Here is a 144179-nt window from a genome sequence, read left to right as displayed (position 1 = left end):
AAAACAATACACATTCCAATCATATAGGCTTGGAAGTGTGATGCTAAAATAAGATGTTCCTTCTTAGATGGATAGGATATCCTCATATATAAAGAGGAAAAAAATAGGGGAGAGAGAATACAGCCAATCCTGGTGCATTAACTCTTAAAATGCATGAGTAAATAGAAACACACAGTGACCTCTCACTTCCTTAGGTGCCCTAGTATAACAGCCTATGTATCATTAAAGGAGACACAGCCCTTCTTTCACAGCAGCAGTGTAGAATACTCCACAGGACAACGTTTTCAGATGAAATGCAATTTATAAAAAAAAAAAAAAAAATTAAAATAAATAGTATAAACATAAACTGAAAAACTGAGTCCGAGACGCATTTTGCCGGTCTGGTACAGCTTTATCCATCGGTATACTATCAATCTAGTTCATCTTCTTCTAAGCTTTGTCTTCTTTTCCCTGGTATCATAGGGTACATGGAATTGTCTTTGTATCTTTCTTTCATCTGCCTGTGCCAAATGAGTATGTTAATATATATATATATATATATATATATATATATATATATATATTGGGACTTGAATGCCAATATTAATAATGGATGTTGTGATAAAGAACTATGCAAAGAACTGTCAAACAGGTAGTGATGCAACAGACTTTCATCACACACTATCCTGCCATTGAGATTACTTACGGCAATGGCCATGTGAACCTGGAAAAGCAGTTTGACTACGGAATATCAGAAGTCAGACTACATGAAGATTACCAGCTGAAGTGTTATACACACCCCTTAAATAACACTCATGACTGGTAATATCACGGGTGTTGTTAACCAATCAAGAGACTTGGTGGGATATGTAAACCCGGAAGCAGCAGTCAGTATACGGATTGATAAAGCCGGACCGGACAGGGGAAACGCGTTAGTAGTTTATGCTTATAAAAATGTTTTTAAAATTTGTTTGTTGAATAAATTGCATTTCATCTGGAAAGGTTGTTCTGTGGAGTATTCTACATTGCTGCTGTTAAAGAAGGTCTGTATCTCCTTTAATGATACATATGATGTGCTCTGACAGGTAAATGAACAGAGTGACAGGTAAGTCTCTACATTTACCTGTCACAGCACTCTGATTGGATAGCTTGAAATCCAGCAAATCAGAGTGCTCTGTGTCATTTTACACAGTGTGGGAACGTTATTTGGAATTTTCCCATGCTGTGTAGTTTAACTCATAACAACACTTTGATGAGTTAATTGAAAGTAACCAATCAGAGAGTTATGAGTCAGATTACACAGCGTGGGGAAATTCAAAAATAACTTTCCCATGCTGTGTAAAATGACACAGAGAATTCTGATTGGCTGGATTTCAAGCTAACCAATCAGAGTGCTGTGACAGTTAAATGTAGAGACTTACCTTTCAGTCTGTTCATTTACCTGTAAGAGCACTCTGATTGGATGGCTTAAACCAACCAACCACAGGCTGCTCACTGTTTACTACACCTGTCCCTACTCGCGGTATAGCGAGTAGGGGCATAATTTACTAATACTAAGTAACGTTTACTTAGTATTAGTAAATTTGGCTCAAAGACCAATTTAGGTCTTTCAGCCTGTTAGTGGATAGCTCCCTAATACCGTGGGAATTACTGAGTTATCTACTTATTCATTCCTGTCATTCTATTGACTGGCTAAGTAACTTACATTTTATATGAATGTGTGTTACTTGATTGTTGTAAGTGTTGCAAATGCTTACAGCTGAATCCTGGCTATGTTTGTATACTTTTTATTTAAACTTGTATACAGTGTAACATTCTTCATTCTTACACTGGGTAGGTATATTAGTACTTCGGCAATACTGTGCTTCGGAACTTCGACACTTCGGAACTTCTGCACTTCGGCACTTCTGAACTTCTGCACTTCTGAACTTCGGCACTTCTGAACTTCGGCACTTTGGAATTTCGACACTTCAGAAATTCGGCAATTTCTGAACTTCAGCAATTCGGAACTTCGGCAATTCAGCTATTCGGACATTCGGAAGTATCTGAATGTCCGAATTGGCCAAAATCTGTCTGAATTGACATTCGGAACGAAACGAATTGCACATGTCTAAAAATAAGAGCTGCAGCCTGGAACTGATTTAATACACCATGCAATTTGGGATTTCTAAGTCTCATACAGCTTGGCATTCTGGAGATATCCATGAATATATATTCTTATATAAAACAGCAATTACAGCAGTAGCAGTGCTTTTATAGGAATATTGGCAGTTAAAAGATCTTTTGTTCACAGTTTAATACAATACTACTACTGTATTTCTATGCTAGAGATGGTAATATCTAATTCTATCTCATCCAAACAGAGTTTCTTTATGCTAAGCCCCTTAAATGGTTTGCCCAGTCTCTTATTGCCCTATTGCCCTCATCTACTTCCTCACAAGTCAAGAACTGAATGAAGTCATACATGCATCCTGATATTTATTCGGAATCTGTTAACTGAGATTTGATTAGGAATAGATTGTTTTTGAAAGAATTCCTACAAGACAAAGGAACACTGCTAGGACCAAGCTTACAGTGAAGAGTGAAAATAAAGGAACACTCCAAACACCCAAAATTCTGGTTTGCTGAAATATTTTATATCTAAAATGTGTTAAATTTTTTTCATTTTTATAAAAAAGTACAAATTTCAAGAGAAGTTTGCACACTTATAAATTAACATTGTTACACCCCTTGACTGTCAATGAAACAAATGGTCCAGTAACTTTCTGGTAGTTTTGGGGCTGTGGAGGTAAATTCAAGAGGCAGCAAATGCCCAGTGCACCAGCTTTACAAATACTTCTCATTGAGCTGAACTGTGATTGGACAGCCTCAGAAAAGGGTATTGCTTGCAAAGGCTTCAGACAGCAGATTATTATTATGTTATTATTTATATAGTGCCAAAAAGTTCTGCAGCGCTTTACAGTGGGTGGACGAACAAACATGTAGTTTTAACCAGATAAGTTGGACACACAGGAACAGAGGAGTTGAGGGCCCTGCTCATTGAGCTTACATGCTAGAGGAAGTGGGGTAAAGGGAACCAAAAGGTAAGGATAGTATTAGACTAATGACAGTTGCAAGAGAGGAATCAGTTGGGAGCTATTGACAGTTTAATTGATACGCTTTTATGAAAAAGCAGGTTTTTAATGATTTTTTGAAGGAGTGGAGACTGGGTGAGCATCTAACTGAGGAGGGAAGTGAGTGCCACAGGAACAGTGCAGCCCTCGAGATCTGCAGTCATTTCAAGCTATTTTTTTAAATACTACAAATGAAAAAATGCAGCAATAGGCGGCGCATGAGAGCAGTCGCCTGAGCACGGAGCTCTCCCGCCGACGGGTGCAACAGCAAGAAAATACAGCGTGTTTAGACCGGCAACCGAGCACAAAAAGACGGCACACCTTCACTACATCATGTCCACCAAAATTACCAAAAAATTCCGGCAGAAAACGCTTCAATTACAAGCAGCAACTTCACCGAAGACCGGAGCAGAGGACCAAAATGGCGCCGGCCGGCACCAGACACCAACCACGTGTGCAGCAATGGGTGAGTCTGATCACACCACAGACAACATGCACACTCCGGTCACCAATGCCTCCATACATGACATGCTCTCAGGCTTTCAAGGCTCCATTAAAGCAGACTTACAACAAGTCGCAGCAGAAATCAGAGCAGACATACATGCACTGGGCGAAAGGACAGCCCGCCTGGAGGAACAGGCAGACGACATAATTGACGCACATAATGGTCTCTCTGAAGCCCACACGGCACTCTATGACAAAGTTCAACGCCTAGAGGCTAAAATTGCAGACCACGAAGATAGGGACCGTCGTAACAATATTCGGATTCGGGGAATACCAGAATCTGTCAACTCCCAGGAATTGTCCCAATATGTGCAAGACCTCTTTAAGGCTTATGTCCCTACTCTAACCGATGGAGACCTGATCTTAGACAGAACACACCGTCTCCCCAAGCCGAAACATCTACCGACAACGGTACCGAGAGATGTTATTACGCGCATCCACTATTTTACCACAAAAGAGCGCATAATGCAAGCATCCAGACGCCAGACACAACCTCCGGAGCAATTCTCCCAAATTAAACTGTTCATTGATCTATCCTCTGCTACCATGATCAAAAGGCGCTCCTTTGCGCACATTACAGCGGCCCTACGAGCAGCAGAGGTGCAATACAAATGGGGCTTTCCGACTAAACTATTGGTCAAGCGCAATGGCATCGAACACCAGATCCTCGACCCAGACTCGGGCTCGAATCAGTTGCACGACTGGAACATCCCTATCCCCGAGGCCCACCTCCGATCCACAGACATCGGATCTACAAGCAAACTCCACAACGAGTGGCAGAAAAGGCCACGCTCCACGAGCTCCACGAGCTCACACAGATACCACAAGAAGACCCAAGACACCTGAATGCACATGGACTGTACTACATATATAATGGACAGGTCGTATACATAAACTGTACTTATACGTATCCTTTCCTTCTTATATCATGCCGGACTTTCAGATTACTCGCACCTGTCGAGAGTCAACCTACAACTCTTAACAACCGTCTTAACCTTTGTTGTTGTTAAACCTGATATCTAATTTTCTCTAACCGCCCCCAAGTGGCTGCAACTCAGAGCCACTAGAGAACCCGTTATAACTGACACTGCGCTATCAGGGTGCAGTGAACGGAAAAATGTACATAGTTGACCCAAGGTCCCAATGTTTTAGTGATTTCTTTTCCCCTTTGCATATTATTTCTTTCATATACAGACCCACGGATAATAACTCCCATACCGCTGATACCAGCTGGCCCCATAATTTGGGGTTTGAACGCCTAAAAAAGTCGCACCAGCTACCAGCTCTAGCCACAACCAACCCCGCCACATAGATGGCACTTAAAATATGTTCCCTAAATGCTAAAGGGCTGAATTCCCCTCATAAACGCCGCCTAGCCTTACGCGAAGCCAAGTCACTGGGTGCCCACGTAATGCTGTACCAAGAAACCCATTTTCTATGGAGTAAAAGGCCAAGATTTAATTCCCCGCACTACCCCATAGACTTCCACTCCTGCTACTCTGCGAAAAAGAGAGGAGTATCCATACTAATCAGTAAAGAGGTGGCCTTCTCCTTAATACGCAAAATAGGGGATAAACAAGGTCGCTACCTTATCCTACAATGCTCCTTGAATAATAATGTGTACACTATTATTAATGTATATGGTCCTAATGTCAATCAAGGTGATTTTGTTGATGTTTTGATGGGATTGATGTCTGCTCATTCACTAGGGGAAGTGATCATAGGGGGTGACACGAACTTTTTGTTAGATAGCGAATTGGACTCCTCGGGAGGCACGAACCTGACCGCACAAACACTAAAGAACAGGGCCAAACTGACCGCGCTCATCCGCGACAAACTGAATGCACACAACCTCGTAGACCCGTGGCGAATTAATCATCCCACGGAAAGAGACTATACGTGCCACACCGCAGCCCATAATAGCTACTCAAGAATTGACAGATTCCTTTTACATTCTTCTTCCCTTATGAAAGTAGAACACACAGATATAGGACTAGTCACTTGGTCCGATCACGCCCCAATTTCGTTACACCTCAGAGAACAATTCCCAATCACGGGAAAAGCTAACTGGAGACTAAATGAGCGACTACTAACTGACCCTGAAGTTGTCAAACAAATAGAGCAGGACTTACAGTTTTACTTCCAAGAAAACAAGACCCCAGACTCTCCTCTCCCCCAAATCTGGTTGGCACACAAAGCCTTCATAAGAGGCTGTTTAATAAAACATGCTAGCTTTGCAAAAAAAAAGAGGCTGGCAGCATATACGGCCGTAATTTCCGAACTAACCACCCTAACACACTCCAACAAACACTCTCCCACAGCAACCACCCACGCTAAACTATTATCATTACAATCACAATTACGAGATCTGGAACTAGCAAAAACGACCTTTCTCACGCGCAGGCACAAACATGGCTTTTTTGCAGCAGGCAATAAAGCTGGGGCCAAGCTGGCCGCCCAATTAAAACAGAGGGCTGCTAGCTCTAAGATCGCATCCATAAAAAACACCAAAGGTATCACCATCCTGAACCCACAAGGAATAGTAGACGAATTTGCACATTATTATGAAAAACTTTACAACCTAAAAGATGACCGACAGACCATCCACCCCACCAGGACAGACATTGACTCCTTCTTATCAGACGTAAACCTCCCGACACTGTCTATTACAGATGCAGAACAGCTTGCTAAGCCCTTCACATTAGAAGAGATCACTTCGGTGGTCTCCACACTCCCGCCACATAAGTCCCCAGGCCCGGATGGCCTATCTAATATATATTATCGTACTTTCCTACCCACGTTAATTCAACCTCTCCAGGCAATATTCAATCACTGCAGGGAAGAGGGGTCATTGCCTGCAGAAGTGACAATGGCACATGTATCCACGCTTCCTAAACCAGGCAAAAGCAAAGACCAATGTAAAAACTTCAGGCCTATTTCATTGCTTAATAGCGACGCCAAAATTTACGCTAAACTGTTTAGCGAACGACTGGCACCGCTCCTGCAAAAATTAGTGCACAATGACCAATCGGGATTCGTAAGGGGTAGGCAGGGCTCCGACAATTCAAGGAAAGTACTAAATATCATAGCGGGAATGGAAAAGGGACAACTCGGAGGTCTTTTTCTGGCGTTGGACGCCGAAAAGGCCTTCGATAGGCTAAACTGGCAATACATGACGGAGGTACTACGCTTATATAAGTTCCCAGAGGGGGTTATCAAAGGGATAATGGCGCTATACGCGAAACCCAGCGCTAGGGTCTCTCATGGAGGCTTCCTATCGCGAATATTCCACATAACAAATGGGACACGTCAAGGATGCCCATTGTCCCCCCTACTGTACATACTCTCCCTAGAACCATTAGCCTGGAAGATAAGACAACACCACTCCATATCCGGCATCAAACTAAATGACAAGGAATGCTGTCTAGCGATGTTCGCAGATGACATCTTCGTTACTATCTCACACCCTGAACAATCACTTCCCCAACTGCTAGCACTACTGAATGACTTCGGTACAGTCTCCTATTACCGCCTAAACAAAGACAAAACACAAGCCTTACCGATTAACCTACCAAACCTGGTCGTCACTGCGCTTAAAAGGTCGTTTGACCTTGACTGGAGGTCGTCCTCCATAACATATTTAGGTGTTAAAATCGCCACCTCTATTAGCAATATCATAAAACTCAACTACAAACCCCTCCTACATATGTGTAACACAGAATTGCATAAATGGAAGAACGCAAAAATGTCATGGTTAGGCCGTGTAAATGCCTATAAGATGATGCTCCTACCGAGGTTATTGTATATCTTTCGCATGCTCACAATAGATGTCCCGACAGTACTCTTTAAAACACTGCAGGCCACTTGTAGTTCCTTCGTTTGGGGAGGCAAGAGATCCAGACTACCCCTGAGCCTTTTACAACAAACAACAAATAAGGGAGGAGTAGGACTGCCTAATATTGCACTCTATTACAAGGCCTCTATACTTGCTACGAACATCCACCTTCACGCTCAAAGGGGAACAACACAATGGGTAGATATGGAACAAGACCAAATTCAACACACTTCTCTCACCAGTTACATGTGGACACCACGCTCCCTAAGAAACCCTAAAGTAGATCTCTACCCTACTACAAAAGCATCGATCAGAATATGGGATCTATATATGTCCTCTCTAGGCTGGAAGAAGCTCTTCCATCCAGAAGCCCCCCTAATCGCACTTCAGGCAGTGAACCCCACAATCCCCTTAGCTAGATGGACACGGTTAGGCATATCCCAAATCCATAAAATATGTAAAGGTCACCAAATAATGGACTTCCCCGATATACAAACAAAATGGGGAATCCCAGAAAAGGATATCTTCCCCTACTTGCAATTGAAACATACTATCACAGCCCACGTTCAGACGATAACGCCCACTCCAATTGCCACTACGATTGCAGCTAGATTAATACCTCACAGGTGTTGGACTGCCCCCACGAAACCCAAAGCCCTCTCACTTTGCTATAAAGCACTGCTGGAACTAGCCCCGCAGAAACCAATGACATGCAAACAACATTGGGAATCAGAGGTGGGAAGTAAGCTACCTGAAGATGAATGGCTTCTAGCCCTTAATGGTATCAAAAAATGGACCAGGTGTTACTCCCATATTGAAGCGCACCGCAAATTACTTTATAGATGGTACATGACTCCCGATAGGTTACATAAAATATACCCAGAAGTCCCAGCCACATGCTGGAGATGCGGCATAGCCGAAGGGTCTTTACCACACATATGGTGGAAATGTGGGGGGATACAACCGCTCTGGGGGGACGTCCAAAACCTACTAACTGAACTCGCAATTACTAACTTCACTATGGACATGGCATCATGTCTGTTACTGCGATTCCCTGATAGCCTCTGCAGGAATCATACCCAACTAGTGGGCATAATCCTCATGGCCGCCAGACACCTAATAGCCTTTAATTGGAAATCACACAAGTGCCCAAATAAACAACAACTAATAGATAAGGTCCAACAATTCTATATCTATGAAAAAATGTCCACTGAATCAGCTAAATCAACAGAGGAATTTAGGGAGGTATGGGAGGTTTGGAATAGGTGGTACAAATGCAGGACGTCCCGAGGGACATAAGAGGTATCGAATGAAGGCCTGGTACAGGGATGGGTCGTTTATGCCACAACTGGAAACAAAATGTGTAACAACGCTAAGGATGAAACTCCGTGACCGTCTGAAAATTTGTTTGTGTACATACATTTGTTGAGTTAATTTTTCATTTTACCAGTATTTTATCGAAGGAAACAACTGTGAACCACAGTGCATGTTAATGGAAAGCTAGAGTGTAACCAAAAACAGACATGAACATTGTATTACGTTGATAACCACAGTATTACCCAAACCGAACATTGTATAGTATTGTTTATGATGTTATGTAACCCAACTATGTACTGGAATCAAAAATTTTGAAAACCTTCAATAAAAACTAAATATTATAAAAAAAAAAAAATGCAGCAATAAATGCATGCATGTTTTCATTGGGGTATATCTACTAAATTGATTTTTTTTTTTTAAATAACGTAGTATAGAAAATATTAGTAAATAGTATATTAAAATTAAAGTTATAGTTAAAAAAAACAACAACACGTAATTTAGCTCTGCATTTATCATTAATGCATTGTGCTACAAAAAAAAAATTCTTGACAGGAGATAATTAGAATAGTTTTATATAGGAAGACCTATCTAATTTGGCATCAACGTAATGTTAATGCTAATAGATTCTTTAGGAAGGCCGTAAACATAGCTCCTACATTGGGAAGTTAACTGAGATGCTACTGAATATTTTCCAATGTTATAATTAATATTTTGCAATAAAATACAAATGTTTTAAATTAACAACATTACGTATATGTACCTGATCTTGATTTTACTGAAGCTTTTGATATTGTCCCACAAACAAAATGCATGTTGTGTCAATGGTGACCTCTTAAAATAGAGACAAGTTAACATTTACCAAGTCATTCCAGTTTGTTAGAAATTTGACTTGATTAACATGTAAATGCAAATCTAAAATGATCAATGCAAATCATTGATGAAAATCCAAATATGTTTTTATTATACTTATATGTAGGGAAGGGGCCTGGGCTCTCATAAGGGAATACGTGTCTGGTTTCAGGTATACAGAGAGATCAGTAAGATATTCAAAATATGTCAGTAAGTAAAAGTAGGACTATCACATCCCTGTATTTTTAATATAAAATTAAATGTAGAAATACATACCTCTTTATCCTGCAACTGGGGCTTGCTGCCATTCCCTGCCAATCATTGTTATAAGCTCTGTCCTCTGCAATTGGCAATTAGAATAGAGACAGAATACAGAGATTTGGGGAAAATAAACAATGTTTCTATTTATCATCCTCCTATGCAATGTTTGTCTGGCTTTGCCTTGTCTGAACCGGATTAGGTAATTTGTTAACTGCTTAATATAAATATAAAGGGAAATTAAACATTTGATAAAAAATGCATTTTTAGTGTTTTACTCAGTGGCGTACATTTCCGAAAAGTGACAGTTCCCTTATAAGTATTGTCATGTACTACTATTGATTCTAACATCCGAACAATGAACCTTATGGAGCAAATTCCAGTAGGCAAATGGTGCTCAGAATTATCATTCAATTGCAAAAAGCAAGTAAACAATAATTTGCAAAAATGCCTCTATATGGATGCATTCAGTCCTAATATCACTGCTTTGTTAATATTCCAGATTCTATTTTTTCTATAGCAATCAGATGTGAAAGGCACACATTTTGAGCTAAACACAAAATGCATTCAGTGGAATGGTGAAGATTCCATCTGGAGGACTGAATTCAGATTTGGCTTTAGTAAATGTGAAAATTTTCTTTCTGGTTGGAATGTAGTAGCTCTTCAGTGAATTTTATCCATCCATGCAAAATTTAATTGTTTAGTGAATAGTCCTTTTTATTTAAAATATACACATATATAAGAAACCTTCAAGTTTAGTATTATGTAATAGCTTAAATTATGGTTAGATTGTTGGTGAATAATAGTCAGTCCTGCCCACAATCATGTATGATTGCTTCCAAATAAACACATTGATAGAGCAGTTCCTTCAAATCTGGAAAATCATCCTACCAAGGCATCCACAATGTTAACATCTACTGTTAGGGTAATGTCCTCTAATGTATAAAAGAAAAGGGGCACAAAGTAGGATTTTAGTACCCACTCAACTGCTCTAAACTGTCTTCTGTCATCATTGAGTCAACTTGCTGGCAATAGTTTATCAGAAAAGCTAATGATTAACCTTATTGACTGCATTATCACACTTTGCTTCCAATAAGATGGTGTCCATAATGGTATTTTGACTACAAATCTTAGGCAAATATACACGAGAGTGGTACACATTATTGTGTATCAAATGTTTAAAATCAGTTAGGAAAAATGTTTAACTTTTTGTTGTGATTTTTTATGGTGGAGGGAAATGTATTTTAAGGTATAAGTAATTGAATCAGGCATCTCACAGAATGATAAATGTTGAGTGACAGCTGAAGAGTGAAATTGAATTATTAATTAAAAGCAAAAGCTGTGGATACTGGAAAAAGCTAACACCTTGGAAGTGTTAAAGTCAGAGTACTCTTGTGAGGTGCTAGTGAGGTCAGAGCTAATACACTTAAAAATTAGACAGGTGGAATACCAAGCTTTGAAGTTCAAGGTAACTTTAAGAATACTGCAAGCATTTTGTCCTCAAACTGAATATGCTTTCTTTGCATAGTTTAAAAAAATGTGAATAAAGCAAACGTTTTCATGAACAGCTTTTGTTGTTGGTACAGGAAAAGGATAAAGAACTAACCCTTCGATTTTTGGAAGAGTATCATTTAAGAAATTTAGTAGACCGTGTGCTAATTAACTGTATCCTTAATATCTTATTGATTCCTGTCATGAACTCTGAACTAAACCTCTTAGCATGGATGAAAGATTTCCAGACCATACAAAGCATTTTTAATGCAAGGACCCACCAAGCAGACTGCGCAGCTCCATAAATTGTTTTGAAGGTCCCTTTGGGCACTGATGAGATTAATCCTAAAAATATATTACCCTGTCTGAATAAAGATGATGTTGGATATTTTGGTTTATATTGAAAGGAACAATGAATCACAATATGACCTTTTAGGTAGTTTGATAATGTTGCAGATAGATATATAGTTGGATAGCTAGATTTTTTGAATAAAACTGGTTTAATCCACAAATATGCTGAACCAATTTGGAAGAGCCAATTCATTGTTTTTTGGGAGTATAAATTAAAAGGATAATGACATATGCATTTCTTTTCAGACGTATTTGGAAGCAAAGGTATTTTGTCTATTATTTTTTATTAAATTTAGCATCTTCCTGTGAGCCAGAACTAAAAAAAAAAAAAGCTTTAACCTGAAATTCCTAGAAACAAGTGAAAGCTAAAATTGCATGTCTGACAAAATGATAGGTAAAAAAATAAAAAAAAAAATCCAGTAATGGCTTTTACTTTCACAAAACTCACATAAAGGACTGATGATCTAAATAGCCTTAATATGTTTACAGGTTTGAGGTTAATTGAAATGTCTGTTCTTTCTATTTAATTAGATGTCTAGTAGGGTTTTCAGTGGAACACTGAGGGAAGCTTTGCATACCTACTTGATGCATCACTAATGTGAAGCAAGAAACCAGAAAGTGCATTTATTGTGTACTGTCTGCAGACATAAGTTATTAGTACGTTTGTTATTTAAGACTACCGATTAAGACATCTTAAGGCTGTTAGGTAAAAACACACCTATAGACCACAAATATTTTTTTCCCATAGAAATCCAAGCAAAAGAAAAATATTGTCTGTTGCTCAATGGTTTATAAATAAATGAGGATAAAAAAATGTTTTTTTTTTTTTTTTTTTCAGAAGACTCATGCACAGCAAGTAAATTCAGCTCAACAACCATTTTTCTGAAAATAGAAAAAAAGTTTGTGACATCTGATTTTTTTTTGTATATTGGTTTTGGCAGAATTTCGGTACCAAGAAACCCAATCAGAAGAACAAAATAGAGAGCAAATATAGGCCAATCAGCATGCTGCAAAATATATACACAATTCCTATTATGTATATATTACTGTATTCTGACAGGAGAATTTTTCTGCCATTTGGTTCACATATCAAGTGAGAAAAGTTAACCAAAAGACTTAAAAGCACAGGAGCTGTAAAAAAAAAAAAATCCATATTGATATATTTACTTGATATATAATATAGGAATATAGCATTGTTCCTGCTCCTCCTTTTGGTAACCTCCTTTGCTCACGTCTCATTTGAGTTGTGAATAAAATCAACATTTATGGACTTTTCCCAAGTCATTAATCAACTTTTTTTCCTATCTGTCGTCTCTCTTTTTTTTTTCAGCTTGAAGGATTGAGTTCAGAATTGAACATGCTCAGCATTTAATGGTTCTGTTGGTCTGTGATTCAGGTACATTGCAAAGTTCAGAAATTACATTAATTAATTGATGGACCCAATCTGGCCAGATTACAGGTTTACCCAAAACAAATCTTTAAGTCTAATTTAAATCTCACACACTGAGCATGCCAAAGCCACCTAATTACCTTTACACATACCCTTTAAGTGCTGCAGTAGAGAACAGCATAGATATACATAAACAATAAAACATATTGATGTCCCAGGAGAGACGTGTTATGCAGTGTATCTGAGTCTGATTTTATGTATGAGTGTATCTGTGTGTCAGAGTGTTTTTGTGTGTGTACCTCAGCCTGTGTATATGTCAGTCTGTGTGTTAGGGTTTGTATATGAGTGTGGTTATATGTATCAGTGTGTTTATCTCTGTGTCAGGTGTGTGTATGTGTCAGGGCATGTTTTTGAGTGTGATTGTATGTGTGAGTGTGTCTGTGTGTCAGGGTGTGTGTATGTGTAAAGGTGGTAGTGTAGGGTTTCTCCTCTCACCTCACTACTCCTTCAAACCTCTATCCACCCCCCCCTTCCCTCTCTTTCCCATCATTTGAAATTCATTTGATTCACCTTTTAAAACCCTTCTTGGCTGCCATTATTTATCGCCTCCCTGGTTTCCCTCTCCTCTTCCTTGACCTCTTTCCTCCCTTCTAATATTCCATCCCTAATTCTCGGGGACTTCAATATTCCCATTAACCTACCCTTGACCTCAGTAGCCTCAAAACTAATGTCAATTACCTCCTCCCTTGGGCTATCACAGTGGGCTAAGTCCCCCACCCATGTAGCTAGCAATACCATTGATCTTATTTTCTCTCATGAATGTACAGTCTCTAATCTCTGCAACACTCAATTTCCTCTCTCAGATCACCACCTCTTATCATTTGCTCTCAATAGCCCACTACCCCATCATACTTAACCTACCCCCCTCAACTAAGAAGAAACCTGAATTCTACTGACCTCCAGCAGCTGTCAGCTGATATTGATTCACAACTGCTATCCATCCCTTCCCTCTCTTGTCCCTCACTGGCCATCTCCACATTTAACACTACTCTCACTTCTTCCTTGAACACTGCAGCCCTGCTCCAAATATGCACCTCAAAGAGAGCACACCCCCAACTGTGGCATAATAAATCAACAGACTACCTTTAAAGATGCTCCCGTTGTGCTGAACACTCCTGGAGGAAATTACCCGTTGAGGTTTAAGATTTGAGAAATTACCCACGTTTGATCAGGAAAATGAAAATTTTATGGGAATCTGGGATGAGGCCCTTGATTCCTTTTCGTTTCATATGATGAGGATTATTATTGATCGTAGGACTTTGAACCTACATGAACTGGATGGAAAAATCAAAAAAATCCAGGATCAATTAGAACCTTTTTTTGGTTTAGATGAATTTGAGAATATTACTAGAATCATGATTCAGAAAATTAATGATATGGAAATATCATTAATTAAAACTAAAAAACGAAAACTTAAAAGAGATCAGGAAGATTATAAAACAGGAAACATTAGACCTCTTAAAAAGAGAAGTCTGAAAAGACAAATTAATAGAGACTCTAATATTAAAAAGAGGAATAAGGGTAATAGGAGAAAAGAACCCTTTATAAAAGAAAAAAGGAAAGACTATGAAGGAATTAGACCAAGTTATCAATTTCAATATAGAAATCGAGATAGCATGAGTAAACCAGAGGAAAGAGAGTGGACAGAAGTAAAATATAAGAAGGGGTATAGGAAGGATAGGAAAAATGAGGAGTATGAACCCAGAACCCCGAAGGTCCACCTCTCAAACAGGTTCAATAGATTGAGGAATTTGGATAATGATGAGTCTTTTTTTAGGCCAAGGTACACAAAGACAGATGGAGAGAAAAGGGAGATTGCATACCCCCGTGAAAAGAAGCAGAGAATTAGAAGAGGAGGAATTAGACAGCACCAAGGAGGAGAAAAGAAAGAGGGAAGAGAGGAGTTGGAGAAGGTAGAGCACCAAGTGAAAGAAGGAGGTTTTAGAATTTTTAATTTATCAAAGAAAGTTTTAACTCACTCACACATCCAGTTTTTAAATAAAGGGTTTAAGTTTGAACCCAGTTGTGCGGCTGATAAATTTGGAACTTTTATTGATCTTAATAGATTTACGAGAAAATGTCTTAAAAACTTCTTTAGTACTATGCCCCTTAAAAATATTGATAAAGTGGAAGATGAGTTTAAACATACTCTTTTAAAAAACAAATCATCTTTTTATCCGTTTAATTTTAAAACTGATTCTATTAAAACGTTTGAAAGATCATGTCTAAAGGAAATTATCAAAACAACCTTACAAAAGAGGAAAGGGAGGCACTTAAAGATTTACAGAAAGATAAAAGTATAGTAGTTAAATCCACGGATAAGGGAGGTGGTGTAATAATTTGGGAAAAAGAGAGCTATATAGAAGAAATGTATAGACAATTGAAAGATTTAAGCACAAATCAAGAGCTTAAAAAGAATCCCCTTAACCCCTTAAGGACCGAGGACGGTTCAGGACTGTCATCGGCATTTTTGCATTGCCGACCGAGGACGGTCCTGAACCGTCCTGACGGTCCAATGTACTTACCCGATCGCCGTCGGTCCCCCGGCGGCGATCTGCGGTGCTCCCGGTGTGGGGAGACTGCCTGCAGCCCAGACAGTCTCCCCATGGCGGTTTAGGACCCCTGTGGCCATGTGATCGCCCAACAGGGCGACCACATGGTCACAATAGGTGTCCTAGTCTCTGCCTGCAGGGGGACTGTCTGTGCTGACAGGCAGTCTCCCTGCTTAGTGTAAAATCATAAAAAAAATAAAGTTTAAAGTTAATAAATAAAAATAATAATTATATATGTGTATATATATGATATATAGACGTATATTATATATATATAATATACGTCTAAATATCATATATATAATGTCATACTAAGTGTATTTTTATATTAATATGTACATATATTAATATAAAAATACACTTATAATTAAATTACACACGTGTATATATATAATATATATAATAACTATATATATTGTATATATATTATTATAAACTACAAATAATAAGTAATTTAAATTAAACTAAAAAAATTAAAAATAATAATAAAAATTTTTAAAAAAATATATATCTATACGAAATTTTATTCTAACTGTATTTTGATATTAATATATATATATATATTTATATCAAAATACACTTAGAATGAAATTGTATATATATCTATGTATATATAAATAAATAAAAAGAATACGAACTATTCATATGTCCATATACAAAATTACATAAATAATTATATAAATATACACGTAGACTTCAAATATATAAATATGCATATATATTTAAATTCTACGTGCGTATTTATGTAATATTTTTACATAATTAAGTTATTTTATTGATTGCAATTTAAGGGACCTGCCTGCCAACCCAGGCCGAAAGTCCAGAGAATTTAATTTGCTATCACTGTATTTTACCCTGTAACGTTCTACGACACCCTAAAACCTGTACATGGGGGGTACTGTTTTACTCGGGAGACTTCGCTGAACACAAATATTAGTGATTCAAAACAGTAAAACATATCACAGCGATGATATTGTCAGTGAAACTGACTTTTTTTTGCATTTTTCACACACAAACAGCACTTTTACTGATGATATAATTGTTGTGATACATTTTCCAGTTTGGAATAATATTTGTGTTCAGCAAAGTCTCCTGAGTATAACAGTACCCCCCATGTACAGGTTTTATAGCGTTTTTGAAAGTTACAGGGTCAAATATATGGGTCATATTTTTACATTGAAAATGGCCAGGTTGGTTACGTTGCCTTTGAGAGCGTATGGTAGCCCAGGAATGAGAATTACCCCCATGATGGCATACCATTTGCAAAAGTAGACAACCCAAGGTATTGCAAATGGGGTATGTCCAGTCTTTTTTAGTAACCACTTAGTCACAAACACTGGCCAAAATTAGCGTTCAATTTAGTTTTTTACTTTTTTCACACACAAACAAATATGAACGCTAACTTTGGCCAGTGTTTGCGACTAAGTGGCTACTAAAAAAGTCTGGACATACCCCATATTGAATACCCTGGGTTGTCTACTTTGAAAAAAATATGTACATGTGGGGTGTTATTTAGCGATTTATGACAGATAATAGTGTTACAATGTCACTATTGATACATTTTAAAAATATAGGTTTTGAAACCGCAATATCCTACTTGTACCTATAGCCCTATAACATGCAAAAAAATAGCAAAAAGCATGTAAACACTGGGTATTTTTAAACTCAGGACAAAATTTGGAATCTATTTAGCAGTTTTTTTCATTCGCTTTTGTAGATGAGTAAAAGATTTTTTACATAAAAGTCAAAAAACATGTATTTTTTTCAATTTTTCATCATATTTTTTCATTTTTTAAAAATTTAATTACATGAGATTATATAAATAATGGTATGTAAAGAAAGCCCCTTTTGTCCTGAAAAAAAACAATATATAATTTGTATGGGAACAGTAAATGAGAGAGCGGAAAATTACAGCTAAACACAACCACCACAAAAGTGTCAAAAAGATGCCTGGTCGCAAATGTACAACATCGCAAAAAAAGTCCGGTCCTTAAGGGGTTAAAGATATTACAGAATTATATCAGGCATTTTTAAATAAAGGGTTGGAGGAAGGGATTCTGAATAAAAAAGAGTTTGAATTCTTGAATGTGAAAACTCCAAAAATTTCCAAAAATTCCTGTATTTTATGTACTTCCAAAAGTACATAAGGATGTAAAGAAACCACCAGGAAGACCCATAGTCTCCGGAATAGGGTCCCTTTTAGCTCCACTTTCCAAGTATATAGATAAGTTTTTACAAGAACCAGTTAAGAAATGTAAAGCATACCTCAAAGATACCATAAGTCTTTTAAATATTTTGGAAGATTTACAATGCGAAGAAAATTCTATAATGGCTACTGCAGATGTTAGCAGCCTATATACTAATATTGATCATGGTAAGGGCCGTGAAGCCGCCACATATTTCCTTAAGCAGTTTAGCGATTTGTCCGATACCCAAATAGAATTTATTATTGAAGGAATTAATATAATACTTACCAACAATTTTTTTGGGTTTGAAAATAAATTTTACTTACAGATCAAGGGTACGGCTATGGGGACCAGATTTGCCCCAAGTTACGCAAATCTTTTTATGTCTTATTGGGAGGATTCTTTCATATATAAAGATGGAGAGATTGGGGCAAATCTGGTCCTCTATAAACGTTATATCGATGACGTGTTTTTAATATAGAAAGGCAGTGAGGAATCTCTTAAAACACTTTTTAATAACCTGAATAAAAATGAGTGGAATATTACCCTTACACATGACATCAGCAGCCGAAAAATGTATTTTCTCGATCTAACAATTTATGTAGAAGATCACAAGATTAAAAGCAAAACGTATTTTAAGACTGCTGATGTCAATAGTTTTATTGACTGCGAAAAATGCCATTTTAGACCGTGGCTGCAAAATATTCCAAAGGGACAGATGCTGAGAGTCAGAAGGAACTGTACTGAAAATAAAGAGTTTCTACAGCAGGCGGAAAGATTAATGGAACAATTTGAAGAAAAAGGTTATAAGAGTACTTCCCTAGAGAAAACTTTTAAGGAGGTTGAAAAGATTAATAGACAATCACTTTTACAATACAAAAATAAAAATTTGACTCTGAAAAAAGATGAAGAAATACCCCTGATCTTCAATTTTAGTACCCATAATAATAATTTGAGGAAAATAATTAATAATAACTGGCATATTTTAAAAACAGATGATAAGTTGACTGATTTTATTAAAGAGAAGCCGAAAATTATTTTTAGGGGAGCTAGGAATTTAAAGCAAGTTTTAACAAAAAGTTTTTTAGATGTTGATAAGAAAGATGAAAATAATTTTTTAAAACAACAAAAAGGCTTCTATTATTGTGGGGAGTGTAGAGGTTGCAAAATGAGAAAAGGCAAAAATAAAAAGATTTCCCAATTTGTATCCAATACCACCAAAAAAGAATACGATATTAAATCCTTTATAACATGTAATAGCCAAAATGTGATTTATATGTTAACTTGCACATGTGGATTGCAATATATAGGCAGGACTTCTCGTAGCCTAAAAATTAGAATTAGGGAACACATTTATAACATTAATCGTCAATTTATAAACCACAGTGTTTCCAAACATTTTTTTAAAACATCATAATAGTGATCCTAGGGATTTAGATTTTATAGCAATAGAAAAGGTTGACATACATTGGAGAGGGGGGGATAAAGAAAATTTACTTAATAGAACCGAGATGATGTGGAGTTTTAATATGGATACTTTAATGCCACAGGGTTTGAATGTAGATTTTGAGATTACCCCATATCTATAATTCCCTTTTTAACCTCTAATGTTACATATAAATATATTTGTTTTTATCTTCCCCTTTTAATATTATACATTTAATATTACCGTATATACTTGAGTATAAGCTGACCCGAATATAAGCCGAGGCCCCTAATTTTACCCCAAAAAACTGGGAAAACTTAATGACTCGAGTATAAGACTAGGGTGGGAAATGCAGCAGCTGCTGGTAAATTTCTAAATAAAATTAGATCCTAAAAAAATTATATTAATTGAATATTTATTTACAGTGTGTGTATATAATGAATGCAGTGTGTGTATGAGAATGCAGTGTGTGTGTATGAGTGCAGTGTGTATATGAGTGCAGTGTGTGTATATGAATGCAGTGTGTGTGTATGAGAATGCAGTGTGTGTGTATGAGAATGCTGTGTTTGTATGAGAATGCTGTGTGTATGAGTGCAGTGTGTGTGTATGAGAATGCTGTGTGTATGAGTGCAGTGTGTGTATGAGTGCAGTGTGTGTATGAGTGCAGTGTGTGTATGAGTGCAGTGTGTATGAGTGCAGTGTGTATATGAGTGCAGTGTGTGTGTATGAGTGCAGTGTGTGTGTATGAATGCTGTGTGTATGAGTGCAGTGTGTGTGTATGAGAATGCTGTGTGTATGAATGCAGTGTGTGTGTATGAATGCAGTGTGTGTGTATGAATGCAGTGTGTGTATGTGTGTGTGTGTAATAGTGTGATGCAGAGCCTTGGTGGGGGGTGGGCATTTTTATTTTTTAAATATTATTTTAATATTTTTTTTTGTTTCATTACTTTTTTTATTATTATTTTATTTTTTATTTTATTTTTATTTTTATTTTATTATTATTTTTTTATTATTATTAATATATATATAAATTTTTTCGTCCCCCCTCCCTGCTTGCTAGCTGGCCAGGGAGGGGGGCTTTCCTTCCCTGGTGGTCCAGTGGATGGGCACTGTGTAGGAGGGGGCTGTGGGGGCTGCAGAGAGATGTTACTTACCTTTCCTGCAGCTCCTGTCAGCTCTCTCCTCCTCCGCCGGTCCGTTCAGCACCTCGGTCAGCTCCCAGTGTAAATCTCGCAAGAGCCGCAGCTCTCGCGAGATTTACACTGTGAGCTGACAGAAGAGCTGAACGGACCGGCGGAGGAGGAGAGAGCTGACAGGAGCTGCAGGAAAGGTAAGTAACATCTCTCTGCAGCCCCCACACCCCCCTGTCTGTATTATGGCAATGCAAATTGCCATAATACAGACTCTGACTCAGGTATAAGCCGAGTTGGGGTTTTTCAGCACAAAAAATGTGCTGAAAAACTCGGCTTATACTCGAGTATATACGGTAATATTAATTATATATATATATACATATTTTTTATACTTTTGTATATATTTTTTATATATATTTTATATTTATATTTATATTTCTGGGTTGATCTCAATTTCACTTTTTGTAGATTGGCTTTAAATGTTAAGAAAGAATACTAATTGATGTCCCTTTTTTCTCCTCAGCACATATGTTCAATTTGTGTTTTTTGATAATTTGTGTTTTTGTATGGTGTAATTTAGTATGTAATACCCAAATAAGTTTTTTGCTTTTAGAATGCCACCATGAAACATCTCTTTTATATGGTACAATTTTGCCCTATTTGGACTCTTGTAAAATCATGTTGGATTTGGGCAGATGCTCGAGCGACAGTAGGTCCCGCCCCTAAGATGAACGTCACGACATGAGCACGAAGAGAACGTCGTGTCGTCATATGCCGGGGACGCGGTTTGATGCGACCGGAAAACGGAACCAGGAAGTAATTGAGGATGGGCGGAAGAAAAGAGCGCCAAAAGACGGCATTTAAACGTGCCGAAACACGTTGAGTTGTTTATGTCCAGAGGACTTTTTAATATTTGTATATTTTAATCATTTATGTCCAGCTACCCTTAGTGTGTGAATAAATCTTTTGGTTTCATCATTCCTTGCATCCTGGAATTATTGAAACAATAAGGAGAAAAGACCACAGAAGGGGACAAGCTTGGAGCCAGAGTGAACCAACATTGTGTTGATATGCTGTTAGTCTGAGCCAGCTTTTATAAGTGGCTCATGACCATGTGAGTTTTTCCTTCAGCAGATTTACAATTTATTGAGCTGCTACGTTATTACCCTATGTACTTTCTATCCTTGTTTTTAGGTCTACAAGAGAGATGTTATAGAGTGCTCTCACCATCCACATTTTTTGTATACTGTATTATTTTATGTGAATAAGTGACTCACATTGGTGATTGGAGCACCTGAGTTTTAACCTTTTAACCTTAATCATTTTTATATTCACTCCTGGAGGAAGTCTTGCACCCAGTCAGACTTTCTCCTTTATAGATTCATATTGTGTTTATACAGCGCAACCCTTGCCCTCACCAAACAGTCATACTTTTCCTCTATCATTAGTTCGTGCTTCCGTAATCCCAGGCGTCTCTTAAACACCTTTCATTCTCTTCTTCGCCCTGCTGTGGCCACCCCCCAAACAAACCTTACAGCCAATAGCTTTGAATGTTACTTTACTAACAAAATAATTCTCCCCACCCTGCCTTTCTCAATCACACGTAGATCATGCCTTTCCTACCCTTCAGACTTTCTGCCCGGCTACTGAATAAGAGGTGGCTGCGCTTCTCCTTTTCTCTCGCCCCACCACTTGCCTGCTCGATCCTATCCCACCTTCCTTAACACACATCTTCAACTGCTCTCTCTCTTCTGGAGTTGTCCCTACTTATCTTAACCCCTTAAGGACACATGACGTGTGTGACATGTCATAATTCCCTTTTAATCCAGAAGTTTGGTCCTTAAGGGGTTAAACATGCCACTGTAGTACCTATCCTGAAAAAAACATCTCTGTACCCGTCTTCCCCCTCTAACTATCGTCCCATATCCCTGCTCCTTTTCTCCTCAAAGCTTCTGGAAAGACTTGCCTTTACCCGTATGTTTCACTGCTGCCTTTGACACCATTGATCATGCTCTCCTTCTTCAAACTCCTTAATCACTCGGTCTCTGCTGTCTTGGCGTCATACTTGATTCTGGCCTCACCTTTGATCCTCACATCCAGAATGTTGCCAAATCCTGTAGATTCCATCTTAAAAATATAGCCCGCATCCGCCCCTTTCTTATGCAAGATGCTACCAAGAAGCTTGTCTATGCTCTAGCAATTTCCTGCATGGATTATTGTAACCCTCTCCTAAATAGTCTTTCCAAAAGCCATTTTGCCCCGCTAAAGTCTGTAACGAATGCTGCCGCCAGACTGATTTTCCTCTCTAGTCTGTCCTCTCACACCTCACCCCTCTGTCAGTCCTTACATTGGCTTCCTGTATCCTAAAGGAGTCAATTCAAAGTGCTAACCCATACCTATAAAAGCACTGAACAATTCTAGCCCCTCTCATTTCTCTTCACAGATCCATAAGTATGCTCCTTCTCAGTCTCTCTGCTCTGCCGCCCGTGACCTCCTGTCCGCTGCTCGCACCCATACGGCCAGCTTACAATTGCAGGACTTCTCGCAGGTTGCTCCCTTACTATGGAATAGCCTGCCTACCGCCATCAGACTCTCCCTTGGTCTACAATCATTTAAGAAGTGCCTTAAAACCCATCTCTTAAGAAAGGCTTATGGCCTCCCAGAGTAACCTCTAAATTACAGGTATCTTGCTCTCTCCTAAAGGGCAGCACTCTACTCTTTCCTCCAGCTCTGCTTCACTCCCACCTTATTTGATTGCTATTTTCTGTCCTAATGTGTTTTATACCCCACTTCCTACAGACGACAAGCTTGTTTTAGCAGGGTCCTTTTCAACCTATCAGTCCTGTAAGTTTTCTTGTAATTGTCCTATTTATAGATAAATTCCCCCCTCTCATAATATTGTAAAATGCTATGGAATCTGTTGGCGCTATATAAATGGCAATAATAATATTAATAATAATAATAATAATAATAATAATAATAATAATAATAATGTGTCAGGATGTGTATATGAGTGTGATTGTATGTGTCAGTGTGTGTATTTGTGTGTCCGGATGTGTGTATGTGCCAGGATGTGCATATGTGTGTCAGTGTGTTTATTTGTGCATGTGCAGTTTGAATCTAAATGTGTGCATATGTCACTGTGCATCTGTGTGTGTTCATGTGTATGTATATCTGGCTAAGTATGTATGCAGCAGTCTACGTGTATGTGTACATACATCCCAGCTATCAAATACCAATACAGCATGTAAACACAAACATTACTTACAAACACACCCCTGCATTCAAACTCCAAAACTATGTACAAACACATCCCTTCATTCAAACACCAATACCACACACAAATATACACCTGCATTTAAAAAGCAACCCTACATAGAAACATGCCCCTGCAATCAAATTCAAATATTACATACAAACAAACACCTGCAGTCAAAAACAAAAATCACTACACACAAGTACACCACTACATTCCAATGGCAACAGTACATTACAAAGTACAACAAAATACACACCTACATGCATTCACAAACTATGTGCAAAAAACATGCTTACATTCAAATACACAAACACTGTTAACAAATACAACCATGCAATGATGGGCAAATTGTAGATCTCCAGTGCAAACCATTGTGGGGGTTCGACAAAGATACAATGATTTACCTGTTGGCCACTCTTGCACTAGAGGGGGACCAACAAGTATTTCTTGCACCAGGGCTCTCTACATTAGTTCTGCCACTGCTGTGAGGTATAGCTGATACAACTCTAGGCACAGTGAACATGGAGTTAATGTCTGGATTACCCTTTACAATTGAGAGAGCAAAAAAACTGTTTGCAAGAGAATACTGACAACAGACAACCCTGATACATTTTTAGAAACTGCAATATTTTCATTGCAGAGTTAAAACTGCCATCAAAGGTACTTCTTGCCGTTTCACATCGTTTTTAATTCTTTCCTTGCCATGAGGGATGGGGTGAGGCAGCTTTGTATTCCTAACACTATAGTGGTCCTTTAAGAATGGTTTCAACAGGGACATTAACTGAAATAAATTTGGAAACTTTATTACACTTATGAAGAACAATACCAGAACTCTGCTCACAGACAGCTGCAAATAATCCTGTTTAATGATAGAAATGACCAGGCACAAGATTGTGTATAATGTCACAGGCAGAATTATTGAAGGAACATGTGCAGCATTTTGGCTTATATGAGAGTCTTTTGACTCTAGAAAGATTGACAGTTGGAGATAGGGGATGGCTGAGTACAAAATATACCTTGTATTTAATCTTGTGCCTGGTCATTGCAAAGTTCTGTGATTATTATTTAGTGTAATGTAGTCATCAAATGTATATATTATTTCAGTTAATGTCTGTGGCGAAACCGACCTCGCCACGTGTCCTTGGAGGGGGCTGCTTGCCCGCCTCTTGCCTTTGGACTATGGACCTACTTTATGTGAATGTGTTAACCCAGATAGCTATGCCGTGGAGCCCATTCATGTAGTTAAAGACTTCGGCTCCATGGCAATTGAACTGTGTGAATAGGATCTGCGCGCTATCCGGTAGTTTTGTGCACTCAGATCCCAGCTATCTGGGGATATGTGAAATGTCTGTGTGTTATGTGTAAAAGGTGACTTTATGTATTTTAAAGTGTTTTACTGTCTCTGTGTCCCCATGTGCTCAATGGAGTCTGTCTCTGTCCTGGGAGGTAATTGGATTACTTCTCCATTGTTTCAAGGAGAGAGGGCGCTGTAAAACCGGTCTGAGCCGGAAAGCCATGCTGGCAGGGGTTTTAAAAGATACTTTACTAACTTTTGAACCCCTGGTCTGATTCATGCCATTTTTTTATATGTTGTTCCCCTGAATGGATTGATTGTGGATATGTATTTTTATGTGAATGTAATGTATGGTTTTAGAGTTATGAAAGTTGGGTAGAAAGTATGTTTTAACTGTATGTATAATTGAGTTTCCTCTCAGGATAAGGGGAGGGAATAAGTGGGATGTAACTGATGTGTGAGTGGTTGTTTTATACCTCCCTGTGGACGGACCTGTATTTGTAACAACTGCAATAAAAACCAGGCTGGGTGTGCCAGCACCTCAGATTCTGCTTGACCCTCAAACCGATGTGTCGTCTCGTTTTTAGGGGAAATGGATTGTATGCTGACTGCCAGGAGTGTAAGCGGTTTGTATGCTTTTCCTGTTTGGCTGATTCCAGAATTCGTACAGTTTGCAGTTCGGGAGATTGGTGCTTGCAGTAGCTGCTGGTCTATGGAAAAGGGGATTATCGCCTAAACAGTTTTTATCCTCTTGTAAGTGAAACGGTCCGTTACAATTGGTGGCAAGTGGCGGGATCGTTCCTACAACCAGAGGGACAGCTACAGACAAAACCATTCCAGGATTACAAATTGAGGGCAACGCTAGTACCCGTACAGTGACCCCATCTACAAAGGAACTCCGAAAATGGAGGAGACGTTGCAGGATAGAGTGTACAGTTACGTAGCCCTGGGGTCTGGAGCAGTGTCAGAGGAGGACATGTTGATGTATAGAGAGACTGCCAGAGCCAGGTTGTGGGACGAAGCCCTAGAGGAAGTGCAGTATTCGCGAGGGGATCGGCGCCGCAGCAGAAGGCAGCGAATCCTGGCTCGAATAGCAGAGCGGATGCCCCTCCTGAGGAAAAAGACAGAAGCAGCATGGGTGACTAGACTCGAGATTCTAGTATATGTAGAACTGACGCTCGACGACGCATACCAGGCGATACAGTGGTACGCAGCGCAGTGTGTCCCCGAGATGGCAGAGTATGATTTCCTAGAAGGCGGAGATTACGCTGGCCCTGGCCTATTTTGGGATAATATCGAAGATGAGGACTTTGGGAAAGCTACAGACGCTTGTTTTTGGGACTTGTGTTACGACCGAGAAGACATGCTGGGGCTCCCTAGCGCTATTAACCTCGAGGCAGACCTACAGTATTTGGTCACCCAGGAATGGAACCTGGAGTGGGATTACCTGCGACTCATCAATGAGGCCCGGGAAGAGACAACCGGTCCTCTTCCCCAACAGCAACCAGCGGTACCCGAGGTAGCGGACCTCCTAGACTGGTCCTGCGAGGATCCCCAGCGGCAGTGTATACCCCAGGGAGGTGAAGGTGTCGTCCTTCCTCCCCAGCGGCAGTGTGTACCCCAGGGAGCTGAAGGTGCAGTCCTTCCTCCCCAGCGGCAGTGTGTACCCCAGGGAGCTGAAGGTGTAATCCTTCCTCCCCAGCGGCAGTGTGTATCCAGGGGAGCAGAAGGTGCAGTCCTTTCTCCCCAGCGACAGAGTAAGTCCCAGGGAGCTGAAGGTGCCATCCTTCCTCCCCAGCGGCAGTGTGTACCCATAGGAGCAGAAGGTGCCATCCTTCCTCACCAGCGGCAGTGTGTGGCCCAGGGAGCAGAAGGTATCGTCCTTCCTCCCCAGCGGCAGTGTGTATCCCAGGGAGCTGAAGGTGTTGTCCTTCCTCCCCAGTGGCAGAATGTACCCCAGGGAGCAGAAGGTGCCGTCCTTCCTCCCCAACAGCAGAGTGTCCTGCAGTGAGCAGAAACCGTCAGTCTCGCACCCCAGCAGCAGGACAAAATATTGAAAGGGGAGACAGCTGGTCCCCCTCTCCACCAGCAGAGAGAGTGTCAGGGAGATGAGCCTGCTACCCCCTCTCCCCAGCGGCAGGTTACAGTTCAGAGAGAGGAGCTTGTTACACCCTCTCTCCAGCGGCAGCCTAACCCACCAAAGGGAGATGTTACACCCCCCAACAGTGCAGATGGGACCGTAGTCTCTGCACTTGCAGCACAAGGGGTAGGGATGGTCGGTCCTGTCCCCCAGCCCCAGAGCTGTGTACCCAGAGGGGAGACGGTCGGTCTCCCCCTCCCACAACCAGGCTCCAATCAGGCTACTTCAGTGGTAGCGCTGGCACCAGGGCAGCAACCCACCAAGGCAACCCACCAAGGCAGTCTACCAGCTCCCCGCACAGCCGTGGTGAGGAACCTGGACCTGGACGAGCTGCTACTTTATCCAGGTGGAGTAAACATTTATTGTGGGTGGGAGGTACTGCTGTTTGTGCTTCGTGGGTGGGTTGCTGGACTAAGCAGGGCACTGACCGGCGGGAGGTCAGATACCCTGTTAGTCTGGGGGGTAAAGGGGAGAAGTGTGGCGAAACCGACCTCACCACGTGTCCTTGGAGGGGGCTGCTTGCCCGCCTCTTGCCTTTGGACTATGGACCCGACTTTATGTGAATGTGTTAACCCAGATATCTATGCCGTGGAGCCCATTCATGTAGTTAAAGACTTCGGCTCCATGGCAATTGAACTGTGTGAATAGGATCTGCGCGCTATTCGGTAGTTTTGTGCACTCAGATCCCAGCTATCTGGGGATATGTGAAATGTCTGTGTGTTATGTGTAAAAGGTGACTTTATGTATTTTAAAGTGTTTTACTGTCTTTGTGTCCCCATGTGCTCAATGGAGTCTGTCTCTGTTCTAGGAGGTAATTGGATTACTTCTCCATTGTTTCCAGGAGAGAGGGCTCTGTAAAACCGGTCTGAGCTGGAAAGCCATGCTGGCAGGGGTTTTAAAAGATACTTTACTAACTTTTGAACCCCTGGTCTGATTCATGCCATTTTTTAATATGTTGTTCCCCTGAATGGATTGATTGTGGATATGTATTTTTATGTGAATGTAATGTATGGTTTTAGAGTTATGAAAGTTGGGGTGAAAGTATGTTTTAACTGTATGTATAATTGAGTTTCCTCTCAGGATAAGGGGAGGGAATATGTGGGATGTAACTGATGTGTGAGTGGTTGTTTTATACCTCCCTGTGGACGGACCTGTATTTGTAACAACTGCAATAAAAACCAGGCTGGGTGTGCCAGCACCTCAGATTCTGCTTGACCCTCAAACCGATGTGTCGTCTCGTTTTTGGGGGAATTGGATTGTATGCTGACTGCCAGGAGTGTAAGCGGATTGTATGCTTTTCCTGTTCGGCTGATTCCAGAATTCGTACAGTTTGCAGTTCGGGAGATTGGTGCTTGCAGTAGCTGCTGGTCTATGGAAAAGGGCATTATCGCCTAAACGGTTTTTATCCTCTTGTAAGTGAAACGGTCCGTTACAATGTCCTTGTTGAAACTTGGACAAACCATTGTTAACCCCTTAAGGACACATGACATGTGTGACATGTCATGATTCCCTTTTATTCCAGAAGTTTGGTCCTTAAGGGGTTAAAGGAACATTACAGTGTTAGAAATACAAAGCTGTCTCCCTCCACCCCCCATGGCAATGTAACAATTAAAACAATTAAAACTCCTCAAAGCATTCCTATGGGGTTTTGCAAGACGCTGTGACGCTTCATGCACTTGGCCTCCTCCAGTATTTGGAGAAGATAGAAGGGGGTGGTAGGTGTTAACTATGCACATCCTGCACACATTGAAATTTTTCAGCCAGACAGGGGAGGAGTAAGAGAATAGGAAAGGAGGGTGCGTTTTTTCAGAAGAAGCTGTTCACAATTTTTAGCTTTGCAAAGAAAAAAATATATATATATATCCTAAAAATATTCTGTTGCTCCTTTTACATTTGACATTAAAGGCAGGGCCAGATTAACAGCCCAGTGGGCCTGGTGCTGACAATTATGACGGGCCTAATTATAGAATCATATCGACCAAAAACACTAAAACACTCCCAAGCATCATGTATCTGATGGAGATGGTGCCTGAGAGAAAGAAAACAGCAGCTATAAGAAAACACATACCCTAGGCTAATCTCTCTCTAATTTATGTTTTCATCTTTAAAGTAAATCCATAACCCCTAACAGCAGTGTCCAGTCAAGCAGGAAGTCAATGGGTAAAAGGGTGTGCCACTGACACAAATCACGTAACCTGCCAAAAGAGGCGAACATGCCCAAAAAGAGGACATGTCTGCCAAAAGAATTAGAAGTCCAGCCTGGCATGGATGCATGTCAGGCTGCCTGTCAATCATGCAGCTGGCCAACTAAGGGCATACTATGCAGACAGCACCCTGATGCGCTCGCTCATCGCTTTCTAAGGACTGTCCCCTAGCACTCGCTGGTCCACTTGTCTCCTTACCTTCTTACTAGCAGGCAGAAGCTCCTGGTATATAGCCTGGGACAGAGAAAAGCTGTATGTAGTGAGTGTAGAAGAAAGGGAACATGCCACAGTGTTAGAGAGACCAAAGTCAGCATTACCTTAAAGGATCACTATAGGGTCAGGAACACAAACGAACAAATGAATTCCTGACCCTATAGTGTTAACACCACCATCTAACCCCCTGGGCCCCTCATGCCTCCATAAATATAGTAAAATCTTACTGTATTCAAGCCTGAAGCTGTAACTCTGCATGCTGTTAGACTCAGAAAAACAAGCAGTCTGCTGACATCATTGGAAGTGGTGACTTGATCCAATCACAGTGCTTCCCCATAGGATTGGCTGAGACTGACAAAAAGGCAGATCAGGGGCAGAGCCAGCATGATTCAAACACAGCCCCGGCCAATCAGCATCTCCTCATAGAGATGAATTGAATAAATTAATTTCTAAGAGGAAAGTTCAGTGTCTACATGCAGAGGGAGGAGATACTGAATGTTTGGATGCATTTTAGGCAGCCATGACCCAGGAAGAATCTCCAACAGCCATCTAAGGAGTGGCCAGTCAAGTTATCACTAGGCTTTAATGTAAAGACTGAATTTTCTCTGAAAATACAGTGTTTAAAGCAAAAAGCCTGACGGTAATGATTCTACTAACCAGAACAAATTCAATAAGCTGTAGCTGTTCTTGTGACTATAGTGTCCCTTTAACTATATTCATTGTCAGCCAGTCCACACAAGTTTTGTTCCCATACATCCCTCTTAAGTTTCCATACTTAAGTAAGAGTATGTGAAAAGTAGTTAGGGTTGCCACCTTTCTTGGAAAAACATACTGGCCTTGCTAATTTGCATAATTAAATATGTATGGGTGACATCACATGATGTAAATCACAAGGAGTGACATAAGAGAAAATGCTGTAAAATTACCAAAAAACTACTTAGTTTGATTCTGCTGTATAGATGGATTCCTCCCAGTGCCCCATGTGTCGATTACTCCAGGTCTCAGTGTTCCTATGTATCAGTGTCTCAGTGCCCCATGTCTCCCAGTGTCCCCAGGTCTCCCAGTGACCATATGTATCACAGTGTCCCTATGTATCACAGTGTCTCAATGCCTCATGTCTCCCTGTGTCCTCCAGTATTCCCATGGGGACATGGGGAGACCTAGGGACACAGAGACAATAGTGACACTGTGAGACTAGGGGACACTGGCTGGGACACATGGGGACACTGGGAAAATAGGGGACACTTGAAGACATGAGGACACAGACCCTAGAGACACTGGCTGAGGGACATGGGGACATTGAGACATGGGGGCACTGGGAGACATGGGGAAACTGAGACACCAGTGTCACAGACACTAGGGACACTAGCTTGGAGACATGGGGACACTGAAACACTTGAGGCACTAGGATACATGGGGACAGTGAGACACTGGGAGACTAGGGGGCACTGAGACACCAGGGACACTGGCTGGGAGACATGGGGACACTGTGTCCCCATGTGTCTGTGTCATAATGTCTCCCAATGTCCCTTAGAGTCTCAGTGTCTGCCATAATGTCTTCCAGTGTCCCTTAGTGTCTCAGTGTATGTCTCCTTGCAGCCTTTCGCCCATTCCTTACTTCCCTGAGCTGTAGGCTGTTTCTGCAGGGTGGGAGTTGCTGTCTGAACTCTCTGTAGCTGCACCTCTGCAGATCAGGGAGTATAGATAGGCAGGGAGGGATATACTGGAACTTCCTATCCCTGCCTGTCTCCACACACAACGACCCTTACTGGCCAGTGCTGGTATTGCATAGTAATCTCTTGTTTATACTGAGAAAAATACCAGCATTTGTATTGCCAATATCACTGCAATATTGGCACCAGCCAGGCACCCTCAAATACTGGCTGTGCCAATAAAATAAAAGCCAGGTGGTATCCCTAAGAGTAGTGTGTGAAAAAAAAAATGTAAAAAAAAAAAAAAAAAAAACATTTTTTTTTTTTTTAAATCAATGGGCCTATTCCATGGAGTGGTTGGCAAATGATAAATATGACACTGATCCACAGGACTGTTATATTTACAAAGGATTGATTCCCTCTTAAATAAATAAGATGTGAACTCCAGGACCAGCTGGGAATATGATAAAGTAAACCTACCCTCAAACTTAAAGTGGGATTCCAAAGGACAACTTTCTCACTAGGTACAGAGAATAAGTACAGTTGAACAATGTGTTAAGACTACTTTAACAGTAGGAATGGAATTCAGTGAGGAATTGCATCAGGGAATGTCACTGGTACTGTACAAGTTTTGTTTAAATTGCTTTATCACTGGTTTATTATGATAAAACATCTTAAAAGGCAACTTCTCCTTAGGGTAATTTACAGTCTCCATATTGGGAGTGCATAATGACTTATAAATACTACTAAAATCGCACTAGGATTATTTGTACTATAAAAGACTAGAAGATTAACCCCTTCAGGACGGAGTCAATAGTACACGTTCTGATCAAAACAAAACGTAAACAAAAACTGGAATTTGCGCTATATGTCTGTTCACCCGTAGTTCCCCTCTTTCATATTAAATGCACCCACACTTATTATATATCATTTTGTTCAGGAGAAACAGGGCTTTCATTTCATATAAAATATTTGTATATGAAACAATTTATTATGAATAAAATAAAAAAAAAACTGTGAGAAATTTAATTTTTTTTTTTAAATTTGTAGTTCCGCCTCACATTTTAGCTGTAAATGTCATAATACTGTTAGGTTTTACTGCAACAAAATGCACATATTTGTAATCAGCGATGTCTCACGAGTACAACAGTACCCCCCATTAACAGGTTTTAAGGTGTTTTGGAAAGTTACAGGGTCAAATATAGAACGTTCCATTTTCAAATTGAAATTTGCCAGATTAGTAATGTTACCTTTGACACGGTGTGGTAGCCCAGGAATGAGAATTACCCCCATAATGGCATACCATTTGAAAAAGTAGACAACCCAAGGTATTGAACGTGGGGTATGTTTAGTTTTTTTTAGTAGCCACTTAGTCACAAACACTGGCCAAAGTTAGCGTTCATATTTGTTTTTGTGTGAAAAAAGCAAAAAACTAATATTTGGCCAGTGTTTGTGACTAAGTGGCTACTAAAAATGACTGGACATACCCCATTTGCAATACCTTGGGTTGTCTACTTTTGCAAATGGTATGCCATCATGGGGGTAATTCTTATTCCTGGGCTACCATACGGTCTCAAAGGCAACATAACTAATCTGGCAAATTTCAATGTCAAAAAAATTAAATGCAAGCCTTATATGTGACTCTCTAACTTTCCAAAACACCATAAAACCTGTACATGTGGGGTACTGTTATTCTCGGGAGATTTCACTAAACACAAATATTAGTGTTTTAAAACAGTAAAACATATTACAACAATAATATAGTCCATAAAAGTGCTGTTTGTTTGTAAAAAATGCAAAAAACGTCACTTTTACTTAAAATATCATCGTTGTAATACAATTTACCAGTTTTAAACACTAATATTTGAGTTCAACGAAGTCACCCGAGTAAAACAGTACCCCCTATATACAGGTTTTATGGTGTCTTGGAGAGTTACAGGGTCAAATATAGTGCTTGCGAATTAAATTCTCTGCACTTTCTCCCTGTGTTGTCAGGCATGTCAATCAAATTTTAATTAATCAAATGACATAATTATGTTAAAAAATTACTTAAATATACACGTAGAATTTTAATATATATGCATTTATAGGTATATAAATTCTACGTGTATACTAATGTAATCTTTTATGTAATTATATGTATTTATCTCTATATATATATTTGCGGTTATTTGTATTTTATATATAGATAGATATATATAGAATGTCATTCTAAGTGTATTCTGTTTCCAATATATATATATATATTAATAACAAAATACAGTTAGAATGAAATTACATATGAATATATAATTTATTTTATATTTTGTTTCAATATTTTATTTATTTATTTAATTATTGTATTTATTTATTATTGTAATTATACATATATATATATAATATATATATGTAGATCTATTATATATATAATATATATACATATTATATATATGTAACGTCATTCTAAGTGTATTTTAATACTAATATATATACTAATATTAATATTAAAATACATTACGTATGACGTTACATATATATAATATGTATATATATTATATATACATATTATATATATATATAAAAAGGCATTTAATTTATTTTATAACATTTTAATATTTTTTTTTACACTACCTACCAGCAGGGGGACTATCTAATATTTTAGACAGTCCCCCTGCTGGCAGATCCATAGCCAGCTATAGGGGGCCATGTGATCGCTCTTTGAGAGCGATCACATGGCCCCCGGGGGCCTCATTTGCCGGAGGGGGGCTGCCTGGGCTCTCAGGCAGCCCCCCAGAAGAGGATCGCGGCGGAGGTGAGTACCTCCTAGCTCCTGGGGCTGCAAGCCGTTACGGCGTTCTATGCTGCCGCAACGGCTTTAAAGCCCTTTAAAGCCACGACGGCATAGAACGCTGTAACGGCGTTAAGGGGTTAATACATATATTAAATGCTTGTTGTCAATGGATTGATTATAGTATTACATTTATATTGTGTCTATGCAAGGTAAAACTTGGTTGAGGTTGTTATTTGGTGGCAGTAGTCCCACTGCTGCAGTAATTAGTCACTAATGTTTTCCAACATCTACATCTCTGACTTGTTATTGAACAAATGGGAAATTAATGAGAATCACTGCACATATTAATTGTTATTTATCTGGGAATTAATAGTAAAACACAGGTTACATGATGTAAACTTGCAGTGAGACCCCCAAATCAGAGCATATGCAGCAATAAAATGAGATTCCTTACGTGTAGATCATGGTGACTTGTCAATAAGGAGCTAAAATGGGCAATACAACTATTACCTCTGCAGCTCTGTGTTGCTGTTATGTCAACAAGATGCTAAGGATGTCATCCCTCTTTTTTGTCACACAGTTTACAAGCGATTTTACAAAAAACAGGACTCTCTTCTGCACATATGGCCTGCCTCCTCTCCAGTAGACGTGGTAATGCACAACATATTCTTCAATGTTACCAATATCAATTCCATCCAACCCTAATGACAATAATAGGTTGAGTGTGTTGGAGTGGGTCAGCTTATCACTGCCATTAACCCCTTAAGGACCAAACTTCTGGAATAAAAGGGAAATTGACATGTCACACATGTCATGTGTCCTTAAGGGGTTAAACTTACTTGGCTCAATAGAAAATGGGGGTGGTGACCATACAGAGCTGGTACCCACACAAAGCTCAAGTGGTTATTCTGATTGCAAAGCTCCTTGGCTTTTTAAGTGGTTATGTTATTTAGAAAGTCCATCCAACTTTAGTATTTAAGCCTACTGTTCTTTAATTTTATTAAAGACACGGAGGCTCATATTATGCATAACTCTTTCTTTATTTCCTCAGCAGCAAAGATAGAGGAATATAAATATTGTCAAAAATGAAAGAAAAACTGTATAGGCATAACGGGTAGCCGATCACATGGTAGAGGAAGTGGCTATATAAGTCCTGTGTCTCCCACAATCCCCCTCTTTCTTTGCTGCTTCCTCAGACAGATAAGTGTTTTTGCTTCTCTCTGACTCAATTTTGATAATCGTTTACTTGTATTGATTTTTCGTTGTATACTGATTTATAGCTTGTACGGTTTTTTACCTGTTACCGCTAGCGTTCCCCCTGGGACCCCTTAGTGCTCTTCTCCCTACCGGGGATTGCTGTAGCCTGCCCTTCCCTCCTCGTGCTTCCGCACGGCTCCCGGCTCTGTGCTTTTGCCGCGACCGCTCTGTTTTCGGCCGCGGCTGCGCACGCATTCTTCCCCGCTCGCGGGCGGGCTCGGCAGGTCGGGTGCACGAGCCCCTTCCCCCGCCGAGTGCCCGGTCGCGTGCGCCTTCCCTCACGTGCGGCGGCCATCTTGGGCGGACCTCGATCCTTCCCCTGTGCTGCCGTGCGGTCACCTTTGCTTTGCCGGGTCCCCTGGGAACGCTAGACGGTCTGTGTGTATCGCTTTCTGTGGGTTACTCAACCCTTTGCTCTCCTTTATTCACCTTAGTGTCATTTAGCGGTTTATTTTCTTTAGTTGCCCACTACAGCTTTACATCATGCAGGATAGGGAGGATGGGCCTACAGGTCCCCCTGGGGATTTTCACTCAGACAGTGCTGAGGGTGCTATGGCCTCCCAAGAGTTTCAGGCCATGCTGGAAGCCACTATGGCCTCCTCCATTCAGAAGGCTATTGCCTCGGCCATGGGGGCTGTTACTACCTCTTTTTCGCAATCCATGCACTCCCTGGTTTTCCCTGCTCTGGCCTCCCCTGCCCCTACGGGTGTGGGGTCCCCCTCCCCTGCTCAGACTGTGCCTGGAGCCCGTAAGGCAAAGGCCAAGTCCAAACATGTCGGCTCCCACTCCTCGATGCAGGTTCTACCTGCCATGACTGACACGCTTGAGGCGGTCACAGATGGCGCGCACCCCACACGCAAAAGAGCCCCTGGCCGGGCTAAAAAGGCTAGATTATGGAAACGGGCTAGAGCCCTTGATGATGGGTCGGATACCGACCGGAGTGTGGAGGAGGAATCCGACTATATGGAGTATGACTCCTTTGATGATGATGATGTATCTGGAGAGGATTTGACCCTTACGGGCGTTAACCCATCAGAGTCCTCCGCCAAGGCCCGGGGTCCAGTATTAGGCCCCTCTGGGGATGACAAAACGATCCTTGATCCTCAGGGTAACCCCCTGTTCGACCCAGACGACCTGCATCACCCCGGTCCGCTGAATGGGTTCCCCCGGATCATATTGCCCAGTATGTGGCCAAACGTATCCGCACACCCCTTTCCAGAGAAGGCCGCAATAAGCTACGGGCCGAATGCCCACGCCCTTCTCTCCCGGGCGCTGCGGGCAAAACCCCAGATATTGACCCACAGATTGCCCAGTTCCTGGGTAAGTCGGGCTGGAAGCCCAAAAAGGGTCTTGACAATTCCCTGAAGGGATGCCAGGACAAGATCCTGGATACACTGGGACCCCTCTCGAAGCTCTATGAGCTTCTAGATGCTGCTAAAGCTGGGGATTCAGTTTTGGACGTAGACGTGGCCATAGGTTGGGTCCAACGGGCCATATGCTTGCTGGGGAACGCCAATACGGCGATGTCTGCGGAAAGGCGTAAGGCGATATTATTAAAAATAGACCCTAAGCTGGCCACTATGACTGTGGCGGAACCTGACCCGACAGAAGAGGGTTTACTGTTTGGTACCTCCTTCGTGAAAGACATGGGGTCGTATGTCAAGACCTTCACGGCGATTGACAAGGCGCAGGCGAGCATGAAACGCGTGTTCGCGCCTAAGGTTTTCGGAGGGGCCGGGCGTAGCAGGAACCATCCACCCGGCCGGGGTTTCCGAGGCGCATTCCGCGCCACCAGAGGTTCCTTTTTTCCCTCCCGGGGATTTCAAGACCAAAGGACCCCTCCCTTCTTCCCAGCCAGAGGTCGGGCTTGGGGCTCCAGATACCCCCGCAGTGGTACCACCAGCAGACGTCCTTACGGTGAGTACCCTTTCTTTCCCTCCCGTTCAGGTAGCAGGGAGGCTGGCCTTATTTTACCGAGAGTGGACGAAGCTCACCTCGGATGCTTGGGTTCTGCAGTGTGTAAAGGGGTATCGCCTAGATTTTGTTTCAGTGCCTGTCCAGTTTTATTCCCCCAGAGAACTGTCCCTTCCACGGGAACAAGACGAGATGATCTCCGCGGAGGTCGGAGAGATGCTCTCCAAGGGCGCTATAGAGGAACTGCCGTTCGCCGCCAAGGGCTTTACGAGCAATCTGTTCCTGGTGCCCAAGAAAGGAGGCGGAGTTCGCCCTGTAATAAATCTTCGTCCCCTCAACGCCTTCCTGCGTTACCAACACTTCCAGATGGAAGGTATAGACTGCCTCAGGGACCTTCTGCGCCAGTCGGACTGGTTGGCCAAACTAGACCTGAAGGACGCTTACTTCACGGTCCCCATTGCTCTGGAATTCAGAGATTATCTCCATTTCACATGGCACGGGCGGAGTTGGCGCTTCACCTGCCTGCCTTTCGGTCTCTCTTCGGCTCCCTGGTGCTTCACCAAGCTTATGAAGCCCGTGGTGGTGTTCCTCCGTACCCGAGGGGTTTGCCTCATTGTTTACCTGGACGACATTCTGATTTTGTCCCAATCAAAGGAGGATCTCCTTCTACACCTGGAATGGACTACCGCCCTGCTACAGAAGTTGGGTTTTCTGATCAACTGGGACAAATCGGTCCTGGATCCTGCCCAGTCCATAGAGTTCCTGGGGTTCAGAGTGGACTCCGTCCAACACTTCCTGTTTCTACCGAGTTCCAAGGTGAAGGCCATTCAGAAGGAGATTCGAAGAGCTCTGCGTGTCGCAGACTTGTCCATCAGACAGCTGGCGAGAATAATTGGCCTTCTCGCGGCCTCTATTCAGGCGATCTTCCCGGGCCCACTACACTACCGGGCCCTCCAGCGACTCAAAGGGTCACACCTTCGGTCAGGTCACTCCTACGAGTCTCGGATACGTTTGGACGCAGAGTCCAGAGACGAGTTGGTGTGGTGGTTAGCACACATGGAGGCATGGAATGGGAGAGCCATCTTCGGCTCCATCCCAGACGTAGTGATCGAATCAGATGCCAGCTTGCACGGCTGGGGTGCTCGTTGTGGCGACGTTTCCACAGGAGGCAGATGGTCCGACGTGGAGAAATCGTTGCACATCAACTGCCTGGAACTCCTGGCTGGGGCTTTCGCGATCCGCAGCCTTACCCCAGGACGGGCGAATTGCTGCGTTCTCCTCAAGATGGACAACGTATCAGCGGTCCGCTACATAAACCACCTGGGGGGTACGAAGTCCAAGATGTTGGCAATTCTGGCGAAAGATTTCTGGCAATTCTGCCTCTTCAACAACGTTTCGGTAACAGCGGAACACATTCCGGGACTAGACAATTCGGGAGCGGATTGGAATTCCAGACACTTAAGAGACTCTGGAGATTGGCGTCTACACACTTCGGTGTTCCAGAGCCTGGACATGTTGTGGGGAAAGTTCCAGATGGATCTGTTCGCATCTCGACTGAACACTCAACTGCCGAAGTTCTTCAGTTGGAGGCCGGATCCGGCAACGGTGGCGACCGATGCCTTCCTTCAAGAATGGCCGCGGGGTCTGCTATACGCATTCCCTCCATTCAACATGATAGCACGCACGATCTCGAAACTGGTTCGCCACGACTGTCGGGTAGCGCTAATCACCCCGCTTTGGAGATCTCGACCATGGTTTCCCTGCTTGATGGAGTTGTCGATCGATTATCCTCGGTTGATTCCAATCTTCCAGGACCTCCTTCTAGACCCGGATGGGAACCCACACGGGCTAGTATTACAACACCAGCTACCCCTGATAGCGTGGTTCCTTTCAGGGGACCTTGGATTGTCCCAGACGTTCCGCAGACAACTCTCCTACTCCTCGATAATGCCTGGGCCCCAGGCACACGAACTGCCTATCGAACTTCATGGAGATCGTGGTCTGGTTGGTGCATGGAACGGGGCAGTGGATCCCGTATCTGCCCCTCTACCTTTGATCCTGGAATTCCTCACGTCCCTGTTTGACTCAGGCAAGGCGTACCGCACGATTAACCTCTCCCGCTCGGCTATCTCGGCCGGACACAGGGGTTTGGATGGTTCCCCTGTCGGCAGGCATCCTTTTGTATGTCGTCTTCTCAAGGGTATCCGCCTTGCTCGTCCTCCTCGGCCTCGCTTCTCTGCCTTTTGGGACGTTAACATGATGTTGCAGTTCCTCTCCTCATGGTACCCTAATCAGGAGCTGACTTTGAAACGACTGTCATCCAAGTTGGTTATGTTACTCTGTTTGATCTCTTGCAAGAGGGTCTCTGACGTCAGGGCCATGGATTGGGACGCCGTTGCTTTCACCCCAGAGGGTGTTACTTTTGATATATCCAGGAGGACTAAATCTGCATCAAAGTCTTTTTCGTATCCCAGGTTTTCTGGCTGTCCGGCGCTCTGTCCGGTGGATTGCCTCAGAGTTTATCTGGATGTCACGAGTTCCCTTCGCTCTGCCGATCTACACGATTTGTTCATATCTTTCAAGTCGCCTCATCGACCGGTTTCTACACCTACCCTGGCACGTTGGATACGTGAACTGTTATCCTCTGCGGGTATAGACACCTCTGTGTTTACGCCCCATTCGGTACGAGGAGCGATGGCTTCTAAAGCCTCCTCAGTCGGGTGTCGTCTGGAGGATATCATGCGGGCGGCAGATTGGTCCAGAGAATCGACTTTTAGAGACTTCTATTTCAGACCTATTGAACACATCGCATCTCGAGTAGTTGCACAGCTTTGAACTTGCATAATATGAGCCTCCGTGTCTTTAATAAAATTCCCAGATTTTACTAGTAACATGACGTAAAGTCATGATTTTATTAAAGACACGGAGGCGAGTATTATTCCCTCCCGCCCTCCCGGTGTGGAATGGGGTTACGAGATGCTTGAGACTCTACGGGTTTTTACTGTTCAATTAGGTATGTATTGATTATATATGTTTATTTATATGATTGGATGGTTTGGTACGTCTTATTATGTTTACTAATTATTTATCTTTTGTATTTCAGAATCCAGTTTATTGTTTGTGACTCCTTACATTGTTGTTTAGTAAGTCTACAGTTTTGAGTCTGGAAATTACCATATTTCTCTGTCTTTTTTAGCTTGATGTTGTCGCATTGTTCCTGTTTCCTGTGCTGATCAAGTAGGACATCGTTCTTCTTACCTGGTCTTCGGTTTTCGCAAGAAAGAGGGGGATTGTGGGAGACACAGGACTTATATAGCCACTTCCTCTACCATGTGATCGGCTACCCGTTATGCCTATACAGTTTTTCTTTCATTTTTGACAATATTTATATTCCTCTATCTTTGCTGCTGAGGAAATAAAGAAAGAGTTATGCATAATACTCGCCTCCGTGTCTTTAATAAAATCATGACTTTACGTCATGTTACTAGTAAAATCTGGGAATTTTGTGCTGCTGTGGTTGAATTTTCTGCATGACTTTGTAGTCATGTGTATGGCAAATTTAGTGACTTAATATTAAATTTATCTATTATGTGGATATTATTGTATTATTACAACCTTAAAATGTAGCATTTAATTAATATCTCCTTAGCTTTGATTACTTAGAGTTATCCTAGATTATAATAAGTCCCAGCACAAAACTGGAACTTTCTTCAGTGCGTTTATTATTATGCCAATGCTCGATGAGGGGCTCACTGGATAATTAATTAGTAATGGTTGTTGTGTGTCTTTTGGTTTATTTAAAGGACCACTATAAGCACCCAGACCACTTCAGCTCAATGAAGTGGTCTGGGTGACAGGTCCATCTAGGGTTAACCATGCAGCTGTAAACATAGCAGTTTCATAAAAACTGCTATGTTTACAATAGGGTTAATCCAGCCTCTAGTGGCTGTCTCATTAGCAGCCACTAGAGACACTTCCGTGATTCTCACTGTGATTTTCACAGTGAGAAGATGCTAGCGTCCATTGAAAAGCATGCTGCGCATGCGCATTCAGCGGATGATGTTGGAAGAGGGAGGAGAGTCCCCAGCACCGAGGGAGCCTGGCGCTGGAGAAAGGTAAGTGTTTAACCCCTTCCTCCCCCTTCAGCCCGGCAGGAAGGGGACCCTGAGGGTGGGGGGGACACAAAGACCCTATAGAGCCAGGAAATGAGTTTGTTTTCCTGGCACTATAGTGGTCCTTTAAGGAATATGGATGATAACCTATTGTGGCGGTCCATATTTTTAGAAGCTAAGTAAAATGATTCAGGGGTATTTTTTTTTCCCCTTCACTAGATATTTATGTTTTGGGGGGATATACCAGTACTAGTTCAATACTGTAGTTTTAAATAACAAAGGAATGGTGATTTGGCGCTTAACCAAGACTAAGCAACTACCCCCAGTGCCTAAAATCACTAAACAGCACTCAAAAGACAGTGAAAGAAAAAAGTATAAGGGGGGTGCAGAGAAAATATACACAAATATGGTATACCTAGTATGATGAATGAAAACACCTCCTGAATGGCCTACAATAAAAACATATACATAGTGTGATACTGTTTTAAAAGGAACATAAGTAAATGGAGGGTAATGGGTCACTCACAGTATGCAGAGCCACATAGAGCTGGCTCTGGCTTCAATGGCAGATGAATAATAAGCTTATTCAGGCTTTCAGACTCCCCACCAGGATAGCTTCTCTCCAGCTTTAAGTAATTCAGGATATCCAATATTGTAAAGATAAATGCAAAACTTTACTGGACAAAATACAAGAATAAAATAAGCTAAAATAACATAAATGATGAAAAGTCCAACACTAACTCGTTTCGACCTCCAGGTCTTTATCAAGACCTAGATAAAGACCTGGAGGTCGAAACATGTTAGTGTTGGACTTTTCATCATTTATGTTATTTTAGCTTATTTTATTCTTGCATTTTGTCCAGTAAAGTTTTGCATTTATCTTTACAATATTGGATATCCTGAATTACTTAAAGCTGGAGATATACAATATGTTGTTATATACAATAATTGGAAGCAGTCCCACTTGCCATCTTATAGCGAGTGGCAAAAGTGGAAGATAGCAGGGTTATGGAAGATATGGTTCACATTGAGAAGTAAGTTGCCCAATTTAATTTTCAAAGATGTATGTTTTATACTTTGCCTTTTTTCGATTTTCTTATATACATTGTAGTTATCATTTGTTTTCTGTAAAAAAACAACACATTTTCAAAACAGTATAACCAAATCTAAACCAAAATAATTCAGACATTTCATGTCAGGGCCTCACCTGCATTCCTATGGTACTCGCTAAGCCAGGTTAATAGTGCAATTCCTGTCTACTTCTCCTTCCAGACATTTGGGCATTTGATCTTTTCTGTAGACCCATGATGTTTGACATTGAATCTAGTTGATTCAGTATTTAATAGCTTTGTTGTTTTATTTATAACAGAATTCTGCATATTTCTACAACTTTAAATTTAAGTGAGTTTTTGGAAATATTTTTAAGTGGTTTTATAACAGCATGTATATAAAACAATAAGTAACAATAAGTGTTTAGATTAACATGCTAATGTACATCCATGGGCTTCTGGTTATGGGTATTAAAACAAAGAGGAGATGGACATGCTAGCACTTTAAAAGGCAAGTCTCAGCTCTCATATAACTTGCTGAGAAATATTCAGGGAAGAAAAAGAAGACAAGAAGAAAGAAGACTTCTGAAGGTAAGCATGACATTATATATTACAGGAGTTAGCCTTCCTTGCCATTATTAGCTTCAGGTGGGTAGGTAAGGATATTTTTTATTGGGAGTTAACTAGGGGCTCGAAGACTTCTATGCACAGAGGGGGCTGGAAATGGGAGATGGCCTTATCTGTTGTGGGGGTGGACATTGGCATGTCCACCTTTTTTTTCATATACCCTCACACCCAAACCCTGTAATGAATATATACCCAAACACGCAGGATTTAACTTAACAAACGACAACACAGAGGAGAGATACGTCTACCGGACCTTAGAATGGCCGGACTCGACGTATATGAGAGGAGACAGAGTTAGGAACGATCCGAGGTCAAGGGCACAGAGAGACAGCGTAAACTAGGACTAGCCGGGGTCTGGTACACAGTAAACAGCAAGCCGGCAAACAAAACGGATAAGGATAAAGAGATAACGTAGTCAGAAACAAAGCCAAGGTCAATACGAAGGAACACAACTGAACACAACATGTGCTAAAGGGAACTGCAACAGAAACCATGATAGGGCAGGGAGTAAAGGGAGAGGTAAGTTTAAATAGCTTAAGAACTAATGTGATTGGCTCCTGTCATTTCCACACCCCCAAAAGGTAAGTGTATGGGGTGTGTGGCATGACAGGGGCCAATGGGAGCCTTTTGACAATTTAGGCTCCCACTGTCTCTTTAAGAGCGCGCCCGAGACCCGCGGCGCGCTCTTAGATTCAGGCGGGACACGTGACCGCTTCTCGCGGTCACTGCCCGCCTTCCTACTGAAGCCGCCTGATGAGCCGCGCGCGGCTCGTGAAGCAGCAGGACCGCGTGCGGCTCGAAGAGAGGTAAGTAACGCTACAAACCCCAGTGCAAGACCCCCTCATGTTTTCTTAAAGAGCCCTCACCTACTGGTGTGGAAGTAGTGCTCAGTCAGGAAGTTGAGCTTGCTGGCAGGATTCATTAAAGACTGAAGAGTGGCAATGCTGGTATTTGGCAAACCACTGAGTAGTGAGTTACAATAGTCAGGTTGGGAAATGATCAGTGTATGAACATGTGCCTTTGTTGTATCTTGGGCTAGAAAAGGGCAAACTTGGGCATAATTCTTTCTATGGGTTGGTAAAATCCTCGCCGTAGATATAAAAATACAAATTATAAAATATAGTGCAAAGCATGTGGCTATGAGAACATAGAAAAAAAAGGAGATGTACGCACTTTTTTAAGTGCAAAAATAAGGTTTTGTTCAATTCAAAAAAATTGGGTGGTATATTCCCCACCAAGGAAAATTCTGTATTATAATCAGGAGAATCAGGAAGGTCCAGGAGTATAATATAGATTAAACTGTATTATTACTCACATAAATAAAAATAAATATGAGAACAAGTATACAAAGCACAACGTGTTTTACCTAATAGGTAGGCTTTTCAAGTGCATTACAGGGATATGGGACCTTTACTGTATTTATAACTTGAGATAAATGAGTGAAGAATTTCAAAAAAATGGTCTGGTGACATAATTGGTCATGTGACCCCTTTCCATAATTAACAGTACATCTGAGTAAATTCATTTAACTATAATCTTTAAATGTAGGGAGCAAAATCATGTTTAAAATTATACTACACATTTAAAATGAGTATTAAATAGCCAGGAGACATTGTAAAGGGAGGTTGGAGGTGTACCAAGATGGCAGCCACCAGCTGCACCACGTGACCAGTGTGAATTTTTTTATTTGGAAAGGATCAGAAGCAGACCTAAAGGAATTCTTAACCATCTTAAACAACAACGAAAGAGGCATTATTTTAAGTTCTGATTTTAGTCAAACTAGTGTATTTTTTAGACTTAGAAATCTATATTAAAAACAATGGTCTCTGTTCTAAAACATATTAAAAAAAATACATACTAATTATTTTAATAATTTTACTAGCTGCCATTACTCCCCATGGCTAGAAGGCATCCCAAAAAGCCAAGTAATTTGCTTAAAACAAAATCTCACAGATCCTTCAATATATTATGAACAAGCCCATGTTTTAAAAAAGAAACTTAAAGAAAAAAGTTATAATCCCAAACAAATGGAATCTTTAATTGAGGTGATTGGACAACAAAAATGAAATTATCTCATACAGTATTACAACACAAGTCAAAATAATATCACTGTGCCCATCCTTCTGTATTTTAACAACAAAGGTTTTAAGAGGAAAACAATTACCGTATATACTCGAGTATAAGCCGAGTTTTTCATCACATTTTTTGTGCTGAAAAACCGGAACTCGGCTTATACTCTAGTCAATAGTCTGTATTATGGCAATTTGCATTGCCATAATACAGACCGGGGGAGAGGGGGGCTGCCAGAGCTGTAACTTACCTGTCCTGCAGCTCCTGTCAGCTCTCTCCTCCTCCGCGCCGTCCGTTCAGCACCTCGGTCAGCTCCCACTGTAAATCTTGCGAGAGCCGCAAGAGCCTGTGAAGTGTTCTTGCCTCCACCAGTAGTCTACAACTGGAGTGGGCGGAGTAACGGTTATCATTTATATAGCACATTTAATTGCAATGTTGTTGCACAAAGTGCTTCACAGTTACATTAAAACATACAGTTATAAAAACATTAGCAGGTGTACAAAAGGCTTTGTCTATGACATCACTTGCTGCTGCAGCCTGGCACAGGTCAGAGTATTTTGGCGGTTGCCATCTTCAAACGGTCGTATTTTAAAAACTATAAATCCTACAGCGAAGAGCTTTATATTGTGAGAATCACAAGACCAAGACCTACAAGTTGTGACATAGTATGTCTCTGCAATATTAACAATGAAGGCACAGTCGCAGTTTAGAAATTGCCCTTCAAATGTGAGCTTTGCAGAGTGGAGTTTCAATGAATTTCAATGGACGGCGTGAGTTGCAAACAAATGGTCATATTGCGAAGACTATCAGGACTATGGCTTAGTGGCAGCAGGGATAGCTGAACGTTTTGATATAAGATTCGTGTAGGTGGGCTTCAAAATGAGGGAGTGGTGGCAGTTTAGAAATCATGTCCTGATTTTTCTGATTTTGCCAGCTCCCACTCTAGTTTTGAACATTTTGCCATTCATTCCTATGGGACCAATTTCGCCACAAGAACGACGATATTCCGTGAACCATTCGGCGAATCGTTCCACAGAGTAATAGCAACCCAATCGTGAACAATCCGCACGTTTTGGTATATTACTGTCTATGTAGTGTAAAAACTGTGGGAGGAGTTAGGGTGGCAAATTTGGCTATAATAAGAATAATAATAATATATATGTGAGATAACATTAAGTGGTCTTGCTATGCAAGAACACTTAATAACAGTGACTCCGCCCACTCCAGTTGTAGACTACGGGTGGAGGCAAGAACACTTCACACAATTTCCCCAGAAATTGTAGCTTTTCTAGTATCACTTGTAACTCTAAAAAATGCTATTTATGCTCTGGACTGTCCATGTTGTTTCCAATATGTTGTCATGACCACAAAGCTTAAAATGAAGATTGCAGAACATTGCAGAAAAAATTCTAAAGGATTTTTAAATCACTATGTCTCCAAACATTTTTAATCCAAAATAGAGACCCAAAACACTTTATATTTTATGCAACTGAAAAAGTTGCCCCCTCTTGGTGAGGTTGGAATTTTACAAAGATAACAGGAAGACATGAAATGACTTTTAAGTTAAATACCCAAACACCAAATGGTCTCAATGTGGATTTTGATCTGTTTCATTTGTTATAGTGGTTAAACTGATGATCATTAGCACCCATCTGGTATTATTGCTTTAATCATGCACCTCAATTTACTTTTGTTGAATTAGCTTTTCAGATAATTTAATATTTTTGGATAAACGTTTAAAATGATTTTTTTTTTTCAAACAATAAACAAAATCTAAATATCTTATACATTAACAAAATACCCAAAAGTTTCCATAATATTAAATCATTTTAAAAGTTAATCCTAAAATATTTGAAAAACGTATCAACATTTTTAATCAAGACCTGTATGCCTACAAAATCCCTGAATTTGTGCAAGTGAATCTAGAATAATTGATGCTGTTTTGAATGTAAAGTGTGGACAAACCAAATGTTGATTTGATTTAGGTTTTTCTTCTGCTCACTCACCTAAACAAATATGTATAGATGCATTTAATATATTTTATACATATGTAAAATATGTATTACCCAGCAAGAGTAAACTGTGAAAATAATAATAACAATAAAAACAATAATTATAAAGTGATGATAACAACAACACAGCTGCCTAAAACTTTTACATGGTAGTGTAATACATATAGTATTTTTTAGTTGTTTTTATTTATTTTTTTCTCTTTGCATAAAACACTTTTGCCACTAATTTATGTTCACATTGCTTGTTTCAAGGCAACCATAGCTAAAATAAAACTATTGTAAATTGATAGCACTGACTTAATGAGTTTATTATAATTAGTGTTTTTTTCATGAGATGTATTTTGTATAGTTCAGTTTAGATACCTTATTGAATGTATTTAAAAAAAAACAAGTGTTGACTAGTATTTAAATTGAAAAGCTTAGGTCATGTTCCAACTGATTTTAGGAATGTTTTATTAATAAGCTCATTGTCCATTGTCCATTGAAGCTTACATCATTTCATAAGCTTCTTGTTGGTAGAATCCCAATGATTTATTATATTCAAATGCTCAAAAAATATTAATAAAGCTAATTATTTCTCAATTACACTTCTTCTAAAGCTGTGCAGAATGAATGCTCCTGGACTATTTCTCTGCATATGAGAAACCATACAAAGTGCCTTTTATTTACACACAAAGGAACCAGAATGAATGCCGCCTTTATATTTAATATGAGTAACATTCAAAAGGGTATGTACATTATAAGTATTCAATTAAAGATGCAAGACCAGCTTAAGAACCATTGATAACATGCCAGATTTCTACATTGTATACTGTAAATATTCATAGAGATAAAAATTCAAATAAAAAATATTCATTGAAATTCTCTTATTAACAAAACAACACTTTATTTAGTTGTGTGCGTTTATATCTGAAAAACATTGTATACCTTAAAGAAAATTAAAATCTGGTCATTTGTTTTCTATACACAGATGAGCTGTATAGAAAACATATGATAATACATATGTTGAGATTCCTGTGTAAAAAGAAAATAATTTAATATAACCGTCACCTGTGAGATGAAGTTGTGATTGGCATTCGAGATATATCACATCTAACAGTTTTGTGACGGCTGAAAAATGTGACACAAAAATTTTGAACAAAATAATAAAATCAAGCAAGTAGAAAACAGAACACATAATTTATAAACTTGTTTAATTAGAATGATGTGGGGTTTTTTTGGCAGCATCTATATGCACTTATTGTTAGAACCGAGACAATGTATTTTTTATTTCAGAAGTACTTGTCTGGTTACAATTACATGTTTGTTAGTCCACCCATTGTAAAGCGCTGCAGAATTGGTGCTATAGAAATAATAATAATAATAATATACCGCGATTTGAAGATATACATGAATGTCGATCTATGTAAAGATGCATACCAAATTATTAATCCTCTTCTCCAAAGAAAATGGTTTTAGAGTGAAAAACTAAATAATGTGTTGTTTCTTTTGAACTGACTGTTGTGAAAGTTTGGTAATCACAAGCATTTTCCTGTACACTCTGAATCCAGATAGTGTGGAGACTTTATTGAAGCAAGGTTTCCTCAACCATAACAATACAAATCAATCCACACAATTTTATGGGTAGACAAAATAAGTGTTGATTTATTTTTATTTGATACATTTTATTGATGTATTTTAAACAGAAATGACTTCATTGCAGCATGTTCTGTTTTCACTTCCTCTTTCATAGCGTGTCAGCTGGATTGCATTGTACAGTTAGTATGACTAATTCTTCAATTCTTATTGATTATCACACAATTATGTTTTGGTTGCTTGTATTGTTATGCTTGATGAAGGCTCTGTTGTTGAGCCAAAATGTTGATTTAATTAAGTCTGCTCACTATTTGAATTTAGATTGCACAGGAATTTGTTTGTTATAAACTGTTTAGTTATGTGTGTGACTGTATTAAAAGTGAAAGTGTGCAAAGTACATAGCAATTCTTATATATTGAGCAGGGCTTCTGCATTACCACATTTCCAGTGGACAAATTCAAAACAGGGATACGTTTGATAAGTAATAGAATGAGAAACCATATTTCATTAAAATAAGTGTTTGAGAGCAATACACAAAATTTAAATGACAACTATTATACCATGATATTAGTAAACAAAATTTCATATATATTTCATCAATTGGGACATCTGAGAAAACTACATAATTCTTAATTCTTAATTAAGTATATTAATATATCTAGCCATTCTAATGTTAATATAAACTTAATTACAACAATTTTGTGAGAGTAGTAAACTCCTCATTTATGCTAGAATATATATTTTAAATTGTAAGTTATTGTCTTTTTGTCTATATCAGATAAGTAAGTAACTAAAGGGTTAACCAAAGAAAATGTCATCTTTGAATGAGCATTGGGAAAGCTATCATTGGTCAATACAGAAATCCTTAACCAATCATCAATGATTCTAACATTTAAAAATACCAATACTTACCTATGTCTGGTTCCCCTCTGATGAGCTTAACAGGTGAAACGCGTCAGGGGCTCTGGATACCAACTTGATACATTATTAGTGCTGGCTTTTTACTTACCATGACCTATTACGGCTAACCAACACTACAATCATACAGCGTCTACTAGTTTAGGAGCTAACAGTCCTTCATAGGGGAAATACCTTTCTCTCCCTACTACTTAGCTAATATTAATTTCCTCTTGATCAGTAGCTTTAGCTGGTAAGGGGGATGCAGCATCAGAGCAGGTTTTTGTTAAGGGGTGCCCTCAAAGGCACTAGTGACCCATTTTGCAAACTTAGAAAATGTATCTCTTAATTCCTGCAATCTACTCTTGACAACCTTCAATAATAGCTTCACTTCAAGCTTAAAAATACCAGCTGTGGAATATTCCTGCTTATTTGCCCTCTTATCGCTGTATTTGTAACCTTATGCATACAGTGATACAAAGTATTTGAAATCTCTTGCTAACTTTACAAACTGCTACTTGTATCTCCACACTGAGTTACAGAGAACGTATACTATTGCTAAACACAGCATATTTGCGATTATTATAGCCTCTTAATACAGCTATAATTGTTAAGCCAGCAAGGACAGTCCTCCTATATTGTTTTTATCTTTATAATTATTATTTTTTCTCATTCAATTATTTTCATCTAATTTAAAGGGTCTAATAAAAGTTATATTTTATAAACCCCTCTCACAAAGTAATGACACACTAATAGGTAGAAATGTTTTATTTTCTGTTTTTGCTCATTTGACATTGTACATTGTTGCTTAGTTTGTTGTCTATAACAATTCCAAAATCCTTCATGTGTGTTGTTGTCCCTAATTCATTAATTAGGATATAAGTTGCTTGTACATTCTTTACCCTGAAGTGCATACCGTAAACGTAATTAAATCTCATCTGCCATTTGAGTGTCTAGTCCCCCGGTCTATCTACATCCCTGTGCAGCAAAGTAATATCTTGCTCACATTGTATTACTTTACAGAATTCTGTCATTTGAAAACACTTAAATATGGACTTTCAATGCTTATTTGAAGATCATGTATAAATATGTTAAATAGAAGCGGTCTCAGAACAGAAGCCTGAGGGACACTATTTGCAACTTTTGTCCGGCTTTTCAAATTTACCATTAATGACAACTCCACGAAAACAAGAATTTTCATCTAGATCAATTTTTCAATGAATTCCTGGATATCATCACTTAATAACCTTGCAAATACTTTCCCAGCCACAGAAGTTAAATTCAAAGGTCTATAATTTCCAGGTAAGGATTTTGAACCCTTTTTGAATATTGGTACCACATCTGCCTCCACTCCTTCAGTACAATTCCAGAGAGAAAAGAATCTTGAAAGATTAAAAAAAGAGGTTCACTTATTTCCATACTTAGTTCCTTAAGTATTCATAGGTGAATACTGTCAGGCCATGGAGCTATGTTTATATTAACTTTCTTTAGTTGCTGTAGCACCTTACTTACTAGTCTTATTACACATATTTTCCTAAGATGAAAGATGAAAGTGAATTTATCTCCACAATGTTTTATCCTATTATTTCAAAATCCTATCTACCCCCAAAAAAACACATCATGGACATTTATTTCCAACTCACTCACTGACCTAAGCTGGATTCTGACATAAGCTGGTACCGGTAAATTGCCTCCAAAATTGATAAACTGGTACTAAAGTTTTTTTTATTTTTTTTTAAATTGAGTATGCATGTGTAGACAGCTATGACATACTGTCTGTCTTGAGGGGTTACTAGCATACACTTATCAGAGTATTCACTAAAGTGAGGAAATCCAAGAGAATTCAAAGTATATTTACATAATTATATATATCATTTTTTTTTAATTATTACATTAATTTGTTTTCATTACCTTTTTATTATTACATTCATTGCCTTAATATTTAGTAGCCATACAGAGAAAAGGTTCTGATCACAGAATCAAGCTATTGTAACCTTTTGTATTAAAAACAAAGATTCCAAACAGTATAAGTGTCTAAAAACCCCGTAGTGTTTCTGCAAAGAATATATAATGATTGCAAAATCAAACTGGCCCAATATGAATATTCTCATGCACATTTATCATTTATCATGTACATTTCTCATCATCATTAACCATGCAGTTCCTACTCAATGTGGCAAAGGCAGAAAATCCCCATTAGATGTAAGCATTGTTTTAATGATCAGAGACACGCTGACTTTGAACTTATGATGATGTTTATGTGACATGGATCATTGAATTGTATGTACCAACTACATCTAGTAACAGATCGTATTTAAGATTTATCTTGCAGAAAATAACAGTAAATACATGTGTTTACATTATTGCTATTACAGTTGTATACGGAATTGAAAATATACTGTATTTCCTTGTTTTGTTTCTAAATTTAGCAGGTTTAGGATACTGTAAGATTCATTGGATTGAGTTTTTTAGAACAAGCTAAAGCAACACTCTAACTTTAAAATAGAATTACTAGTATTACACTTAGATAGGTGGCTTTAAATGTTTAGATTCAGTGTTCCTACTTAAAGGGACACTATAGTCACCAGAACAACTACAGCTTATTGAATTTGTTCTGGTGAGTAGAATCATTCCCTTCAGGCTTTTTGCTGTAAGCCCTGTCTTTTCAGAGAAAAAGCAGTGTTTACATTACAGCCTAGTGATAACTTCACTAACCACTCCTTAGATGGCTGTTAGAGATCCTTCCTGCCTCATGGCTGCCTAAAATGCATCCAAACATTCAGTGTCTCCACCCTCTGCATGCAGACACTGAACTTTCTTCATAGAGATTCATTGATTCAATTCATCTCTATGAGGAGATGCTGATTGGCCAGGGCTGTGTTTGAATTGTGCTGGCTCTGCCCCTGATCTGCCTCTTTGTCAGTCTCAGCCAATCATATGGGGAAGCATTGTGATTGGATCAGGCCACCACTTCTGCTGATGTCAGCAGGCAGTGGGCAGGTCTAAAGGAAACAGGGACAAATCAAGCAACTCCAGAATTGAATACAAGTAAGATTTTACTAGATTTAGGGAGGCATGAGGGGGCCAGGGTGGCTAGATGGTTTTAACACTATAGGGTCAGGAATACATGTTTGTGTTCCTGACCTTATAGTGCACCTTTAATTTTGTAAATTTAAAAAAGGTTTAAAGCAAACATTACCTGGAACCCAGCAGAACACACTCCTCTCTGCAGCTGCTCCTCCCACTATAAGACCATCAGATGCAATGATCTCTGGTCTATTTCAATGCTCCTCTATGTAATATATATTATTATATACTATAAAGTATATATAATATATCATTATATCACTATATAAAATATTACTACTATATTTTTATTACTACAGTGTTGAATGCATTGGGGACTAATGAGCTGCAATAGCCATTCTCCACCAATCCAATGCTACTTATAGAAATATATTGAATTCAATGTGAACATGACGACCTTTCAAAATTAAAGTTTTTTTTAAAAGAAAGTGCCTTTAGATGGTGTCTGGCAGCTACTAGAGGTAATTTCTCAGAGCAAATGTAAAAATTGCTGCTTTAAAAGCTACAATGTTTTACACTGCCAGAGAATAAAGACAAAATGTATGCACCAAAATTACTACATTTATAGGGTTATTTACCAAAGTGAAAATGAAAGGTGAAATTAAAATATAGGACCGGGGAAACTGAACTGAAAACATAGCTGAATTAGTGAATTATTCCAATTTAGGTATTTTGTAAATAAATGTATAATTATTTTTGAATTAATTTTGAAGCAATAACTTCAGAAAGTGTGAGCATGATTCCTTCTGTCCACTTTGCACATATTAATCATGCAAATTACAATAAGCACAAATGCCCATCCATAGCCTGTTCTTGGTTGCAAAAAGCATGCAGTGCTAAGCATTGCCCAGTATAATTTCCTACAATTTACAGCTGTAGGAAAAGGCTAGGCTTATTTGTCAGAATAGTAACAGTAGTGCCTATACAGTGCAGTGATAGCCACATGTTCATTTTCACAATAGGCAATCTTGCTCTTGTCTGCTTTGTTTGCTAGAAAATCCCTCATGTGCTGGAAGTGTCATTACACCAGTGTTCCAAGTAATACTGCCCTAGCAACCATGTTGCACAATACATAGCAACCGCCTTACATTGCCACGATGAGCAAAACCATTGCCAATTTTGACTAAATAGTCATAGACAAATACCGCTTTTGATTTTGCATGGAAAAGTCACAGACTTTACTTGAAAGACACAGGTCAAAATAATTAACTTTAATTTGTAATTGTAAAATGTGTGCCATTTCTGAGTTAGCACAGAAGCCATACGTGATATTCTTTTTAAAACAAATTATAAATCAAGTCATGTGGTCCAGCAAATAGAATTTAATTAATCTGCATATGGTTCAAAACGGTCTTTAGAGCTTAATTGACTTGTACCTGGTAAAACAGAACTCGTACATCTTGCTCAATCGTGTTCATGTTGGTGTTGGACGTTAACCAGGTTTAAGCTTCTTTTCACTTTCTACAAGGTCAACACTACCACCTGAATTAAATGACTGCTTCGGAGAACTGTTTTGGTAAATTCCAGTTCCCAAGGACTATATATGTCAGTATATCAAGATGATATATTTTTGTTATTATTTATACCTAGAACTCAGGCAGAGACTGACACTCTTATGCAGTATTATCTCACAGACAGTGCCTTCTATTAAATATGAAATCCTATTTCAGACACTCTAGAGACTTTCTATTCCTGTCAAATTACACCATTTACAGTTACAAAAAAACAGACTTGAAACTGTTAAAGATTTATATCTAAGTATTATATGGAAAAAATATTAAATTATCTGTCAGGTTCAGATTCATTTTAAATTAATCTAAATACAATATTTCTTGGTTGCTGTAATTTCAAGACTTAGGTATTTATGTGGAGACGGATGTGTGTTATCCCCATTCTAAAATCAATGCAGCCATAGGGAATACTTCATCAGATATTCTAGCACTGACAAATGGTAACCAATAGAGGCAGTTTGGAAAATATCCAATTATTAAACTTGCAAGTTTGTCTTTTTAACATTGTTCAGGAAGATCATTAAACAGGGTGCACAATGATCTGTGCTTTGTACAGTGCATTTCTCGATCGTTTACTTTCTACAATGGTGTTTCACCTTAAGGATCATCTTTCTAACAGGTTATTAACAGTCCTGTTAATATTTTCAAAACTAGATCTTTTATAGTGTACATATATACATAAACAATGCCAAAAATAACCAGAATATTGCAGTATGCAATGGCATCTTTTTTTAAAAGACAAGCTTTTGAGAGTTATCCTCCTTTCATCAGGCCAGAAGCAATACATGAGGAGGCAGCAGGAGTATTATGTTATCCCATGAATTTAGCAAATAATCTATTAACTTTTTAGATGTTAATATTTTTATTATAGAGGATAGAATCCACACGAAAACATTTTTTTAAAATAAGTTTGTGTTTATACAGCTATTGAACAATCCAGTTGTCACTATAAGCCCTGGTTAGAAAGTGCCCCACAAAGCCAATTCCTATGTCTCCGTAGGAACTGTTTTCAATTGGAAGATTTTAATACACAAGCCAACTTTTTAAGAGATACATTTATTGAAAAAAAATATTCACCAATTCATCTCAACACCACCATACATAGCATTAGGAAGGAGGAAAGAAAGAACAGACCTTTTAACATACAAAAACAAACCAACTACTAATGCTATGCCCCTTCCGGTCATTTTTTAATAAGAAAAGTGGTTACATAAAGAAAGTAATTAAAAAGCATTGGCATTTATTAAAACAGAATGAAATACCTAAAAATATTATACCAGATAAACCTAATATTGTCTTTAGAGGTGCCCCTCATTTTAAGTCAATTTTAACCACTAATTTTACTAAAGTCTAAACCTAATACTACCTCTTTTATTTCCAATGCCAGTGGATTTTATAAATGTAAACAATGTATTGTTTGTAAAAACACTGACCCCTCTGTTCCACCCAAAACTACTCTATTTTAATCAAATATAACTAATAAAACTTATAAAATTAAGGATTTTATCAGCTGCGACACAAAACATTTAATCCACCTACTGGCCGTGTGGCCTCCAGTATGTAGGGATAAATACAAGAAACCTCAAAACTAGACTGAGCAAACATAGTAGAAACATTAAAAAGGGATATTTAAACCACTCAGTCTCTAAACACTTTTGTTTGCATAATAATGAGCCAAAATCACTTAAATGCATAGGTATCAAGAAATGTGTGAATCCCTAGAGAGGTGGGAATATTAAAAACATTCTTGGCAAGGCTGAAATGGAATGGGTATTCAATTTAAAAACATTGAGCCCCTCTGGTCTGACTGTAGATTTTTATTTGTTTAATTTTATTTAGTTATGTGTACTATGTTAAATGTATATATCCTCCTCTATGTAATACCCATGCATATCTATGTATTTGTTTAATGCAATTTCTGATTATGTTGAATGCATATATCCTCTTCTATATAACTTTCATATACCCTTGCAAATTTATGTATTTGTATAATGTTTATTATTTCTGACTATTATCCATCCCCCTCCCCTCTCATCCTTTTTTTCCCCCCTTCTTACAGTATTGCCATATTCACTTTTGTTTAGTACTTATATGCAATTTTTGTTTCTCTGCCATAAATAAGTGTCGCCAACCACAAGATGGCGTCCGGAACTCACAAACCCCAGCTGGCCACACATGCTCTGTATGTGGCTTACTGGTGCTTATGTCATATGCGGTAGCTGCACATACACCCTCTCTCTTAATTTTTCGTTTGGTGAGCTCCGCCAGCCGCAATATGGCTGCCTGCACTTGCCAAACCTTTCCCTTCAGCCGATCGCACATTTCTGACGTGCAGTCGGCTAACACTTCTGGGCGGACGTATGCACGCTCCTTGTTAAACCCGGCCCTCTCATGTCACGCCAACGGGCGGACAAACTACCTTTCCCATAATCCCCTGACGCCTACTACCTGTAACATATTCCTCCTCACCTTGCAGTATTTGTGCCCAGCGGCCGTGCGTCTGTACAAGTGACTCTTGCAACATGTTAATGGAGCCGGCCGCTGTGGATCCACGCCAAATTATACACCCAACGTCCGCCCACGTTGATGTCAATGCCAGCCGGGAGACACGTGCGCACGTTTTGGGGTCAAAGGACGTTCTCGGCCAATCAGAAATGTAAAGCACTTATTTAAGCTCAAAATTACTTTTCCTCATTGCTCTGTTGTGGTTTCCCCAGTGGTTATCCGAGAGTGTGTTCATGAGTGTTTTAATTTGGGTTTTTGAATTGGGCATCGTTTGACTTCCCTGTATTCTAGTATCCCTTGAAGCCACATATGGTGAAACGTGTAATGGTTATTTTATGTTGTGTATTTTAGATCAATAAAAGTCTTTTGGTTACTTTGCTGTGCCAATCCTCTTTTTATTGTATTTTCTATGTACTTTTATTATTTTTTTATCCTTCCTGGCATTTTATTGTGGGGATCATACTAGCAATGCTTTCCCAATTGAGCACTGCTTCTGCTCTATACTTGTGAGTATTATTTTATCTACTTTTTTACCTATTTTTATCATAATTGAGAGCACTATTGTTGCCTTTTCTATTCCTCTTTGGAGCCTTGGATGACCAGACGGTGTTGATTGACACACTTTCTTCATATATCCCATAAGCGGGGATTATACCGTTGTACACCCTTCACACTAGAGCTGGCCATAACTCTTTTAAATGAGTTTTCTACCTCCTACTTTTTTATTGCACTTTGGATGTTTGACTTATTGCACAATTGGCTGCCTCTGTTTCTCTTTTTTCCATATCCCGAACAAATACCCTGAAACATTCCGATGCACCTATTTCCACTGAAGAGTCTCCTCATCTACATTTTATCAAGTATCCCTGTCTATTGCTGCTCTAGTGAGATTTTTTTTTGGGACTATTTTATTTTCTGTTGGCGCAGCCCTACTTTCCCCTTGTCTGAGAACAGTGGCTGCGTCTTCTCCCTTCGTTGCAGAAGCTGATAAATTGACCCTAGGACAAGAACTCTATGTTCGGGTTCCATATGCCGTCCAACCACAAAGTACCAAGCCATGCTATGTGAAAACCCAAGGAACCACCGTGAAACTGTCAACTGACTGAACCTAGCCATTTTACTCCCAGAACCTGACCAGGGCCTTGCAACTGGTCACGGGCCTACGTGTCAACATCTACACTGATTCAAAGTATGCATGCCCTACAATTCATGCCCATGGGGCCCTGTACTAGGAACTGGGCCTTATCAACTCTGGACAAAAAGACATTGAGCATTCATCTCAAATTTTGGCACTACTCAAAGTGGTCTGGGCTCTTGCCCAAGTTAGCGTCATCCATTGCCGAGCCCACCAGAAGGGCAAAGCCCATGTGACTATTAGAAACAGGCTGGCTGTTGGCACTGAAAAACATGTCGCTATAAAAGACTCTCAGTCAACCCTTGCCTTGCTGTCCCTGGTACCCATCTCTGACTGGTCACCCCTATATAGCCTAGCTGAACAAAATGGCTGGAAAACAGAACCAGGCCATTCCTTGAATAACAAGTGGTACCAATTAGAAGATGGGAGTATAGTTATATCCACGTCATTGGCTTCAAACATTGCCTGTCTACAGTAACACAAGCAGTGGCCAGAGGATGCATGGAATGTGCCAAAAATAGCCCCAACAAGGACCAAGCCAACAACCATGGAATCAAACTTGCATACTATATCTGATTTGCTCATTGACTATACTGTTATATCAGAATTTGGTGAATTCCATTATATCCTTGTCATTGTATGCTCTAACTCTGGCTGAGCAGAAGCCCGGCCCACCTGAACCGAAAAAGAAGAAACAATAAAAGAAAAAAAAAAAAAAAAAAAAAGTGGTTTGTTTCCTGCTTACTGAAATAATTCCAAGATATGGAATGCCAATAACGGTTGGATCCGACAACGACTTAACTATTGTACACAAGTGCCTGCAGGAATTAGCCACCAGCCTCAGTCTTAAATGGAAACTGCACATTGCCTCTAGGCCTCAAAGGTCAGGAAAAGTTAAGCGAATGAACCAAACACTGAAGCTACATCTGGCTAAAATGTGCCAAGAAACCAACTTGAAGTGGGATGCCTTGCTCCTTATTGCCTTGTTCCGGATCAGGAGCAGCCCCAAAAAACTCATCGGCCTCTCTCTCCCCTTCGAAATCATGTACGGTTGACCACCACTGATTGTCCTAGGCCTTAAAGGCGATATCCACCAAATAAGAGGAGAGATCACACGCCAAGTAGTACAACGTGAAGGTTGCTAAGATTACCCCGTGGATCCACCATTCCAGAATCAAGCCCGCTTCTGCTCCCTGGGAAGTATTGCCTGTCGACCCTGATAACCGTCTGAAACTCCATTTTAAGAAAATAAAGATACCTGTTGGAGAAAATATCAACAAGTAGGTGTTTTGATGGCCATAATAATGCCTGACCACCTGCCATCAATGTAAAGCCAAGGACCCCAAAAGGAGACCTTGTGAAGCCGAAGAGAATCAGAAATTCTCCTTACCCTGCAGCCCTCACATCCATAAGCTGAGGTGCCAACGCACGGTCGAAGCTTCTTCAGGATCATCTGCTCATCTTGAGTTTGTGGTGATATTAATATTGAATAAATGATCTGAGTCTACCTGTACTGAGGTAGCATGGGACAGGACTTATATGATAAACAATAAGTAAATGTGCCCTAAGAATAGGGATTGCATAAATGGTGGGTATAACTATTGCTCTTACTGGAGTCATGTGGGTTGGGCAACCTATAGATCAGATACCCTACCTGTGAGTCTGCAGACAATAACAGCCACATCTAGTTGTGGTCCTGGCACTTGCAACCCCTTGAACCTGACACTGTTTAATCCCCTGGTATTCCTGTACAAATGGGGCGCCTTCCATGGTTTGCAGATATATGGCCAGACAACCATACTATATTTAAATATTGAAATTGAAGTCTTAAATAATGAGACCCACCAGGTTTTTCAATCTTTTTATGAAGAGATAGGATAGTACCCCATTCCAAATCTGAAGGGTTGTTAAATAATCCCCTAATTGAGAATGCTTGGATGAGTCGATCTGGTCCAGAATTTGAGACGTTTGTATGTACTCTCACGTATCCAGAGCAGCAACGTATAATTCTTCTGATAGGTCTACCTCCTGGTGATCCGCAACCAATGCAATTGAACCATCCCCTAGTCCCCTTGGTAATTACTCACATTTAAAAGATGTATGGACCGATTTGTCTACAAGGTCCACCTGGATAGCACCCAATAATATGTATTGGATTTGTGGCCTTAAGGCCTACTCTGAACTCCCCAGAGATTGATCGGGGGCCTGTGTTCTAGGAACTTTGAAGCCTTCCTTCTTCTTGCTTCCCCTTCTTGATCCTTGGTGTATGAATAGCTCTTAAGGCAGCAAAGGACACTGACGATAGGTCAATGGAAGGATAATGAGTGGCCCCCTGAACGAATAATTTATTATTATGGTGTCAGGATTACAGAATGATCCAGCACGTAGAATTGAGTAACAGAGAGGACTGATAGGTAACGTATACCAGACCTTAGAATGGCCAGACTAACGTACCAAAGAATACTCAGGAATAGCCGAGGTCAAGGGAAAAAGAAAGAGACACAACGATAAGGAAAAGCCAGGAGTCAGGGATGCCAGAAAACAGGGATGTCAAAAACAATGCCAAAGTCAAATAACCAGAATTACCAGAATCAATAACGTGCTCTCATACAGCCACAAGGGAAACCACGTCAGGGCACTGAGCAGGATGAGAACTGGGCCTAAATCCCCCCTCCTCTAGATCTGATAGGCTGTAACTGGCCTTTGACCCCAAAGGCAGTTACCAGGTTTCCATTTGCATAATTGCTGCTCAGCATTAACCCTTCTGTGGATTTGGTTGCTGCTCGGCACAACTTTTCCTGTGTGGACAGTAAATGCCATTAATCACATTTTTATAAGCGGATGAATATGTGACAAATGGTCCTGCTACATGGGCTGAGGATAGAACTTATGGTTATCATACCCCTATCTACATGTTGAATCAAATAATCAGGTTACAACGGTTTGCTGGCGAATAGTTCCTGGCGAACATAGCTTGTTCGCGTTCGCCACGGACGGCGAACATATGCGATGTTCGGTTTGCCCCCTATTCGTCATCATTGAGTAAACTTTGACCCTATACCTCACAGTCAGCAGACACATTCCAGCCAATCAGCAGCAGACCCTCCCTCCCAGATGAGTATGTCAGCCTGGGCGGCTGTGCTCTGTGCGTCCATTAGTTCCAGACAGCCTCTCAGAGGTGGACCGGGATAACCCCCACTGGACCGAGGGGGGGGGTAACGGAGCTCCTGCCGGGAAGTAGCTGCTCCTGGGCATCCCAGGATCGGGAGATCGGCCGCCTCTCCTGCCCGGTGAGTACCAGGCCACACTTGCCACGCGGAGGTAAGTAAGACTCTGTCGAGTTGCTGACCGCTATTAAGCCTGTCGGGTCGTTCAGGTAGGAGCAACATTGCTGGGTCATCCCCTTCTGGGGTGAAATTCACTTGTTGATAGCTGCTTAAAGTGAGATATTGAGGGAGCTCACACAAAGTGCGTCTTTCCTCCATGACAGCTAGGCCCCGCCCCCCCAGAAGCTTCATTCTTAGTGAGAGGAGGGACAGTGTAGCTGCTGCTGATTTAATCGGGAAATCGATAGCTAGGCTAGTGTATTCAGTGTCCACTGCAGTCCTGAAGGACTCATCTGATCTCTGCTGTAGGACAGCACCCCAAAAAGCCCTTTTTAGGGCTAGAACATCAGTCTGCTTTTTTTTTTCTGTGTAATCTAATTGCAGTTGCCTGCCAGCGTGTGTGTCAGGCTCACAGCGTATACTGGGCCCACTTGCCCAGTGCCACCACTCATATCTGGTGTCACAAAAGCTTGCATTTTAAAAAAAAACTTTTTTGACTGTAATATAATAGCAGTCAGTTTCCTTCACATGTGTGCGTTTCAGGGCCTGCTAGGGCACAGTGTCACACCAGTGCAACTCATATCTGGTGTAACAGTAGTGTACATTTAAAAAAAAAAACTAGAAATTTGACTGTGCAATAATAGCAGTCAGTTTCCTTCACACGTGTGCGTTTCAGGGCCTGCCAGGGCACAGTGTCACACCAGTGCAACTCATATCTGGTGTAACAGTAGTGTACATTTAAAAAAAAAATACAGGGGGCTTGTTGTCACCTTTCGGGGACCCTTGGTGTTGTACGTGGCTGGGTGGAGGAAGAGACCTTCAATGACATCAGTGAGGACAAGGAATGGGACATGGCTAGCTTGGTATCCAACCTTGTGCAAATGGGGAGTTTGCGGTTGTGCAAATGGACTGTTTGCGGTTGTTTGCGGTGCGTTAAACAGGGAGTTTGGTCTGTCACTGTGAAGCGGGCGTAACCCTTACACTACCTGATCGATACAACATCATACCTGATGTTTTAAAGCACCTTATTCCAAACAATTTAGGAATGTTAGGTGATTCATGCCCTTTATGGATTAAAACCAGACTCTGCATTAACTATGTAATTTTCCATGGGAGTTTTGCCATGGATCCCCCTCCGGCATGCCAAAGTCCAGGTGTTAGTTCCCTTGAAACTACTTTTCCATCATTATTGTGGCCAGAAAGAGTCCCTGTGGGTTTTAAAATGCGCCTGCCTATTGAAGTCTATGGCGGTTTGCCCGGTTCGCCCGTTCGCGAACATTTGCGGAAGTTCGCGTTTGACGTTCGCGAACGGAAAATTTTATGTTCGCGACATCACTAGTTACAAGATATAATTCAAATTGTGACAAATTAAGGCCAAACAGAATACCAGAATGTGGTTTGCTATCTATCAGAACCGCCTAGCCTTAGACTATTTGTTGGGGGGTGTATGCGGAAAGTTTAACTTGTCTTATTGTTGCCTTAAGATTGATGATGAAGAGAAGGCCATAAGTGACAATGTTGATAAAATAAGGACATGGGGCCTTGTTCCAGTACAGACATGGAACAGACTAAAACCTTAGTGGTTGGTTCACAGAATGGTTTGATTCATTTGGGGATCTGAAAACTCTAGTGGGAGAGTTCTACTCCTGATGGCCCTTTGCATGCTACTCCCATGTTTGATTCCGTTGCTGCTCCATAGTATAATTGACGCTACTAAAGAAAGGAAAACAGCAGCTCATGTCCTTGCCATTTGTAGGTATACACCCCTTAATCAAATAGATCCTGTGTAACCTCACTTGCCTAGAACCCAAGACTAGATTGGTATGGTATTTCCGGTTATGATGCATATCGGTCACCTGTATCCAAATGGGGGAATGTGGTAGAAGCTACAGGATGTTTAAGAAAAGTTCAGTACTCACATGGTTAAAAATACTGTGCAACTATCTTGGACCAGGGCACATGTGTGGAATGTCAGGAACGCCCACTATTAGATAACATATGTAAGAGATACGTTTTAGTTTAATAATTGGATGTCATTTTTGTATTCTCTGTATACGTATGGAATATTTTATTTACAGTATATATTTGTTGTTTGGAAACTGATCTAGGCCCATTACAGTGTGTTTCTTATGATAAAGGTGCTGGGACTCATAAAATGCCTTTGTTCTTCAACGACCTGTGTTTGGAGTGTCCTTGTTTCATCTCTGGGGCCTGAGTAGAACTGCTACCACAGAAATATGTATAAAAAAATAAAACAGGTTGTATAAGCAGCAATAACACCAATGCATAACCCCACTGATCTGAAATAGAGAATAGTGTACAGTTCTATACTAACGAATAAAAACACATTGCTTCTGAGAATGGATTTATTTTTTAAAATGTAAATAAAAATAAATACATTTTTAAAAAAAATATGGCATGCTCTACACTAGTGCAAATAACCCAGCAATTTCATGTAATCTGTTGGCACCATGTGGGCTGCAAAATGACAGTAAAATAATGGTATCAGTCATTTTAGAAAATATTAAAATACATTTTGTTACAATGAGTGATAAACATGCACCAAGATTGACTTTGTGAAGGAAAGGCTTAAAATAAACTATGTGCAAAGTATGTTTTAAAAATGTATTTTATATGTAAGCTCTAAGAACTTATGGTAATGACCACAATAAAACTGTAAGGCAGGTGAGTAGGAAGTAAAAGTGAATTTATGCTGCTTTAAACAAGTGAATTTATATCCAGCCTGTCATAGAAATATATGATTAAAGTTCCCAGGGGTCATGGGAAAAAATGAAGGCTGATTCGTTATCACTGAGAAAATATATTCTTTCCTTTTTAGTGGTCCCATTTATTGGACCAAAATAAAACCTACATATAGCTATTCTTATACATTACTTCTCAGATTTATATGTTGGACATTGCTACTGCAGATCTGGCAGAAAGGTCATGGAGGAGAGAGTACATACCTAAATAAGTGACAGAAAGGATGCTAACATATATTTACCTGATTCAGCTTTGACCTTGACAACAGTGCTCTGTGTGACCTTCAGAAGACCTTTACAATATTGATGTAGCATTCTTAGAATGTGTAAAACTATGGTAAGCTAGATTGATTCTACAGATAGAGGGGTGCATCTCTCCATATATTTCTGTAGCACGGAAAAACAAAACAATCTTTCATACTTGATAAATTGTGTGTGCTACTTGTTACAGGTCTGAACATTCTGTGTTTTTATTTATTTATATAACACCACCATATTAACTGTGCTAGATATAGTAAGCAAATGCAATTGCAAAACAAAAAACACACCAGTGTTTTAAGTTTTGAGATCTCTGCTTGCCTTCTTGCAATTTAAAGGAGAAATTATCCTGTAACGCAAATCCCATAGCTAAGGGTGTGTAAAGCTTTGTTGGTTTGATTGATTGCACATGCCTTAGAAACAGATTGAGTATAGTGGAATTAGAGCCAGATTAAGGTTGCACAGATTGGAGCCCCCTCATAGAATCCTGGGCTCTGTTTTGTGAGTGGTGTGTGCATGTTGAAAGAGTATTGGGTGTGTGTAAGAGTGCATATTATGGCTGAATGTAGTGTGTGGAGTAGTCTGAGTTGTATGGGGTCTGAGTGTGTCTGGTGGCTAAATTGTGTGTGTGTGTGTCTGTGTGTGTAGTGGAGTCTAAGTGTTATTTGTGTATTCTGTGTCCTCCTCCCTTGCTTACCTTCCCTGGTGGTCCAGTGGAGGAAGAGTTGTATCACAAGCAGAGGCATAACTAAAGACCACCACCCCCATACGTCTAAACCTAACATACACATAAACATACACACACATATATACAAACACATACAGACAGACACACATACACACATACATACATACATCCAAACACACATACAGACATACAGATTGATACAGACATACACACACACACAGAGACAGACACACACAGAGACAGACATACACACATACAAACACACATACATACGTACGTACGTACATACATACATACATACATACATACATACAAACACACACATATACAAAATGTTTATATCACCCTCCTGTTTCCTACCTTTTAGGTACAGAAGGGTGACTTTCCTTGGGGTCCAGAGGCTCAGCCTGATGGGAGTCAGAGTTCCCACTCTGACTCCCTCCTCTCCTTCCTCCTGCGCATCTCTCTCTGATTGCTGGAAGGAAGTGACCGGGGCTGTCACTTCCTCCTGGTGCTGATGTCAGCGCTGCGGCGCTTTAACAGTGCGACCAGGCCCCCTGGAAATAAATTGTCATCGGGTGGCCCTAGCAGCATGGGCCACCTGATGGGCCACCTCAATGCGGCCCAGGCGGTAATACCGTGTGGGCCGGGGCTGCATTATTTAGCCGGCGGGCACCATGGTCACAGGAGTAAGCAGGGTGGCCTGGCCCCCTGAAATGATGGGTCCAGTCCCAGCCCCAGCTGCAACCCATGTGATCATGGTAGTTCCGCCACTGATCACAGGTAGTCTGGTGGTGGAGCTCCATCTTTTGTATCAGTTCAGTATCCAGTACAGACCACTTTAAGTGGGCTCTCATGAATCCAGCACTCAGTCAATGACTCATTGCGCAAGCTGATGCACTCTGAGTCTTTGAGAAGCTCCAAGGAGAACACAGAGGGCACTCTTAAAGTGCTCTGCATCTAATACTGGACTTGGCCACAATGCACCCTAAATGAAGTGAAAAAAAACATGGCCAGGCAGTGAGATATTTTGATGTCCCTGGCGTTTTTTGTTGAGGGCCTGCTTAGATCTAAAGCTGCAGACCCACACGGCCACTATATGAGCCCAGACCTTGGGCGGACACCTAGGTCAACTAATGGATAAAATGGTCTGAGCATAATAATTTGTATCCCTTATTAAAGAAATTAATTTGGAGAGAACATGACAATGAAAACTCAGAATCATTGTACACATGGTCATGAGATTCATAAAAACTGCAAAGCATTTGTTAATCACAACAGATACTATGATAAGAGAGTTAGAGAAACCTTAGTGGTGAAAATAATAAATGGTAATTTGAGAAATTGTATAATTAAAGATGTAAAGAGCAGAGCTGCAGATATCTACATATCAGGGTAAAGAGTATAAATGGTATGCTTTATTTGCACTAAAAGGCATTGCAACTTGGAGCAACAGAAGGTGAACATTGGGTAAGGAAAGAGCTGTAGGATAGCATTTGTAAGGATTAGAGAAAAAGGAGAATTTGAATAGAAGAAGTAGATTTGCATTTTAGCTGTACATAGGCAGTATTGGAAACCAACTGTTCAACAAAGTTTTCTAAAATGTATTTAAAATGTTTGTCTGTTACAATTTTTCTGTTTCAATGTGTTTTGGGTATATAAGTTGGAAACAAACTGTAAAAATACATTCTAGGACATAACTCATAAAATAAGTCAAGAGAAAATAAATGTTAACATACTCAGAAATAGCTGTCATTCCATTTATAATATGTGACAAAACTTCAATTTTTATTTTAGATCATACATCATTCTCACCTGAAGCGCATGGAACATTTTCCCTTCTCTAATAAAATAACACCTGATTTGTATGTGGCTATCCTGCAAGTGAACAAGTAAAATTCAGACTGCAATTTCATTTTATGAGTCAATTAGTCTTTATCTTCTTTTTGCATCTGTGTTTAATATTTTGATTTAGCTGAAATGTTTATGATGTTTGTCATGAGTAGTTGAATTGTCTTTACTATTTACAACAAAATCTCTCTCTGGTTTTGCAGCAGTGTTGTGCAGTCGAAATTCAATGTTAAACAATCAGAGTGAGTGAAATTATAATTAAATGTTTAGATAATCAAGGACAATATTTTTGAATTATCACATTCTACCAGTGATGGAACTGTGACAAAGAAGAAAATCTGCTCTTGAATCATGCATTTAGCATATTGTGTGGGCATTATGTTCACACATAATCTGCCCATCACAAAATTATCTTGTTTGCATAAGCAGCAGAAATATAATCTTAGTATGTACTACTATTGTGTATACAATTACATTGAGCATCTACTCACATAAAATCTATTAGAGACCAGAGGGAAGAGAATTATAAAAATAATATTAAACTATTGTCACATATGGATTTATTTTAATACATTCACTATAATGTATTAAAATAAATCCAGATGTGACAATATTTTAATTGTTTATTACTTTCATTTAAATCAATTTTGCATATGAAAGGTATGTTGGAGACAGCGTTGCTTAAAGTGCCCTTCCTTGGTATTGCAGCTGATCATATTGATAGTCAGTGTCATTCTGATATTGACCCATCCATGGCCCCTGTCTCAAGTGACTTTTTTTTTTAACTAGAAATACATCATCTTTATCTACATTGTATTAAAATACATTGTATGTAGAGGGAAATCATTAAGTTAATGTACTGTAAGCTAATTTGCAACATTCCCACACATTTCTGTAACAGATTCAGATGTACAGCGACTAGCATTTCAGAAAAGAAGAGTAAAAATAATAAACTATAATACAAAGTGATTGCTATGCCTGGCACTAACCATAGATTAACTACATTTTACACAATAAGCAACCAGCCCAGTAGTTTTTTTTAATGCTAGCTTAGCTCTCACCGTACTATTTCAATCTATTATGCTTATAAAAGTGATTATTCTGGGATTTTTCACAGTCAGTGATTTTTGATTTGGAGCCGTGGATGAACACAGTCACAGGCCTAATCTTGGCCATACTCCCTCACTGTCACAATCCATTATTATTATTATTTTTTTTATTTTTATTCTTATTCTTCTTCTTATTATTATTATTATTATTGCCATTTATATAGCACCAACAGATTCCGTAGCGCTTTACATTATCCCTTTCCTGTTCACGTATACTTTCTCACATAGTCACTTACATCTACCAACCAAACCAGTGTGGGTTTCTGTAATCTATATTTAGCCACCATGTCCTACATACACTATACTTAAGCTCACTTATACACATTATATTCAAGCCCTCATACACAAGGTTAGATTTACCACCCTTGCTGGTTTCCTCATCACCCCCCTTCCCCCTCACACAGTCTCAGTTCCTTCAAAATATCATAAAAAAACTAACTTCTTTAGAAAAGCATTTCAATTAAACTGTTAATAGCTTTCCCTCCATGCACCTTGTTAACCTACCCTGCTTCCTTTGCAGTAACTGCATCATACAAAAAAACTAACCCTTCACTGTAAACTGTTCTAGTAACCTACTTTTTCCCATAGATGAAATACATTCTATCCTTACCTCTTGTGTCACATTACCCCAATCTAGAATGTAAGCTTGTTTTAGTAGGGTCCTCAACACCCTCTGTTTCTGGGCATCCAACTCGTCTTGTTAGTCTACCTATAGTACAGTGCTGTGGAATTTGTTGGCGCTTTATGAATAATTAAAATAAAATATATATTGGGTGACAAACTGAAACGTTGATATTTTAAATTTGGAAAATAATAATTACATTTTATTTTTACACCTTGGAGTCCTGGGAGTGCTATCGCTATATAATTTGGTTATACTATGCCGATAAGCACCGGGCAGAGACACCAGTAAGTGGAGGGCAAGACTATTTTTTGTTGTGTGTGGAGGCTGCTTGTGGTGTTGTATTCATGTGGGTAGGCTCCTTGTTGTATTGTATGTGTGGGGATGCTGCTTGATGGTTTGAATGTATGGTTGGCTGTTCGCTGTGTTCCATTTGTGAGGATAGTTTACTTGTGGTGTTTCTTGTTAGTGGGGATGCTACTTGTGCGGTCGTGTATGTGAAGGTTGCTGCTTATAAGATTGTATGTGTGGGAGGGTACTGTGATAGGTACTGTGTGGGAGGAAGGCTGTAGGGTTGTGGATGGGGCTGTTTGCAGGGCCGGATTAACATAGGGGCTGATGGAGCTTTAGCTCCAGGCCCAAGCCCATGGAATAGGCCCATTAATTTAAAAAAAGTTTTTTCTTTGTTTCTTTAACACACTACTCTTAGGGTTGCCAGGTGTTTCTCAGGTATTCCTTAGGGTTGCCAGGTATTTCTCAGAAGTATTTATCAGGTATTTGAGGCTGCCTGGCTGGTGCCGGTATTGCATTAATACCGGCAACACAAATGTCAGTCTCAGTATAAACTGAGATTAGATGCAATACTGGCATCGGCCAGTAGGTGACGCTGTGTGTGTGGAGAGAGGCAGCATCTCCCTCCCTGCCTCTTACTACTCACTGATCCACGGGGGAGCAACTCCCAGCCTGCAGAGAAAGCCAACAGCTCAGGTAAGTGAGGGATGCGGAGGAAGGCTGCAGGGAGACATGGGGACACAGACACTAGAAGACACTGGGAGACACTAGGGGACACTGAGACACTGGGGACACTGTGAAACATGGGGACACTGTGAAACATGGGGACACTGAGACACTAGGGGGCACTGAGACACTAGGGGACTATGGAGACATAGTTACACTTGGGAACACTGAGACACTAGGGGGCACTGGAAGACCTGTTGAAACAGACACTAGGGGAAACTGTGAGACATGGGGACGGTGATGTAGCGGTACTTACCCTCTCCAGGGGCCGGCCGGGGTCCTCTCTTCTCGCCGCGCGCGGTCCTGCTCCTGCACGAGCCGCGCGCGGCTCAGCCAACGAGATGATCAGTCAGGCGGGCAGTGACCGCGAGAAGCGGTCACGTGTCCCGCCCGACACTAAGAGCGCGCCGCGCGTCTCGGGCGCGCTCTTAAAGGGACAGTGGGAGACTAAATTAGAATCAGTCTCCCATTGGCCCCTGTCAGGCCACATTCCCCATACACTCACATTTTGGGGGCGTGGATATGACAGGGGCCAATCAAAGTGAACCTTAGGGTATTTATACTCACCTGTTTCCCTTGCTCCTTGCCCTATCGTGGTTTCTGTCCAGTTTCCCTTTAGTGCTTGTATCGTTCAGTTGGTTTTTTGGTGCTTGACCTTGGCTTTGTTCCTGACTCCGCTCTCTCTTTATCCTTGCTTGCTTATCCGCTATTTTGTCCTCTGTGTACCAGTCCTCGGCTTGTTCTACGTTACGCTGTCTCTCTGTTCCCTTGACCTCGGCTTGTTCTAGACTCTGTCTTGCTTTTTCTCGTCAAGTCCGGCCATTCTAAGGTCCGGTAAGACGAACCCTGGTTTCTTGTCTCCTGACTATCTGTACTATTCCTGCGTGTTGGGGTATATTACCGTGACATTACGATAGGGCCATGGACCCCGCAGGTTTAGGTCAACAGATGGCCACTCATGAGGCTAGATTCGCAGAACAGGATCACCGTATGGATCAAATGGCTCAAGCCATCCAGACACTGTTATCCAGATCAGCTCCGGTACCTGTACCTACGCCTCCTGTAAACCCTATACCGGACACAGCTAATATGCCTAATGCTTCTGCACATCTAACCCCGCCACCTAGGTATGGAGGGGACGCTAAGACATGTAGGGGATTCCTTAATCAAGTGGAATTCCACTTTGAAATGTACCCACGTTCATTTCCCACTGATAGATCTAAGGTGGGTTTTCTTATGCACCAGCTTACGGATAAGGCACTAGAATGGGCAAATCCTATTTGGGAGGCTAATGGGCCTATGGTACACGACTTCAATAGCTTCCTCACAGCGTTCCGTAGAACATTTGACACGACTAAAAGGTCAAAAAATGCCGCCAGGGCATTAATGAGAATAAAGCAAGGATCTAAATCTGTAGCCGATTATGCTATTCAGTTCCGTACCCTTGCCTCACAGGTAGATTGGACTAATAATGGGCTTACTACCGCGTTTATGGAAGGTCTGTCTGATACTATGTTGGATGAGGTAGCAGCTAAGGACCTCCCTGTACCCCTGGAGGACCTGATTGACTATCTTATCGATATAGATAACAGGATCCGTGACAGGTTATATACCAGGTCCAGAAATAGACATTTTGTTCCCTTTAACTCCCCTAGAGCTGAGACTCCCGAGGGATCTAAGGGTTCTGAGGAGGAACCTATGCAGTTAGGGGTTGCCAAACTTACTGACGCTGAAAAGCTTTATAGGAGAAAGGAGGGACTTTGTCTTTATTGTGGTAGGAGGGGTCATATGAGACAAGACTGTCCCGTGCGTCCGGGAAACTATCGCACCTAAGACCGTATAGAGGACTGGCCTTGGGTGTGACATCACAGTCCTCACATTTGCCTCTTAATAAACTACTTCTTCCTGTTTCCCTGCACCTTGATAATAACTGCATAGCAGGGAATATACTAGCCCTGGTTGATTCCGGAGCGGCCGAAAACTTTATTGATTCCAGTTTTGTCAAGGAGAATAACATACCCACCAGAGAGAAGGAGACACCCTTGGCCGTTGAGGCCATAGATGGTAGACCATTATGCTCTCCAGTTATCACACATGAAACTGTTCCACTACATATGTCTACAGGGGTGTTACACTCTGAGACCATTCGGTTTCAGATCATTACTTCTCCTTCCTCTCACCTCGTCTTAGGGTATCCTTGGTTACGTACTCATAATCCCACCATTGATTGGGAGTCAGGACAAATAGTTTCTTGGAGTGATTCTTGCCAAGAGTCTTGTATTGTTAAAGTCACCCCTTTGAATTCTACTAATATTCCTCCCGTGCCTACGGTCATACCCTCTCAGTACCTGTCTCTTAAATCTGTTTTTGATAAAAGGGAGGCTGAAAGATTGCCACCTCACAGGCCTTACGATTGTGCAATTAATTTATTACCTGGTACTATGCCTCCCAAAGGGAGAATATATCCTTTATCTCCTCAGGAGAATCTGGTTATGGAGGAATATATTAAGGAATCTCTAGAGAAGGGATTTATTAGAAGATCCTCTTCCCCGGCAGGGGCGGGTTTCTTCTTTGTATCTAAGAAAGATGGCGAATTAAGGCCTTGTATTGACTATAGGGGCCTAAATAAAATCACCGTCAAAAATGCGTACCCCATACCTTTGATCACAGAACTATTTGATAGGCTTAAACAGGCCACAGTTTTTACTAAATTGGACCTTAGGGGTGCTTACAATCTCATACGTATCAAAAAGGATCACGAGTGGAAGACCGCTTTCAATACCAGGAGTGGCCACTACGAGTACACTGTGATGCCCTTTGGTCTTTGTAACGCCCCAGCAGTTTTTCAGGAATTTATTAATGATGTCCTACGTCAATTTATGCATACATTCGTTATAGTATACTTGGACGACATATTGATTTATTCTACTGATTTACAGACTCATCACATGCATGTTAAATTAGTGTTGAGAACTCTTCTGGTTAACGGTCTCTATTGCAAACTCGAAAAATGTTCATTTGATCAATCTGAAGTCCAATTCTTGGGTTATATAATCTCGGCCAAGGGTTTTCGTATGGATCCCAAGAAACTGTCTGCCATTATGGAATGGCCTCTACCCCAGGGGTTGAAAGCCATTCAGCGTTTTCTGGGGTTCTCTAATTATTATAGGCGTTTTATTAAAGGGTTTTCTGCCATTGTTGCGCCTATAACCAGAATGACCAAGAAGGATGGTAATACTCATGTCTGGAAACCAGAAGCACTCGAGGCCTTTGAATTCTTGAAGGCTACATTTGCCTCTGCTCCTGTTTTACAGCATCCTGTCCCTTCACTGCCCTTTATTCTTGAAGTTGATGCTTCTGAGATAGGGGTAGGTGCTATCTTGTCTCAAAGAGATTCACCTGAAAAGCCGTTACACCCTTGTGGCTTCTTTTCCAGACAGATGTCCAAAGCAGAGAGGAATTATGATGTAGGCAATCGTGAACTCCTTGCTATCATTTTGGCGCTCAAGGAATGGAGACATCTGCTAGAGGGTACTAGGGATCCCATCCTCATTTTAACGGATCACAAAAACCTCTCTTACCTTAGTGAAGCAAAAAGATTGTCTTCCAGGCAGGCCAGGTGGTCTCTGTTTTTGTCTCGTTTTAATTACATAATCACTTACAGACCGGGTGACCGTAATACTAAAGCTGACGCTCTGTCCAGACAATTCGAGACTACTGACAAACTCGAGGTCGATGTTACCCCTGTCATTCCGCCTGACAGAATAATAGCGACTACTGTTCTTTCCATTTCGTCTTCTCTCTTACAAGCTATTCAGGCTAAACAACACTTGGCTCCTGGGGAGAGGCCTGCTGATAAGCTATTCGTTGATATACCGGAGAGACGAGACATCTTGTCATTATATCATGACACTAGAACTGCTGGACACCCTGGTATTTCTAAGACATTCTCAGCAGTTTCTAGATATTTCTGGTGGGCTTCCTTGCGCAAGGACGTCACCGATTACGTTAATGCCTGTAGCACTTGTGCCAGTATGAAGTCCTCCCACAGAGTTCCTTGTGGGTTGTTACATCCGTTGCCCATACCCGAGAGACCGTGGTCCAATATATCCATGGATTTCATTGTTGAATTACCTCCCTCTAATGGTAAAACTGTCATCCTAATGATTGTGGATCGTTTTTCTAAGATGGCTCATTTTGTGTCTCTTGTCAAATTACCATCATCCAGGGAACTTGCCTCTATCTTTGCCAGGGAGGTGTTTCGGTTGCATGGTATTCCCACTTCGATCGTGTCCGATAGGGGTAGCCAGTTTATCTCCAGATTCTGGAGAACGTTTTGTACAGAGATGGGTATCTCCCTCTCGTTTTCCTCAGCCTACCACCCCCAGTCTAATGGAGCTGCTGAACGTGCCAACCAATCTCTAGAGCAGTATCTTCGTTGTTTCGTGTCCCACCATCAGAACAATTGGGCTGACCTTCTTCCTTGGGCTGAGTTTGCTCGTAATAATGCTGCTCATGAATCCTCCGCTAACAGCCCTTTTTACGTTGTTTATGGCCGGCATCCCGTGGTTCTTCCAGCTGCATTCTCCTTACAGGGCATGCCAGCTCTGGACGAACATTTGGCTAGTCTACGTAATACTTGGGAGCAGGTTCAGTGTTCTTTGGTGGCCTCAGCTGCTCGTCAGAAGGTTCAGGCAGACAAGCATCGCAGGGCGGCTCCATCCTATGCTGTGGGAGACCGGGTTTGGCTTTCTACTCGCAATATTCGTCTTCGTGTGCCTTCTATGAAGTTGGCCCCTCGTTTTATTGGTCCTTTTCGTATCTTGCATGTGGTTAATCCTGTCTCGTATGCATTGGATCTTCCAAAAAATTTACGCATTCCTAACGTGTTTCATACCTCCTTGTTAAAACCCCTCCTGTGCAACCGTTATACTCGGCATGTCCCTCCTCCTCCTCCGGTTTCTGTGGAGGGCCATGAGGAGTTTGAAGTGGCGGCTGTAATTGACTCTCGTTTGCTTCGGGGTCGCCTCCAATATCTGGTACATTGGAAGGGCTATGGGCCTGAGGAAGGCAGTTGGATTTCCGCTGACGCTGTTCACGCTCCTCGCCTTGTGCGTTCTTTCCACGCTCGTTTTCCTGCCAGGCCTGCTCCTCCCCGCCCGGTGGGCGTGTCTTCAGGGGGGGGTACTGTAGCGGTACTTACCCTCTCCAGGGGCCGGCCGGGGTCCTCTCTTCTCGCCGCGCGCGGTCCTGCTCCTGCACGAGCCGCGCGCGGCTCAGCCAACTAGATGATCAGTCAGGCGGGCAGTGACCGCGAGAAGCGGTCACGTGTCCCGCCCGACACTAAGAGCGCGCCGCGCTTCTCGGGCGCGCTCTTAAAGGGACAGTGGGAGACTAAATTAGAATCAGTCTCCCATTGGCCCCTGTCAGGCCACATTCCCCATACACTCACATTTTGGGGGCGTGGATATGACAGGGGCCAATCAAAGTGAACCTTAGGGTATTTATACTCACCTGTTTCCCTTGCTCCTTGCCCTATCGTGGTTTCTTTCCAGTTTCCCTTTAGTGCTTGTATCGTTCAGTTGGTTTTTTGGTGCTTGACCTTGGCTTTGTTCCTGACTCCGCTCTCTCTTTATCCTTGCTTGCTTATCCGCTATTTTGTCCTCTGTGTACCAGTCCTCGGCTTGTTCTACGTTACGCTGTCTCTCTGTTCCCTTGACCTCGGCTTGTTCTAGACTCTGTCTTGCTTTTTCTCGTCAAGTCCGGCCATTCTAAGGTCCGGTAAGACGAACCCTGGTTTCTTGTCTCCTGACTATCTGTACTATTCCTGCGTGTTGGGGTATATTACCGTGACAGGTGAGAGACTTGGGAACACTGAAACATTGGGACACATGGGGGCACTGAGACACTAGGGGACTTTAGACACTATGGACACAGCATCCCCATGTCTCCCAGTGGCTCCTAGTCTCGCAGTGTCCCCATTTCTCCCATCCAGTGTCCCTAGGGTCTCAGTGTCCCCATGTCTCCCAGTGTCCCTGGTGTCTCTCAGTGTCTGTAGTGTCTGTGTCCCAAGTCTCCCAGAGTCCCCATGTATCTCAGTGTCCCCATGTCTCTCCCAGTGTTCCCTAATGTCTCAGTGTCCCCATGTCTCACAGTGTCCCCTAGTGTCCTACTGACACGGGGACACTGGGAGACATGGGGACACAGACTCTAAGGGACACTGGGAGACATGAGGATACAAACACTAGGGCATACTGGGCACCATGGGGATGCTGATACACTAGGGGTCACTGAGAAACATGGGGACACTGGGTAACTTTGAGACCTGGGAGACATGGGGCACTCCCAGTGTTCCCATGTCTCCCAGCCAGTGTCCATAGTATCTCAGTGTGCCCATGTCTCCCAGTGTCCCTGGTGTATCTCAGTGTCCATAGTTTGTCAGTATCCCTAGTGTTTCAGTCTCCCAAAGTCCTTTAGTCTCCCAGTGTCTCAGTGTCCTAATTTCTCCCAGTGTCTCAGTGTCCCAAGCATAAAAGAAAAAATCTCAGGCACTCACTGTGATAGATTTAAGCAGGTTTATTGGACACTGTGATGTTTCGACCTGTACCCAGGTCTTTATCAAGTCTTAAGTGTCCCCTATGTATCACAGTGTCCCCTTTGTATCACAGCGTCTCAGTGCCCCATGTCTCCCAGTGTCCCATCGTGTCTCAAAGTCACCCAGTGTCCCCATGTCTTCCAGTGTCCCCAAGTGTCTCAGGGTCCCAAGGTCTCTCAGTGTCCTAATGTTTCTCAATGTCTCCTAGTGTCCTCGTCCTAGTGAAATGGGGACACAGACACTAAGGGACTGGGAGACATAGGCACACAAACATGCCCCCTTTTTGGGTATGTTCGCTCCTTTCGGCAGTTCTTGTTATGTGATTTGCGTCAGTCCACAAACTTGCTTTACTGGACACTGCTATTAATGGGCATGGATTTACTTGAAAGATGAAAGTGTGAGATTAGCATAGGGTATGTGTTTCCCTCCAGCACCATCTCCATCAGATACATGACGCTTGGGAGATAGGACTGTTTTAGTGATTTAGGTTGATAAGATTTTGTAATTAGGTCTATCATAATTGTCAGCACCAGGCCCAATGGGCTCTTAATCTGGCCCTGGCTGTTTGTGGTGTGGTATGTGTGTGTGCATATAATTGGGGCTGTATGTGTAAAGGTGCTGTAATGTGTGTGTGTAAGTGAGGGTCTACTTGGGCTGCAAAGTGTGTGAAATTGAGGCTGTAGTGCATGTTTGAGGTGATAGGTTCTGTTAGGTGTGTTGGAGGGGACAGGGACCATTATGACTGTGTTGAAGGGAGAAGGGGGTTGTGGTGGGTTGGGGCTATAGTGGTAGATATAGTGGCTATAGGGGGTGTCGGGGCTCTAGTGGGGGATTTGTGGCTCTAATGTGGGGATAGTGGCTATAGTTTATGAATGGGGCTGTAGCGTGAGGGAAAGGGCTGTAGTGGGCTGATGGGGCTGTCATATTTTTAACTGGATGTAGTGGTAAGATAAGGGTGATAACAGGGGGGTAGTGGCTCAAGTGGTGGTATATAAACTGCATTGGAGAGATATGGATTGTAGTGGAGGAATATGGGATATAGTTCTAGGATAGTGGCTATAGTGTGGTATAGGGGCTATAGTAGAAGTATAGGAGTGTAGTGGAGGGATATTGGCTGTAGTGTCATGATAGTGCTTATAGTGAGGGAATAGGGGTTATAGTGGGGGTATAAGGGTTGCAATAGTGGTCCAGTTGGAGATGCTGCTTGCCTACACCCCCAGTGGGTGCAGACAACTCCTTCCAGCAGACACTGGTGCAATGTATGATGAAACAACGCAATGTTTTCATACAGTAGAAGTATCAAAGCAGTTCAGGGAGATCTGGTAAGACAACTGTACTTGAGCACTAGCTAGGGTGATCTCCCCTGTCAGCCTCAGCCCAATGGTGGGAGCATGGACTTGCCATGTCACCCCTCTTTTTCCTGCTTTATCAAGGCTGCGACCTTGGTGGCCTTGTGGCAAATCCAGCCATGCTTATGCACACATTATACATACGTGCATTTTCAGAATATGCATTCACATACATACAAAATTGCGCCTTCAGGCTGGTTTTGGATGCTAAGAATGCAAATTATGTCCCACCAACATCTGCAGTGTTATAGCTAATCACCATTAAGGACTACATTTCCCCAGATATTTGAGGACTATGCTTCCAATTATGTAATTTTGTTAAAGCTGTATTTAAATAAAAGCAGCAGATGAATAAGGAGATTGAATGTGGATTGAAAAGAGCAATTCAGCTAAATCCATACGCCCCACTGAAAAGCCCTTAACCTAACAGTTGGTGATCTTTTGCTCACCCCTGAAGTTTTGGATCAATGTAGCGGAATTTGCTGGCGCTACGGAATTTGCTGGCACTATATAATTAATAAAATAATAATAACAATGTATATTTTCTAAAGATTTTAAAGCTTGCAATGTGTTGGATAGTGGATTAGCTGAATTCTTAAACACTGTATATTAAAAGTCTTTTCTAAGTCAGGGTTAATAGAATCAAACTCAAAAGTCAGTTTTACAAAATGGTCTGTTTTGTCACATGTAAAAAAAAAGTTAGACTAACAAAAGAGAAGTTTGTTTTCCAGAAACCAAAGAATCACTGCACTAGCAGTCAGATTTTATGTCAATGATTTTGCAACTTGTGTCCAAGATCCCTAACACATATTTTTTACTGTTGTGACAGATACAGTAACAATCACTAGTGCCTTTGAAACTAATTTTACCACACGACAGGAGGCTTCATATTTGCATATCTTTCTTTACTGAAAACTCCAGCAGCATAGAAACAGTAACAACCAATCAGAGAAAAGATATGGTGCCCATAAAAGGCCCTGTCTATGACATCACTTCCTCTTTCTTTGCTGCTCCAGCCATACATCAGGTCAGAGTATTTTACCTCTCTGGTAGATTCTTAATTTACACTGTTTTTTCTGATTGTACATACCACTATATATTACTCTATTTATTGCTAACACCTGCTACCTTGGCCCCCCTTATTCCTGTCCCTTCTCTGTATCCCTCTGTTTTTTCCCCCCTTTTATTTCCACCTTATTGCCTGGTATCCGCGGGCGCAACGACTACCCGTGTCGCGCTCGCCTCGCGGACCGGCCCTTTTCTTTTACACAGGGGACTATATGGGGACGGGTAGAGGGAGGCTGGGGTCAGCGTTTGTGTTGCTTTTACCCTTTGCGCCGCGCGACCGCGAACCGCGATCCGCGACGCACCCTCACATACGGGCGGCGGCCATCTTGGATCTCGCGGCTCGCGAGATACCCGACGGCCGCCTTCCCTGCTCGCTCGGCGGATCGGGAACTCACCCGACCGCCGGGCTCCACAAGTGTATGCTCTCCCAGTGAACAATGGGAGAGTGCAAGCTGGATTTTCAGTTTTTCCTCCATGTATTCTCTCGATGTATTTTGCCACAGTGCCTGCCAAAAGTGTCTGAAGTATAGTGTGACAGCTCAGTGGGCTGATGCTTCATCAGAAGAATACTCACCTCTTGGTGCTCACAGGTTCAATTCCCAGCAGGGCTGACTCAGTCCTTAATTTTATTAATGCATCATATTAAATTGGGTATAAATAACATCCCCCAGTCTGCACTTGGAAACCAGAATATATCTGAATGTCCTCTTTTCTGGTAAAAGATTTTACCAAACAAATAATTACATGCAGGCATTAAAGGAGATACATCTGGATTAACCCCTTCAGGGGTCCCCCGCTCTGGGCACATTCGTTGATTGATGCAATTATTATTTTTTATTCTCATGGATATTCCTCACAGAGTGCCTTACACTGGACGATTATATGTTGAGCATGCACACAATCTATGTATTATTGTGAAGCCATACAATATCACAGTTGTTATACAAACATATACTGTACCTATAACAAGATCAACTATATCACTGCACCCTTCAAAGGGCATACTGTGTTACTGTACCCTACAAAGGGCATACTATATTATTGTACCCTGCAGAGGGTCATATTGTATTACTGTACCTGTTGGTGCAAATTTATGTGGGTGTCCTCTGGGTATTTTTTCATGGCACACCACCTGGGGTGACCCCCCAGATATGCATGCAAGGTCACGGCCAGACCAGTACCTTTGATGTGGGTGTCCTCTGGTTTACCACGGCACACCACCCGGGGTGAACCCCGATCATACGCACGGAGGCCTACGCCTCAACTTTACCACTGATTACTACAGACACGTATGGATGTTTAAACACTGCCGGTCAGTTTTACATTAAGGCAACAGTACCATGCCGGATGTGGATTGACAGCTGGATCACTAAGGAAACTGACTGTATTGCGGTGTACCCTTCACAGGTATACATAGATGTATACTTACCGTGCCTAGTGTACATATTGAACGTGGGTGTCCTCTGGGTAATTTTTCATGGCACACCACCTGGGATGACCCCCAGATAAGCATGCAATGTTTGTAAGGTGCCAATAATTATGATGTGGGTGTCCTCTGGGTTACCATGGCACGCCACCTGGGATGAAACCAGCCTAATAGACATGGGTCCTGCGGCTGCAGACCTTATGGAGACAGGCCCCACGCACCTATATATATAATAGGCCACTATAGTTAAAAAACGTGCATACAGCTCTGGCGTACTTTTGTGGTGAACCCGGCTAGCCAGACCAACACCTCTACCAGCCAGTCACGCCTGCACCGCGGCTCTCAGTAGCCAGATTAAACTTATAGAGGTGACCCCTCTACACTTGACACGAGTATTCATACTCTCAGACAAACTAAAGCAGGCAATCCAAACCGTTCTACCTGGGTGATCCCCAGTTCTACCAGGAGCCTAACACCCCTACGTGATGACCCCCACACATTACTCCCACTGACGACCGCTATCTCCCAACAGGACGGGATCGAGTTCTGGTGGACACTCTCAACGTTCACACGTTTCTAGACAATGATAAACGCCGCAGTAACGGCCTCAGTGGAGAAGTTTCTGTTATGAACTCTACCCCACACCGCTTGATGGAGGCCTCAGGCCCACAAGCCTTCAAGTCAAAACGGCAAGGGAAGGGCTCCAGACCCCCGCCACTAAGGTCAAGGGCAAGACGCCCATCAAACAGACCAAATAGGCGGAACACCGGGAATCCAAACCCCGTCCACCACAATCTTCCGACAAAAAAGACTATTACAAACCACGTACGTTGGACATGGTAGATGAGACAGCTCACCGTCTGAGGAAATGGAACGGCAAGACCTTCCCCACACTTCCTCGAAGTACGTTAGGGAAACCTTACTCTGTGACGGCGACTGAGGCGGAGGTAACAGTAGTCGGCACTAAACCAGAGTAGCCGAAGAACGAACACTATTGGCTGCACAACCCTCGAGGGATGGAAGGATGCGCACGCTTCAAGACAGAGTACCCCAGGGTACACAACTCAACCCTACCTCCTCAAAAGAATGGGCTCAATGCTCGATATGTCTCCTGGGCAACGTAAAGGACGCACTATACGCCGACAGACGCAAATCTGTACTGGGCCGCATCAACAACACACTAAAGCACATGGCCTACTATTCGAACGTAGTGTTCATTGCAGTACTCAAGGAACACGTGAATTTACTCACCACGCTAAATTAACCCGGACCTCGCTAAAACAAGTCTTCCACACCCCTACGGGGAAAGGTGTTTCTGGGAGAACTGGTCGGTTGCGGAACCGAGCCATCAGCCGCTTCTGGGCGACAGGTTCCAGATCGTATACACAGTCCTCATACTTCTTCCATCTAATACACTAGACAGTACAAGGCTATGTCATAGAGTTTTTATCACAGCCGTTCAGGTCGCCCCTTCACCCCCATTACACACACTGGCGGAACAGGAACGCCTCGTGGACAAGAAAACCCGCACCCTTTCAGGAGGGGCGCAATTCAACATGCACTGGAAGGGAAGGCTTCCTCAACAAATTTTCCTCGGTCAAGACGAAGCCAGGAGACTACATCAATGGAACTCCTACATGGTATACAATGCTTCAGGATGGAGGAAACTCGTCTTCTACAAGACCTCCTAAGCGATAAAGCCTGGTTTACACATCTGGACCTCAAGGACGCGCTGGTCAGTGCCCGTTGCCCTGGACTGCCGAAGTCTCCTTCCGATTCCAATGGCGAGGACAAACACAGCAGTTTACGACTCCGTGGTGCTCGCGAAGCTATTGTAACCAGTGAGGGCACACATCCGTAAATTTGAGCATGCGATGCCTCGTATACCTGGAAGACGTTTGCGGACGAATTTGTCATTCACTTTCGGGACTCCATGGGTTTTTTGTTGTACACAGACAAAGACCGCTTCTCCATCTGCATCGGGCCAGTCCCTCGGTTTCGACATCGGCTTGGAGGACTACATTCCGCGTCCGTCTACGGCAAAGAGCGGCTCTATGAGGATAACTGTTGGACACGCTCTAAGGTTGGATGCGTCTCCTCTCAGGATACTCACTGGATTGTGGGATTCCTCCCCTCCTCTCCTCCTCCATACATGCGATATTCCCTGGCCCACTACACTACAGGGCCATGCAACGACTGATGGTGAGTTACGTACGCGCCGATCACTCATACGACCACTGGATCCCTCTGTCAGCGGAAGTGGGGATGGAATTCCGAGGGTGATTACTTCACATACAACTTGGATTGGCAAAACGATCTTTGACTCTTCCTGCGGACACGGGACGATGGATGAACCCCTGCTAACGTGACCCAACCATTCTCCACAATAGCAAGGGTGTTTCGATACACACACACCCACAAGATATCGCTCCTGCTCATGGCACCCTCGGGCAGGGCCAACCGTGATTTCCCGGATCGCCCGGAGATGTCTCGCGAAGACCCTCTACTACTCCCTACCTTCCCTCTACTTCTGACGGGACCTCGAGGGGAAGCCCACTCCCTTGCCATGGAAGGACGACTGGCACTAGTTGCCTGGACGGTTTCAGGGGCTCCTGGTCAGTTCACGACCTACTGCATCAACTAAGACCTCCTATGGGACTCATAGGCTCCCGGCACCAGGGAAGGCTATATTTTGCCTGGTCGGCCTGGAATGATTGGTGGGATACTGATCCCTTTACCGCACCTGTCCCACTGATCCTCAACTTTCTGTCACACCTGGTCTCGTTGGGTCGGTCATATCGACCCCTCAACGTGATCAGATCCGCCATATTGGCGGCGTACGTTCCGGTACAGGGCAGACCAGTGGATCAAGAGACACTGGTTTGTCGACTACTACGGGGTGCCGAATTGCCGAGACCCCGGCACCCAATATTCACGCCTCTGGCAGGTGGATGTGGTGCTGAGATTCCTTCGGGAATGTCTGGACAATCTTTGTTTGTCACTGAAGCAACTTTCAGCCAAACTAGTCCTCTTATTAGACCTCGCCTCATTTAGACGGTGGCGGACATTGGGGCCTGCGATATGGATGGTTTCTCCACCACGCCAGACGGGATTACCTTACCATGTCGAGACGAACTAAGTCGGATTTCATCTTCAGGGTCATACCCATGCTTTGTGTCAGACGCCACACTATGCGTGGTCAGAACGCTGATAGGGTACACCAATACCTCTACCCCATTCGAACTCTGTTTTTTGTCTCTAACAGGCGTCGAACCTTGTTTCGGAGCCACTCGGTCAGAGGAACGGCGGCCTCGCAAACCTGTTCGGCCGATGCTTCCCTAGCCGACATTATTCGCTGCGTGGACTGAGCGCGAGAGAGTACGTTTAGAACGTTCTCTTTTCGGCAAACATCTCATGCTTCCTTCACATTGGTCAATTCAAGCTTTAAAAATGCAAATATGAAGCCTCCTGTCATGTGGTAAAATTGAAGATTATACTAGCTTTAGTGTACTAATAATCTTAATTTTAGTAATGACAGGAGGCGAATATTTCCCACCCTTTGGATCCCGCCCAGGTGAGTTGTACTATACAGATTGTGTTTCAGTGTTCAGGAAGACATGCATGTTATGATTGTATTACCACTTAGGAGTGTATATGTTTAGTACTGTATATTTGAATTCCTGGTCTTACTCATTGCACTATATGCTTTCTCCTTATCACATGTCTTAACTAGCAAGTTTATTTAAGTATTGATAGATTCACAGTCTAATATCCTCTGGAACATCTTGCAGGTTTTCGTAATGTTTACTGTATACGGACATGTTACCACTCCAGAAACCTTTCACCTTTTTCTTTTCTTTCAGCACGAACGTCTTCTCTACGGGACAAAGTATCATCTTCCATACCGTTTCACCATGGAATTGCCGGAGTTGTTTCTCCACTACGTTTGTTGAACTGTTAACGGACTATGTTTATGTTTGTTGTGGTTATCATTCGCTTCAAAGAAAGAGGAAGTGATGTCATAGACAGGGCCTTTTATGGGCACCATATCTTTTCTCTGATTGGTTGTTACTGTTTCTATGCTGCTGGAGTTTTCAGTAAAGAAAGATATGCAAATATTCGCCTCCTGTCATTACTAAAATTAAGATTATTAGTACACTAAAGCTAGTATAATCTTCAATTAGTGATTTATGTTTTACAGTCATTAAATATGTTCTTGTGTTTTTTTTTTATCGCAATATAAATGTACACATTAATTTGTATTGCTCCAGTTATATATTTGTTTTTATATAACCCATGTGAAATGAACACTGTAAGGCAACCTGCTGATGACTATTATACTATACTATTTTTATATGTAAGTTTTGCACAATATGCCAAAGACCCGCTATTGAAGAGAAAGTTTTTTTCGCCCCAGGCAATGATCATACGCATTTAATGTATATTTAATGTATATAATGTCAAAACAAGAAATTACTGCTATACATAGGACAATCACATCTTACCCATTCTAAATAATGTACACAGAAGGCTGTTTTAAAATATTCACAGCTTCAGAAGATGAATATTTTAAAAACAACTCAGATTTAAGAGACTATATGGTATGTATAGAGGAGAGTAACAAGGAAATCATACCATTTTCTGGAAATCATACCATTTAATAAAACATTGAAATCGCCCATAGCTTGTTTTAACTTTTTTCATGCAATGCTTCATTTTATTTCAAATTTATATTAAAGCTTTAGCAAAAACCATCACAGTCAGGTTCAGTCCATGCACACATTCCAATGATGAGGAGAAATCGAACTATCATTGACTGCCAGGTGCAAAGGATAGAGTTTATACAAAATAACGACAGGGAGCTGTCGCTGTTAAAGGATAAAAAGATGCTGTTTTGTACATGTAATTTTATTTTTAGAACTCACAAATAGAACCTGTTAAACACAGGGGATAAGTAATATTAAAGATATTATGAACCATTATGGCATAGAGTAGACCATAATGCGTTAAAAGTACCAACAGGGCTAAATCCCTGCTGGTACCAGAAGAGCTCAGCACAGGGAGCCCTAGATATCTTTTGGTAACCTGTTTAGTAGTGGGATACATGTGGTCTGTGAATTTCCCGATAATAAACCTGTCAAAACACAAAAAATAAATATAAACAGCAGATATGAGTGAGGTTCATGATAAAATGGTCATATGGTAAAATGCAAAATATAATAATTGTCTCAGTTAAATAGCCTGGGGGTGTACTTTCTACAAATATATTCTTTTGTGTAGTGGTTTTGGATTCTGTATCTCAGCATGCCAAATGTTTTAGCTTTAAAACTGTAATTTACTCAATATTTGCAATATTTGTTTTATAACTTCTACTGTTAAAATAAATTGAAATCTTAGACACGTTGGATATTTTAACAATCAGGACTAGTTTGTAAGTCTATTATGAGTTAGTCTTCTTAAATGGTACATGTTGTGTAGAAATTGGTATATGCTAAACTGAGATAAATATCTATGTTTTTCTAAAATGTTTAATTTATTCATATTTAATGTTGTATAATGCATACATATAGGATATCAAAATAAAGCCACAATCTCTTTTTAAATTATATATAGGGGTGAAATTTTGGTAGAATGAATGCTTCCGTCACAACTGTGTTGCATCTCAAAAGAGCCTTGGATCTTAACTGATTAAAAATCCTGTAAAGAGACCACTTCCTTTTGAAGGTGCTTAATGCAAATTCATTTTAATACCAGTCCTTGTTATCCTTAATATGATACATGGTTTTTAAAATTAATCTTGTAGGCATGTAAATATTATACTAAGGAGACACTATGGTAAGTGGGTACATAAGAGGAAAATGAGCAATTTTAGATAAGGGGCAATGAAAACTGTATTCTCTTGCCTAGGTAGGTCCACCACTGCATATCAAGGAATGACCACTAGTGATGTCGCAAACATAACATTTTCCGTTCGCGAACAGCGAACGCGAACTTCCGCAAATGTTCGCGAACGGGCGAACCTGGCGAACCGCCATAGACTTCAATAGGCAGGCAAATTTTAAAACCCACAGGGACTCTTTCTGGCCACAATAGTGATGGAAAAGTTGTTTCAAGGGGACTAACACCTGGACTGTGGCATGCCGGAGGGGGATCCATGGCAAAACTCCCATGGAAAATTACATAGTTGATGCAGAGTCTGGTTTTAATCCATAAAGGGCATAAATCACCTAACATTCCTAAATTGTTTGGAACAACGTGCTTTAAAACATCAGGTATGATGTTGTATCGATCAGGTAGTGTAAGAGTTACGCCCGCTTCACAGTGACAGACCAAACTCCCAGTTTAACGAACCGCAAACAACCGCAAACAGTCCATTTGCACACCCGTAAACTCCCCATTTGCACAAGGTTGGATACCAAGCTAGCCATGTCCCGTTCCTTGTCCTCACTGATGTCATTGAAGGTCTCTTCCTCCACCAAGGGTCCCCGAAAAGTGACAACAAGCCCCCTGTATTTTTTTTTTTTTTAAATGTACACTACTGTTACACCAGATATGAGTTGCACTGGTGTGACACTGTGCCCTGGCAGGCCCTGAAACGCACACGTGTGAAGGAAACTGACTGCTATTATTTCACAGTCAAATTTCTAGGTTTTTTTTTTTTATGTACACTACTGTTACACGAGAAATGAGATGCACTGGTGTGACACTGTGCCCTGGCAGGCCCTGAAACGCACACGTGTGAAGGAAACTGACTGCTATTATATTACAGTCAAAAAGGTTTTTTTTGTTGTTTTTTAATGCAAGCTACTGTGACAACAGATATGAGTGGTGGCACTGGGACCACCTTAAAAATATTGGATATCGCTAAAAATCATGATCACTATATACTTTCTCTACAAACCTCTAAAACGAACCAAACAACTCATCCATCCGCTATACCACTTTATCCCACCTTGAACTAGTGCCCAGTTAAAATACTTGACTCTTACTTACCCACACTCAGTCATGCCACACACATTTCACCACTACTCTCACTGAATCCCTCTGAGTACGGCTAAATTCATCTTCAACATCAGAACACTACTCCTCAGATTGGGTTGTATCCATTTCTCGGGTCTTTCATTTAGAATAGGGGCAGCTTCGGTCTCCTTCAACACTGACACTCCAGTGCATATTATTAAAAGATTGGGCAGATGGAAATCCTCAGTCTACAACCGATATATTCCTCATCCCGAGAAAGAAAAGAGGAAAGCTTTTAAAAGTTTGACTTTGTAAATTTGATGCAATAAGTGTGTTTTTCTTTAATACCTTTTCACCCTCTTTGCATGAACATGATTTACATATATTACTAATATGTTTCTGAACATATATATTATATTATTCACTCACTCACTCACTCACTCTCTGGGCCGGCCTAAGACATCATGCTGCCTAGGTCCAACGATAAATGACTATGGGGGATAATGTATAATAAACACAGGTTACTGGCTATGGGGGGGATAATGTATAATAAACACAGGTTACTGGCTATAGGAGGGATAATAAACACAGGTTACTGGCTATGGGAGGATAATGTATAATAAACACAGGTTACTGGCTATGGGAGGATAATGTATAATAAACACAGGTTACTGGCTATGGGGAGGATAATGTATAATAAACACAGGTTACTGGCTATGGGGGGGATAATGTATAATAAACACAGGTTACTGGCTATGGGGAGGATAATGTATAATAAACACAGGTTACTGGCTATGGGGGATAATGTATAATAAACACAGGTTACTGGCTATGGGGGGATAATGCATAATAAACACAGGTTACTGGCTATGGGGGGATAATGTATAATAAACACAGGTTACTGGCTATGGGGGATAATGTATAATAAACACAGGTTACTGGCTATGGGGGTAATGTATAATAAACACAGATTACTGGCTATGGGAGGATAATGTATAATAAACACAGGTTACTGGCTATGGGGGGATAATGTATAATAAACACAGGTTACTGGCTATGGGGAGGATAATGTATAATAAACACAGGTTACTGGCTATGGGAGGATAATGTATAATAAACACAGGTTACTGGCTATGGGGATAATGTATAATAAACACAGGTTACTGGCTATGGGGGATAATGTATAATACACACAGGTTACTGGCTATGGGAGGGATAATGTATAATAAACACAGGTTACTGGCTATGGTAGGATAATGTATAATAAACACAAACACAAAAAAAAAAAAAAAAAAAATGAATGCAGCTTCAGAATTAATCTAAATTGTATGCTGTCTAGGAGGTGGTAGGGTGGAGGGTCTGCTGCTGATTGGCTGGAATGTGACTGCTGACTGTGAGGTACAGGGTCAATGTTTACTCAATGATGACGAATAGGGGGCGGACCTAACATCGCATATGTTCGCCATCCGTGGCGAACGCGAACACGCTATGTTCGCCAGGAACTATTCGCCAGCGAACCGTTTGGGACATCACTAATGACCACATGTGTAAAAAGAAGGCATGTTTTCTAAAGAAGAACAAGCAAACAAGTACACCCCTGAGTATATTGTGGATGAACAATCCAATAAACACACCTACATATACAGTGTTAATTAGTTGTGTAATCACAGTCCAATGAGTACAGTGTTTGTTGTGATTCCAGTGCTGTTTAGTATTTAAACGTGGTATGAGTGTGTACTAATCTCTGTGTATATATACACTGCTCAAAAAAATAAAGGAAACACTTAAACAACACAATGTTACTTCAAGTCAATCACACTTCTGTGAAATCAAACTGTCCACTTAGGAAGCAACACTAAGTGACAATCAATTTCACATGCTGTTGTGCAAATGGGATAGACAACAGGTGGAAATTATAGGCAATTAGCCCCCAATAAAGGAGTGGTTCTGCAGGTGGTGACCACAGACCACTTCTGAGTTCCTATGCTTCCTGGCTGATATTTTGGTCACTTTTGAATGCTGGTGGTGCTTTCACTCTAGTGGTAGCATGAGACGGAGTCTACAACCCACACAAGTGGCTCAGGTAGTGCAGCTCATCCAGGATGGCACATCAATGCGAGCTGTGGCAAGAAGGTTTGCTGTTTCTGTCAGTGTAGTGTCCAGAGCATGGAGGCGCTACCAGGAGACAGGCCAGTACATCAGGAGACGTGGAGGAGGCCGTAGGAGGGTAACAACTCAGCAGCAGGACCGCTACCTCCACCTTTGTGCAAGGAGGAACAGGAGGAGCACTGCCAGAGCCCTGCAAAATGACCTCTGGCAGGCCACAAATGTGCATGTGTCTGCTCAAATGGTCAGAAACAGACTGCATGAGGGTGGTATGAGGGCCCGATGTCCACAGATGGGGGTTGTGTTACAGCCCAATGCCATGCGCAGGACGTTTGGCATTTGCCAGAGAACACCAAGATTGGCAAATTAGCCACTGGCACCCTGTGCTCTTCACAGATGAAAGCAGGTTCACACTGAGCACATGTCACAGACGTGACAGAATCTGGAGACGCCATGGAGAACGTTCTGCTGCCTGCAACATCCTCCAGCATGACCGGTTTGGCAGTGGGTCAGTAATGGTGTGGGGTGGCATTTCTTTGGGGGACCGCACACCCTCCATGTGCTCGCCAGAGGTAGCCTGACTGCCATTAGGTACCGAGATGAGATCCTCAGACCCCTTGTGAGACCATATGCTGGTGCGGTTGGCCCTGGGTTCCTCCTAATGCAAGACAATGCTAGACCTCATGTGGCTGCAGTGTGTCAGCAGTTCCTGCAAGACGAAGGCATTGATGCTATGGACTGGCCCACCCATTCCCCAGACCTGATTCCAGGTGGGACATCATGTCTCGCTTCATCCACCAATGTCAAGTTGCACCACAGACTGTCCAGGACTTGGCAGATGCTTTAGTCCAGGTCTGGGAGGAGATCCCTCAGGAGACCATCCGCCACCTCATCAGGAGCATGCACGTGGAGTCCACACACACTACTGAGCCTCATTTTGACTTGTTTTAAGGACATTACATCAAAGTTGGATCAGCCTGTAGTGTGTTTTCCCACTTTAATTTTGAGTGTGACTCCAAATCCAGACCTCCATGGGTTGAAAAATTTGATTTCCATTTTTTAATTTTTGTGTGATTTTGTTGTCAGCACATTCAGCTATGTAAAGAACAAAGTATTTCAGAAGAATATTTAATTCATTCAGATCTAGGATGTGTTATTTTTGTGTTCCCTTTATTTTTTTGAGCAGTGTAGTTTGTATTGTGAGATAAGTAAATCCAATTGATCATTATTTTTTGCTGAAGACAGCAATATTGTAAACATTTTTAAAATATACTTGCACTGTTTGCCTGGAGTATCTTGACCTTTTCTTCTTACCGAAATGTGTCAATGTGTTTGATTATTATAAAAAATATATATACATAGTTCATAGCTGTCAAACTGCAGGGTTGCACATCATATTAAACAGCTGGATGTAGATGCTTCCCTTTATTGCATCTACTTGCATTCACAGACAAAATTTAGTGAGATCTGCATCTCTCTAAATTTTTAAAAATTATATACAGCTTAAGGAATACTGTATGGACCATAACCACTTTAGGAGCCTGTAAGAGAAAGGTCCCGCATCACTGCCAGATGGTTTACTCAACATTTAGACAAAATACTTAGTCCCCAGCAGGCTGCAGCCAGTCCTCCAATTGCGATATTGTGGAGGCAGAGATCTCCAGTCCCTACTCATAATCCATATGAGTAGCAAATAAAAGAACATGTTTCATATACATTTATGTATACATTGTTATGTTATATATATATAGTTATATAATGTGATAGCTAGCATATATCTAGAGAGTTGAAAAATGGATCTAAGGGGAGCAGTATATCCGAGCCATAATTGTCACCCATCAATGGACTAGCGCATCATCTTTGGGTAGCCAGCTATGTCACAATACAATATTATAAATCTGCTGCCTAGCTTAAGCTGTATCGACACATAGAGCTAGTTTGAATGTCTTACCAAAAGGATATTGCAGAAAAGGAATTTGAATCCACTCTTCAGTAGTTATTATCATCTGTTTTAGTAATTTAGCATTGTCATTAAGAGCATGAACTGTGTCTTTCTATAGTGACATGTGATTGGCATTTGCTTGCACGCAAATGATGTTCTGGATGACTCATGGCCCGCTGCAACTGTGCAGATTCTCAGTTAAAGAAAAGTTTAAAAACCACACAGGATCCTAAACTTAGATGTGTGAAAACAAGTAACTGAAATGGTATTCTAATGAAATCTGACAACACTGTAGCACTGTAATTATGTTACGCCAGAAGACTTCTATTTTTTTATACTATCATGCTTTGGGTACTTTGCATGTAAATTAAAAATGAACTTCAAAGCAGTTTGATGGTATATATTTTCAAGCAGTTTTAAAAGTTAGAAATTTACTGATTAACATTGTGTTTTCTTACCAGCTGCTTTCTTTCTTTTTTTTTTAAACCAGTGGGTATTTTTATTTGTTGTTTTTGAATTCTTTTTTTTTTTTTTTTTTAAGATGGTGGTAATTAGAATAATTTCATTCCCATTAATTATCTTTTGAATTATTTATGACTTTGATCCATTTGTGCTGTCTAAGGGAAATGAGTTTATTTGTTTCTGATTGCATATCTTTGAAAAAAAAAAAAAAAAAGAAATCACAAGTATCGTTTATACAGCATCCATTAAACAAGGATTTAAAGCAGGCAGAAAATAACACAATTTTACAAATGGTGGCGGTGTGTGTGTATGTGTGTGTGTGTAGCGTTCATAAGAACAGATTTCTCTATTTTCCTTGTGAACGTTAACGATGAAATTATTTGATACATTTTTTACAATATATTAATTAGTCTCATCCATATTCTTTTAATCTTTTGGGAATATTAACCATTAATCATCCCCCTTGGAAGCTATTTTATAGAGCTAACCAATAATCTGCTAGATAATACTTTAAGACAATTCAGCATAAAGCAGTTATTTCCTTAATAACTTCCAGTAATAACTTGCAGATTTTATTTGTACATATTCGTTTTGGATTTAAATCATTTAGAACGGATGTTACTCACTTGCAGCTACATGGCATGGGAAGGAAAGAATCATATATGACTCTCTACAAATCACACGTTGCAAGTTCTAGCTTTAATTAAAAAAAAAACACCATGGTTTTATATTTTAAAATCTAAATCTGATACATATTAAATAATGTCATGATACATGTTTGCACCTGACTCAAATGTCATTGCTCTACCACATATCATTTTAGGATAAATGCATTTTCTAAAGCATTATAAAGCCAATATGATCAACAATAGTTATTGTTTAGTTAATGGCCTGACCACGCGCTGAACAAGATACATTTTTGGTGAGCTCCACCATTCATCCACTGAATCCATGAAATATCATTGCTATCTTGCTTTTTCCTTTTAATTCAAAATGTCTCTAGGTGCTCATACAAAGCCATTAAGCCATCTCATCCCCATTAGTCTTCACCTTTAGTGAATTTTAAGGTCACAGACAACCTTTCAGCAGCTGTCCCAAATTAAGTAAATTGTCAACCCAACTAGAGCTCTGGTCACCACTAAAGTCCTTTGAAAGTACAAGCAACTCCCAAGATGCATTGAACATGCATTACAGACCTCTCAGATCCTATCAACATCTCTAATATACATATGGAAACCAATTTTGTCAAAATGTGGACAATTGTTAGACCTTTCCTCTATCTGTAGTTAAAGGTGACATCTTTTTTTTCATATGCTTGGATCAGACTCTATCTCTTGTATTGACAAATATAAAACCCGCTTTTTTCAGTTTTTTTTTTTTTTTTTTATTTATGGTAGGAACCTTTGCTGTCCTAATATTGTAAAACAACTTTCTGAGGTAAACTGGGTTCTCAAGCAACTATCTGAAGGTTTTACCACAGACCTGTACACAAGTTCTCTTTCCTTGTCCTTTTAGATTGGGTCTATGTTGGTGATTCGGGTATACGCTGCTCTCCCGTCGTTCGGATGTGCTCAGTCTGCGAACTCCCAGGCTGTTAATCTTGAGGTGCTTCCGCAGCTTGTCTTCCCCCGCTGCTCCCCTCTCTCCTCCTTTGTGGTTGTTTGTGCTCATCTTTGCCGGCGAGTTCTCTCGTGCCATACAGCAGCTTAGTTTCTCTGGATTCTCATCTGAGGTGAGTGTGAGGGTTTGACCATCGTGTGGCACCATCAGGGTTCCGTCAGCTCCCCAGTGGTACCTCACCGAGTTTTCTCTCAGTTTTTTTGCTACTGGGGTCAGTTTTCTTTTTTCTAGGAGTGCAGCAAAAGGGATATCACTGAAGAACAGAATAGTAGCTCCTTCAAATTTCGCGCTCCCCATCTCTCTGGAGCATGTCATGATGGCCGTTCGTACGGCTGTGTCTCTGGTGACTATTATGGTGTCTCTGGGAGCTGCCTCTGGTGCTGACAGGGCCTTCCTGACCCTGAAAGCAGCAGTAATTATTGTGGGGTCTGCTTGACCCTGCAAGCCAATAGATGTAAGTAGCTTTTGGGTGTATGTTAAGAGTGCGTCCCCTTTAACGGCCTCAGGTATCCCCCTCAAGCGTACATTGCAGCGTCTATGCTTGGCCTCCAGGGTCGCCACAGAGCGGTGTAGTTTTTGTACCCGCTGGGTCAAGCCATCCAGGGTATAGTTAGTGGCTTGTAGCTGGGTGTCCCGGGCATTGCCTTTCTCCTCCACAACTTGGAGCTTGTTCTGTAATGCCCCCATTTCCTGCTGTATGTCTCGGAGGTCCGACTTCCAAATTTGGCGCATCTCCAGGAGCATGTGTTTAATGTCCCCCTTGGTTGCTGGGGACGAATCCTCATCGGAGATAGCTTCCCGGTACAGGTCTCCTCGTCTTGGAGAGGGAGGTGATGCCTCCCCCTCCTCTTGGGAGTCGTCCGATGAGTCTGCTGTGCGGCCTTCCACGGGCGCCATTTTCGGCGGTGCTGGCGGGGCATGCCGCTCAAATGAGAGCCTTATGTCTCTTTGCTTGGGGATTTCAGGTGCTTGAAACTTGCGGTGCTTGCGCCCCATTTTGCCTCTGGTGGGGTGGGTATGTGGAGGATTCTCTCCGGGTGTAATTTTCGTTATAGATTGTATTTATTCGTCGTGGTTTAGCGGAGCTCCACAAAACACGTCTGTTCAGTCTCTTGGTTGGCCACGCCCCCGGGATTGCACATTTTTTGTACTTATTTATTCGGCTTTGTATATCAATAAAGGTTTATACCACTGGGATGATATTTTAATTTTTTGAGATCTATCTGGATGGAGTGGGTTCCACCTACTTTAAGTGGGTGGACTTTCCAACCCACTTTATAATTGTCTTTTTCTAATATACCCAGGGTTCATGCCCTCTAGTACCTCTGTAATCTACTGTGAGGCACCAGTGTTGGTTGGTCCTACGCTGTAGCCTCTTATTTGTTTACACTGGTCTGGGTTTGTCAATATCCCTTTGGAAAACAACTTACAAATACCTAAAAGTTGACTATTAGTTTACCTTGAGTAATGGGTTGGTAACAACAGTCCTAGAGGGCTAGAGAGTTTTACTATCACCATTGAATGTAGGGCGGCTAAGCCTATCATACAAAAAGCCTAGGAAATTAATGTACATCTGAACAAGATGGATGTGTGAGCCAGTTGGCAAGTCTGAAATATGGGAACATAATAAATCTGTACTTTAACATGTCTTCAATAGACTTTGTGTTAACGTGTCTTCAATAGCCTTTGTGACTGAACTTACCATCTTGTTAATGCAAGCTCAAATTGACATGTAAACAAAAGCTGAAAACAACTGTTTGTTCTGCGCTGGCAACTTCATTAAACACATTGCTTTCGGCACCTTACATTTTATATACGCTTGTCATGAGTATTGACAGCACTTTTTTTCATACTTAGAGCTCTGGTTTCACAGTATGGATTGAAAATTATGTATTAAGATCCATCTCATCTAGCAGTTTCTGCAAGGTGACAAGTTATTAGACACATAGAACTAGCGTAGCATACATAGATTTAGTTTGTCAAACCGGATTTTTATATATAATTACAATTTATGGCTGCTGTATTCACTTTACCTGAAGAACATTAAATAGTAGTACATAAGACTTGGGAATCCCTGTTCTCAGTTTTGTACCACCTCAGTCCTCCTGTTGTTTCCTGTAAATAACTATCAGCCTTTACTTTGGCTGTGTAGGGAGTAAAGTGAGTAATAAGTAAGTCCACCTCAGGCAGGTCTTTCTCATTGTCTCATTGTCCTCTATGACTATTCACATGCATTGTAGGCTAAGAACACGGTGCTAGATTTAACATTACATATCATACTGTTATCAGTCTGAATGCAAGACATGAGTATGCAGTGACAAAGATCTCTGCCAGAGGAGGCACAAACCGACCAAAGGACCCTGGAACACAGAAATCGAGATCTGAGAACAATAGTTTTAATACTATAAGTTAAGATGCCCCGGAGCCTCTGAGCAGGCCGTAAAGGCTCAGCATGGCCACCGACAACCCCTTGGGAACTTACCACTTACTATCTCAGACCACTATCAGGGACGAGACCCCTCACCCCACACACCACTTTCTTTCTTTCCTTTTTTGCTCTCTCTCTTTCTGATCCGTCTTCTCTGTACTCTCTCTTCTTTCTTTTCCTCCCTTTTTCATTGCCCCTCTGGGTCCGTGGTTTCTCATTTAATTTGTGCTCTATTTCATGACATATTATTACACATCGTTTTATAGACTCCCCTGGCTTTGTTTTCAGGGGTTTCAATTGTATATTGTTGCATACGGTTCCACTTTGCTCTACCTGAGGCGTAGGATATGATACCGTAACGACCAGAGCACCTCAAGGATATCATAAATGAGTGATGATACTACTAAAACATTTTTTCATTTAGACCTGTGCATCTAAACAGACCTACATTGAGATCTGTGAGTCTCACTCTCTGTTTGTTTGCAGGTACGGTACCTGTGAGTACCAACAAGTTTATGATGCATTTTTTGACTTACTATGTTTGAAAAAAAAAATTACAAAATCCTCCTAATAAACAAAAATTTACCAAAAAATGAATTAAAAAGACTGTGATTGAGATAAATGTGACAGATCTTTTTTTTTTTTTTAATTCTTTATTTTGTCGTGCATGAGTCAACATAACAAGCTTTCATGCTATGCCCCAACAGCCTTAAAATGTTTCGAAAAAGACAAAGTTTAACAGTTGTGGCTTATAATATAGGTGCACATTTTTTTGAATAATGGTTATCAAGAGAAATCAAGCTTAGTATAAGTATTTTAGCGTGCGTTCGAAGCGGTGGTGTGTTATAAGTAAGTTAGGTACAGGCTTTGTAATGAAATCCTGTTCGGCTATCCTATGATATAGGCAGGAGTACAGCACCTCTAATATGGTGTCTTGTGTAGCGTTCCAACATGGTTAGTGCGTATCTACAGGGAGTGCAGAATTATTAGGCAAGTTGTATTTTTGAGGATTAATTTTATTATTGAACAACAACCATGTTCTCAATGAACCCAAAAAACTCATTAATATCAAAGCTGAATATTTTTGGAAGTAGTTTTTAGTTTGTTTTTAGTTTTAGCTATTTTAGGGGGATATCTGTGTGTGCAGGTGACTATTACTGTGCATAATTATTAGGCAACTTAACAAAAAACAAATATATACCCATTTCAATTATTTATTTTTACCAGTGAAACCAATATAACATCTCAACATTCACAAATATACATTTCTGACATTTGTGACAGAGTCTATGGGAGGGTAATAGAAGGAAGGTATCTAGGACCCAGAATCCTCCATAGTCTATACTCATTCACCTGCCCAATTAGCAACTGCTGAGGCTTTAATTAGCAGGTCTCAGAGCAGAAAGAGTCAGATACAATCTGACCTGCAGAGAGAGAGCAGGTCTGTGCAGAGCAGCATCTAAACAATGTGCTAAAGGTTGGTGAAACCAATGCTTATTTTTGATTTGTGTAGTTTATTACCCTGGTGAGTAAGGGACATTTCTTTATGTTTAGTTAGTGCTCAAATTTGAGCTAGGATTTATTTTGTAGATTTTCCTTTCTGTTGTGCTGCAGTTTTTTGAACAAACTGATTGCTGTATGGATTTTGTGCACGCTATAAATAAACCACACCATTTTTGCACCAGAGACTGTTGTTCTATGCCTGTTACCCTAGAGGACTGTGTTGCTTTGCCCATAAATGTCACAACATGGTGGAGGATGCGGGCATTTAAAGCACATTTATACGGTCTGTGGGTATAGAGGCCTAAGGTACTGCGACTCTGCAAACTGAGACCGGTTGTTTGAAACAGAGGCCTGCAGGTGTGGTGTGTGTGGTATTTACCAAGTGGCTGGAAAAAAAAACAACAACAAGCAAGACGGAAGAGTTAGTAAAAGCCTTGGTACAGGCCACTACTACCCAGCAAGACACAAACCGTGTAACAGCGGCGCAGATCAATAGCCTCATGGAGACACAGCGACAGGCTGTTGCGGTCCAACAGGAGACAAACCGCTTATTGGCCACACAAATAGACTGCATTATGGAAACTCAGTGGGAAGACAGAGACAAACTAACAAGTGCTTTGCAACAAACCATGCTGTCAAGTGTAACTACCCCTACTATGGATAGGGGGCGCCGGATTAGAGTTACTGACTTTTTACATAAAGTGAGTGAGGTTGATGAGATGGAGGCTTACCTGACAACCTTTGAAAGGATTGCTACCCAAGAAGGATGGCCTCTCAGCCAAGCACAAGACTATGACCGATTGAAAGCGGAAATACTAACATGGCTTGGAGTTACGCCTGCAGTGCGAGCCCAAAGATATAATGCTTGGGTTTATGATACCGAGAAACCTACTAGGTCACAAATGTATGACCTCTTGAGACTTGCCCAGAAGTGGCTACAGCCAGAAATCAACTCTGCTGCACACATTCAAAAACAAAACAAAAACAAATCAGTGACAAATATAGCCACCTTTCTTTGCAAGGACACTCAAAAGCCTGCCATCCATGGATTCTGTCAGTGTTTTGATCTGTTCACCATCAACATTGCGTGCAGAAGCAACCACAGCCTCCCAGACACTGTTCAGAGAGGTGTACTGTTTTCCCTCCTTGTAAATCTCACATTTGATGATGGACCACAGGTTCTCAATGGGGTTCAGATCAGGTGAACAAGGAGGCCATGTCATTAGATTTTCTTCTTTTATACCCTTTCTTGCCAGCCACGCTGTGGAGTACTTGGACGCGTGTGATGGAGCATTGTCCTGCATGAAAATCATGTTTTTCTTGAAGGATGCAGACTTCTTCCTGTACCACTGCTTGAAGAAGGTGTCTTCCAGAAACTGGCAGTAGGACTGGGAGTTGAGCTTGACTCCATCCTCAACCCGAAAAGGCCCCACAAGCTCATCTTTGATGATACCAGCCCAAACCAGTACTCCACCTCCACCTTGCTGGCGTCGGAGTCGGACTGGAGCTCTCTGCCCTTTACCAATCCAGCCACGGGCCCATCCATCTGGCCCATCAAGACTCACTCTCATTTCATCAGTCCATAAAACCTTAGAAAAATCAGTCTTGAGATATTTCTTGGCCCAGTCTGGACGTTCCAGCTTGTGTGTCTTGTTCAGTGGTGGTCGTCTTTCAGCCTTTCTTACCTTGGCCATGTCTCTGAGTATTGAACACCTTGTGCTTTTGGGCACTCCAGTGATATTGCAGCTCTGAAATATGGCCAAACTGGTGGCAAGTGGCATCTTGGCAGCTGCACGCTTGACTTTTCTCAGTTCATGGGCAGTTATTTTGCGCCTTGGTTTCTCCACACGCTTCTTGCGACCCTGTTGACTATTTTGAATGAAACGCTTGATTGTTCGATGATCACGCTTCAGAAGCTTTGCAATTTTAAGAGTGCTGCATCCCTCTGCAAGATATCTCACTAATTTTGACTTTTCTGAGCCTGTCAAGTCCTTCTTTTGACCCATTTTGCCAAAGGAAAGGAAGTTGCCTAATAATTATGCACACCTGATATAGGGTGTTTATGTCATTAGACCACACCCCTTCTCATTACAGAGATGCACATCACCTAATATGCTTAATTGGTAGTAGGCTTTCGAGCCTATACAGCTTGGAGTAAGACAACATGCATAAAGAGGATGATGTGGTCAAAATACTCATTTGCCTAATAATTCTGCACTCCCTGTAGTGTGCGTTGTAATGGAGGCTTTGAGGTGAGCCGTGGCAGTGTTGCTAGTGTTGCAAGCTACGACGTCTGAGTGTGCTAGAGTGGAAGGGAAGAGGGCGGGTATTACAACAGAGCGGTACAGGCTTAACCTCAAAGATTGCTGTCAATTCTTGAAGTATTAAGCAGGGTGTACAATCCTGTCTAAATGTTAGGCAAATGCAAAATAGTATAACTTGTAAGAGATATAGACATGGTGAGTATTAGCTTATTCTTTCCTTGGCATAACAGGCTAGACATGGATAAAAGGATAATAAAAGGAACACAGTATACTATGCATCAATAGGCTATATCGAGTAGGCTGTTAATTATTATTAAGGAGAGGAACACTGGTGGCATGACATATTCAGCAACAAAAACATAGAGATTGGTAGCTAAGGGGAGCTGGGTCAGCCGTGGAAATAGCTTGTACTAAAATATAATGCTATCAGCCTATCCCCTTAACTGGTATCACACAGTCCCACATTGCTTGACTTTGTAGGCTTGTTGCTGGAGTTGGCAGTGATGGGTTCTGTGGCTGCAATTGCTTCCCTTCTTCCTCTCCTATTTTCCACCTGAACCACAGTGAGCCATCAGGTAATCCTTCCGTAGCAGATGGGCTTTTGGCTGGCTTGGTTGTTGGTTGCTTCCAGCGGTTCCTGGACTTACGATGTCTGTGTGCCACGTGTCTTCTGCCTGAGGCCTTAGAGGGAACTCTCGCCGTCTTGCCATGAATCCCGGTTGGAGGATTGTGGGCCCAGGGCATCCCCGATTCACAGGTGGCTCCCCGGGTGTATGGCTGGCGTAGGAGGGATGCCACCAGGTGAGTGCCCAGCCCAGAAGAAGGGTAAGTGGCTGCGACTGTAGCTTCGTCCATGTGAGTGGCTGGGCTTATTAGATTGATGGTACCGGTCGCTGTCTGGATCTGTGAGGCATGAGTAAAGGGCGGGTGCGCCCGTCCTGCTCGGGCTGCGATCCGGTCCCAGAATGCTGTGCATAGCTTGTCAAAGTCTGCGTTAAATTTGGCTTCCCAAGTTGCTGCAGGGTGGTCCCTTTCTCCGTCCGCCATGTTGGTTGCGGCCCCGGAGCGGGAGGCTGCGGCGTTGCTTAATGTGCCGTTCTCGGCTGCCTTTTCCTTAGCAGGGACCGGGATGACCCCCACCGGTCCAGAGGGGCGGGAACGGGTTGCTTGCTGTAACCCTGCTGCCTCAGGATGGAGGATCGGCTGCATCCTCCCCCCATGAGTATCTCCGCGCCAATATGCCTCAGAAGCCGCGTTCAGCCGCAGATCGGCGGGCGAGTCTCCGGAATCATCTGAAAATGTGCCCCATCATTTAGGTACAGTGTGCACTCTCTGTGGCTGCTGTTTTGGGGTTAACATACCGTTTTGTGCCCGGTTTGGCTTGGTTTGTGTGAGGAGCTCACCACTTGCACGTCTGTCGGCCATGCTGGTCAGGCCCTGCCCCCCGTGACATATCTTTTTAAATGAGAAATGTAACTATCCTTGTGACACAAACAACTATTGAGATGTCCTAACTCAACATGATGCAGAACTAAGCTGGAATGGTTCCTTTCTGTCTGTTTTATACCCGGGGAGAAGATCAAGTGATTTACCCAATCTGAAAGCATGGGTCATTACTGTACTTTACAAGTATATAACTTCTTTGTCAGTTAGCTGTAATTTAATCTTTTTATCCTATATTTGATGTCTTGTCCTTTTTCACCTTTCCCATGGTTTTTACTTCATACAGTTATCTACCTACCGTATATACTCGAGTATAAGCCGACCCGAATATAAGCCGAGGCCCCTAATTTTACCCCAAAAAACTGGGAAAACTTATTGACTCGAGTATAAGACTAGAGTGGGAAATGCAGCAGCTACTGGTAAATTTCTAAATAAAATTAGAGTCTAAAAAAAATATATTAATTGAATATTTATTTACAGTGTGTGTATAATGAATGCAGTGTGTGTATAATGAATGCAGTGTGTGTGTATGAATGCAGTGTGTGTATATGAATGCAGCGTGTGTATGAGTGCAGCGTGTGTATGAGTGCAGCGTGTGTATGAGTGCAGCGTGTGTATGAGTGCAGCGTGTGTATGAGTGCAGCGTGTGTATGAGTGCAGCGTGTGTATGAGTGCAGCGTGTGTATGAGTGCAGCGTGTGTATGAGTGCAGCGTGTGTATGAGTGCAGCGTGTGTATGTGTGTGTATGTGTGCAATGTGTGTATGTGTATGTGTGCAATGTGTGTATGTGTATGAGTGCAGTGTGTGTGTATGAGTGCAGTGTGTGTATGAGTGCAGTGTATGTGTGCAGTGTGTGTGTATGTGTGGTGTGTGTGTGTATGAATGCAGTGTGTGTGTGTATGTGTGCAGTGTGTGTGTATGTGTATGTGTATGTGTGCAGTGTGTGTGTGTATGTGTGCAGTGTGTGTGTGTTGCAGTGGTGGGGGGGTGGGCAATTTTATTATTTTATTTATTATTATTTTTTATTATTTTATATTATTATTTATATTTTTTTCATTATTATTTCTTCTTCTTATTTTTTATTTTCGTCCCCCCTCCCTGCTTGATACATGGCAGGGAGGGGGGCTCCTTCCCTGGTGGTCCAGCATTGGTAGTTCAGTGGGGGGAGAGAGGGCTGGCAGAGATCTTACTTACCCGTCCTGCAGCTCCTGTCAGCTCCCTCCTCCTCCGCGCCGTCCGGTCAGCTCTTCTGTCAGCTCACACTGTAAGTCTCGCGAGAGCCGCGGCTTTCGCGAGACTTACACTGGGAGCTGACCGAGGTGCTGAACGGACGGCGCGGAGGAGGAGAGAGCTGACAGGAGCTGCAGGACGGGTAAGTAAGATCTCTGCCAGCCCCCTCTCCCTCAGTCTGTATTATGGCAATGCAAATTGCCATAATACAGACTATTGACTCGAGTATAAGCCGGGTTCTGGTTTTTCAGCACAAAAAATGTGCTGAAAAACTCGGCTTATACTCGAGTATATACGGTATATTGTTTTGTATCTCTTGAAGTGTGTTGCACACAAATACACATTTTACTTCTACAATTACTTTTTCATTATGTATTTTAGTTAACATCTAACTATATCACAATACATTCTTGACCAAATAAGTATATTAACACAATTCTCTCTGATGACACATGTTTGAGTACAGTAATATTTGTATTAGGCTTGAACAAAAAAGAAAATTGATATATAGCAGAAACATGTACACACATGTAACATCCTGGCCAGCTAACTCAACCAAGCAAAACACAAGACATAATATATTAGCATATTTAAAGAATTGCAATATTGAAAAGGAAACACCAAATTGAGAAGGCTATTAATTTACATACAACGTAATCTATCACTAGCTTTCTTGCAATTATTTAAAAATAGGCTATGTAATTGAGATTGAAATACTTTGTTATTTGAAGAGAAAACAAAAAAGTGCTTAGCAGCGAGGCTTAAATGGACATTTAGCTTGCTGAAATGTTTTATTTGTGAAGACTGTGTTCTCTTTTTTTCATTGTATAGAAAGTACAGATTTCAATATGAATTGGTGCTTTTATAAATTAACCTTTTTACACTCCACTGGCTGTTAATCACACAACCCTTCCTGTTAATTCCAGACTGTTTAGCTCAGTGGAGCTAAATTCTAGAGGCTGCAATCTACCAGAGCAACTGCTTTGTAAAGACTTCTCATTGAGCTGCGTTGGGACGTCTGTGATATGACAGCAACAGAAAATCTAACATATATATTATTTACAATCTTCCAGACAGCCACTAGAGGTGCTTCTGGAGTGGAGATACTTTGCGGATGTCTAACATTCCTATTGATTCAATGTTTTCCTATGAGAGAGTTTTACTGCGCATGCTTCGAGTGGCCCACATTTAGTACCACCATCGCTATGACGTTGCAATTGGAGGAAACCTTCCCCACCAAGGAAGGTTTGGCGCTGGAAAGAGGTAAGTTTAAAAAGTTTTTTTAACCATTTAATCAGCCAATCTACCACTAAATACATTAAAAACTAGGGAAAGGAACATTACAGTGTTACGAATACCGTTTTGTGGACAAAACTGGGCTGACCACAATAATATTGTAGTAAACATATTATTCACAACACAGTGTTTTATATACTTTGTGACTGTATAGGTTATTATTATTATTATGTATTATTAAGTTGCAGCATATTAAGAAGCTCTCTATCAATATTAAGGATACAGACAAGTTTACAAAGATTACATACTGTTTCACATAATGGTACAAAGAATAGTTACATAGTTACATAGTTACGTAGTTACATAGCTGAAAAAGAGACTTGCGTCCATCAAGTTCAACCTTCCCCACATTTGTTTTTTGCTGTTGATCCAAAAGAAGGCTAAAAAAAACAGTCTGAAACAAAAAAAAAATCCTCCTTTACCCCAGAATGGCAGTCAGATTTATCCTTGGATCAAGCAGTTATTACCCTACATTGAAAGATTACCCTACATTACCCTACATTAAAAAGATAGTAGAACACTTGTGAAAGATAATAGAACACTTGTGGTCTGCAAACTAGCTTAAGTTGGGTTGATAGAGACAGAAGGTAAGGGTTTATATGGAGGGGAAGAGTGAACTATAATAGGCAGGTATGTATGGTAGTAAGGCAAGTATGGATTAGAGACTTATGAGAGACAGAACAGGGACACTTTATTTTAGTGCTATTTTTAAGAACGCAATCCTCCTATTTTATTCATTTTGTAATGCATTTTAATGTATTCATTGACACTTATATACCTATTAAAAGTTAAAGAAGAGATATGATTATTTGTAATGTTGTGCTAAGGTTATAATACACAGGTTGGTATAGTTGAAAAGAGCTGAAAAGAGACGTGTCCATGTCAAGATTACTGTTTGATCCAGCACGTAGAACTGTATAGCACGGATGACAAATAAGTAACGTATTACCGGTCCTTAGAATGGCCGGATTTAACGTACATAGAATAGTCAAAATACTAGCCGAGGTCAGGGAACACAGAAAGGGACGCAGCGATGAGGAAAGCCAGGAGTCAGGATACCAGAATATAGAGAAGTCAATTAACAAAGCCAAAGTCCAAAAACAGGTAGAAACTAATAACAGGAATGCGCTCTCGGACAACCACAAGGGAAACCACAACAGGGCACTGAGCAGGATGAGAACTGGGCCTAAATACCCCTCCTTTAGTTCTGATAGGCTGTAACCGGCCTTTGACCCCAAAGTCAGTTACCAGGCTTCATTTGCATAATTGCTGTTCAGCATTAACCCTTCTGTGGATTAGGTTGCTGCTCAGCACAACTTTTCCTGTGTGGACAGTAAATGTCATTAACCACATTTCTATAGGTGGATGAATACGTGACAGTCCATCAAGTTCATCCTTTGTCACATTTGTTTTGCTGTTGATCCAAAAGAAGGCAAAAAGCCCAGTATGAAGCACTTCCAATTTTGTAACAAACTATGAAAACAAATCAGATTTCTCCTTGAATCAACAAAACAAGGAATAGAGTCAGCGCTAATCAGGAAGGCAGCAGTCCCAAACAGGGACTCCCTCTAATGTCCCTGGAGATAAATAGACAAAGCAAGAAAATGGGGGATGGGTCTGCGCCACTGGGTACAACAGATAATGATATTAAGTCCAATGGGATCTATATCGTGTGTCCAAAATTCTACTTAATACGGTATCCAGAAGATGTCAATGACATGGAAGATAATCCAATTTTGTAAGAAATAGAAGAGTTCTTACTTACAGTTGACAGAGCTTAATCCAGCTCTGGTGTGAATGGCTTGCAGCGGTATTATCCCCGCTTGCAGGATATACGGCAAGTGTCCTCTTCTATGTAGTGGCAGGTAACCAAATGGGAAATAAAAATGGAAACAATAATGGTGCAGTATGTTCCACACATGCGATAAAAGATATAAAATATAATAGATACACTCACATTCGGTAGAGCTTCAGCTAGCTCTAGTTTGATAGGCGTGCAGCGGTATAATCCCCGCTTAGAGGATATGTGATGAGTGATCTTGACACGAATATCAATAGCTCGGAGAGAAGATAAAACAGCGATAGTGCTCTCAATAAAATCTTTAGTGATAAAATAAAACAATAAAATATACTCACAATATATAGGGCAGACTGACTGCTCTATGTAACAGCGTAGGTGGTATAATCCCCACCTAGGATTCTTTGGAGTATTGTATCCAGGAAGTAAAAAAAATAAAAAATAAAAATAAAAGAAGTATAAAATATATATAAAAAATATATAAAAAAGCCAGGTAGTAGTAAAAGATGATGGTTACAATGTAAAAATGACCAAAATCTTTTTATTAACAGTATATAAAAACAGTAAAAGTATCCAAACGCGTTTCGCCAATATAAGGCTTTATCAATGGATAGCAATGGTTTGCTATCCATTGATAAAGCCTTATATTGGCGAAACGCGTTTGGATACTTTTACTGTTTTTATATACTGTTAATAAAAAGATTTTGGTCATTTTTACATTGTAACCATCATCTTTTACTACTACCTGGCTTTTTTATATATTTTTTATATATATTTTATACTTCTTTTATTTTTATTTTTTATTTTTTTTACTTCCTGGATACAATACTCCAAAGAATCCTAGGTGGGGATTATACCACCTACGCTGTTACATAGAGCAGTCAGTCTGCCCTATATATTGTGAGTATATTTTATTGTTTTATTTTATCACTAAAGATTTTATTGAGAGCACTATCGCTGTTTTATCTTCTCTCCGAGCTATTGATATTCGTGTCAAGATCACTCATCCCATATCCTCTAAGCGGGGATTATACCGCTGCACGCCTATCAAACTAGAGCTAGCTGAAGCTCTACCGAATGTGAGTGTATCTATTATATTTTATATCTTTTATCGCATGTGTGGAACATACTGCACCATTATTGTTTCCATTTTTATTTCCCATTTGGTTACCTGCCACTACATAGAAGAGGACACTTGCCGTATATCCTGCAAGCGGGGATAATACCGCTGCAAGCCATTCACACCAGAGCTGGATTAAGCTCTGTCAACTGTAAGTAAGAACTCTTCTATTTCTTACAAAATTGGATTATCTTCCATGTCATTGACATCTTCTGGATACCGTATTAAGTAGAATTTTGGACACACGATATAGATCCCATTGGACTTAATATCATTATCTGTTGTACCCAGTGGCGCAGACCCATCCCCCATTTTCTTGCTTTCTCCTTGAATCAAGCTGTTACCACAAGTATTAAAATTATATCCCTGAACATTATGCTTTTGCAAGAATTCATCCAGTTGCTCTTTAAACATGTGTACAGACTGATAAAAACACCTATTGCGGGGAATTCTACATCATTATTCTACATCATTATTGTTCTTACTTCAATGAACCTTTTCCTTTGTTTTAGACTAAATCTTTCTTTCAGTCTAAATGAGCGACCTCATGTCCTATGTATAATTAAATTATGCATATGAATAGATTTACAGACAAGGGTTTGTTTTGGCCCTGAATATATTATTTTTTTTTTTTTTTGCAAGTATATCTTTATTTGATTTTAAAAAAATTTTCTCATCATATCAAAACATTATATCATATAAACATGTAGACAATTTCCACAGTATTAGTAGACATCCAGTCCTCCAAACTAAATCATAAAACATATTTCACAGTTCATTCATACATCATACCTCATACATTCTTACATTTGTGGGAGTAGGCAGCAAATTACAATAAAATTTAAACATACAAAGTCATTTTTATCTATTAACATTTCTGTGTATGCATCACAAAAGATTACTATTATTGCTCATTAGTTTCTAGGAGTTTTAAGCACTTTTTCCCCATTTCATATTTCTGTACACAATCCTTCCTCTTAAAAAGCCCTATCTCGTTATTAATCTGAAGTTTTAATTGTTTCTCCCAATGTTTGAACTCAATTGTCACGGAGCTCTTCCACCCCCGTGCTATCAATATCTTTACTGCCATAAAAGAATGGCAGACCAGAAATTGTTGGTATTTTAATAACTCAGGCCATTGAAGGTGTAAGAGGGCCCTTACTGAAGATTGTTCTATAAGAATTTTGTCCCAAACATACAATTTTCTAAAAACCTCATCCCATAACCTCTTAATTAATCCACAACTCCACCAAATATGGACAAAACTTCCCAAATTACTTCCACATCTCCAACATATTTTAGATTCATTGTGATCAATTCTGTTTAATCTCATTGGCACTAAATACCAACGATAGCAAACTTTATACTGAGTCTCAAACAATATATCGTTGTGAACATTTCTTTTTAACTGTATCAACATATCCCCCCACTTTGTTGGGTCTATTTTTAAATTACATTCTTTTTCCCAACTTTTTATTTGTTTAGACCTTATATTTTTGGGGGTCGCTCTTATAAGGGCGTAGCATTTTGCCATGTTTTTTCGAGTACTATTATTTCCAAAGATCTGTTTTATGAGGATACTACTACTTATATTACTCTTAGCAAGTGATTTATCCATAAAGGATTTTATTCTTAAATATCGAAAAGCCTCATCCTGAAGAAGACCAAATTCCCCAGACAGAGTTACAAAATCTTTGATTCTATCTCCTATTATTATATCATCCAAAGTTTCAATTTTCCTATCCTTCCAAGAGTCTATTTTTAAGTCTGGCAATAGGGCTTCTAATATTTCTATCCTCATAAACCCAAAAATGTTTCCCAGGATATTTAATTTTTTTCTAATCTTATTCCATTCATTCAACAGATATTCTAAAATTACACTGCTGACTTCTTTTTCAGTTTTCTTGGGTTGACAAATGTACCTAGTCAGTTCTTTACCATTTAGGGCTCGGGTCTCTAAGCGAAACCAGCCCGTTTTTTCAGAATCTTTTTTATTTAATAACTGAGTGTGGAATATAATAGAGGCCTCATAGTGGCTTATTATGTTCGGGAAGTTTACCCCTCCCTGCTCTGTATTATTTGTTAATTGATCTAATCCAATCCGTGTTTTTTTCCCCTTCCAAATAAAGTTTTTAATAAGCCTCTGTGTTATCTCCAACCATGGTAGAGGGATTTTTAACGGAACCATTCTAAAAAAGTATGTCCATCTAGGCACTATGTACGCATTGATTACTTTTATCCTTCCTAACCAACTCAGAAACAAGGGGTTCCATTTTTTTAACGATATCCCAGTGGATTTCAAAAGCCTAGTAAAGTTGATCTCCACCATTTTATCCAAATTCTCCGATATTATTACCCCAAGATATTCAAAACTCCCCTTCGCATCCACAAAGCTATAAGTTTTCAAAAATTCACTTTTCCACTCTTTGCTACAGTTTTTAAATAAGACAATCGTTTTATCTGAGTTTATTTTGTAATTTGAGATAATGCTAAACATTTCTATTTCTTTTATCAAATTATCAATTGATTTAATTGGGTCTATTAGAGTCAAAATGGTATCGTCAGCGTACATACTTATTTTTAGTTCTCTATCCGTAGTTGGTACTCCCCGGATATCCGGGTTCTCTCTTATTCTGATTGCAAAGGGTTCCATTGAGAGAATGTATAAAATAGGTGAGAGTGGGCACCCTTGCCGTGTGCCATTTTTCAATGGAAACCAGTCTGAACATAAATCTATGCCCACTACCCTCGCCATAGGATTTTGATAAATAGAGCCTATTGCCGACAGCATCCATCCATCTATGCCCATTGCCCTCAATACTCCCATCATATATCCCCACCCGACCCTGTCAAAGGCCTTTTCTGCATCCAGTGACAGGGTCAGGAGGGGAATTCGCATTCTATCACTCCAATCCAGAACGTTAATCATTCTTCTTATATTAGTGCTAGCTTGTCTGGTTGGGACAAACCCTATCTGATCTCTGTCTACCAATTCCATAATTATCCTTTTCAACCTATCTGCCAATATAGATGAAAATAACTTTGAATCGACGTTGATAAGTGATATCGGGCGATAATTCTTTAGATCTTGCGGATCCTTATCTTTTTTATGGATAGGAATTATATTTGCTTGTAATAGTTCTCTAGGGCCTGTACCTTTCAGAGAGATTTCATTATATGTTCTAGTCAAGTAATCTGCCAATATATCTCCATAGACCTTATAAAATCTATTAGTCAGACCATCTGGGCCGGGAGTCTTATAGTTCACAAGTTTTTTAATTGCACCTGTAAATTCCACAATTTGTAGAGGGGCATTGAGCATTATTTTCTGTTCTTCCGAAATCCTAGGGAACCTAATCTCCCTCAGATAATCGTTTATAGCTGCTTCTTTTGATTGATTTGGTAAATTATACAACTTTTCAAAGTATTTTTGAAACGCCTTTGCTATTGTTTCTGGTTTTCTACAGATTCCTGATTCGGTTCTAATACAACTAATCCTATTTTTACCATTTTTTGTATTTTTAAGTTTTTTTGTTAACCACTTATTAATCTTATTGTTATCATAATAAAAATTGGATTTCATCCTCTCCAGATTTTTCTCTATTCGTTCTTTCTCCATTTTTTCTATTTTCATTTTAATCTCAGAGAGTTGCTTGAAAGATTCATTACTTAAAGATCTTTTGTTTCTTCTGGCCAACTTATAGTACTCTATATATAGTTTTTCTCTGGTCAGGCCTCTATCTCTTTGAATCCTTTTCTTAAGTTTAATCAGATACCCCCGTACCACTGCTTTGAATGCGCACCAAATAGTGGTTATCGGGAGTTCTTCTGAGATATTCTCACTAAAGTACAGTTGAATCAGTTCTCTAATTTGTAACTGATCTTTACTATTCTTCAAAATACTGTCGTCTAAACGCCATGTCGTCTTAGATCTGTACTTTTTAACGTCGGTTATAGAAAAAATAGTATAGCTATGATCTGACCAGACATTCTCTTCTATATATATGCTTTTTATTTGTTCCACTAAATTAGCTTCCCCCAACACAAGATCAATTCTGGAAAGTGAAGAGTGTACCCTTGAAAAATGTGTATATTCTCTTCCCTCTGTGTTATATACTCTCCATATATCCAATAAGTTATTTTCTAAAAGTGAGTTTCTCAGAATCCTAGCTTGATTTATCAAATGTTTAGTTATGGGTTTATTATTTTTTGTTTTTTTATCCAAAGCTGTATCCACCACACAATTAAAGTCTCCTGCAATAACTAATAATCCTGTCTTGACCCTTTCTACCTTTTCCATAATCTCTTTAAAACATTTAGTGGGTAGTACATTTGGGAGGTATACATTTACCAAAGTGTAAACTTTCTCCTCCAACTTGCATATTAATATCTGGTACCGTCCTTCTATATCTATATCTTCATATATGATTTCTCTATTTATTCTTTTTGAAAGGATTATGGCCACTCCTCTTTTCTTTTTCTTAATCAAGGCTGCTTGTGAGATTATCTCATATCCTTCATCATTCCATCTAGTCCTATCTTCCCGTATCCAATGTGTCTCTTGCACCATCGCTAAATCTATTCCTTTTTTTTTGAGCAATCCTCTCATCATAGCTCTTTTATATGGGGTATTTAGCCCCTGTACATTTAGTGAGATACACTTCATGTTTTATGTTTTCCTGTAACACCTATTCCTGCTGCCCTCTCTCCCATTTCATTCACACACATCTGAGCTCTCATAGTACAGAGTAACCCATTCCCAAACATTCTTACTTGTTGTTTCAAGAGATAATAAAAATTAATCATCTCTTCAACCTGTAAGCCTTGACAATATCTTATGTCTAGGGCTAAGGTCTATCTCTGACCTTAAAGTGGTAGCTACTCAGGGGGAATCCGAGCAAAAGCAGCCAATCTTTCTCTTTCCCTCTGTCTGTCCCTCATACTGGGCAGAGAGAGAAGGAAGAAGAGAGGAAAAAAAAAAAAAAAAAAAAGACCCACCTCTCATTCCCCCCCCCCCATTCTAATTATTTATACTCTTCCATAAATCACTGATTCTTCTCACAGGGCTTTTAGTGAAAACTGTATATTTTCCCTTGATACTTAAGTGTTCGTATTGTTTTACCCTTAGTCCCTTATTTCACCTTATCCATGCGAAATTTTATATTATCGTGTTCATTTATATCCCCTACACAGCACTCCATCTATTCTATATTATATTTAAACAGATCTCTTACTAATTTATCTATTTTTTATGTATCCCATATCAAAATATCACGAACAAACACCCCTCCGTGTTATACAGTATCATTATAACCTTCGGATTATTTATGATATCTCCTGTGCAAAAATCTTCCCTTAATCCCGGAATGCATCTTCCAACTCCATTAGTGAAAATATACTGTAAATCTTAATATTTAAGTGCTCACATTTTTTTTTTATATTACTCCCTTGTTACCTCTTATACTTATAAGGATTACCTCTCATATTTTATCCGTAAACAGAATTCATTCATTTCTATCCCCTGTACCAAACTCTATCTATTGTGTAGTTATGTTTAACCAAACTCTTGTTAATTTATCTCTTTGTGTATCCCTTATCAAAGTATCACACTCAAATTCGCACCCCTCCGTATATACAATATCATTTTATCCTTCTGATTTTTTGTGATACCCCCTGTGCTGAGCCCCTTCCCTTAGTCCTAAAATGCATCTCCCACCTCCATTAGTGATTTATACTGTTATTCCCAAAAAATTCCTTTTAAATTATATCCCATCATTCATCTATTATATGTACATTAAAAGTCTCATATTAATTTATCCATGGGATAACATATCCCATACACAATTTCATATTCAGCACTCTTGTCGGGGAAAAAAAAAAAAAAAAAAAAAAAAAAATCCTTCCTCTCTCCCATCTCTTATCTCTTTCTCCCCTCCTCTTCCCCTTTTTTGCCAAAGTTCTTGCGTTTTCTCTCCTTATCACTTAAATTGTTGAGCTGTCCATTCTTCTAATTCTTTTGGGTTCAGAAGGACTTTCCTTGTATCGTTCCAATTTATTGTAATGGCCTTGCCTGGTCCCCATCGATATCCGATATTTCTTTCTTTCAATGGTTTTAATTTTTCAAAATATCTTTTTCTCTCCATTCTTACTGCTCTGGGTAGGTCTTGATAAATTTGGATATCTTTAAATTTATCCTCTTCTGAGAATTTTTTATTTCTTATTGCATTTATTATTTGCTGCTTGGCAATCAGGGAGTGGAGAGTAACCATCGTATCTCTAGGAAAAGCATTCTGGATTCCCTGTGGCTTCTTAATTCTGTATATGTTTTCCATACACACTGCCGAAACTTGAGTTTGTAAGTTTAGTGCTGCAAACAGCCCATTCAAATAGTCCTTGATTTTATCATGAGAGATATCTTCTGGAATATTTTTTATCCGTATATTTTTAGCTCTCATTCTTTCTTCCATCATATTTACTCGATCTTCTAAATTGTTTATTTCCACCTTTATTTTGGTTTGTTCTTCTGTGATTAGATTATAATGGTTAGTTATTTGTTCTTGAAATTCTTCCACTTTTACTATTTTTCTGTTAATTTCTTCCATTTGTCTTGTCATTTGAGCTGTGCTATTTTCTAATTCTTTTTTAAAAATTTCAGTTTGATTGTCCAGGCTTGTTTTTATAAAATCTTGAAAATTAGTTATTGAGACTCTTTTATCTTCAAATGTTGATTCATCCAAAAAGGATAATTCCTCATTCTGTTTATTATGTGGTGAGAAAAAGTTAGAAACCACTTTTTCATTTTTATTGTCTTTTTTGACCTCCTTGGTTTTTTTTGAGATCTTTGGCATCGCCATCTTTATTTACTATTGTGTCAAGGGACCCTTATCCTTTCCACTTTCACTTTCTCACCAGCTTCTCCTTTTCTTTATCTTATCTTGAAAAACAATCTGTCTTTGTAGTCAATGTCTATGGTCTTGGCTTTATTGTGCTTTGACCTTTATGACCTTTATGACCTTTATGCTGTTTTTTCTCCCCCCAATTTCTTGGTCTTATTATCTTCACGTTTTGCAAGAAGTCTATTGATCCAATGATCCAATTAAGGATCCAATTAAAGGTCCAAAGATACCAGTGATGTCGATCAGGGAAATCAAACGTTATAAAATTCACATCTATGATCTTGCAGTTCCAACATATATATTTTAAGTGGTATCAGCCACCTTAACAAAAACAAACCAAACTGAAGCACCAAAAATAGCACCAAAATAGTAAATTATTTACCAACTGAAAGTTAAGCTATAAGCTGTTAGATTTCTCCTCATCTGTTTCTCAGACAGTTAGCCATCAAATCTTGTGGTCATAACCTTTCCATTCTGTTAAACCACTTTATTAAGCCACTGATTATATATTTAATTATATATTTGATCTTTGTACTGTCTTTCTCATCCGAATTTTATATATTGCTGTTATCTAATAGGTTGTTTGTAACAAAAAAGTAAAAAAATAAGAACAAACAAAAAAAATAAAAAATAAAAAAAATAAAAAAAATTCAAGGTTATTGAATTTGATCTATATTTGCAGTTTCCAGATTTGCAGTTACCAACAGTTATATCGTTAAATGGTATCGGCGACGTTTCAAAGTAAACCGAACCACATAGAAATCGCTGCAATTATTTACCAGCTACTGCTCCGGTATACGTCTGGCTGTCCGGTTATAAATCCACATAACATTAGTTGCCAATATTAGTATATACCCCGATTCTTCCTCTCCTTGTAGTTATGTGTCCGCATTTCTCCGAACAGATACCAGGCAGCTGCTGCTTCTCAGTTCCCCGACGGGCTCAGCACGGGCTCAGCACAAATGCCATTTCCTCGTGGCTGCACCTTCCTCCGATACCCCCATTGAGCTCCACCTCCTGGTGCGTGCGTACGCTTACGTCCCGCCGCACTCCGTCATCCCTCCCCTCAATCAATCAATCTTGATGAATATATTATTATAATGCTATCATAACATAACCTATGTGGTGACATTTTTCTACACAAAACTAAACTAAATTTGTTATCCTTGCATTACAATTAAAATATGTTATCCCCCTTATTAATCCTGATATATTCTGATATTAATTCAGATATTAATTATGAAACCCTCCTCTGCACCTTTTTATAGTGACATAATATCCTTCTTTAGAACATGAGTGCAACATTGCAAAGCATATTCAAGTTGTGGTCTATTGATTTAAAAAGAGTCAAAATTTTATTTTTACAACAAGAATAAATGCTCTTTTTTTTGCATGACAATACCTTACTGGCACTAGCAAGTGCTAATTAATATAACACATTGTTGCCTAGTTTGTCTTTAATAATTCCCTAATATTTCCCATCTGTTGTTATCCCTTTGTCATTGCCATTTAGGTTGTAAGTTGTTTGTGCATTTGTCACCCCAAAGTGCATAACTTTGCATTTATCTTTATTAAATTTCATCATCCATTTCAGTGGCAAGTCCTCTCATTTATCTAAATCCCTTTGCAGCAAAGTAATATCATTCTCTTATAGTATAATCTTACCCAGTTTTGAGTCAACTGCAAACAGGTACCCAATGTGATAAAATTACATTTAGGAAATGGTACACCATCCTCAAAAACCATGTGACATGAAGTCCCTATGAAATTCACGATAAGATGAACCACCTGTTGCGGTATTACCATGTGTTTTACTCTTCTGTGAGAACCTACACTCACACAATCCTATATAAGGAATTGACTCTCCTTGGCCCCTTCCATCATGTCCATCTTGAAAACTGCACCTTTTTTCCTTTGTTAAAAAAAATAGATTTCTATAGAATTAATCTCAGTTTCAGCTATGCTTTTTAAGTGCTAAATTGCTAATCCGATTTGCAGTATATATATATTTTTTTATTATTAAAATAATTATTACTTTATTATACTTTATTTATAAAGCACCTTTTATTTATTTTATTTGGAATAACTTACATGTTTTTACCCTTCAAAAATCAATCATACATTTTACAGAATATATTTACCACCAGGTCATATGATAATTTTATGATTTCTGATACTGTAATAAGAAAAACATTTGGAAATGTTTCAATATATTTGATTTTGCATTAAACTATGGTCCTGCTATTTGCATACTTGCTGCATGAGCACAACACAGGCAAAAGTAAAACCCTATCACACAGTTGATTACAGAACTTCAAGAAAGCAATCAAATGGTATGCTAATGAGAGGTAGACCAATTGCACTCTTGACTAGTTTGCAGTAGATAGTTCTTGTAAGGACCTCTCAACATACTGTTTTCTCCTCCCCTCCAATCACAAACAATGATTTTTTTTTCACAGTAAAATGAGAGATAAATATCAGCTGTAGATAAGGTACCTCACTCATGTCTAATCACAAACAATTATTTCTTCATGTGAAAAGTGATGTAGAAGTATCAGCTGTAGATCACATTAACAATTCATTTTAAAGAGGTATAAAGATGATTTGGTCAATGTTGTTATAAACAGCCTGCGATTATTTTTATGAAACATAAAAGAAACTGCAGCAAGAAGATGAAATTCGTCTTTGACAGTTGCCTGTATGGGATGACATTAAAAACATGAAAAGAAACCTCATAGACTATATAAAAGAATATTGCCAAGTTGCAAACCCCCATCAGGCTAAATAACAATTTGATTAAGTAATTTTATTCTAAAATATACCTGACAAATATACAAAAGTCAGGGATCCAGCTGATACCACTGTACTGAATAAATCAAGCAAAACATAGTGCAATATTGTTTTGTCATCTAATAGCAAGACACTTTTTGGTTGCACTCACAAGTTAGATGCAATATGAGAGCCTTCAAGGTGCCTCCCCTGCTTGTGACCTCTCCTGTTGATGGTCCCAGTCAGAGGAAATCAAGAACTCAAGTATTGTTGTAAAAAGTACAAAATGTGCTTTTATTGGCATATATTTTAGTAAAATTAAATATTAAAAACAATATTATTAAGGTAAAAACAAAAGAATGGTCTTACACATTTCATCCTCCGCGGAGGACTTCCTCAGACTAATAGATAAAATCAATGCAATAATATAGGTCCTTTTACCTATTTAGCCATTTACCACCACAAACACAAAAAGTCTGCTCTACAATATGCAATGATGTGTTGAAAAATTGTGTTGAAAAATTGGGCTGTCAAAACAGCTCTGATATGTGGACTTCACAAGACCTCTGAACGTGTCCTATGTTATCTGGCACCAAGATATTAGTAGCAGATTCTTTAAGTCCTGCAGGTTGCGAGGTGTGGCCTCCATGGATCTGAAATTTTGTTCCAGTTAGTGCCATTGTAACAACATTATGGGCCCCCCTGGGCAAAGCAGTGCACTGGGGCCCTGCCTACACAACCAGTCACAAGAATAAAAATGTAAATTATCAATAATTTTACACTTATATTTATTGGTACTTCCAACAAAGATGATACAGTCATACATTACAAACACACAGACTGATGAATACACACACATGGACTGCTGAAGACACACATACAGAATGCAGAATACACACCGGCTGCTGTATACACACATAGGCTGCTGAATACATACACACAGACGGCTGGCTACACACACACGGATGGCTGAATACATACACACAGACGGCTGGCTACACACACACGGATGGCTGAATACACACACACGGACTGCTGAATACACACACACGGACTGCTGAATACACACACACGGACTGCTGAATACACACACACGGACTGCTGAATACACACACACAGACAGCTGAATATACACACACAAAATGCAAAATACACACAAGCTGCTGTATACACACATAGACTGCTGAATACATACACACAGACTACTGAATTGGGTGAAATATAGAGATAGAGAAAAACCTATCAGAGAGAAGGTGTCAGGTTACTCTGAGGTAGGTGGGGGATAACCCCCAAGATCAATATACTAAAGAATAGAGAGAAGAAACAAGAGGGTGAACCATTTAGTAGGTGAACCCTTCTGAAAGACGAGTAACCCAGATAAAATGTAACTTTTAATTAATATAGTGTAAAAAATTGATGTAATAAAAAATAAGAATAAGCAGAGTAAATATAGCTTCTGCTTAGATGGGAGTAAATAAAACTCCTAAATCCCATAAGGAAAAAATAAATAAAGTAATAAAGAAATATAACCCTATTATTTGGCTAACATAAAGAAATAACAGAAAGAAAGAAATAATAAGAATTCGATAATGTCACTCTGTGAGTCAGTGGTAGTTAGAAGTAAGAGGAAATACTGCAAAAAGTAGATACAGAATAACAGCAAATGTAACTGCCAGCAAAAGTAACAAATGTGGCTAGTCTAATAAATGGAGAGGAGGGAAAAAGATAAATGCGGTTTGAATACTAGCAGAACGGCAAGCCCTGCAAAAGATCATATATATAGGCAGGAGAGAAAGCTAAAAGTGGAGAGACTAGCTTCCCTACTCTGCTGTGCCTTCGAGGGCACCCCTTAAAAAGTACTAGTAATCACCTCCCCTCCTCTAAGTTGAGTAATATTTAGTATGTTAAGAAATCACAGAACGAAAACTGGAATAAAGAATAGAAGAAAAAGTGCAAATGAAATAAATAAATATATATATATATAAAATAAAATAATAAATCTTGTATGGGTGGTATAGTCTGAATATATTAAAGCATGTCTTCCCTCATCATAGAAGCCACACCATACAAATAACGTCCCGACGCGCGTTTCAACGTTAAGGCTCTTCTAGGGGAACAGAATCTAATAAGGTAGAGGTTTCAATCAGGCGCCTCTATCCCTGATTGGATCTTGGTTAAAAAATCCACGAATGTTGTGGTCGGATCTAAAAACTTTGTTTTTTAACCCCTTGAGTGTTATAACACCAGCTAAATATGACCAAAGTGTTGGTTGAGCAGTTTGATAAAAAGTATAGTGTAAGGAGCTTTTTCCAAGTGTTTAAATGTCACTTCAGGTATCCGATGTTAAAATAGAGATAGCTAACTCTTTTTTCTCAATATTAAATATGGATATTCCAAAAGAGTATTACTATTGACAAAAAGCATCCAAGTGCTCAGTTCCTCTGTTCCTCTGAAAAATTGGTACTGTTTCAAATTGGTACTCTATAGGAAAAATTGGTACTGACCCAAAATAAAACTTTCTACTTCACACCCTGGAGATAATCAACATCAGGTCTGGGGAAAAGGTAGATACCCAGATGTTGCAGAACTAGGGCCTACAGCATATATGACATCAAGTTTCCATTTTTAGATTAAGCAAATCCACAATTTGCCAAATGACACAAGCATCCTGCCTAGCATGCTGCCTAGCAAGCTGCCTAGCACTGAAATGGGATGAATGTTCTCACATACGTCTACATGGTTGTATGATGAGATACTGAATCATCCACATCATCAACTAAGGATTATGCCCTCATGGTTTAGTCAATTTAGTAACTTGCCTCACATTTCTTAAATAGCTTTCTTATATCTCCTTTAATAATTATTTAGCAACACAGGACTAAATATTGTTTTCAAATTAGCTTGTTTTGTTCTTTCGTATATGCTTTTTTATTTTACCTTTGGTCTATTTTGGGTGTTTACTACAGTTCATACATGCCACAGTAATAATATGTTTTTGAGTAATTATGGAATGTTTGTTATATTTTATACAACTGGTGACAGGTTGAATGAATTTGTGTCCCCAGGGCACTTGCTATCTAGTGGTTTCAATTATGCTTATTGCTATCTTGTTTATCATTTCATATCTCAAGATAGCTTTTTTAAAAATGCCTTTACTTTGGCCTACAGTCTGTGAGTATAGTTCATAGTTAGTATAAATGTAATAGGTTTTGCATTATTTATCTTTTATAATGCTTATTGGTTCTCCAGTTATGTATTTTTGCTTATAGAGAATTAGATAGGAAGTTGGTTGAAATTGTTCTGAGTAGCTAATGTTATCAGTTAAAGATGTTAACAATGGTTTTAATTTTTTATGCTACTATGAAAAGCGAATGTTTTCCATGTTAATATAAGCATACTACTTAATGCTTGAGTTGATGCTTCCTGTTTCCTTTCTTAGATTGATTGATCCCTTAACCAAGGGAATATATTCCTTCTTCAGGTAGACCATTCAAAGACCTCACCTTTTTGTAAGGATTATTCCCTTGGGAATGTGTATTTTGAAAAATCTGCTTAGTTGTTACATAATAATGTTTCTTTCCTTTTTGTTTTTTCTTCCATTTCTGTTTTCTCTATTTTTATGTCCCCTATCCTTTCTTTACTTAAATGTGAGATGACATGGTCATTAGATATTTCTCACTAAGATCCCCAATAGATCCTAAAAGTGAGGCCTAACTTGAGAGATGGTAGAGTCTAGAGGTTACACATTCTTCTCCATTGAGTTTTTTAAAGTGAACCCCTTTTGAAAGGTAGGCACACCTCTCCAGAGGTCGGAGACTCCCTATTCACTATAACTCATCTTACCTTCATGTTTTGCTTTCAGGGGGACAACCATAACTCTCCCTCCATATTCCACCTTTTTCTTCTCACTTTTCTCTCTCCCTCCTGTTTACATCTGACTTTTCTCTATTATCTTCTGTGTAGGTATTATCTTCTCTATTATCTTCATGTATGTTGCCTAATTCAAAGCATTTCATACATTACCAAATGCTTTAAGCAAAACATTATTGTTTATTATAACAAACTGTTATCACAGATTCTATGCATTGTGCTATGTATTATATTTGCTTCATATTTCCCTTATGAGCAAAAATACATTGTCTTAAGAGCTGATGTATTGTCACCTTCTTTGCCCAATAGACTCAATTTAAATAGTTTTATAAATATGGATTCTGCTTTTTTGTGATTTGATGAAAAGCGAAATTGCAATAATTACAAATAGTCTTAAATATTACACCCAGATTTGGGAATGTGACTGCAAATCGAGAACTTAATAAATATTAATCATTTGTGTGCATTCTCTTTGTTGCAAACAGTCTGAAAAAATACATATATCTACCTATATATCAATACATTTTTATTGGTCATTATTCAAACTTTATCTGATGATTAATGTTTTTACTGCTTAGAGATTTATAAAGTGTGTATTTTGCATATTTACCAGTATAATTAGTTAAATGCTTTTTTATTTATTTATTTATTTATTTTAGTGTAACTAAATTGATCTGAAACTTGGAGCTTGGATAGTGTGTCTCTGACCTCCATGTCAGATCAACGTACTTGGAAATAAAACAGTTTTTTTTCTACCCAGGCACATGAAATACTTTAAGTGCTCTAATTAGCATGTTCATGTAACCTTTTTGTCAGCGAATGGGACTTATTATGGTCAAATTCTACATTTAATGATCTTTGCTGTGGTTTTTAGATGATTGAACCTTATTTAAAGTCAAGAACACTTAATGCATTGCCGCCGGCTATCCTCCCACTGTAGACAGAAATAATATGTGACAGGGCAGAACTTCTTTTAAAACTTACATAGCAGAAATATTTATTTTATAAATTCTATTGTTTAGAAAAAGGGTGTGATTATTAAATAACTCTACATAAACTAAATATCTGATTTTATTCCTACTACTCGTGTATTTTTATATTTGCTGTGATAGGTTTTGTGTTAAAAGAGTATTCATTTAGTTACTTGAGCGATCTTCCAATAGCTTTGCAAGACTGTTATGTGTAAAGGAGGAACATGCATCTTCTTCTGATAATAGGTAAGTAGTTTAAAGCTTAACCCCTTAAGGACACAACTTCTGGAATAAAAGGGAATCATGATGGAATATTTCCGTCATGTGTCTTTAAGGGGTTAAAGGTTCAAACGCACATACATTATGGAATATTATGCATGTGTGCGTCTGTGTGAGAAATGTAAAGTATGTGTAGATGGTGTGCACAGCCATGACTGGCCTATGTGAGCCAAAATCCCTTAACAAATCACTACATCTGATTAGCCAATACTGACCTACCAACTCACACTATATGCTAGAGCAAGATGTTTTGATACCTTACATTGTGCAGACCCTGCAGAGCATACCTACTGTAACTTCCATCTTGGAAAAGTTAGTGAATTTGGAACTCATCTCGGATCCTAGAAATGGGAATCCTCCTGTTCAACTTACATCCATAGGCGTGCGCACGGGGTGTGCCGGGTGTGCCTGGGCACACCCTAATCACACCTCCGTGCTGCACTACCTTTGGGCAGACTAACATGTCGGGTCCTCGGTCTATGACCGAGGACCCGACACAGGAGGGGGCCGGCGGCGTGCACACAATGCTGTCCTCCTGCCCTGATCCTCAGTCTGCAGCTCCGCCGGGAGTGAGCTGCAGACTGAAGTATCTCGCGATCTCCAGCCTGTCAGAGCGTTGCCACGGCAACGCTCTGCCTGGAGATCGCGAGACTCACCATGTGGTCTGCAGCTCACTCCCGGCGGAGCTGCAGACTGAAGAGAGAGGGCGCCCACTGGACCACCAGGGAAGGTATTTAAACCCCCCTCTGCCCCCTGTCACTCACTGCCCCCCCACCCTGCCTCTGCACCCATACCCCCCTAACCCCTGTCCCTAGCCCTCTAACCCCCTAACCCCTGTCACTCACTGACCCCCCACCCCCTAACCCCTGTCCCTTCCCCTCTAACCCCTGTCAATACCCCTCTAACCCCTGCCACTACCCCTCTAACCCCTGCCCCTAACCCCTGTCACTACCCCCAACCCCTGTCACTACCCCTCTAACCCCCTAACCCCTGTCACTACCCCCTCTAACCCCTATCACTACCCCTCTAACCCCTTTCACTACCCCTAACCCCTTTCACTACCCCTCTAACCCCTGTCACTACCCCTCTAACCCCTGTCACTACCCCTCTACCTCCCTAACCCCTGTCACTACCCCCCTAACCCCTGTCACTACCCCTCTAACCCCTAACCCCTGTCACTACCCCCTAACCCCTGTCACTACCCCCCTAACCCCTAACCCCTGTCACTACCCCCCTAACCCCTGTCACTACCCCCCTAACCCCCGTCACTACCCCCCTAACTCCTGTCACTACCCCCTAACTCCTGTCACTACCCCCTAACCCCTGTCACTTTCCCTCTACCCCCCTAACCCATGTCACTGCCTCTCCACCCCCCAACCCCTGTCACTGCCCCTCTACCCCCTAACTCCTGTCTCTACCCCCCCAACCCCTGTCACTACCCCTCTACCCCAACCCCGTTCACTGCCCCTCTACCCCCTAACCCCTGTCACTACCCCCAACCCCTGTCACTACCCCTCTACCCCCCAACCCCTGTCACACCACTCTACCCCCCTAACCCCTGTCACTGCCCCTTTACCCCCCTAACCCATGTCACTGTCTCTCCAACCCCCTTAACCCCTGTTACTGCCCCTCTACCCCAACCCCTGTCATTACCCCTCTATCCCCAACCCCTGTCATTACCCCTCTATCATCCCTAACCCGTCACTACCCCTCTACCACTCCTAACCCCTGTTACTACCCCCTAACCCCTGTCACTAACCGTCTACCCCCGCTACCTCCTGTCACTGCCCCTCCACCCCCCCACCTCCTGTCCCTCTACCCCCAACCCCTGTTGCTGCCCCTCCACCCTCCTAACCCCTGTCGCCCACACAGTGCACCCCTCACAATCATACACACTGTACCCCACACACACTGAATCCCTCACAATTACACAAACTGTACCCCTTACAATTACATACACTGTACCCCTCACAATCACACACACTGCACCCTTCACAATTACACCACACTGCACCCCTTACACGCTGCACCGCTCACAATCACACACACTGCACAGCTCAGCTCACAATCACACATACACTGCACCTACGTATACTTGTATTTGTGTGTGTGTGTGTATGTATATATATATATATATATATATATATGTGTGTGTGTGTATAAAAATACATATACACGCGGCGTGTGTGTTTGTGCTTTAGGGTGCACACCCTAATGCAACAGGCTGCGCACGCCTATGCTTACATCTTAATATGGGGAGTTATGTACCACAACATTTGAGTAATGGTTTACTGTGGAAGGAGTTTTGCATGGACAATTATCATCACTGGGTACTAAATGCAGCAAGTAGCTTGCATTCTGTACTTCAATTGTGCCTGCACTCTGCTAGTGTTTCAATAAATATTATGCAGTGTTCCTATTGACATTTGCTAGCCTGCCTCTACAATTTCTTCACTGGCAAGAAATGTCTTCTTTGCTCAAATTACACAGTTTGGAATCAACACAAGTTTGCTAATATTATTATTATTATTATTTATATAACACCAACAAATTCTGACTCGCTGTTCAACATAAAAAACATGTAATTGTAACCAGACAAGTTTGACGCACAGGAAAAGAGGAGTTGAGGGCCCTGCTCAATGAGTTTGCATGCTAGAGGGAGTGGGGTAAAGCGACACCAAAAGTAGGGGTAGAAAAGTAGGTTGGTTAAATAGTATTCTATGAAGCCTTATAATTGAATTTTTTTAATGACTGTTGCGGGAGAAGAATCAGGTGTTGTAAGGAATCCTATACTTACCTTGGCAGTCCGTCGATCGGCTGTTCCTCTGATCGAGCGGACCACCTCCTTCAACCTTCCTACCTGATCTGATAGTGTCCCGGATGCCGGATGCTGTGCACACGCCCCTTTTTATGATGCGGCACACGTGTGCCGCTGTCAGACTAAGGGCAGTAGTATGGGCCGGATTTACAAATGCCCTCTTACGTTTTGGGGGTGTGACTACATTAATCACATCCCCAAACATATAAAAGCTCACTTAACCAATATTTCAGTCCCCTGGCATATGCGTTGTTTGCAGTGTAGGATTAAGGCTCCCATTTGCTTGATGCCTTTAGATAGTTTGCTTGGGAGAAGTAGGAATAGGCAAGTAGATGTAGTCATTTTGATATCCGTCAGCCCCAGAGAGGTTAGAATATGTGCCACTAAAGGGATTATGTTTAGGCAACTCCACCAAATGTGTTATGTTACCATCCACATGGTCGCAACGCCAGCAGTTCATGGGTGTTGTGGGGTACATCATATGCAATTTCTGTGGTGTTACATATTTTCTATGCACCTCTACATGAGAGTAACATTTTGTAATACCTTTCAGCGCATTAATCGCTGATACCCATTCGCTGGGAGACAAGACACATTCAGTTTCCTGTTGCCATTGATTAGGAAAGGGAAGGGGTGGGTCAGGTCCCGACGCTCTTATAACTCTATAGCAAACTGATAAGGCTTTGGGGTATCTCGGCTTTTTCCAGCACCTATCATAAATTGCGAGGGCTAGACTTGTCTGTGGTGTGGAGTGTTCTTGTGTGTGTACATGAGACATAACAAGGCTTTTCAATTGTAGGTATTGAAACACATATAAGTTCAGTAAATGGTAAGTGTTTTGAAGGTATGTTAAGTAAGCCTTTCTCCAGTCTAACTGGTAACTCTGTGTTACCTCAATGATTTTTTGAAGGAGTGGAGACTGGGAAATGGAGAAGACACAGGAATGCAGCCCTAGAGAAGTCTTGAAGGCGAGGTTGTAGTACGAACAGAGGATAGACATAGTTCAGCAGAGGATAGGGGCCTAGATAAACCATACTTGTGTATTAGGGAGGATAGGTAGGTTGGAGCAGCATTATGTAGAGATTTGTAAGCAGGAACCAGAATTATAACTGGAGCCCTATATCTTACTGGAAGCCAATGCAGGGACTGACAGAGAGTGGGGGCATGGGAGGTGTGAGCGGACAGGAAGATGAGCCTTGCCGCCGCATTCATTATAGACTCTAACAGGCAAGATGGGAGCATGCAAGATCACTGAGAAGCGGATTACAGTAGTCAAGGCTAGAGTGGATAGCGGAATAGACCAGCACCTTAGCTGCGTCCGACGTTAAGTAGGGGTAGATGCGTGTTATGTTTTTGAGATGGAAGCGGCAGGATTTGGCGATTGACTGGACATTAAGGAGAGGTCAGAGCCAAAGAAAACACCTAGGCAGTGAGCCTGGGAGGTGGAGCTAATGTCTATTAGCATATTGACCATTTGAAATAAAAGTAAATCTATAATGTGTGAGAGGCTAATAGTATTTCCAGACACTAGCTAAAAGTATTAATGTTTGTGGCTAGGACCTTGCATGCATTTATACTCTGTATGAGCAAGCTAGACCCAATGTGGCTTCCATTATAAAAAAAATAAATATGTTGTCTGTGTATGTACTGACCCATTTTCACTCATTTTGGTCAGTACTATGCAATAAAAAGTAAAAAATAAATAAAATAAATTTTGAAACATGAGATGCATTACGATCTCAAAAATGTAGCATACAAAAGTGATTTTGTTTAAAGATGTATATTCAGAAATACATTAAAAGGATATATATGTTAATTTATTTGTTCATAAAGTGGATGAAAAGTTTTAGACACTATGTGGTATCTACAGATTCTGAAAGATTAGCACAGGTTCAGAAATCTATTTTGTTATATATAATAAATATAATAAATGAGCCAAATATATATTTTATTTATTTATTTATTTCTAAAATAATTTACCTGGAAGGATGCATTAAGATTTCCCTAGTTTTCAAGTATGTCAAGTATATATAAATATAAATGATCAAATATATGATGTTTTTATCAGTTCAGATTCCTAAACACTGACAGAATACAGTAAATACAGGTACACCATCTATTTGTAAAATATATGGGTTTGAAAAGTACAATTAAATTCTACATTAATCTCTGTGTTGCTCTGAGTGACAGCAGAACCCTCTCACCATGATCCATCACTGACTGTCAGACTGCAGCATTTTTGCTCATGGAAGATTCTATAAAGGTGTGGGAGGAGTAATGTACAATGTCATTTTCAACAAATTTGCAGAGATTCAAAAAGACAGAATAGAGCCCTGAAAGGGAAATTCATTTCTTTCCTGTGTGTGAGAAAAATCACTTCTGCAGTCTAAAAAGAAAAACCAATTGAGTCATTATGGACTAAATTAGGTTTTGCTTTTCTTTTCAATGCAAAATGAAATAATGTAATACTTTGCCTATTCTATTTGGGTAGTTAAATGGTTAATAGACACTACATACACAGAAATAAAAAGGGGAAAAAAAGTGTTCAAAAGAACTTACAAGGCACTGGTGCTGATGTCTATTTATTTTGTGTTTTGCTTGTATCTTGTTTGCCTGTGTGTATGTAATTTCCTCTTAAATTGTCATGTTTTCCTACTATATATTTGTGCAATGTAAAATGAGTGTATAGCTGACAGTATCAAGAATCTTTGTGATTGCCATTTTACCTGCACGTTTAGTCATTCTAACTTAGTGTTACACAGTTCACTGCATTGTCTGGTATTTTCAAGTGTATTAAGTTTTTTTTACCAATATGGCACACATAGCTGACTTAAAGGGTCACCATATAATTAGGAATACAAATCTGTATTTCTAATGCTACAGTCGTAATGTACCTAGTTAGCGTCAAGCCACCAACAATGACCTCTGTCAAAATTTTTTTTTTTAAAAAAAACACTATTTTACTCAGCTTTACCAGGCCTCCCTGCCATCTCGATTTTGGTGGTACAGTCATAATTTCTGGGTCCCATTTTCAAGGACACCAGGGAAGTTTTTCCAGCACGCATAGTGTGAACACATCATAAGATCCACTCGCACTATGTCCAGGGCATGAAACAGTGCTCCATGTATGGTCTGTCCTCAGTGGGCTAGCCTCGGCAGGGAGCTTGTGTGCATTCACGCCACGCTCACTGGCCAGCAATTTGGGCAGAACTGCTCCCTCTCTGAGTACTTTATGCAGAGCCAGTGTCATAGAGAATCATTTAATGCAATAATTATCTATGATAAGCTATGATAACACTGCACATGTGCATGTGTTGTCACGGTATGCCTGGGTACGAGAGCCAGAAAGTAACCATCCCAGCTCTCCTATCTAGAGGGCTTGGAGGCATGTCTTGAAGCCATGCTTCCATAATATTGCAATTTTGAATCAAGGACTGCTATAGAAACTATAACAATTTCAGTTAGATGCAGTGTTCCTTTATATAGTGTATCTTAATGTGTGCCATTTAGATATGTAATAATGCATATATTGCTGTTTATCTTGTCATCTGGAAATGTGTGATCTCATAGACGATTCATAGTTGATTCACAACTAATGCAGAGTTAATCACTAAAGTGATATTTGTTGGAAATTCGTGGTCAAAGGGCGCAAGCTTGGAGTATTGGTGCTTTGGAGAATGTTTCCATTTCAGTTAGTTTAGCCTAGAATCTGATATTCACTTTGAATTTCCAGCAATTTTCACATCAGTATATACCACTGTTAGTGTTTGGAAGCCCATTCTTTTTCTGTTTAAACATAGATAAATGCTGTTTTTTTATGGCAAGGTATTTAATCACTGTTTCCCTCCTTTTATTTATATTAAATGTAGTATAGGAATTGTATCCCTTTTTCATTTCAAGTGATGTTTCATAAAATATACACAGTAGTGCAAGTCAATCTATGAGCACAAGTCATTCTGTGAATGTAATGTTCTGCATCATTACACTGATGGAAGAGCAGTCATTTGCTGTCAACTTTTAGCACCTTCTACATGTGTACTGGTGTTTAGAAAGTAACAGGTAAGACTAGACACATGGATCAAGGCATTGAAGCAAAACCTTTAGGCCTACACAGGATATGTCCCACAAATCTGTATCTATTGCATGATTTTCTTGTTGTTGGTTAGGAAACTGGCTCAATTACTACTGCTGTTAATATCTGATACAAGTTAATTTAATAAAAATAAATGAATGTTAGTAAGCAAGTTCCCAGTGGCTGTTGCTGGTATGCCCTATGAAATTCAAGTTGGAAAAGGAAATCAAGCTATCATCATGCCAAGATGGTCCATGGTAACCCCTTAAGGACACATGACATGTGTGACATGTCATGATTCCCTTTTATTCCAGAAGGTTGGTCCTTAAGGGGTTAAGAAAGCACCTTATAATAGATTTCTTGTCAATTTGTCATAAGTTTATTTACATTACTAATAGCTATAACATATTGTAAGAAACACTGGAAAATGACAGGCGGGCCCCCTATACATACGATAAAGCAATGTGAGCCGCACACTGTGTGCTGATGCTACATCCCATACAGAAGTTTATCTTTCCATAGAACCCCCTCTTTTTTGCATCTTTTATATGTATATCATGCATCAGTTCATCTTTGGGAGCCATCTTCTTGATCTACTTGTGGATGCTCTGTGTTTTATCTAGGACTGTGGCCTTAACTCTTATCAGTCCCTGACCTCCTTCCTTATGGGTGCAGGATTTTTGTTGTAATCCTCCATTCATAGTGAGTAGTTTCTGACTCTTGATAACTATGGTGTCTCTTGGTCATGTTATTATTCACGCTGGGTACCTGATGACTGGTAGTGCATATGTGGTGATAATGTGAGTTTTCATGGGTGATGATTATGTACAAGTTATGTATGTCCAAACACGTCACTATTAATCTATTCATTTCATTTATCTGTCCCAAACAATCCACTAATTATTTTGCATCTTTTATGCATGTGGAGATGTTTTCCACTGGCTCCTTAAACAGATAGTCAAGCCACTTTGCTATAGGTTCCAGTGCGCACACTATTGCTGAAACCATGGGCGACCAGATGGATGGACAGGATCCTTATAAATTTTAGCAAGACTATACATAATAGGGCTTCTGGAATGTTGTCTACATAGATATTTATATAGATTCATATTAATATAACCCATTGTTAAACCTAACATTAGGGTTTCTTCAATTTTATGTGCAATCCAATCTCTTGGATCTCCATCCAGTAATGTGTATATATACTGGTATTCTGAAGGTGTGAAAGTAGTTCCTTGGCATAGTCTTTATAGTTTTGAAGAACATTACCGTCTACTTTGTCAGTTGAGCATGTAAACAGAGTAAGATCATTGGTAAGGATCATAAGGTTATAATGACATTTCATTCTTTTTGAGTTGTATGTGTTTTTTGTGTCTTATGATTCTTGATAATTATTGATGGCTCATTTTTTACTTTGTTCAAAAAGGTCTTAATCAATGTCTGACAGAGGTTAAAAAGTGAGATTTTTTATGCTGCATTTGCATAGATTTGATTATTAAAGTGGTCAGTTATATGTAATGTACGTCTAAATTGGTAAAGATTTGAGTCACCCTCATCCAGGAAAAACATATTGAATATGCCATAATATAACATTTAAAACAGACCATGTGATTTATAAAGTCCAATATCCATTTGGCTTAACTTATGTAGGTAAGACAGAAACGATGTGTTGGATCTGTTTATTTACACTATAACACGCATAAGGGCACATTTTATTTTATTAAGCCCGGACATCATCACGTGGTACTGTTACTTTGTGATGGTATACAGGGATGGAAGGACACTCCAGCAACTTTGATAGCTGGGTTGGTAAGTGGGTCTATTTTCTAAATTATAAAAGGACACTTATGCACATTTATGCGTATTTGACCTGTTGAAAGTTAGGAACTGAAACTTCAACTGTTTTTACTTTGATGTGAAATAAAGCATTTTAAATATTTCTCAAAAAGGTTGAGTGTGCTGATAAATTTGTGAATTTTGAATCGGCTATTACCGTTATTGGAAAGGTGAGTGCAGAGGTATTTTGTGAATATATACATCCATTGTGCATAGTTTCTGGCATGTCTACCCTTATTATAAAATATGTGTACTGTTTCTGTAAATGTAATTATTAAGTAACTAGGTAAAACTAATTGTGACAATGTGACAAGGAGTAAATTAGTTCTCCAAGATGGAAGAACAAGCTACATCTGGTCCTGAAAAATGCAAGGGGAAAAGTAATCATCAGATATGACCATTTCCTAATAGACTATTTTCACTGATTTCACAAAAAAGACAAGTGACCATAGGTTAGATAGTAAATGTGTAGAGCCACAAGAGCTACACATCAATTTTTCAATATATCAAAATGAATAGTAAAGTACCAGGAATACAATTTTGAAATTACATTTAATTTGCTTTTATCATTAACAAATCCTAATAACTTAAAAATGTTGCGTTAGGTTTCAATTATATAAGGTATTTACAAAGCAGGAAAATAATCAATAGTAAAAAAACAAAACACCTTTAATGTTTAAATTGCTATCCAGGGAAGAAACACAAGTCAAAATAATCCTCTGTAGGAAGAAAATCTTTCAAATTAAAATGAATGGCCCTTTAAAGTGCTCATAATGGAACAACCTATTTTAGTATATTTTTTTTGTGCTACTTTTCACATAGATCTGTGTATTTTGGTTTGCTGGTTTCTTATGGTGACACACAAGCCCAGATGTCATCATGTTCCCTAGACTTACTAGCCTTAACAGAAACATGTCTCTCTCCCTCTGACATTGCTACCCTGCCTCTTTATCCTTTGGTGGTCTTAAATGCTCCCACAACCCAAGACACTCTGAAAGCAAAGGTGTAGGGTGTAGGGTTTCTGTTCTCGCCTCACTGCTACTTCAAACATCTACACACCCCCCTTCCCTCTCTTTCTCCTAATTTGAAATTCATTTGATTCACCTTTTCAAATCCATCTCTGCTAACATTGCCGTTATTTATTGACCCCCCTGGTTCCCCTCTTCTCTTCCTTGACCACTTTGCTGCCTGGCTTCCCTACTTCCTCTCCTCTAATATTCCATCCATAATTCCTGGGGACTTCAACATTCCCATTAACCTACCATTGACCTCAGTAGCCTCAAGACTAATGTCAATTACCTCCTCCTTGGGCTATCACAGTGGGCTACGTCCTGCACCCATGTAGCTGGCAATACCCTTGATCTTATGTTATCTCATGAATGTACAGTCTCTAATATTTGTAACACTCCATTTCCTCTCTCAGATCACCACCTCTTATCATTTGCTCTCAATAGCCCACTACCCCATCTTACTCAACCTAACCCCCTCAACTAAGAAGGAACCTGAATTATATTGACCTACAGCTAATATTGATTCACAACTTCTATCCATCCTACTTTCTCCTGTCCCTCACTGGCTATCTCCTCATATAACACTACACTCACATCTGTCCTGGATGCTGCAACCCCGCTCCAAACATGCACTTCGAGGAGAACACACCCCCAACCATGGCACACTAAATCAACACGCTACCTGCAGAGACGCTCCCGTTTTGCTGAATGCTGCTGGAGGAAGTCATGTACCCAGTCAGACTTCCTCCACTATAAATTCATGTTGCCTTTATACAGCACAGCCATTGCCCTTGCCAAACAGTCTTACTTTTCCTCCCTCATTAGCTCATGCTCCCACAATCCCAGGCATCTTTTGATTACCTTTAACTCCCTTCTTTGCCCTGCTGTGGCCACCCCCCAAACTAACCTTACAGCCGATAGCTTTGTATGCTACTTTACCAACAAGATTAAACAGCTAAGGAAAGAATTCTCACCACCTTGCCCCTCTTTTTCTCAACCACACCTGGATCATGCCTTTAGATCTTCAGATCTTCTCCCAGGCTACTGAACAAGAGGTGGCTGCGCTTTTCCTTTCCTCTCGCCCTACCACTTGCTCGCTTGATCCTGTTCCATCTCACCTTATCAGATCTCTCTCCTCTTGTCCTGTGCCTACCTTAACACACATCTTCAACTGCTCTCTCTCGTCTGGTGTTATCCCTGCTGCTCCTTAAAAATACTACTGTAGTACCCATCTTAAGAAAAACATATTTTGATCCATCCTCCCCTTCTAACTATCGCCCCATATCCCTGCTCCCTTTTTCCTCAAAGCTTCTATAAAGACTTGTCATTAACCATCTGACTTGTTTCCTCAATTCCAACTCTCTCCTTGACCATATTCAGTCTGGCTTCCACAGCCTCCACTCTACTGAGACTTCTACTAATAAAGTCACTAATGACCTAAACACAGCTAATTCCAAAGGGCACAACTCCATACTAATTCTTCTTTACCTCTCTGCTGCCTTTCTGTTGATCATGTTCTCCTTCTCCAAACTCTTAAATTACTCGGTCTATGTGACACTGGTCTTCTTGTATTTCCTCCTACCAATAATGATACTCCTCTCTCGCTCTCCCTTCAAGTTGGTGGTACCCACATAAGCCCATCCTTGCTGTCTTGGCTTTATATCTGATTCTGGCCTCACCATGTGAGCCTCACATCCAGTCTGTTACCAAATCCTCTAGATTCCACCTTAAAAACATAGCCCGCATCCACCAAATTCTTACGCAAGATGCTACTAAGGAGCTTGTCCATGCTCTAGTAACCTCTCGCATGGATTATTGTAACTCTCTCCTAATTGGTCTTCCCAGAAGTTGCATTGCCCCACTAGTCTGTTATGAATGATGCAGCTAGACTGATTTTCCTATACTGTCACTCTTTTCACACCTCTCCCCTCTGTCAGTCCTTACGTTAGCTTCCTGTATCCTATAGGAGTCAATTCAAGGCACTAATCCACACCAATAAAGCACTGACCAATTCTAGCCCCTCCTCTTCACTGATCCGTAGGTATGCCCCTTCTCGATCTCTCCGCTCTGCACATGACCTTTTCCTGTCTGCTGCTGGCACCCATACGGCCAACTCACGCTTGCAGGACTTCTTGCGGGTGTTTTTTTTTTCTTTGGAATAGCCTGCCTACCACCATCAGGCTCTCATCTAGTCTTCAATCATTTAAAAAGTGCCTTAAAACCCATCTCTTTAGGAAACTTTATGGCCTCCCAGAGTAACCTCTACCTTACATACCTGTCTCTTGCTCTCTCCTAAAGGGCAGCACTCTACTCTCTCTTCCAGCTCTGCTCACTCCACCTTGTTTGATTGTTACCTCCTGTCCTGTTGCGTTTTACACCCCACTTCCTATCGACTGTAAGCTCATTTGAGCAGAGTCCTCTTCAACCTATTGTTCCTGTAAGTTTTTGAAATTGTTAAAGGATCACTATAGGGTCAGGAACACAAACATGTATTCCTGACCCTATAGTGTTAAAACCACCATCTAGCCCTCCTGGGCCCCTAATGCCTTCATAAATATAACAAAATCATACTGTATTTAGGCCTGACGCTGTAACTCTGAATGCTGTTAGACTCAGAAAAACAAACAGTCTGCTGACATCATCAGAAGTGGTAGCCTGATCCAATCACAATTTTCCCCCACAGGATTGGCTGATACTGACAAGGAGGCAGGTCAGGGGCAGAGCCAGCACAATACAAACACAGCCCTGGCCAATCAGCATTATTGAAAGTTCAGTGTCTGCATGCAGAGGGAAGAGATACTGAATGTTTGGATGCATTTTAGGCAGCCATGACCCAGGAAGGATCTCTAACAGCCATCTAAGGAGTGGCCAGTGAAATTATCACTAGGCTGTAATATAAACACTGCATTTTCTCTGAAAAGACAGTATTTACAGCAAAAAGCCTGAAGGTAATGAGTCTACCTACCAGAACAATTCAATAAGCTGTAGTTGTTCTGGTGACAATAGTGTCCCTTTAAATCTTCCCCTCTAATAATATTGTAAAGCGCTACAGAATTTGTTGGTGCTATATAAATATCAATATAATAATAATAATAATGATAATAATAATATGGTACCTTACACCAAGTTTGGTCCTGCAAAATTAAAGGGGAATGTAATCACCAGATATGATCAGATATTGTGCTTGTCTTATAAACATTTGAACAATTAGACTGCATAAAATGTCAACTATTAGCCCTCATTATATTAGTCAGACCAGAAACCAAACCACAAAAAAGACTTGACACCAAAGTGAAGAGTAAGGTATTTGACAACAACTTTAATAACATGGCATTGTAACATCCCATGGCCACACCCTCCAGATAATTTGATTCCCACAACACCACTAGTGTGCAATTGGAGATCTTCAGTTGTGAGACCCCTTATTGCTGTACTTCGTGTTCGCCCCAAAGAATGGATATACTGTATATATATTCCTGTGGCTATACATTATATAATAAACTACCAGACAGCATGCAACAGAATCATGCTTGTAGTTGTTGATTGCTTAATCTGTACGCTTCCTACCTTCCAATTAAGTGCTGAAAGTGGTTCATTAAATAAACCCAGAAGATGATCATTATTTAAGAAGTATGCATTAAACAACCATTTTTTTACATTTTAACAACAAGAAAGACTGCATTAATGGAATAAAAGATTTTTAGCTATAACAGTCATGGCACCACATTTTTCAAGTAATTGTATTGTATAGGGTCCACTGGACATCCAACAGACTCCGTAAATGTTGCAAGCAAATAATCAATCCTCGCCCTTCTAAAACTATAAGTATTAAATTTCTCTTTAAGTGTTACAGGCTCATAAAACTGAAACACAAATTGCGACTCCCACCAGGGTCAAATTATCCTCGTTTCAATCAGCTGTGTGTCTTAGATATTTTATTTCTGGACATGATTGGAAGAAGAAAACAGTATTGAATTTTAGTAACCGTATTAATCTTGGAGAAATTGAATTCTCTGTAGGTTGTGATACCATTTTTTATTGGGTTAAAAGCTGAATTATACATTGCTATATCATTGTTAACAGCGTTACTGTCACCCACAGGGACATTTCTTAACTATTTATTCTTCATTTTGAATGTATGCTCCATATTTAACTTCATGTATGGAACCTTAGTGCATTTAATTAAGTCCAAGCATTTTACCTACTATAGTTCATTTCAGCTAGTAGATTAGAAACACTGCTCTATAATAAATATATATATATATATATATATATATATATATATATAAACATAAGAAAAGAGTGCACTCCAGAGGACTTCTTTCAAGACAATGAAAAGCGGGAAAAGTGTAGATTTAAATAAAGTGAAGCTAAGCTCTGATTGGAGAGTAAGATTGCGTGAACAAAGAGGTAGTGATGTCATAAGTGAGAATGTCAAAGTTCAGAGAGCATCATCCCTGAAAGAATTTAACCCCATAGAGTGTAAATCTAAATAGAGAAAGTGAAAACATTATAGATAGCCAAGTTGGAGATGATCCATAACCCGAAAAAAATAAATTAAAAACAAGGATATGCATAATAAAGGATCAGGACGTCACCCACTATACAAGTCTGCTAGATATCTACTGTAGAGTACAAAAAAACATATATAATGAAACTAGAGCTGGGGACATTGGACCCTATGGAGGAATTGCCAGAGCAGGTCCAGTCTACTGGATACATCTAATACAAAGTATCCAACGGAAAATGGACAGTATCAAATTCTAATAATACATAGTTAAACTATAAGTAGCAAAATACAGACTATGTATTAGAGATATACTTGGAACAAACATACACATAAGAATAAATCTGTGATCTATCACTATCTTTTTGGAATAAAGCAATTCAGAGGATTTATCTCGTTCAATCCTCCTGGATAAACTGTTCCCAGTGTAAAGATCCAGAAGGCCTCTCTTTGGAGAAGCAAGTTGTCTCTGTCACCACCCCGCAGAGGGATCGGAACATGTTCAATGCCCATAAATTTGAAGGTTGGCAATGTGTGTCCCTTTTCAAGGAAGTGTCTCGCTATTGGGGTCGATGCAATACCACTGGAGAGTGCCACTCTGATGGTCGATCTGTGTCCCCTCATTCGTTGTCTTAAGTCATTCGATGTTTTGCCAATGTTCCTTAAGGCCACAGGGGCATAAAATGCGATAAACCACATGTGTTGTGGTACATGTAATACGTTGCCGTATTTTATATTCCTTCCCTGAATGTGGGTGAAAAAATGATTTTCCAGTGGTCATATTATTACAAGCTGTACATTTCAAACACCGGAAACAGCCAGGGTTCTGATGTAAAGAGCGACTTGACGTTTGTATATCCGTGTGGACCAAGTAGTCCCTCAGGTTTTTGTTTCTCCTGTAACTAATCATGGGGTTCTGTTGGAATATCGTTGGTATTGTCATCTTACAATATGAGGACTACAGAGCAGAAATTTTGAAGCAACTATCAGACACCAGGGTATATGAATATACCGAAATCGATCCAGTTAGCGAGTTTAGTAAAGTTATACAACAGTCTTTACAGAGAGGCTTGGAGGCGGGCTTCCTCACTACAGCTGAATTTGAATACTTGCTCGAAACCCACCCGAGGTGTCCTATCATATATACACTGCCTAAAGTCCATAAAAATCTGAAATCTCCTCCAGGCCGGCCAATTGTGTCCGCGATTGGTGGTCTCTTAGAACCAATTGGAAAATGGCTAGACACTAAATTTAAAAAACCTGTTATGTCATTACCTTCCTATGTGAAAGATTCTGCTCAAGTTATAGCCGCACTTAATCTTATTGAGTTACCTCCACAGGGGGTTTACTTGGCGGCTATTGATGTTAATAGCCTTTACACGATTATCCCTCATGAGGAAGGAATCCTAGCGATGCAACAGGTTTTATCACAATATCAAGAGAGAAGTGAGCCTCCCATTGAATATATATTGGAGCTATTGGAATTATGTCTGACACTTAATTATTTTAGGTTTGAGAGATCGTTCTATATTCAAATTTCGGGGACATCTATGGGTGCTCCTATGGCACCAATGTGTGCGAATGCATACATGCATGTATACGAACAGAAATACATTTTGCAAGAATATAGTCAGTATATCTTAAAATATTTCAGATATATCGATGATGTCTTTATCATTTGGTCTGGGGAAGAACAAACATTACTCAATATGTTACAGTCACTTAACCAGCTTGATTCACCGGTTAGACTTACGTATCAGATCAACAATAAACAAATGGACTTTTTGGATCTCCGCATTTTTGTTGAAAACAACAAACTGGGTTATACCTTGTTTGAGAAAAAAACTGATCGTAACACGTTGTTACACGCTACCAGCCACCATCCTCCCAGCTTCATGAAATCCTTACCGGTATCACAATTTGCAAGAGTACTGAGAAACAACTCGGATTCTAACAAGGCTGCCATACAGGTACAAGAGATGTTTGAGAAATTTACCCAGAGAGGATACTCGAAGTATACACTGGATAGAGCATACTCGAAGGCACTACAGCTAGACACCGATGATCCCACGGTTAAGAAGAAACCAGCTAGATTGATTTTTCCTCAAACTTTCCATTCACAATCTCGTGACTTGTCTCAAATAGTACGGGATGATTGGGAGATACTTAAAAAAGATAAGACACTACCAACGATATTCCAACAGAACCCCATGATTAGTTACAGGAGAAACAAAAACCTGAGGGACTACTTGGTCCACACGGATATACAAACGTCAAGTCGCTCTTTACATCAGAACCCTGGCTGTTTCCGGTGTTTGAAATGTACAGCTTGTAATAATATGACCACTGGAAAATCATTTTTTCACCCACATTCAGGGAAGGAATATAAAATACGGCAACGTATTACATGTACCACAACACATGTGGTTTATCGCATTTTATGCCCCTGTGGCCTTATGTACATTGGCAAAACATCGAATGACTTAAGACAACGAATGAGGGGACACAGATCGACCATCAGAGTGGCACTCTCCAGTGGTATTGCATCGACCCCAATAGCGAGACACTTCCTTGAAAAGGGACACACATTGCCAACCTTCAAATTTATGGGCATTGAACATGTTCCGATCCCTCTGCGGGGTGGTGACAGAGACAACTTGCTTCTCCAAAGAGAGGCCTTCTGGATCTTTACACTGGGAACAGTTTATCCAGGAGGATTGAACGAGATAAATCCTCTGAATTGCTTTATTCCAAAAAGATAGTGATAGATCACAGATTTATTCTTATGTGTATGTTTGTTCCAAGTATATCTCTAATACATAGTCTGTATTTTGCTACTTATAGTTTAACTATGTATTATTAGAATTTGATACTGTCCATTTTCCGTTGGATACTTTGTATTAGATGTATCCAGTAGACTGGACCTGCTCTGGCAATTCCTCCATAGGGTCCAATGTCCCCAGCTCTAGTTTCATTATATATGTTTTTTTGTACTCTACAGTAGATATCTAGCAGACTTGTATAGTGGGTGACGTCCTGATCCTTTATTATGCATATCCTTGTTTTTAATTTATTTTTTTCGGGTTGTGCATCATCTCCAACTCGGCTATCTATACTGTTTTCACTTTCTCTATTTAGATTTACACTCTATGGGGTTAAATTCTTTCAGGGATGATGCTCTCTTAACTTTGACATTCTCACTTATGACATCACTACCTCTTTGTTCACGCAATCTTACTCTCCAATCAGAGCTTAGCTTCACTTTATTTAAATCTACACTTTTCCCGCTTTTCATTGTCTTGAAAAAAGTCCTTCTGGGACTGAAACGTCGACTTGACTGTATCTTCACACAGATGTGAATAAAAGAAATATTATTTTTTTCAAAGAAGTCCTCTGGAGTGCACTCTTTTCTTATGTTTATATTATTCGGCTGAGGCAGCACCGAGGCAGACACAGGACCGGAGCATCAAGACTATATATATATATATATATATATATATATATTGTTTGTAAGATATAGTTTCTAAGATATAGTTGTCTATTTAAGATTTAAATTGGATTGCATACTCATATATATATATATAGAGAGAGGGAGATATTATCCATCTTATGTGACATAAATGATAGTGTCAGCCTAGGAAGTGAAGTTTTATAGGACTATATAGGGCATTCCATAAAGATGGTGGAGAATTAAAGACGTTCTGAAACTGAGAGTTGGAAAGGGGGTTGTAGATTATATTCACAGAATAGACTGAGTTGAATTTGGTCATTAAAATAAAATTATCTTAATTATTGTATGTTTATTGTTGTATGTTTTAATGTATTTGTTCTGGGGATTGAAAACTGGGGATTGAGACTTTGACATTGTCAGGCAAAGTCCAGGAGGCAGGCAAAAAGCATCACATATCCACGTCTCCACCAATCTAAAAATGAGAAAAGTAGGGTGTGCGCAAATAAAACTGGGGATTGAGGCTTTGTGATTATCAGATGAAGTCCGGGAGTGAGTTGCACCCCCAGATAAACACTTTTTGATCACATATTTGTTTCATTTTTAAATCAGATGATCTGCACCAGGCTTCCCCAAACTCCGGCCCTCCAGATGTTGCTGAACTACAACTCCCATGATTCTATGAATGAAATGGGCTGAGAATCATCGGTAGATATTGTAGTTCAGCAACATGTGGAAGGCCTGAGTTTGGGGAAGCCTTGTCTGCACTATTATGTATTTGTAAGATTATTTTCAGATTTGATATTTTGCAGTATTAATGTGATAAATATTCCAACTGCACCACTGTTTACTTTTGGAACTTCTGCAGAAACTCTCTTTTTGAAAAATCCTTAGCACTACTAGTTAGGTAGGAAACTCTGTATCTCTGCTATATTTCACCTTAGTTAAATGGACAAACACTGGGAGGATTAGGTCTGGGTTCCAAGCCTGACATGAGTCCTCTTTGATATGCTATAGAGATACTACACTAAATCTCCTTTCCTCCAGTCCAAACGTGTGGCCTTGTTCTTATGTATTGTCCTGTTTGTACATAGATTTACAGACAAAGGTTTATATTGGCCCCAAATATATTTGAATAATGCTTTAATCTCAGTTTTTCTAAACTAAACATATTTAAATGTGTTAACCTTTCTTCATAACTAAAATGTTCCATTCCTACTATAAATTTTGTAGCCAGCCTCTGCACTTTTTCTACTGCCATAATATCCTTCTTTATAACAGGTGTTCAAAGTTGCACAGCATATTTAAGGTGTGTTTGATGGATGGCCTGATTCCCCTAATTTGCACCACCATTTTGTGACTGTTTTCCATGTACATAGGTGTCTCTGTATTATGTACCTGTATTAAACATAAATCGCTATGTGTGTCTATATGCAACTGTGGGTCAACAGAACCTCAATAGTCAGGTGTAAAATGTATTTTGTGGGTTAATTAAGTTAAATGCTGTACCACCCACTGAGCCAGAAAGTCTACATGTTATCTACTAAACAAAGGGCTGTGTTGACGTAACCAGATATTGTTGTCAGAGTGGGCTTGCTTTGTCTCAAGCAGATATCTACCCATAAAGATTCCACATAATCCTTGTCAGATTCCACTTGCTTAATATGTAAGGAATAATTGATGACAGGCCGTTGAATTATTAGAATGCACACCTGAGATGTTAATGCGGTAACGACGCCTAATAATTCAAAGGCCTGGAGTCAATTATTCCGCTTATACTACAGTTACCACACCTCAAAACATTGTTCAGATGATGTATTTCAAGATGTTTGTCAATTTTTGTCATTAAAACGCTCTTGTATGTAGGACTAATTTCTTACGCAACTGTAATGCGGTTAAGACCTGTCTGGAACTACTTTAGCCATGCGTCTCCCTGAAAATAATGCACACCTTAGAACATTTGTCAACCAATCAGATTGAAGCATTCAATGGCCCTGTAGTATAATTAGCTTTAACGTATGGTTGACATAAAAACATAATCAACCAACCTTTCCTGTTTTTTCTATCATTCCTAAGTAATGTGTACCCATTTAAGTTAACTGTCAAGTCATGTGTTTCATCCCATTTTTTCTGTTATGCTTAATATCTAATATTGCTTAGTGTATGCTATTGCCTTTAGTCACCCCATTTTGCCATTTATGGTCCTTGCTTTAGTAAGCATATGTTTAATAATTTCATGAGTCACTTGTCCATTATGTGAATTTTTATTAATAGTACATACCTCCTCTGTTCTGATCTTACTGTTCTCCCCTATCTCCATACGCTTATGCTAAGGCACATCATATCTTCTTTCTGTCCTATCTTAATTTTGTAGATTTCCGTAACCCCCCCACACTAGTTTAAAATCTCCTCAAACCTTCTAGCCATCCTGTTCTCCAGCATGCAGACCCTCTTCTGTTTAAGTGCAATCCATCACACATATAAAGATTGTACCAAAAAATAAGCCAAGTGTTCTAAAAAGCCAAAAACCTCCATCCTGCACCTTGACTTAACCACACATTAACCTTCATAATCTCGTGAGGCCTTGTACTGTAGCACTTGGCACAGGCAAATACTATCTTGGAGGTCCTTTTCTTCACTTTACATCCTAATTCCCTGAACTTGTTCTTTAGGATCTTCCATTTTTCTCTGACTCTGTCTATGGTATCTGTGACAAACTCCCCTTCCCACGTGAGTTTGCCACAAGCTCCTGGAGGAGCCTGCTTGCCAGCCTCCTGCCCACAGACTATGGGCCCTGCAAGAAAACCTGTAAAAGACTACCAAACTTGACTGACCGTTAGCACTGATTTAATGGCACTGTTTTGGGCATAGGACCATGTGCACGGTCGGTCAAAATTATGACTTCCATGAAAATTCTGAACCGATCTGGGTGATTTTTGGATATGTTGGTCACCCAGATCAGGGCTACCAGGGGATGTAACTGTAACGTTGTGGGGTTTTTCATTTGTTTAAAATGTATTTTGGGGGTTTTGTAATATTTTATATTTTTCTGTGCCTGGAGATAATTGAGTTAGTTCAGTTCCTGACTCAAGCCACGGCGACTGTGGGCAGAGGGGCTACGGTTTGTCCCCTGTTCCAGCTTGGAAGCGGTCCCTGGCAGAGGTACCCAGTTGGGGTACAGGGAGCTCCATTACAGGGGTGGCAAGTGGCGGGATCATACTTCCCAGCTGAAAGGAACAAGCATGGCGCCCAGCTACAGTGAGGAAGATTTTGACAATATGCTAAATAAGCTGCTGGCTTACTATGGGCCCAATAGTATGTACAGCACACAAGGAAAATAGTGGCAAGCGAGAGGGCAAGGGGGGGATACCCCCACCCCAGTGGCAGTGTGGGGGCCGGGGAGAAAAGACAGTCAGTCTCTCTCCCCAGTGGCAGAGTGTGTTAAAGGGAGAGAAGAGTGTCATCCTTCCTTCCCAGCAGCAGTGTGGGGGCCAGGGAGAAGAGACAGTCTGTCTCTCTTGCCCGCGGCAGAGTGTGTTACAGGGAGTGGAGACAACCGGTCTTACTCCCCAGCGACAGTGTGTAAGTCATGGAGAGAAGCGTGTCGCCCTTCCTCCCCAGCGGCAGAGTGGGTTACAGGGAATGGAGACAACCAGTCTCCCTATCCAGTGGCAGCATGCAACCCCAGCGGAACAACTGGCATCAGGGCAGAGCGCAGCTGGCATCTGCCCTACCTGTCCCGTTATTCTGGAACCTGCCTCTCCACCAGCTCCAGCAGTTGGAGACCTAATAGACTGGTCCTGGGAGTACATCAAGTTGCCAGGTGTAGTGGATTGGACTGCGGTCTCCACTGACACCCTCCCAGCAAAAGAGCTGGCACCCGGACAGAGTGCAGTTGGCCTCTGCCCTCCACTTTTCCTTCTTCCTGAGCCTGACTGAAAACAGGCTAACCCAGCTGAAGCACTGGCTACAGGGCAGAGCACCGCTGGCCTCTGTCCACCAAGCATGGATGGCAGAGTGAGAGCCTGGGAGAAGAGAGTGTCATCCCTCCCCAGCCACAGTGGGACTACCAGGGAGAGGGGGTAATGGATTCCTCTCCCCAGCAACAAATTCCCAATCGGGTTCCGGGTGTAGTGGAGGGAACTGCGGTCTCCACTGACACTGTCCAGCAGGAGAGCTGGCATCAGAGTAGAACGCAGATGGCCTCTGCCCTACCTGTCCTTTTGTCTGGGGCCTAGCGAAACCCCCCACCAAGCCTGCTAAACTGCTGGCTATGAGGCCGCAGGCCTCTGCCCACCAAGCACGGGTGGCTTCATAAGTGAGGTCCAGGGAGAGGGGTTTGTTGGTTCCCCTCCCCAGCAGCAGTATGGTCTAAAGGGAGAAGAGACAACCTCTCCCCAGCAGCAGGAGTTACCTCCTAGAGCTCCATCTCCAGCTACAACTTGGTCCACCTGGGGGGATGTGCAGCCGGGTTATTTCCCCGCAGGACCCTGGAAATACAAATGAGCGCTTATGGCAGGAGGCCTTCTGGACAACTACACCTTTTGGGAAAGGCCACAGGACTATCACAGACCCAGACTGATTGGAGGTCTGGGGTCTGGGGTCTGGATAGTCTCCCCGGGAGAGGGAAGATATATGACAAAATTCCCTTCCCACATGAGTTTGACACAAACTCCTGGAGGAGCCTGCTTGCCAGCCTCCTGCCCACAGGCGATGGGCCCTACAGGGAAACCTATAAAAGACTACTGAACTTGACTGACCATTAGTACTGATTTCATGGAACTGTTTTGGGCATAGGACCATGTGCACGGTCGGTCAAAATTATGACTTACAAGAAAATTCCGAACCCCTGAACCGATCTGGGTGATTTTTGGATATGTTGGTCACCTAGATTGGGGCTGTGATGAGAGCAATCTCACCACATTGCATTGGAGAAGCCTGGCTGCCCGCCTCCTGCCTTTGGACTATGGCCCTGGGAGATCGGGCCCTTTAAAAACAGTATTCAGCCCTAACAGAGTGCATGTCACTCATTCTGGCCCTTTAAACACAGTGGGGCCATTCGGTACTTGCCCTGTGTGAGCGGTGATACCCCAGATAGCTATGCCATGGAGCCTATTCATATAATGAAAGACTATGGGAAAGACTTTAGCTCCATGGCAATTGAACTGTGTGAATAGGATCTGAGCGCTATTCGGTAGTTTTGTGCGTTCTGATCCCAGCTATCTGGGGATATGTGAAATGTCTGTGTGTTATGTGAAAAAGGTGACTTTATGTATTTTAAAGTGTTTTACTGTCTTTGTGTCCCCATGTGCATAATGGAGTCTTGTCTGTGTCCTGGGAGGTAATTGGATTACTTCTCCAGGAGAGAGGGCTCTGTAAAACCTGTCTGAGCTGGCAGGGGTTTTAAAAGATACTTTATTAACTTTTGAACCCCTGGTCTGATTCATGCCATTTTTTAATATGTTGTTCCCCTGAATGGATTGATTGTGGATATGTATTTTTATGTGAATGTGATGTATGGTTTTAGAGTTATGAAAGTTGGGTAGAAAGTATGTTTTAACTGTATGTATAATTGAGTTTCCTCTCAGGATAAGGGGAGGGAATATGTGGGATGTAACTGATGTGTGAGTGGTTGTTTTATACCTCCCTGTGGGCGGACCTGTATTTGTAACAACTGCAATAAAAACCAGGCTGGGTGTGCCAGCACCTCAGATTCTGCTTGACCCTCAAACG

The sequence above is a fragment of the Pelobates fuscus genome, chromosome 5 (genome assembly GCF_036172605.1).
Source record: "Pelobates fuscus isolate aPelFus1 chromosome 5, aPelFus1.pri, whole genome shotgun sequence".
NCBI lineage: Eukaryota > Metazoa > Chordata > Amphibia > Anura > Pelobatidae > Pelobates > Pelobates fuscus.
This window is presented reverse-complemented; position numbering follows the sequence as displayed.